General features: G+C 37.9%; 5 protein-coding genes and 2 long non-coding RNA genes across 9 annotated transcripts; 2 read left to right on the top strand and 5 right to left on the bottom strand.

Annotated features, from left to right (window-relative positions):
- Positions 1–26,435: 26,435 nt before the first annotated feature.
- Positions 26,436–27,949, bottom strand: LOC135081955 (uncharacterized). 2 transcript variants are annotated; one of them, XR_010259308.1, is made up of 2 exons: positions 27,475–27,949; positions 26,436–26,598 (listed from the first exon to the last, which is right to left on the bottom strand). It is a non-coding gene; the product is annotated as an uncharacterized LOC135081955 (long non-coding RNA). The 2 variants fall into 2 exon arrangements; XR_010259307.1 differs by lacking the exon at positions 27,475–27,949 and adding an exon at positions 26,685–26,800.
- A 12,691-nt stretch (positions 27,950–40,640) lies between these two features.
- Positions 40,641–41,973, bottom strand: LOC135082085 (uncharacterized). Its single transcript, XR_010259335.1, has 2 exons — positions 41,837–41,973; positions 40,641–41,205 (listed from the first exon to the last, which is right to left on the bottom strand). It is a non-coding gene; the product is annotated as an uncharacterized LOC135082085 (long non-coding RNA).
- A 613-nt stretch (positions 41,974–42,586) lies between these two features.
- Positions 42,587–49,716, top strand: LOC135082073 (hsp70-binding protein 1). The gene is made up of 6 exons (XM_063976832.1): positions 42,587–42,909; positions 43,008–43,088; positions 43,379–43,571; positions 44,471–44,689; positions 48,419–48,574; positions 49,348–49,716. The coding sequence occupies exons 1-6, from the start codon at positions 42,793–42,795 to the stop codon at positions 49,626–49,628; spliced, it is 1,047 nt and encodes a 348-aa protein (XP_063832902.1). The 5' UTR covers positions 42,587–42,792; the 3' UTR covers positions 49,629–49,716.
- Positions 49,717–52,248: 2,532 nt separating this feature from the next.
- On the bottom strand, positions 52,249–71,538 carry LOC135082078 (collagenase-like). The gene is made up of 8 exons (XM_063976838.1): positions 71,434–71,538; positions 70,744–70,807; positions 70,240–70,390; positions 69,294–69,460; positions 67,253–67,360; positions 66,491–66,636; positions 52,986–53,094; positions 52,249–52,736 (listed from the first exon to the last, which is right to left on the bottom strand). The coding sequence occupies exons 1-8, from the start codon at positions 71,482–71,484 to the stop codon at positions 52,630–52,632; spliced, it is 903 nt and encodes a 300-aa protein (XP_063832908.1). The 5' UTR covers positions 71,485–71,538; the 3' UTR covers positions 52,249–52,629.
- A 1,870-nt stretch (positions 71,539–73,408) lies between these two features.
- LOC135082076 (collagenase-like) lies at positions 73,409–83,609 on the bottom strand. Its single transcript, XM_063976834.1, has 8 exons — positions 83,501–83,609; positions 82,943–83,003; positions 82,158–82,308; positions 75,939–76,105; positions 75,315–75,422; positions 74,794–74,942; positions 74,131–74,239; positions 73,409–73,694 (listed from the first exon to the last, which is right to left on the bottom strand). Exons 1-8 carry the CDS (start codon positions 83,549–83,551, stop codon positions 73,480–73,482), a joined length of 1,011 nt encoding a protein of 336 aa, XP_063832904.1. The 5' UTR covers positions 83,552–83,609; the 3' UTR covers positions 73,409–73,479.
- An 891-nt stretch (positions 83,610–84,500) lies between these two features.
- LOC135082084 (prestin) lies at positions 84,501–106,574 on the bottom strand. The gene is made up of 17 exons (XM_063976846.1): positions 106,436–106,574; positions 104,845–104,945; positions 103,117–103,278; positions 101,008–101,153; positions 99,182–99,239; positions 98,940–99,019; positions 98,164–98,328; positions 96,769–96,873; positions 96,215–96,348; positions 95,245–95,407; positions 94,707–94,787; positions 93,625–93,788; positions 92,783–92,863; positions 92,204–92,327; positions 88,666–88,854; positions 88,057–88,183; positions 84,501–87,353 (listed from the first exon to the last, which is right to left on the bottom strand). The coding sequence occupies exons 1-17, from the start codon at positions 106,540–106,542 to the stop codon at positions 87,205–87,207; spliced, it is 2,136 nt and encodes a 711-aa protein (XP_063832916.1). The 5' UTR covers positions 106,543–106,574; the 3' UTR covers positions 84,501–87,204.
- A 16,997-nt stretch (positions 106,575–123,571) lies between these two features.
- LOC135082081 (mitochondrial fission process protein 1) lies at positions 123,572–125,695 on the top strand. Of its 2 annotated transcripts, none has more exons than XM_063976842.1 (4): positions 123,572–123,968; positions 124,333–124,460; positions 124,905–125,002; positions 125,306–125,695. In XM_063976842.1, the coding sequence occupies exons 1-4, from the start codon at positions 123,917–123,919 to the stop codon at positions 125,484–125,486; spliced, it is 459 nt and encodes a 152-aa protein (XP_063832912.1). In that variant the 5' UTR covers positions 123,572–123,916; the 3' UTR covers positions 125,487–125,695. The 2 variants fall into 2 exon arrangements, with proteins under 2 accessions (XP_063832912.1, XP_063832911.1); XM_063976841.1 differs by having other exon boundaries at positions 124,881–125,002.
- The last annotated feature ends 1,516 nt before the right edge of the window (positions 125,696–127,211 follow it).

The following is a 127,211-nucleotide window of genomic DNA, read 5'->3' as shown; positions in this document are numbered from 1 at the left end:
TGGGGAAGCTTGTTTTAATCAATGAAAATGTAATTATTGAAGAAAATATTTCCAAAGAAAATTCTAAACTAATCCCTAATACTCATTAACAAAATCACTTGGCGTGGGTAGATACCGAAAATTTCCAGTTTTATCTTCAAAGGAAGCTTATTTTGTTTACCGTCTACCCACACCTACTTTGTTCGAAACAACAAAATTAAATAATTTAATAGGGTAAAGGAAAATAAACACGTTCAAAGTTTCTACCACCCCCAGAATATTGTACAGACTACGGCACAGATAAACACTGTGGAATCTTGTTCACTTGTAAAAGGTGTTATTTTGCAACGACTAAAATGAATTTTAGTCTTGAAGTGCTGTGGACAGTCAGCGTCAAATAATTCGTGACACCCAAAATGACCAAAAAGTGTATTGAAATGCATACCCACCAGTCCGGAACCCCCGGACTGGTGGGTATGCATTTCAATACATTTTCCTGACGCAAAAAAAAAAAAAAAGGCTGAGTTGCACCACCCAACTTTAACCGTAACTATGACCATAACTGGTGATTTTTGTATGGATTTTGACAGATTTTAACCCAGCCTTAGGGTGTCACGAACCATTTCACGCTGACTGTACAAGCTCTCACAAAAATAGGGTAATATTATGTATAAATGGGAGACATGTAAAGTTTTAATCTACCTTTTCTTTTTTTATTATTTACTATATTTTGACGTTCATAAGTGCCACTTGTGGTCTAAACTGAATAAATATTTTTGATTTTGATTTTTTGATTTTGAAATTGTCGCGTTTGCATGACATAATTGCCACGATCATATAACTTGAAAGAACCCTGTATCGTTTGGATGACAGAACTAACACGGAAGGATTAACGTTACCTTGGCAGGTTAAAAAACCTGTTTAACTCATGAGCTAACATCATGACTTCATAATAGTGAATAAGTTATAATATATGAATCAAATCCTAAGTCGAAATTTTGTGAACTAATAATATTATGAAGAGGATTCCAAATGAGATATCAAAATCTTCCAATAGACCCATGTCAATTAAAGTTAGCCTTCCAAAACTGAATTTTAAATGATTCGGTAGGTGGTGTACCGGGCGATGTGGAAATCATTGGAGGAGGCCTATGTTTAGCAGTGGACGTCCTCTGTGGTTGAAATGATCTGTAGGTAATAGGCACTGAAATTAATGAAAACTTTAAGAAACATTGGTTAACTTGAGCAAATTCTTTTCAACTTAGGATTTGATGAAGCAAAATTTGAAAAATTACGCTACTCTGGAACTTTTTAACATCAACATGCATGCATTATTTACGGAAAATAATGTAGGTACCTAAGGTCTAAAACAGCTTGGAATTTTATTCCATCTTTTACGTAAGATAGGAGTAGCTAAGAATTTTGATGTCCAACTGCCTACTTGTGAAAAATATGTAAAATTACCCCGAACATGTAGTCAGCAGTTGGTGAAGTGAATAACAAAATGACATCATTACCTACTGTGTCTAACTTTGTTTTCGCTTGCATCTCCGAAAACATGCAGGTGCATGCTTATTAAGCATCTACAGTAGATATTATGAATAACAATACTTTTAGCTTATAGTCTAGAACAGTGTTGTTCAACCTGGGGGGTCGCAGAGTACATAAAAACTACCTTAGTAAATAAATAAAAAAGATAGATTTATCCCAAATCTATTAAGCATAAACGTTGTACAGATTTAAATATTCCGTCCCTACAACATCTTTGTAACCTTGTAAAATGCATGAAAATATAAACCGAACGGTCGGGGGGTCGTATCATGAAAAAGGTTGAAAACCACTATCTAAAATATCAAGCAAAACTGTCACCTTTAGAATTTGTTAAGTGTCTCTGTCTGTCTGTCTATCTACACTCATAAATAAAGAAAAAGGGATTTGATTGTTTGTTTGTATTGAATAGGCTCCGAAACTACTGGACCGATTTGAAAAATTCTTTCACCATTTTTCTGATGAACATAGGCATAACGAAGTTCGCCGGGTCAGCTAGTAAAATATTAATTGAGAAACTGATGCCCGTTTTCACCATCAATCCCTAATTTGTAAAACATAATAGGAATTTTGTTTTCCCTTAAAAATTAGGGATCGATGAGTGAAAACGGGCATAAGTCACATTTAAGCTCCAGCCTCGGAAAATGCATTCAAAATGCTTAATTCTCGCTAGAATTGAAATCCCAGAATTCCCAGAGGAAGCGACACGAGATTTAAAGATTTTATCATTGGAGATTGCATCCAGTCTAGTCGCAATTACTTGAAAGGCAATAAGGGGGCGTCCATAAATTACGTGAGGCTTTTAGGGGGGGGGGAGGGGGTCAACAAAAACCTCACCAAATCTCACGTGGGGGAGAGGGGGGGTCTCGGGAAATATCACGTATTTTTTTCCACAAGAAATAGAGTTTGCCAGAAAACTGGGTTAAATCTTAAGTAAGTAAAAAAATTGGCCAAGTGCGTGTCGTGCCACGTGCAGTGTAGGGTTCCTTAGTTGTCCGTCGTTATCACAATATATTTCAGAAGTAAGCAATTACTTCATCTAAAGTCACTTTTAATATTTTCTTCTAAGGAATTTATATTGGGTATGAAATTTTATATTACATGAGTAAAACGACTATTACTCTTGAACTAACTGATCTATCTTAACCGCTATAGTTTTACTTGAAAGTTCATAAAAAGCACTATAATCTTGAATTTTTCCAGATTTATCAAGCCAACAGTTTAGTTTTTAGCGGGGGGGAACGCCCTACTCGGACAAAAATTGGCACTTTAAACTTTAACATTTTGCAAACGGATCCCTAAATCGAAAAATGGTCTTAGAAACCCCTAAGCCATTTTAAAAGACCTATCCAACGATACCCCACACGATGGGGTAGAAGACGAAAAAAAAAACATCCCCACTTTACATGTAGGGGAAACTACCCTAAAAAAATTTTTTTTTTCAAAATTTTATTCTACCGTTTTGTCGGCGTGATTAATATACATACCTCTACAAAATTACAGCTCCCTAGTGCCAATAGTTTCCAAGCAAAATCTCGGACCTATATATTAAGGGTTCCTTGTCAGGACTAAAAAATGATATTTAAATGATGATAATGTCATTTTATTCTATACAGTCTAAACAAATAAAACTAAAAATGCTTCCGTCTGCATGTGTGAATACTAAAATGCAGAATAAATGACGAAATTAAGAAAATTATAAAACAAGTTCTTTTTTATCAAAATCGATTTTGCCAGATTATTAGTGATTTTGTAGAAAGGAACAATTAGACTAGGTACTTCTGTAAAAAAAACAATGTGACCCTAGTACTAACCGCTGTCACTACACGTGTTTTCCTGGATCTATTAGTAATCAGTGGGCTTAGTGCGACTTTACACAATCGTCATCCGCTAGCGACTGCGTAAAAAATGACATACATTAAATGTATGATGATTGTACAGCGTCCCTAGCAGATACTTTCAAGAACTAAAATCTTTAACTTTATAGATCTTTTTGATTCACTCGTTAGCGACAACGTTAAAGCACACAAAAAAAATGTTTCTCAGTTATATTACTCCAAAACTATTAAATTTCGGATTTTTTTTAATATCACGTGAGATTTGGGGGTGGGGGAGGGGGTCAGGCAAAATCTCACCAAATCTCACCAAGGGGGGCGGGGGGGTTGAAAAATAGCCAAAATTGTCTCACGTAATTTATGGACGCCCCCTAAGAGATGCAGATGGATTACCAAGCGCTCCGAGACCTTGGGATGTGAGAGGCAAGCTTGGCCTTCGATCGAGATGACGAGTTCTGTAGACTGTTTTAATACTAATTTAGCGGCCGCCTGCGACTTCGTACGCGTGGATCCCGTTTTACCCCCTTAGGGGTGGAATTTCGTAAAATCCTTTCTTAGCGGATGCCTACGTGTACGTCATAACATCTACCTGCATGACAAATTTCAGCCCGATCCGTCCAGTGGTTTGGGCTGTGCGTTGATAGATCACTATGTCAGTCAGTCAGTCACCTTTGAGTATATTATATTTAGATTTAGGATATGACAGTCTAAATAGCCTAGATAGGTATTGTTGATAGGTAGGTATTAGTCCGATATACGAGTAAGTTTGACAATCATAAGAAAACATAAAATATTTTCTATTATTAAGACTTGAAAGTTTTTATTCTGGGAAAAATTAAGTTTGTCTTCGAACACAGGACAGATAAAGATAACAATAGAACTCAGAATACGGAACAAACCAGAAACCGTCAACGGGCGTAAATGTGTATTCATATAAAGTACTCCAAATCGCACTACTTTGACTTTAAAGCAATCAGTCAATGGCCGGCGCGCGCATTGTTTACATATCCGTCAGATTGACACTTTATAATTAAATTATGCCGTCTTGTGCCGTTCCAACATGTAAGAATGCTACTGGAATTACGAAGAAAGTGCATGGGATCATGTTTTATCCGTAAGTAGCACATTTCCAATTCATTTTAATTAAATAATAATTTTCAAAAAAAATCACGGTTGTATTTTGTAAGTGTTGCCACAGGTCAACGGAATATTTTACCCTACTTTTTTATATTGAATTACATTTGTCTACTTGTAAAAAATTCACGCGTTAATTTTGTTAGCGTTACCACAGAATAATGGAATATTTTCCCCATCCTTTTTGTTTTAATTAGTTTTTAGTGTAATTTCATCCATGACATGACAACCTGATTAATTAAATTATAAGTGCCACTTGTGGTCTAAACTGAATAAATATTTTTGATTTTGATTTGATTTCAATATATTGAATTAATTTATAATATTACTCCCTAATAATGAGGAGATAATAAATTACTATCGTGAATTTCATACTTTCCCATTTATTCAAAAGTAAGGCATTGGTATCAACAGATCAGCAGCAGCAATATTTGTATATTTAATAATAATTTTAAGTAATTAATTATCCTGCTTTCGCCTCCGAGATTTATTTTACCGTGTAGTACCCCTGTACGACAAGCCAATCCGCACACAATATTCAGCGTAGTAGTAGTAAAAAACAAAAGAGCGGGCAACCCCACCCCTACCACGCTGTGGGCTCGTTGTCCGAGCGGTCTCATTCCTTTGTGCGCACGCGCAACGACCGCACGCAGTATAAGAAAAATGCTTAAGTGACGTCACCAGGACGTTTTTACCGACAAAAAACGTAATTATTTTAAGTTGTGCAGTGTAGTGACGAGAATTAGACCCAACACAAGGTTGGTTGTAACAACTATTTTGTGTAAGTACATTTTTATTATAAGCGTTGTGACACGACGCGTAACTTTGACCCATTTTTAGCTCCAAGTTAACGCGCGATGTTAACCAGTAGCCATTTTTTGCTCCGAGGTAATGCGAGATGTTACCCAGTAGCCATTCTTTTGCTCCGAGGTAATGCGAGATGTTACCCAGTAGCCATTTTTTTCTCCGAGGTAATGCGAGATGTTACCCAGTAGCCATTTTCTGCTCTAGCGAGTTAATACGAGATATTAACCAGCAACCACTTTATATTCGGTCATTTTTGCGGGTCATTTTTTAACCAGTAGCGTTAATACAAGATATTAACCAGCAGCCACTTTATGTTCGGTTATTTTTTAACCAGTAGCCGTTTTTTGCTCTAGCGAGTAAAAACGAGATATTAACTACCGAGATAGCCAGGTATTGTAATATTATTCACTTTTACGAGTTAAGTATCTTCTTTTCGGCCATTTTTAAAAGCCGTAAAAACAGAACATAATGAGCTCATACAGAAAAATGTTGCGTTTCTACGAAACTACCCACATTAAGAGCTTGCCTTCTTGGCCTTACACCTTATGAACCATCAACCGTCTTGGAGCATGATGACCCGGCGCCGCGGACGCACTCGCCCCAGTCGAGCCTCCGCCTGCTTTTATAACGACCGATGACCCTGTGGCCATACACATTGTTCAATGCTACAAAGGGTAACTGAATAATTTTGTTGTTTCGTATTTTTATACATTACACCAATCGATATTGGTCTAAATACAAAGGCTAGTAAGAAAGAAATAAGTATCAGATCAAAATTCAAAGTGCATTTATGTAGATTCATTACTTGCTATCATAAGGTCAGAATAAAAGATCCTAAATAAACCTTAGGCCGGTTTGTTGACCGAACCGAGTCGAAGTGGAAATAAATGCCTACTTTATATATGAAGTATGACAATATGTCGTGTTTTCTATACAACGACTCATATTAACTGACATTGTGATTGTGAGTACTTATCAGTCTCACATTTTTTTTGTTGGAAACTTACAAAGATCTTTCTACATTTCCGGTCGGTCGACCAATTACATCGACGGTCGACAACTATAACTCATTATAATCCTCTAAAACGGGAAAAGAGGTATTTATTTGATATGACAACTAATCCAGGCTGCTGCACTGAATATATAATTTAAGCTTTAGCCGTTCGCATAACTGTGTGAATCGAGGCTTTATACAGAGGCCGTACCGACAAGCTACGCCCTGCTGTATGGTATGATGGGCTAAGACCTATCACCCGCCCGCGGCGCAACCACGCCGCCTTCCACAAGCGCAGGCGCCTTTATTTACGCCGCAGCGCCGCGCCGCCGCCGCCGCATGCCCAGCGCTGCCAGCGCAACGCGGGAAGCGCCATTAAAGACCGACCAGAACACCAAGGTAACCCGCGTCCCTAGACGACGCGCCATCTATGTACAGGTATGTGCTGGCCGCTTAAAATATTTTTATTTTAAATGCAATGTACATATTATCCGGTTACAGAATTTATTGTACCGAGATACCTATTCGATTCCCGAATCGAACCCAGATGTTTTTTTTTTCATAATCATCATAACCATGCGAGTAAACATAATTAATTATACAAACAAATAATTATACACGTCGGCGCAGAGACGTTGATATTAAGAATATTCTTAATCGCATCCGTCGATACGAGTACATTCTGAGATTACCCACTTGTTAAAAAAAAAAAAAAAAAAAGTTCCTTGATGGTGGACTTAGATAGCGTTTATATAAGATGCTAAACAAAGTTTATGTGGTTTAAGCACTTCAAAAGGGATGATATTTTAACCGCAATTAAACTTTTAACAAAAGATTCATTTATGGTTTAAAGAAACTTATTAATATAATATGTTTATTACATAAACACGATAACCATTGAAAGGCAAATAGAATTATGGTCTTATTTTAACGGATGTTTGTTTTGTATCTGAACAAACAGGCAACATTTTTGTTTGTCTCTTTGCGGCCTTGCTTTAGCCCTGATATTTTTACAAAGTTTATTTTTTTATTCATGACGTCTCACCAGCTTGTATCTATAAATAATAGATAAAATCTAAGAGCTTCCTTAAACTGTATCGGTATCGGTACATAAGATGATGTCATTTTTTCTTGTATTGGAAAAACATTATTATGTAGGTTTGTACCTACTAATCAATGTATGATTAATGCTAATAATACTATTGATAGTCTTACAAAGTAAGGCTTCATCATCATTATTATTATTTATTTACAAAAAAAAAAAAAAAAAAAGGTCAGTTTTAACTCCATGTACTGTTTTACAATTGGTTCGTATAAATTATTTATGTATAACGTTAGAATTCTCATAAGAAGAGATGCGACATCATGAAATACATTGAATCATTTCTTATCTTGCTAAATCTTTTAGACAAGCAAAGTATCTAATTATGCGTTAAAGCGATAATAACTGTCTTTATAAATAAAACACAATACATTGTAATCAATGTAATAGAAAATTATTGACGCATCAAAAAAGAAATCGGGCCGCTTGTAATAACAACCGGACTAGTGGACTTTGGTCAGTCAAAGAACGAATCAACCACATAAAATAAACTATGTATTATGTAGGTACCTACCAGTACTACCACTACTTGTAACCTTCAATTTAGATTAAGGACATTTTTTAATAATACCAAAAAATAATGCGATATTATTTTACGAATCGATAACGCTGCCACAAACTCATAATAATGAATGAGTCTTTCTTCCCTTTCTATGAAGTATAAATTGAGAATTAGTATTTTGTTATTTTTTCTTAACATGATTATAAAAATTCAATCATCACAGTCATAATACTGAAGCTGACTGAATCAAGGTGTCTGAATAAAGACACGGAGTAGGAGCTTGGTTAAATATTGTCTCAGAAAATGTTAGACGCTTTGGTTTCAGTACATGACATAAAACTATTTTTTGTTTCTTGAACTTTGTTTGATATTTAGTCATAATTCATATTTTATCGTCTGGCGTAGAGATTTCTACACGATTAACATGAATTAATTCCAATTAATTCGCCTTAGAATGGCGACCATTTTTTTAGACGTTAATACGTTTTTTCACTAAAAATAAATAAATAAAAAATAAAAATAAAATAGAATGCCGGGGCAACAGGTACATCAGTAGTACCATATTGCCCATTTAAGCTTACCTTTCCTTGGCAGTGAGTTTTGTATTTGGCAGTCGTTGATCAAACAAAACGTACCAGACTCCGCTATACACTCCGCAAATAATAAATAAATTTTAATATCCTTCTTTCGACATTTTACACTACGCTCCTAGTCCCAAACAGAGCAAAGCTATGGGTCCTAGACAACGGATATAAACATACTTAAATACCGTTTTTATATACATAAGTACATATTATACATAGTAACACCTAGACCCATCACAGAAATTAAAATGTATCAATTCAATTTCTGCCCGGCCGGGGATCGAACCCGGGACCTCTCGGCATAGTAGTCCGTTTCGAAACCACTACACCAAATGACTGACAAATAAATATTTTTACAATGCTCAATTACATCATTGTACCTACCTTACTCTATTTTCTTAGCATATTCTAAAGTCGGGTGCATCCTATAATAACATTAAATAACCACCGCTTAGCAATATCGTTAGTGAAATCATATGATTTATTGAAATATATAATTATTTAAATAAATATTATAATTTATAGGTCAGGTTTCAAGAATCAAAAGATTGCTATTAAATAGTGCTATTAAATAGAAACCAAACTTTTTCCTCGCAACAGTGTTACTTGGAATCCAAATTAATACTGTTTAGGAATACTGGTCAAACTGTATCCAAATAAATTAATAAGTTTTAATTAACCACATTATTTATTTATTTAATTAAAATGCAAAAAGTGAGCTTATGTTTTACAACAATCAGAGTGTTAGCCTTGCAGTCACTGTGATCGATTCGGTGTTAACCACTACCGTCGTCAAGCTCAGTTCTGAGATGAAACTGGATAAATATAGGAAAGGAGTGTCGACACGAGGGCGTTCGGCCCACACAGCACGCGACACGCGGCAGTATGGCCTGCGGTTTGCGCCGCTGTCAACGTTGACACAATTAGCCAGTGTGCTGGATAGACAGAATGCTCTGTCAACTGTCTTGGCAACTTTTTACAATCAGTAGTCGTACTTAACAGTTAATAGAAGTACAAATAAATGTATATAATAATACTCTTTAATGAACAAAATCTTGTTGAGACCGTGATACTTGTTATTGTTATGAATAAGTGATGCAATACGATTATAATACAAAAATATTGCTTTATTATGTATTTAGTACATTGACATTTACTCTCTTAACCATTTAACATGGACATTGATCCATGCTCTAAACATCTACACGGTAAAATAAATCTCGGAGGCGAAAGCAGGATAATTAGATGATCAAACGAACTTACCAAGTGAAGTTCGATCTGAATTATCCTGTTTTCGCCGAAGAGATTTAAGGTCCCTCCCAACCCGAAGATTTCTATATCTTCTTCCCTGGAGGTAAACGTCAATGTCATCTCTTCTCTAAATATAATGAGACCGCTCGGACAACGAGCCCACAGCGTGGTAGGGGTGGGGTTGCCCGCTCTTTTGTTTTTTACTACTACTACGCTGAATATTGTGTGCGGATTGGCTTGTCGTACAGGGGTACTACACGGTAAAATAAATCTCTTCGGCGAAAACAGGATAATTCAGATCGAACTTCACTTGGTAAGTTCGTTTGATCATCTAATTATTGCTTACATACTTACTCTGATTTTTTTTCAGGATACACAGCCAGAGTTGCCTCGCAATCAAATTTAAGTATTGGTGATGTTTTTGATTTGGATTCTGTTTTTCACTCCAAGAAAAGTTAAACTAAAAGCACTACTGCGCCGTAAACAAATGTTTTGTTGTCGATATGTTTACATAATAAAGAACCTTAAGTTTCTTTTTTGTTTTACTTGGCATTCTAAAATTTATATTCGACTTTTGTAATTGACTTTTAAATAACATATTATACCTACATAAAATATAGTACATATATTACACTATTTAATAGAAATAAATAATCATCTTACACTTAGTTACTTCGGAGTAAAAATTTAATTCATAGGTAGGTAGGTACTATCTATGCCTATGGCCAGTCATGTCGTCTCGTTCTATCGCAAAGAATCACCATTTGATAAGAGCGAGAGCAAAAACGGAAATGGATAGTTAACACTGGCCGTGTGTACTTATTTCACTTACTTATTTTTTACTTGTTTAACATCTCTTTAAAAAATTACATAATTTTACCCCAAAAATGGGGGTGTCACACGGCGCTAGTAACACTAAAGGGGGTAGAGGGGCGCGGGAGGGGAAGTATTTTGGACACAAGTTGCCGCGTAGAAATGTTATCGAACACTCCTTCTGGTTTGTTCTGTATTCTGAGCAATAGAATAGAATCAGTCAGCATTTCAGCAATAATAATACAATGTTTGTAAGTAATCAATAAAAATAAAATTAACCACTGGTTCTCAAACTTTGTTCTGCACCTAAGGGTAGGTATGAAAAAATTGTTTACGCCTTACCTGTGGTCTTACTCTCAGAGTCTCAGACCTACTGACATGTACCTAAATGCAAAATTACATAAGATTGTGTTAAAAGCCATTTCGGAGGAGTTTTGTTACAAACACTATGACACGATAATTTTAGATAATATTATTGGATAAGTAGGCGGGCCTCTGAACTCTGAGCATCTAAGTGATGTGTATTTTGCCGAAAAACAAATTATAGCGTATCACGAACCTTGGGATGTGAGCGGCAAAGTTCAGCCTTCAGTCGGCTTAATGAATAATTAATCTGATTATCTGCACCAGTGACAAGGACAAGCACTTATAATGCTTCATGGCTAATGGCCGCATTGTCTGAGGCTATGGACTGCGGGTTTCGGTTAGTCTAGGAGCACATGTTTTAAAAATCCCTACTTCCCTACTAATGCTGAAATGCACCTTAACTTTAACCAGTGTTTTAGATGGAGTTTCACATTTTGTTCAACCTTTGTTACAGTTAAAGTATGATGGTGAAACCCAGCCTTAATATTCTAAATGGTGGGGTAACTCTGTTACGCTTTCACGCCTAAACCACTGAACCGATTTTGATGAAATTTAGCACCTTTAGAGATAGTTTGAGTCCCGGGAAAGGACATTGTACAGTTTTTAATTTTATCTTTTAATCCCGTTTTTTGAATCAGGGACGCGCGTGATAAAGTTTTTCTATGACAGATAAAATTTCACGCGGGCGAAGTCGCAGTCAAAAGCTAGTAAACTATAATAACGCGTAGTCATAATCCACGTGACGTGACCACTATCGGTCCAGCAGCTTAGAAACAGTAAGGCTGGGTTGCATCATCTTACTTTAACTAAACGTTAATTCTGTCAAACTCCACACAAAAATCTCCGGTTATGGTTACAGTTTTGATGCTAATTACAAGCCACCTTACTTTGGTAGTGCCTTAGGGTATATTAATCTATTTCTAAGCCAATCGATTTACAATTCTATTTCGTTTTCGTACGTAACAAAAATAAAGCCCCTGACCCGTTCAAGGGTAAAAGGACGTCCACGTCAGTCTAACTTTTAGACTTCATGCATAAGTAATTTAATTTGGGACCAAAAAGTCTGAACGGAATGAATAAATAGAGAAAAAGTTGAATAATTCGAGAAAAAAGTGTTTTTCTTCTCTCCAGACGCCGTCATGAACCATGTTTCCTGTTTACTGGCTGTACTGCCTTTGACACCTGTCTGGTGTCGGAGACGCGGGCATTTTTCCAAATTCATTACTATACCGAGCCCTCGACATAGACTGCTTAGTAATTTTACACAAATACAGACTATACGAATGCGTATAACTTCACCGTGTTTTTTTTAGAATAACATTACGTAGCATTTGCCAGATTCTTCGCCCACATGAACATCAGTTTGTCACAGAAAGACTATCTTCCTCTAAAAAACCGGGATAAAAAACTGTAATACTTTTTATCGAAATCCGCTGAGTAGTTTTTGCGAAAAGGTCAGATTATATTCTAACAGATATGTATGATAACAGATTTTCACTTTAATTTTACCGGACTTATTTATTCGATTGAAACGTTTACAATTTTATGACTATTCAACCGGTCGACATAATAAGATTTATTTGTGAACGCGTTCTGTCTGTGAGTTTCTGTGGAAATTGTTGGAGAAATTCAATGGAAGCGAGCATTGTGAAAACCGTTGATTTTCGCCGTAACTTATTCATTACAACTTCCTATGGCAATATCAGCATTGGATGTATATCTTGGACAAAAATAAACAGACAATGTAAATGTATTCTTTGAAATTTACAGATCGAGGTTTTCGTACACAAAGAGTGAAAAGGGGACCCTATTACTAATAATTATCTGTCTGTCTCATGAACCGTGATAGCATCGAGGTAGCTAGCCTGCCATTATAAATAGAAAGGCTTTTAATTTCAGGTTTTTGTAACTGAATAAAACTTCTGTGGAATATAAAATTTTGCCTGAAGGATTATAGAAGTTTGAGAATATGTGATTATTATGAGTTTCAATATGAAGTTTTTCTATCCAGGACTTAGCGAAATGGAGTGGCGGTATACCCTGGGTGGGTGTGGCTGGCTGGTGGAAGGGAATGTCGACGATTGGGCTGAATGATTCTGAGGAAGTCTATGCCTAGTAACTGAATTTAGGTGTACAGAAAATGTATGGACAGTCTAGGAACCAAAGGACAGTAAATCACTTCTTGAGGATTCGAACTCCTATGTTCTTCTGATTAATTTCGTTGCGGTTCCAATGACAGTTGACTTTCCCCAGGACAACATGGCCTTCATTAGTTTGGTTTTCATTGGTAGTCAAGCTGTAGTAGATACTACCAGGGTGGTAATACCAGGTAGATAGATGGCTACCATGGAGTTGTCGCGGGTTGAACCAGAGGTGGGAACAGTCCCATTCTTGAAGATACGTTTATTTTCTGGACCCAGATCCACCTAAGGTTAAAGTAAAACAGAAATAGCCCGACTCTAGACGTATTAAAATAATAATTTCCCATCTCATCTTTTGCGTGGACTATAACTGTGACTACCTACTAGCGCCTAAGTCGCCTAAACTAAATTGGACGAATTTAGAGTAAAATGAGAGTTATTTACTGTTTTGCCTTTGTGGCTGAATGTTTTGCATAAAACACACAATTTTATTGGCATCTTTATAATGGGTTTAGCTGAAAGTTCTAGATTCGTCTGAGACCATAATGTTGTAAAAATGCCAATTTTAAAGTAAAAAATGCTAGGACTAGGATGAATGTTAGAACTTTGGAAGTTATTAGTCCTAGAAAGAATCGAAAATCGGTCAGCTATACCTCACACAAACTGATTTATTTTATGGGGTTTTTGATGAAGTAAAGATAATTAGGCTTGTCTTTGGGCTCCCTGGCTACATAATAATCGAGATAAAATTATTTTTTGTATGACACTGGCTGGTATGCCTATGGAAGCCACATGATTTCTTTTTAATTTACGATTTCATGAGGTTAGTTTAAAAAAAGAACTAGGTAGATATTCTAAATTTAAAAAATATTTAGTGTTCTCTACTCTAGTATTCAGTCAGCCTGGCACTTCTAGGACCTAAGTAGTTTTTTGTGTAGGTTTTTTTTCCTCATTATTTTATTTATCACTGACTGTATGTACTGTAATAGACGCTTAGACGCACATTTTCTGTCCCATACACTTTTGGTAAGTTTCGAAAATTACTTTTAGAATTTTCAGTCAGATTGATAGAACACTGATTCTAAACAGATTTTTATTGGATTTTCACAAAGTTTAATTGGATGACTAGCTTTTTGTTTTCACTGTATAAAATCCTTTTTATTTCCAGTCAATTTACAAGCTATTTTAGTTAGTTTTTAATAGATTTTAGTGGAACTTATCTGAACATTTTGCACTATGGTGACTTGGCAAGACACCATGAGAAGCTTTGTGAGATTTGTGCTCAATATTTCCTACATTTATTTTTATTGTGGGTTGCTTTATTTAAATGTATTATGATTGATTTATTATATTTTTATTGAATGATGTGGCCAAAATTTGAGGTTAAAAATTACACAACTGCCCACGATTTGTGGCGAATATTTTAGATATCATACTAATTCGAAAGATAATGAGCTTGGTGTCGATTGCCTCAGCTATTTTAGATTATTGGCCAAAGGGCATTCCAAGCCTAAAATACACACGCGTCTTGATGCAAGGCAAGCTTATCAGTTCTTACATAATACTTTTCATAAACCACGTGGATTACTAACTCGGTTACTTCTGTTCTCATTTTAGGCCTATTTGCGTAGTTAGCTGGCCCACTAACGCGTCTCTAGAAACAGGAAAAGGCGAGACCTAACCGTTCTTTCCCACGTTTGCCCGCACCAAACCAATTCCTACCATCACGAAACACTTCCTAACTGAAGCATGAAAGAAACCACTGTGTTTTACTAACCTTATAGCTGAAAACCGACGTGGAAGCTCCAACGGGACTTCACTATCTCACACACGGCACGCACTGTGATATCACAAATAACGAAAACAATACTTTTTACACCACTTCTTATTGATTTGTATGTAACACAAGACTTTTAGATGAAACTGACGCGTTTTGAGTTTTCGGAAAGTCCATTGAACTGTTTAGGTCGAAATTTACGTCGAGCGAAATTATAGGTACGGAGTGGCAACGCTGTGTAGACGACGTAGACGGTTTTCGGTGCGGCCGCCAGGCGGCGCTGGTGGCGCGGGGGGCGGGGCCGAGGGACGCAGCGGGCGCGCGAGAGAGGGACGCGCGACGACGCCACGTCGCAATATTTTTTCGACGGTGTACTTATGGGATTCTATGCCGAAACTAGGATTGTTTAGATCGCGAAGACATTGAAGTAAAGCTGCGTACTTACAAAGGTAGGCCTTTGCAAAATAGGGATTGTACTGAATTTGAGCCATAAGCAAAGGCCGCTCGAGGAACGTGTCGCTCGTACCTACATAGAATAGACATTGTTCGCCAACATGAAATACCGAAACAGTTCGAGGGTTCCGTCCGTCCGCTGCAAAGTGCAAACTACGCAGCTACGGCATGCACGAACGACGAACCGCGTTTGACTGTATCTTCAATCTTCTGCCTAGGTCACATTTTTACCCGACTGCGCCAGAAGGAGGGTTATGTATTTTTTAATAATGGAGCAACGAACAGATCTTGGGTAGGTAGGTACTAGCTTTTGCCCGCGGCCGCGCCCACGCGGATTTATGAAACGCTTTGTACACTTATCGTCACTTATTTATACCAAATTCTAATTATAACCAATCAATAGTAATGTTATTCTGATTTAGTTTTAGGTACAACAATTTTGTAGGTATTGCATCATTTTCCGTACAGTAGTTATTGCGTGAAAGAGTAGGCTAACAATCAGGGTTGCCAGATAGAAACCTATTAAATCCGGGTCTAGGACAAACGGTGTGGTCGAATGTCGGGCGTGGCCATAGTTAAAAAAATATATTTTTTTAATTTTCAAAATTTACTCATACTAACAGGCTTGACTTCTGTACCTACTCCTTTCTCTGTCACTGTGTGGGGTTATTCACCAACTCGACACGAGCACAAAATAACGAGAGACTTTCACACACGTGTGCCCAGTTGATGAAACTCAAAATTAGTATGACTTATTAATATTATTTCGTCATCTGGACCTGGACACGTCAAGAATTTATTTCCAACGTCTTATAACAATAATGCATTTGTAGCGGCTTCACCGGCTTTCAGCGGCTGTTATTGTAATAGAAGTTATTTTGATTGTTGTAAATAAACAGAGTAGTTACAAAAAAATTCAAATTTAAAAAAGGTATTTCCATACAAGATGCCTTTAAAAATTCGGCTAAGTCCTGCGCAGTGCGCACCCTTTACGAGACTCTAACCCGCATAATACTAGCTGACCCGGCGAATTCGTACCTACCGCCTATGTCCAACGGAAAATCCAATGTAGGATTACTGGATTCTAATAGTGAAAGATGTTTTAAAATAGGACCAGTCAGTAGTTTCGGAGCATATTCAATACAAATAAACAAAACTCAAATTCTCTAAAATTTTTCACCAAAGTTGTTACCATTGGGTGGGGCACACAATACCAATGATGTTAGATGCACTTTTAAGTAAAGTTTTTTTTTAATAGTTTTTATTGCTTTCCTTTTATCTGTCCTTAATTTATAGCTACAAATTACGAGTAATCATCACCACGATAGTTTTGGTAGTATTTCTGGACGACATTTTTGCGTAACTAGAGTTGGCAGCCCTAGCGCTACCTCTGCGCGCAGCCATGCGCAGCGTAGTAGGTATAAAAATGAAGTCGATACCACGGTAATACTATCATACAGTATTCTAACTTCATACAAACGGACGAAACTCGAGCTTTCCTTCGAAATTCAAATCTCGGTATGCGCTCGACATGCAAAAGTCGGGGGTGTCGCGAATGTGCCACAGTAATAAACGGACGATGTGTTTTTTAAGGAGTACTAATGTTTGGCCAAAAAACGTTTCCCAAATTATCACATCGCAAACAACGTATGGCAAATTTTCATTTGGCAAATTCTCACTTGGCAAAACAACTTATTGCAAACTTTTAATTCGCAAATGTCGTTTTTGGCATATTATTGTTTAGCAAATTATTGTTTGGCAAAGTATGTTTTGCCAAATGTTTCATTTGGCAATAATATTTCACGATAAACTATTTACAAAACAATTTGATAGGTGCATTGAATGGAATAAAAATTAGTTTGTGGTTATTATTTTGTTTAGTGGGATTAATTTTCATATTTTATTAATTAACAATAGAGGTGATTCTAGCGCTCGGCGGCCGCTGCCGCGGCACGCTACGCTCGCCTTCGCGCGTTAAGGGTCACTGTTCTAACCTAACCTAACCTACTATTTTCTGCAATACCTACTTTCTGCAATCATACTATTTTCTGCAATCTCTTTGTTTTACACAAAATTCTTGTGAAACCACGATCATGTGCCATATGCTTTGATTTGTGGGTAACGGTGGGTAAGTATGTGAATTTGACCAAACAAATTATTTGGGATATAATATTTGGCGAAATAAAACATTTGCTTTATAAACATTTGCCAAGTAAAATATTGCCAAATGATAATTTGACCAAATGAATTAGTTGCCAAAAGTACAGTTGCTAAAAGTTCATTTGGGAAATGAAACTTTGGCGATAAGTTGTTTGCGAAGTGAAATTTGGCGAAAAGTAATTTGGCCAAACGGAAGGATACCGTTTTTTAAACATAGTGTTTTTTTTTTTATAAAAATAATTACAAGTACCTATTTATACAGGGTGTTAGGTAAATGGATTTATAAGTCAACACTAGCCCATGTTAACATTTATGCATGAAAATAGTATGGTGAAGTCAGTGAATATCATTTTATTTTTATTATCATTCAAAATAAATATCATGATAACAATTTTCAGACTTCACCATTGTAAGCATTTTTACTGTGAAACGGATGTTAATTGGAAATTAAAATGTATATTGTTGTTTTAATAATTAAATGCGGGTAAGAGAAATAATAAGAAAAAAAAAATTACAATCACAAAATACATTTACAAAACTAGATAGAAATTCAAGAAGGCAGATGTAATGAAAACAGGGTGCGCAGGTGGGCAGCCCTATCGCATGTTGTCAAACGGTGACGTACCGCGCGGCTGTTGACATTTATTTTAAAAATATGACCGAGTTGGAATACTGTATAGATAGTATTACCGTGTCGATACCATTCTACAATGTCGATACTTTACTTCTGTACGTTTTGTCATTCTATGCCGAAACTAGGATTGTTTGGATGGAAGACATCAGCGGATGGTGAGCGCTGCGGCGAGTGGTGACCTTTTCGCGGTGTCGCGATAAAGCGAGGTCGTCGGTCGAACGCGCGACGTTGCCAGCGCGCTTGGAGTTCCACGGATTACGAAAGTGTTCAGTGTCTTGTGGCGGTGAAACCCTATCCCTCTGATACTAGGTACCTACCTCCTAATGAACCTAAAGCTGGAGCTAGACTCCACGGAGATCGCAAACCTACATAGCAACCTACTTTTCGTCAACATTGTTGCTGCTTGACTCCGGACGTCTGAGTTGTAGTGCCGTGGGCTTTAATAAATTAATAAATAATGCCTACCTGCTAGGTGAACTGCAATGTTAATTGACGACCTTGCAGGTTGACAACATGCAACTTGCTGCATACAAGCTTAAATAACCTTAATAAAAACCTACCTTAGTTACGGAATATAAGCATGCATCCATCACTAATTGGTACATTTTTTAAAATAAATATTTCTAGATTAGTAAAGCTCATTCTTTACTCAATTAATCTAAGGTGATGAACGGGTTTGGATGAAAACTTATTTTTTTGGAAATATGGTCTAAATTAGCACAGACATGCCCGTGGCTGCAAGCGGGAAATGCCTTTACCTAAACGTTAATGTTGTTAAGTTTTATTTCGCAATACCTATCTACCTACTTCAGTGCTAAAATTCCCTATTCAACTGCACTACTTCTTTCTGTGCCAAACCAAAATAGGTTAAACATTTCACTGTTACGAATCGGTACTTTGCGTGCACCAAGTAGGATGACCATGAGAATATTTTTTAACGGACAGATATTTATTTTTACAAATAATAAGCTGTGATCTCAGAAAGAAATACATTTTAGCCATGATATTATTATTACTTTCCTTTTTTATCTGTTTTTATTTAAAGTGAATTAGTTGATCGAATAAAATTCTTGGCATATTTAATATTCAGTCATGTATTAAAATTATTTCAAGGTTTTACCTACTTACTAATTTTCGTGAACATAACATAAGTACTCGTACCTAAATTATTATGTAACGACGTTTATGTATGGGAGAAGCACAAAGGGCTGCGTGGGTTGACACCTAACAAAAGGCCGAAATAACGTTCGAGCCACCTTAACTTAGTCTGTGGTATGGTATTGTAATATTTTTTAAATTTAGCATTTGGCCATGGAAACAGGTCCATTTCCCATGTTGGGATGGGACTTGTTTATCTATACCTGAGCTTAAACCTCATTGTTATGGTTTTTGTTGTTGCTATGTTACTATGCCCGAATTCGAAATCGAAAGGCCTTTAATGACTCCAAGAAGAATTTTTTTTTGTAAACTTTAAAATAAACCTTACCTTACAATGGTTATCCTATTGTAGAACTGGACCAAACTTTTGTAAAGAAAACAAAAAGTTTCTAATGGAAAAACCTATAAAAGGATGGTGAACATGGAAGCATGATATAGGTACCTATAAACAAAGAAAGGATAAACATGGTTTGTACCGAACTCGGTGACGTTTCGGAAGTAGGTACCAACTTCACCCAATAAGGAAAAAAATATAATTATGACATAATATACGCAGGAAACGTCTACAAATTAATATACTTTGTGTATTCGCAGTAGTCAGGAGAAAGGTACAGTAGGGTCGTTGCTAATAATATTATGGCTAACGGTTTGTGGTATTTTGGGATTATTTTATTTTTATTTATTATATTTTTATTATGCAATGTATGTTGTATTGAAGTTAGGTTATAATAAATTAATGCTGGTACTAATAATTGCTTTAATGCTGGTACGAGTGAGAAATTTAAGTAGTTAAAATAATTATGTAGAGTCACTGCGTTCAGAGATTCCAGAGATAATTTCCACCGGTTTCTTAATTGAATGGTGAAAATGGGCTTACTCTGGTACGAACCTCTATTATGCTCTATCTCTGCGTGTTGTTCGACGCGAACATCAAACAGCGCAGCTCAAACAAAACAAAAACATACGAATAGTAATGATGTACAACCTGCGGGAAAGTAAACAACAGATATAATATTTGGGTTGCCAGCTGCATTCAATGTTACAGACAGTTAGTGTAGACTCTACAGAAGAAGCTGCAATCGTTAGTGTAGAACATCTTCTGGGAACACGTGGTTATATTTGCTTGAACTCGTTACCTGGGATTTATATAATTGGGATTGTTAGCGTCTACCATGTACTGTACATGTACACTATACAGTATTATTATAACGAGCCAGTTGAATTTCTATTTAAATAAAACCTAGCCTTGCTCAGTATTTTGTTCAGTAATTTCGACATCCTACCTTCTTCCTTCTTACCTATTTACTCCCACATAATCCTCGTTAGAAAGCACTGTATTTTAGCATTTTTCCCTCTATTTCCAGTAATAAAAGTTAGAGTACGATCGCGAGATCTTCGATCTTGTAACACCATGATGTAATTATAGCAAGTACAATCCTCGTTGGATTGCGGCCAACGCGTCTCAGATTGTATTGCTTTTATTATTAACCACGACCCGTAGGATAAAATGTAATATGGCCCATTATAATTTGTTATGTACTATTTACGCCAACGTGTCTGAGAGTAATTTGTGCTGTTTGGATGTGTGTATTCAGCTCAGCTGTTTTAGAACAAAGCTTTGACTGGAGCTGTGGAGCAAACATAGAACTGTTCAACAAACGTGTTTATTTATTTACAGTCTTATACTACCTCTACCAGAATTTAGACTAATGTCCTCATGCCAAAATATTCTTTCTCACTCGACTCGATTTTACCTTTAGCAAAAACGTTTCATATTATGTCTATCTTCAAGGTAATTAACAACTATTAGATTGTTGACAGTTTGTACACCTTTAATAAACATTAGAAAAACTATTTTCTATTTCTGCCCAGCCAGGCACATTATTGTAGCAACTACGTAACAGATATCACACCAGTTCACACCACACCTATCTACCTATATCTGCAATGTACGCTAGTGTGGAGGAAAAATCGCGCATTATTCAATGGGCGTTTGCTCAAACAGCTAGTATGATGACATCAGGCAGTACCCATATTTTCACACGTATGAACTATTCTTAGTCGTATGAAGTGGAAGCATAAGTGTCTACGTGAGTGTTAGTTTAATTGAAGACTGCTACATCCACTCCGGATAAAAAATACATTTTGCGTGAGAGAGCTCGCGCAGAATCGAGTTTGTAGACTTTGTTGTAATTACGAGTGAGCGGGAGAACCGCTGCGAAGGTCAGGCCTCCCCAGCCCCATCCTCACTCCCACCCTTCCCCCTTCCCCCAGGCACCCCAGGGTTACATGCCACGCGAGTGCGCACGTGATAGGTAGGGAAATATCTGTCCCTTTTCGCTCGGGCGCTGTTAGCTGTAACTGCGTGCAAATAAAAGAATGGAAAACATTTTATAAAAGTTTTTAAGATTAATCTTTTTGTTTACTCTAACTGATTAAGTTTGTGATGAATGAATTCAATGTTAAATCACTAGTAATTTTAATATAACTAGATACAGAACAAGGAAGTCGAGTTCAATTCAAACACGTGGCCGTCGTTACGTAAATGTTAGTTGCTTAGGTGTATGTGGTAGGTACATACTCATACAATGAACATCTATTTAGGATATAATACTTATATCAAAAGATAATTGCGTGCTATCATGATAACACGATAATAATTAAAGGTACCTTTTATCATGTGTTACGTCATCAAACACACCTTGATAGTGCAAAAGACGCTTGCCAATAATTCTCCACCATTTTCAATACATATTTTAGTATTTTAGATCCATTTTTGCGACCCTCAACCGCCTTGCAACCTCAACCTTGCGAGTAAGAGTTGAAGTTTCCCGAACTCATGTAATATAATTGTATTTCTCGCTCCGCAACGCGAACAGTCATCCCTACCCCCACCCCTCCCGCCCCGCCTGCCCTCCCGGGATCAAGGGAGGCGTGTTTAGGGTTACCATACTGAATAGAACCTGGGGTTGGTATACCCTGGATGGTTGGATATTGGAATTATGCATTCATGGAAAAGGGTTATTTACTCGTATGTTGATTTAGTTTACTCGTACGTTTTAACTTTCAAATTGATATTGAAACATTTATTTACTTACTTATATCGTGTTATATTGTAAGTGGTTTCTTGTTATTATTAAAATTATACGGAGAAAATGCGAATTAATAATGGTAATATGTACTTAATGATCTCACTAAAGTAGGTATTATTTCCATAAACATACAGAAATTTAAAAATATCGATAAAAAAGTGCGACACAATGGGAGTGAGACGTACACTTAAAAAATTATGATATTACTTCTTAAAAAAACCGGGAAATGTCCTACTATAACACCCAAAGTGTGGTTCTCCTAAATAATTTTATTGCTATGCTAGAGAAATGAATAGCCTTCGTTTGGGTCTAGCCCGGGACCGAGACCGAACATTACAGATTATTTTGAAACTCCAGCCTCCGTTTTAAGGACCAAATACTTCGAAAACCATATTTATTTATGTCAAAGTTTCAAAATAAGCCGCAGAGAACTAAAATTACTTACCTAGGTATTCGTGCGCAAAATTACCTACCTATTTCAAAAAAGGTACCGAGGTAGGCTTACTTAATTAAGCAATATTTTAATTTAACTTAGGTATGTATATTACATTAAAAACAGTACAGAAGCATCAATAATAATTGTTTGAAAGAGTACCTGTCCTTCACAGTTTATAGTTATCCTGGAAGCTAGAAGTTATTAATTAAACTTAATAATAAGTAGTAGGTAGGTACCAACCTACTTTTACTTTTCTACCTACTTTACTTGAGGCTGCAAACTTCTACAAAAGCTTCCCTCAAAGAGAATTTATTTCAAAGTTTGAAATAAGCTCTTGGAAAACCTGCCGAAAACACTTTTTGCAAAGGCTAGAAAAGATATTGGAAATGTATTTTTCATTGTAAACTAGTTTTTCAAACTTTTGCGATATAAGAAATGGAAATGGCTTTATAAATTTCGTTAGGATCCTATTGTCGAAGTAATGTCTTCGAGAATTTTCTTTCTACTCTTTTTTCAACAGATTTTTTTAGTTTTAAGGTGCTGCACTTTTGACTGGTTTTGACTGCAAGCAACATACCTACCTACGTCCTTAGATTAATAAAGCCTACGTCTTAATACTTAGGCATTCTTCTGTATTATTAGACCACACCACTGGGTCTTTCTAAAGGCAAAATTATAATAAAAACTGAGTAAAATTTAATGTGACTTTTATTAATAGTGTTGGCTACGATGACGTGCTTTCTCTCAATAAAAAAGAAAGATTTAAAACCGTTTCAGGGTCAGATAGTATGGTGGTACTCGCGTGAAACACAGCTATTTCTTGGAAACGTTTTAAAAGTCACCTTTACTCTACTTATACATCATGCAGATAACCTAGCGTGGTATTTTAGGCATTTTTAGGTCATATTTTATTAATTTAATTAGGATAAGAAGGGGACGGGGGCCTGTATTCAGCAGTGGACGAAACGATGACGATGACCCATAAAACACTTCTGTAATAATTCTGTAATTAAATACTCTTTTATAACTTCATACGGTTTACCTTTATCGTTGGTCAGTGATAGAGCTTGTTCTAAGTCCACTTGACTTGAAGCTTAGCTTAGTCTGTCCATCTGACCATCTTACCTTAGTCTATCGTAAACAGCGGTAACTGCATTGTTGTGTAAGTTGTGTTTCATCAACTGAAGGGAAGATAGCCATTTCCCCTGTCGTTGAAGATTCCGGGTGAAGCCTCTTCCTTCATCACTTTCCAATTTCCATCAGTTGAGACTTGAAATGGAGACTAGATTCCCTGTTTGGGTAAAAACGATTTTTACAATCATAAAAAGAAAAAGAAAATCTGTAGGCGATCGAACGGCATTTTTAAAAGTGGAGCAGTCATAATGACGTCAGTGAGTCAGCAGCAGCGTCCTGCATCAGTGTGACGGACAGACACGTCACGTCGACAGTTGTAGCGGACACGGGAAATGAAATAAATGGATTCTCTCATTGATCGACACGCACACGGCAGTGCACCACGACATAACAACAATGTTCAATAATAAATTACAATAACTTAATTCGCTTGTTAACTAAGTTTTACACGCGACTTCGTATAGAATAAATTTATCTTTGATACTGGGAGAATTTCTCTAGATACCTATGACGAAAGAGTTTCTTAAGGTTACATTAACTTAAAGAGAGGAATCCCTCAACAAATTGTTACAAAGTTAAAAAGGACCAATAAAATCTATACTTCTATACTTAATATTATAAATGCGAAGGTAACTCTGTCTGTCTGTCTCTCTTTCACGCCTAAACCACTGAACCGATTTTGATGAAACTTGGCATAGAGATAGTTTGAGTTCCGGGAAAGGACATAGGATAGTTTTTATCCCGGTTTTTGAAACAGGAACGCGCGTGTTAAAGTTTTTCTGTGACAGACAAAATTCCACGCGGGCGAAGGCTAGTATAATATAAAATATAATTGTTTTTGCAAATACCTAAGTGCTTTATCCCCTGGAAATCTAATTTCATTGCTTAGAAATCTCTCTTAATTAAGGGCAAGTAGCTACAACTTAATTAACTTATTATAAGTAGCCTACCTATTTGATGTATTATCAAAGTCATTCCACAACTCGTGATGCCTGAAAAGCTTTTATCGGAATCTGCAGGCCAATTGCACGAATTTACAACGGTCGAGTTAGTATCGATCGATCTATTGAAGTTGCATGTTTCTGGTTTCCATCCAATTCTATTTGACTCGAACTGAATCGCGGAGGACGCTGTCACGCCAACTATTGGGTAATTTGTGATCGTGTCACTTCAATCTAACTTATTATTATTCTGTGCTACTAGTCTAAAAGGTTAGTGTAAAATAGGACTTACATTCTGTTCTCAAAACCAAGTCGTTGCCAAACTAAAAGAAGATGAAGAAGTATTTCTGTATAGGTACTTACACAGTCTTTTAGAAGACGGACGTTTCCATAGGTAGGTAGGACGGATATTGTCATGTCATATTTAAAGAAGATGTGGCGTGGAAGGGTTCCACGCCACATCTTCTTTAAATATGACAATATCTAACCACAACATTAATAAAAATACATAAACAAATGTTTTCTTTATTTTATTTTTACGATTGCCTACAACCCTATTTTGTGCCTAAACTTACATAAATTTATTTTAATAGGGGCCTTTGTTTATTTTGAAATATGTAATAAATAGGAAGATGAAGTTTTTATTTTTATGCTAGAAAAAGCTTTTTACAGAACCCGGACACCCGGTATAAGACTTGTAAGTTTTAAAACAACCGTTTTAATTCGACTTAATTAGGTTGTTACGTTTATGTTTTTATTGCCCAGTTGTTTAAATAAGAAAATGTACATACTAGTTACTTAGTTACTTCCCAAGTAACACGCAATCTGTATATTCACTGAAGTTAAGATTGATTTACGTTTTAAAGTCAGACTATCACTTTAAATCAGTTTTGACTTAGTTTAAATGCTTTTGAGTAGAATGCGGTAAAATTTACAATGCATGAAGCTATTATATGGTCTAAAAAAATTAAGTTAATTGGCTTATAATCATACTAAAACATTAATTACTTTTAATATACAGCACCTTTAACAGCATTTACACTAACACAAAGGTTAAAACCGTATATTAGTAAATAAGAAAACCTAATGCATTAAATAAACGTTGTCGAAATATTTTATAGTGCATTCAGGTATATTAACACATTTTACAGATTGAACGCACTTTTATGATCTTTTCTTATGCTTATTTACTGCTCAGCATTAGCCAAACATTTACTAAAGTTTTAGCTCTGTTATCTTCTTATTTTATTGTTACTTTAAAGCTTTTAGCACTATTTAGATAAATTAAAAAAATATTTTATTACTTTAGGTCATAATTTGGCCATAAAACCACGAGCCGTATGATTATATTCATTTGTGCGTTAGTAGGTCCTGTATATTCATTAGAAAATTTATGTCGAACGTGTCACGTTATTGACATGAATAAACAGTGGAAAAAGACTTAAGGCCGGGTTGCACCAACTTACTTTAACAAACGTCAAAAATCTGTCAAACCCCATACAAAAAACATCGGTTATCGTCATAGTTACGGTCAAAGTTAGGTGGTGCAACTCAGCCTAAGAGAACAGGTGGAGTAAAGAGAAAGATAAAGACGGAATATTCAAACTTTATATTTGGTTTAAGAAATGCAAAACGTGTTCCAAAAAATGATACACCTCATACACAAAATACAGTACAATCGGTTGTTGTGTGAGTCAAGAAGTTCCGTAGAACATTCCTTCATCCCTTTCGGTCGTTTGCACTATTTTAAAAGGCATCTGAAAAAAAAAACAAATAAGCTTATTTATGACTTAATAGAGAAGTAGTTACCTGAAAACTAAATAATTACCCGTATAACGCATACCCTTAAAAAAACGACTACAGCAACACTACTAACTAGTTACAAAAAGTTCCTTTAAATTATTACTATTACAATGAGCGAAAAATAAGATAGGTAGCTATATCGTGTTTCATTACAAATTACATTATAAAAAAATAATAATAATAATAATAATGATTTTATACTTAACACTTGTCAAACTAGGTACCTACCTAATTGGAGACAGATAAAATTGAAAGACGTGGAGTAGGGGATCATGACGTGATTAAAGGATTCTAAATTATTGTTTCGGTACCCTGATTAACACTAAAGCAATCCATTTTTATGACGTTTAAACCTAATGAACATTATAACATACCTAAAAAGTGTAACAGTAATGCTAAAGATATCACTTAGATATTTTATATGAAGGTTGAATGACTTAACCATTTTCTTTTTACTATAATAAGACTGACAACATTAAAAGACACTAGTTGAAAGTTTAAAACATTAATATTATCTGACGCCATTTGCTTTCTGTTTTCACTAACATAGAAAATAAAATTATAATACACATATGCATGAAATACTACTTATTATCCTTTTCTTACAAGCGGAGTATCGATAGAAGCAATTTTATAAGTTAAAATTAATCAAATCGTTAAAAAAATCACAAAAAGTGTCATATGTCGATTCTAAATTTGTCCCTATTTTATTAAAAAAAGGATTTCTGTGAGGGCGCGTGAATTATAAACCACAAACATATATATATTTTCACATAAGACTAATACTCCCAGCTCATTTTCATTCTTGAAACAAAAAAAAAGATACTTACCTTATGATAAATTATTTTAAATAAAGACATTAAAACATCTCCTCACAACACCATTGCACTGCAATACTCTAAACGAAAAATAATCAAATCGGACAATAAAATGCGATAAGTTTTTTCGAATACTTTCAAACAAACAAAATAAAACGTTCAGCCTTAGAATAAAACGTAACTTTGGCATTGTAATTCTGAAAGCTGTTTCAAAGCTGTACTAACATCTAATAAAATGCTTTTTACATTAGAATATGCTGTCTAACAATTTTACTAATGTCTGTCTTCAATAACATTATAAGCGCTGGTTAGCAGCACTAATAATATTTAATAATGCTCAAAGCCGTATTATTTGGGGCCCAAATTGCGCTTACAAGACACTTATAGACTTTTATACGGCTGATATAGTGCTACATATGCTGCTCATATACTGCTCTGCACGTAGGTTCATGCTGTTGTACGCTTCTTATAATTGTGTTTTGTGTTACTTGGGTTTAGAACAAAAACTCATGTTTTTGTAATGCGAACTTTGTTGTTCGAGTAGGTACTTATACAGAATTCAACGTAAAAATGTTATAAAATGAATTCGCCTCGAAGGCATAGACGCTGCTATTGCGTATAAAAACTTTTTCGTTTAGAGGCCGTATACCATGTAATTCCGTGCTATAAAAATAAAAATTGTACCCTCGCTATGTCGAGCTCATCTTTGGCAGCCATTTTCCTTTGTGAGTTGTTTTGTTGTGTGCTATCTTCTATCTACAAATAAAGTTTGTTGGCAGGCTAAATAGGCCTAGTTGCTTTGTGTGAAGCTTTTTGCCTAGTTGTTAGGTTACGTAACATTTTTAATGAGCTGGAAATGTTATGTTACTTACCATACTTTGTTAAATATTCCTAACTTTGAAAAAAAAATTGCAACTTAGTCAACTAACTTAAAAATAAATCAACATTTTCTTAATAGATACCTTTAGTAAAACCAACCCAATACAGGGTGTATTGAATCAAAATACAGCAGTAGGGTAGGTAGGTACCTACCTACCTAAAATTTATAGCTCATTGAAACCTTTTCAATATTCCGATTGCTACTATCTATTATTGCGTAGGTACGTTACATTATTATTTTGAGTTCGTGAAATATTTTTATCCCAACCTAAGTTATGGCGGTTATTTTTGTTATTTATGCCACATAAATAACACCACTCAGTACATGTAATGGCCCCGAAGGACTTACCTTGGCAATAATAGGGAAAATACTACCTACGCAAAAAATGAAAAGCGAAATTTTATTTTCCTATTTATGTTAACTTACTTTAGGTGTAACTATAATAAATGTAGGTATTTTTATTAAGAATGTGAATGTAGATAAATTTATAAATATGTAAGTACTAAAAACAAGCTTATTTTCTCTGCCTAGCTTGCCTAACAGGCAGTTTCAGTTTTTTTAAACAAACTACTTACGAGTAACCGTTATTAAATAAACCAGATTGTATAATGTTTTAGATTGAGTAAAGAAACTTTACTCTGTGGTACTGTACTAGTACTAGTACAACGCAACGAAAGTAAACTGTAGTCGAATGTATAAAGATAAAGTAATGTACAGTCGACAGCAAATTTAACTCCTTATAGTAATCTAACAATCTAAGAATTCCCAGAAATTTTCGTTTCAAAAAGCAATTGCGAGCGCTTCGTTTCACTGCACTATTTTAGGGCATCGATCGACGCAATACGGACGACGGCACACGAAGCTAAACATTATAGCATCTTGCGTACTTGTAATAAGTGCTATTTTGGAACAAAAATGTATAGTCTGATGTGCTGTTGGCAGTACATACAATGTAGGGCCAACATTACGTGTGCAGTGACCCGCACCGATTGCTCCGTGATGGGGTCCAGCTGACAATGGAAACTATTGTAAAAAGTAAGCACCCCCAGCCCCATATAATGTCTTTTTAAGGGTTTGGCAAAAGGACGTATCTCATTTTTTGCGTCTGCTGTACGCAACTGGCTATGTGACTATAAAAGCATGTAGAAAATGTAAAAAAATGTTTTTATGCTCTCATAGATTGCACTTGACTTGACCGAACAGTAATGCAGGAATGTAGCTTTAAGGAGATAAAAAATCATCTCCATGCAATTAAATTCAAAATTCGAATATTATTCGAACGAACCTCGTTACATTTCTCTTCATGGCGTAGAGGCTCGTTTTCCAGCCAGCTCTCGCAGCAATCATTAAGACTGGCATGCATCATCATTACTAACCGAGCTCACCAAAAGCGCTGTAATTTGCACGATGCTGCCAAATTCGACGGCTCTGACGTTTACACACGTCTGAAGCGAGAAAGCGGACAAGCTGTCACTTAACTGGCCATACAGGGCTGCATACTGAAAAAAAAAAGAAAGGAATAAGTAGGGATACTGCAGCAGAAATACGTTCGATATAAGGGACATAATAGTAGTACCTACCTTTATGATCGTCGCCCTAACAGTTATATTAAAATGAAAATGGTTTATGTAATACCGCCACACCTTATAATAATTTCATTTTAATTAAATAAGTGACACATAGCTTGTAGCAGCCTACGCTCGCAGGTGTGCTACATTTAATGAAGGTTAGGATAAGAGCTTTTAGCTCTCAATAGGGAATAGCTGAAGAGTGTTTAGAAGGATCTGTCTCTATAATTTTAAAAACTTCGTCTCTATTTAAGACGATAGCATGGCTACCTTCATATAAATAATACTAAAAATGACTTCAGTAACAGTAAACTTTCATTCTACATTTAGGATTCCACCTAAATTATGCAAAGATATCACGCGTGGTGCGCTTAAAACTGAAATAAAAAGAGCAATCATCCAATTTGCACATTTCTCGTCGCATACCATTAAGCATTATCATAAATTAATGTCGTGGGGAGACGAAAATAAACAAGCATCGTATCTGAATACGAAAATAAGTGCAGACATCAGAGCGGTGAGCACCGACCGAGCGCGGGCGATCCTCCGCCTCGAATGAGGAGGGTGGAATGGATCGCACAGGCAGAAAGCGATGCCACCGCAAGCCGTGTTGCCGCCTGCCCCGGCGAGCTGGCAACGTTGCACAGACGCGTATAAATAGGTATAGGTTTGTAACTGCCAAGATAATCTTTGAAGTGACAGGCGGCTTTTCATTTGTACATTTATATAGGTACGTACCTAAATCGTGGACTGCGACTCTATTCAATGTCATTGCTCGAGATAACACAGTTTTAGTCGCAGAAACTCGAAATGTGCCGAGATTTACGGAAGAACAAAAGATGAAGCGATGTTAAAAAATGTAGGAATTTTGTGTTACACGGGTTTGGTTTTGGGCTGAACTCGATAATAACCTTAACCTAAGCTTAAATAGGTTACTTCTTACTAAAGGCTACCATCGTACCTACCTGGCTGTCAATATCTTGTTTTAGTAACTATGTTACTACTTTACTCCGCCCACGGCACACGTTACATTCCCACAAGCATGAAAAAAAATTGTCCGTAAATAAGTAGGTAACCTAAACTACTTACTACTGAGTATTACAAGAAATAATCCATATTGTGACACTAGAAAAACTTTTCAAAATTATAGCCAGAATGTTCTAGTACTAGGTCACGTACGTAGGTAACATTATTTTCGTGGGTTACTGTCATTCATTACTCATCTCATAAATAAATTATTGCCTGAAAATTACCACATTAATAAGTACCTATATTTTATTATTATTCGTATTTCTTAGTCTTACATGATTGATTAAGCAAAGTAGAAATTAATGTAATGCCTACCTTACGCCTTACCTATGCGATGAATGACGATAGCTATTATTTTTTATTAATAACTAATATTAATTAATTCACTGGACACCCTGTATTATACGTAATTTCTTAGACTATTCTTCAAATAATATGTAATAAAAAAATTAAGGGCTTATGACTTATCCAGCTGTGGACTGATGATGATGACTCAAAATTTCATGAAGAAAAAATGTTGATCCTTCACAAAGACGCATAGGACCGACCAGCAATCACGACTTTAGCGAGAATGGTAATTTCCAAGTCCTACATAGATCCACACATAGAAAAAGCTTGTAAACATAACCCTCCTTCTGGCGCAGTCGGGTAAAAAGGTATGTTAGGTACCTTCAAGCCTATTCAGGATCATTAAGTTTTGTTCAAAGGCTTCTGTAGCAAAACGAAAGCCGTATTTTTGGATCCTATTCTATTATCTATCTCTCTCGCTTATAGTTATGACAGTATCCCACTTGAATGATAGAGACAGGCGGAATTTACGAAAATCTATTGCGCACCTCTGAACTGAAGTCGTTCTTAATTAACGGTTTTCTAAACCGGATTCGGTGCATCTCCTATAGGTACAATCAGCTCAAATTTTTGTAGCAAAATAGCTTTTATTACAGCTGTATAAGGTAGGCTGATAACGTGCTATTGCTGACTGCTGTACATTCCAGTCTGGCTAGATAACTGGTAGAATGCCCAACCCCTAGTCTACACGTCAGAACATCTGCGGAGCTTGTTATTTTGATGAGGGTTCGCAATAACATGGGTGTTAAACGTGTACACATTTACTACCATAGTATCCAGCCCCAGGTATATGCGTCCATCACGAGACCATCTATGTAGTCGTTAACGCCAGACCACATAGGTAGGTACTGTAGGCACTAGGCAGGCAGGTAGGTAGACATTTTTGGCAGGTAGGTGTAGCAAAATTGGTCCATGATGACTCATCATTGATGATGATGACTACTAAACTGTCAGCCAGTAAGCTTGTTGTTCTGCCATTATCATGCGACAGTTTTTTCATTTCTTTAGTTTTAGTAGGTATTCCGTATTATCTAGGTTTAAAAGCAGCTAGGTCACAAAAACGCAATGATTTCTAAAATTAAAGTTGATATCTGTAAAAAAATAGGTACCTACTACCTATATACCATAAAATGTACGTACGGTAGGTTAAATAACATAGAAAGAAAGTTTGAAATGGGTTATTAGGACTTATTTATAGTCGTAGGAAAGCACCTGTACTGAAGTTTCTTACACGCAAAATGGCATTTAACTCCAAGAAAACTTTGGTCAAAAGGATGGAATGTTTTTGTTATTAAATCAGGCTAAGTAAGGCAAGGAAACTTATGATGCCAACCGGCAACCGTTGCCTGCCTTTCACGCGGGTCGATACGCGACGTTGCCGCTCCGCTCGTGGGCTGCGGCCGGGGCTCGGTCCGGCCAGTCCACTCTTTTATTTTTATTGTTGTTGCCAATCAATTAATATGAGGGAATAATGACACCTGCCTGGCTGGGTGCTCCGTATTCTTTGTTGGACCGTGTTGCAATGTTGCAATTTTACTATACGTGACCGAGGAGTGTTTCTAATGAAAGGAAATAATTTGTATCAGCTGGTGACGTTTAATGAGTTTTATTCTTAGATTAATAAAGGTTTTATTATGGTCTGATAGTTGGCTTGAAGTCTTGTTAACATCAACAGAAGAAAATTTCTACTTACCAAATAGAAATAGGTATGTACGGTCAACAGCACGTCAACGTAAACACTGTGGTATCTTACGTAGTTGCGATAGGGGCGACTTTGCAACGAAAATGTATAGCTTGATGTGCTGTTGACTGTACCTACCTACCTACCTTAGTTATTACGACGTTCTTATCACAGTAGATAAATCAAACAGTACGGAAGCTTCATACTAACGCTCGAAATCAGACTCACGCACACAGACGCACGCTTTACACGAGAACTAAGCGAACCTCGCAGTCCATCCGTCGCGAGTGTCGCGCGCGTTATGTTTTTAATAATAATTTTATTGCATGCACTGTCCGCTGTATTTTTAAAAAACATGCCACGAGTGTATTGCGTATTTGCGTAGTATACGGCTGCTTGAACTCGGCATCTTCAAAACCAGAACTTTCATTTTTTAAACTTCGTAATAATTCTGAATTGTAAAAATGATTAAATATTACTTTTTAAATAAAATGCTTACATCTGATTTTGTAATAGTTCTTTTTAAATTACGTAATTACGCTTTTTAATAATTTATGTGTTCTATTTGATAAAGTAATTTGCTCCGCGCGCTTTTGTACTAAGTGATGAACTGTATTTAAAATGAGTCAATAGCTATGTGAAAGTAAGTATCCGGTATTTTATTTATGAGAATAGAATATCTTCTACCGGCCTCTAATAGTACTTAATCAATTTATTCGATTTATTCGATCATTATAGAACCTAATTAACGTTTTATTTTTTTGTTAACTACTTAGTCAATTAATTTATTCCATTAGGTATTTGATAGTTAAAAAACCTAAATAAACGTTTTAATAAATAAGTAAGTCAGAACCTTATTAATTTTATAAAGATTAAGAGTGCCAACCCTAACACTCAGTTGAAGTGTAGGTATTTAACTCGCCGAAAGGGCTAAGTTTCCGTACTGCTTTAGCTCATATATCTACTGTGTTCTTATGCCAGAAGTTAGGTAGGTAGATAGGTACCTACACGATCTAATACAAGGGAGGGAGGGACCCCATAGATAGTTCACTTACACTGCTTTATGTAGGACCTATCTACTTTCTGCAGATGTATAATGAAACGGTAGGTAGAGATAGATAGATATACACTTACCCACTAGAATCCAAGTTGTTAGGTTGTAAAAAGGTAAAAACAGTATGGAAAGATGGCAGAATCAACAAAAAACTGTTTTTAAGTGACCTAGGGATCTTTTTGATGACTTCGAAAGCTTTGACAACCCCCCAACGAAAAAAGCTTAATTTTATGCACAGATTCTGGCCCTACCCTACAAAATTGTGCTGTGTACTATCCTTAAATAAATAAATAAATAAATAAATAAAATTGCATCATTGCTAGGGTTACCATCTCTAAAATATGGCAACCAGGGCAAGACGCGTGAAAATCCCGGATTTTGGAGCCCAGAACCAGGATATTATGTGAACAGATTTTTAAACTTAGTCGCGTACTCGCGTCGCCTGGCATCGGCCGAAGACTTAAAACTTTTAAGCCCGAACAACAAATAAAACACCTCCCGGACGCTCCCCAGACGTCCTCTAACTAGGACAAATCCGGGGAATCCTGAATGGATGGCAACCCTAAACATTGAGATAATTAGACCCAGAATACATAACACCTATACCTAGTAATAGTACCTACGTCATTATTATCAGATGAAAACAAACTAAGCGAAGCGACAACCCTATACTGGATGGGAGCACATAATCAGAATCCTACGTAAGAATCTATTTACTAAAAGCTTAACTTAAACATAGACAACTAGGTACTTTCTAGAGATAAGGTGTCCTAGTTAAGAAACATTAATTAATAGGTCCTACCTATTAATATTAAGTAAAGTAGGTACCGATTAAAAGACGCCACCCACGACTACGTTTCTTAAATGTGAAGCTTACCTCACTTAAATCTTAATTCATGAACAGTTTTTGCGTTTAGGCAATCAAAATCGATTCATCCGTCCACCGTCAGGTAATGTTCGTAAGCAGTGGCGGGGCAACAACTAAATTTGATGTGGGCAAGACAGATTTCGCGAGGCCCTGTTCTATGGCGACCTGAAGACGGATTTTATAAAATAATAAAAACAAACAAAACAATTAACACTGCCAAGTTTTTATTCATAAAAATACAAATTAGATTAATAAGTATTAAATGAAAAATTACAAATCGTTAATATAAAGGTGGAGATATACATTTCTTACTTACTGACGAATTACGAGAAAATCAAACATTTTCAATGTACATGCATATACAGGGTGGAAACGTTAAGTGATCTCACTCGATTATTTCTAAACTATACAAGATATCGAAAAACTGATTACTGATTCTGAAAGTGCTTTACGAGCTCTTTCAAACGATATCAGTAATAGGTTACAAAATTAACTGGATCTATCCGAAAATTCAATGTTTTCAGCCTTCATACTAAATGTATGCCACTATGCCAGCCACACAATATTAGAAGTGTTAATTTTTTTATTTTAAATAATAAACACTTAAAATTAATTCGTGAATTGCATTCTTATTTAAAATTATTCACGGAAAACATTGGTTTTAGGCTTTACTTGCTATAATGTTATCAAGACATGAGTGCTATGATTGTGGCAGTATTAAATGTATGGAAGCTGAAAACATTGAATTTTCGAATATATCCAGTTTATTTTATAACTTATTATTGGTACCATTCGATAGAGCTCGTGAAGCACTTTCAGGATCAGTTACCAGTTTTTGGATATCTTGTATAGTTTTTAATATTATGAGGTTTTACTAAATGTATGGAGGCTTGAAACATTGAATTTTCAGATAGATCCAATTTATTATGTAACCTATTATTGGTACCGTTGGATAGAGCTCATAAAGCACTTTTAGGATCAGTAAGCAGTTTTTGGATATCTTGTATAGTTTAGAAATAATCGAGTGAGATCACTTATCGTTTCCACCCTGTATATACACTCGCGAGCAAAAGTATGGAATCACTTACATGAAGTTGTTTCCACGCGATCTTGTGTAGTAACGAATTTGTTAGTAACAAAAAAAGTTGCACCATTTTAAAGATTAAACTTTTAACTTTAAATTGATACTAAAATCATTTAAATCACACCAGTATTTAAAAAGATATCCCGGCTGATGTGAAGAAGTAAGAAAAAAGACATGTACCAACTGTTTGATACGTCGCGAGTTGCGGCCTATTTACCCCCTATAAAAAGCACGTGTTTTCGGATTTTTGCGTTCACACGTTGATCCATACACATCTCGGCTTCTTTTGACACTTTACCTGGGATTCTACACCTACAGAAGCAGCACAAATCGTTGCACTGTTGCAAGAAGGGCTCAGCCAGCGGGCTGTCGCACGTCAGCTCCACATAAGCCAGTCCTGGGTTTCGAAAGTTTTAAGACGCTTTTGGGAGACTGGTGGCTTTATCCCGAGACCAAGTTCTCAACAGCGCCGGTGCACATTGCAGAGGGATGACCGTTGTTTCATGTCAACCTCTCTATGAAATCGTCATTTGACTGGTATCGACGTCCAACAAGAGCTCAGAAATGTTCGTAGGATAGCTGTTAGCGAGTGGACAGTTCGTCTAAGATATGAGACATTTGAGACATTCTTCTCAAACATTGCGTCCGAAACAACTAAAGCATTAAATTCATCGCCAATTCTTGCAGAGTCTCTCTTAAAATCTAATGTCACCGAGTGCCAGTCTCTACTCCAGTTCAGGCATATAGATTGTAATACAGTAATTAAAACCTTCAGAGAATTGAATATGAAAAAAACCGAGGACCTTTGGGGAATCTCTGTCAGTATTATTGGGACAATTATTGACACCATAGCTCCTCACCTTGCATTCATTTTTAACACATGCATTGATCAAGGTTGCTTTCCTAGTTTAATGAAATTAAGTAAAATAATCCCATTGTTTAAGGCTGGTGATAAATGTGACCCCTCTAATTTTCGGCCGATTTCTATTTTACCAGTACTTAGCAAAATTTTTGAGAAAATTATATTTCACCAACTTCTTTCTCATTTTATTTTCAACAAATTACTTCACAATAAACAATTTGGTTTTACCAAAGGTAGAAGTACTACTGACGCTGGAGTAGCACTACTGAAACACGTCTTTGATGCTTGGGAGAGTAAAAAAGACGCTGTTGGTATTTTTTGTGACCTTTCAAAAGCGTTTGATTGTGTAGACCTCCAAACCTTACTAAAAAAATTGCGACATTATGGTGTTTCGGATGAGGCACTTGATCTGTTGAACTCGTATCTCACAGGCAGAAAGCAAAAAGTTTGTATTAATGGAACTGAGTCTTCTGGAGCACCTCTTACCCTGGGTGTGCCGCAGGGATCGATATTGGGACCTTTGCTATTTCTTATTTATATTAATGACCTTCCCTACTTTGTAAAAGATCTATGTGATATTGTGTTATTTGCTGATGACACATCTCTCATTTTCAAAGTTGATAGAGGTAAAGTAAACCTTGATGATATAAATGACACACTCTCACAGGTTTTGCATTGGTTTACTGTTAACAACTTATTGTTAAATGCAAACAAAACTAAGTGCATTAAATTTACCTTACCTAATGTGAGGCAGGTTCCCACACAATTGATGGTGAAGAATGAACCATTAAATAGCATAAGTTCCACAACATTCTTGGGAATCACTTTAGACTCTAAACTTCAGTGGGGTCCTCATATTGAAACCTTGTCAGCAAGGCTCAGTTCAGCTGCTTTTGCAGTGAGAAAGATAAGGCAGTTAACTGACATTGAAACGGCAAGGCTAGTTTATTTTAGCTATTTTCATAGTATAATGTCATACGGCATATTGTTGTGGGGCTCAGCTGCGGACATTGAAACTGTGTTCGTTCTGCAGAAGAGAGCAGTGCGGGCCATTTATAACCTTGGACCCCGATTTTCCTTGAGAGAATTCTTTAAGGAGATTAATATACTGACAGTAGCTTCACAGTTCATTTATGAAAACCTTTTATATGTTCGCAAAAATATAGAGCAATTTACTAGAAAGAGTGATTTACACAAGTTCAATACAAGAAACAAAAATAAACTTGCCGTTCCAAATTTCAGACTGCACAAGATTGGTAATTCATTTATGGGGAAATGTATTAAACTTTTCAATAAATTAGATAGATAGATAGATAAATCATTTATTTGCATACACTTAACACACATAAAGAGTAAAGTTGCAGCATAACAATAATAAGAAAAGAATAGAATACAGTAGAATACTAGTTATATAAGCATGCATAAAACAAACAAAAGCAGTAACAAGTGGAAGAATACTTCCTGCATGATGTGTGTCGCAGCGATGCAAAAAGCAAAGAGCTCAATGTAAACACTGCCCTGAAAAGGGCAGAACACTGATTTTCAGCTCTTGCTAGGGAATCCGCGAAGCGCACGAAAACGAAATGAACCCTCCCACCATCCGCTATCAGTAAAAATGTTTAAAAAACGACTAGGGGAAATACCAATCAATATCATACTAATATTATAAAGGCGAAAGTTTTGATGTCAGGGTGTTCTTTACTTCTCCACGCAAAAACCACCGAACGGATTCCACTGAAACTCCACAGTAGTATTGTTTACAAACCAGATCAACACATAGTTTAATTACCACAAACTGTTGTAGAATTGCCCATTCATAAATTTAAAGCACATATCAAAAGCACCTTAATGAAAAAGGGCTACTATAAAGTTGATGATTATATAAAGGATAAAAATGTTTGGAATGTTTAACTGCCTAGCTCGCATTAATACTTATGACTATAATTTGTATATTTTAAAGACTGTAAAACCTTGAAAAGGAGGCTGACAATAGTGACTGAGTTTCTTGCGCTGCTTCTTCTCAGCACTGGCCCATTTATTGTCCCGAAGCAGTGGTAGGATTAATATTGGGACTTTGATTGGGACGTGTAAAAGCGCTTTTTTAAAGCCTATTTGCAAAAATAAATGAATTTTATGAATTTTATGAATTTTATGAATTTTATGAATTTTATGAATTTTATGTAAGAGATACGGCAAAAATAATGAAATTTTGGGGGTTTCCTGAAGGGGTGATGAACTTTAGCAGTACTAACAATGAGTCCTATGATATTTGCAATATTGCAAAAAATCATTTATTTATTCAATAGTTTCGTAAAATGTTTTTGAGTTATACATCTTGAGGTTCATAATATACAGGGTGGAAACGATAAGTGATCTCACTGGATTATTTCTAAACTATACAAGATATCAATAAACTAGTTACTGATCCTGAAAGTACTTCATGAGCTATATCAAACGGTATTAATAATATGTTACAGAATAAACTGGATCTATCCGAAAATTCAATGTTTCCAGCCTCCATACATTTGGTAAAGTCACATTATTTTAAAAACTACACATGATATCATAAAACTGATTACTGATTCTAAAAGTGCTTCACAAGATCTATCCAATGGTATCAATAATAGGTTACAGAATAAACTGGATCTATCCAAAAATTCAATGTTTCTTTCTTCCATACATTTAATACTACCACAGTCATGACACTCATCTCTTGACAATATTATAGCAAGTAAAGCCTAAAACCAATGTTTTCCATGAATAATTTTAAATAAGAATACAATTTACGAGTTTATTTTAAGAGTTTATTATTAAATAAAATAAATTACACTTCTAATATTGTGTGGCTGGCATACATTTAGTATGGAAGCTGGAAACATTGAATTTTCAGATAGATCCAGTTTATTCTGTACCCTATTATTGGTACCGTTTGAAAGAGCTCATGAATCACTTTCAGGATCAGTTACCAGTTTTTCAATATCTTGTATAGTTTAGAAATAATCGAGTGAGATCACTTAACGTTTCCACCCTGTATGTAAGTACGAAGGACTCCCTATAATATTAATCGTATCGATACGCGCATGTCATTTGCACACGCAGATATTATGTCGAAAACGGTAAGTGATACGGCAAAAATAATGGAATTTTGGGGACATTCTAGAGGAGAATAAATTCCGGCAGTACAAACGTTATGTATCAAAGAATTTGCGATATTCTGGAAAATCAACTGTAAACATCGTTTAGTCCCGATTAATCGGGAAGTTTTTGCGATTTGCCATTAGGCAAGATGCCACCAAACCAGAATCACATCCATAACAAATAATATACTTTGCAGAGTCACACCCATCCAGTCGCACCCATTACGGCTTATTTTTGTTTTATTCTCGCTTTAAACATTTTTGAGTCGCGAGGCCCCTTGTACCGCGAGGCCGTAGGCGGTGGCCCACAACGCCCACGCTTAACGCCGCCTCTGTTCGTAAGGAAACTTATATGGAGGGAAGCGCCTGCGAGTATCTTAATAGACAGACTTTTGTGAAAGGGAAATTGCTAATAAAAAACTGAACTTGCAAAAGTACTTACTACTCGTTTAATCTTTGCCATTAAATGTTGTCTTGTACCGCGTGTCGTGTGGGTCGTCGAGACTTGTGAGGTACACAAACCAGTGACAGTGGGTGTTGTCCCCGATTCTGCATTAATTGTCGGGTAAAATTCTAATTTAATATCTATCTGTATCTTTTTTTTCGCCATTGTTTATAAACATTTGGATTTAACTTGTTTGTATATTTTGAGATTAAAATAACTTGGACAAGAACAACAGTTTATTAAAAAAACATGCCTACTTAAATTTAATAACTTTTTACGAATAAATAATCTAACTTTACCATCTAAATAATGTAAAAATAGTAAAAGTATATCATATTTCGTGGCTATTATGTACAAACAAGAATGATATTATCTCGCTTTACTTGGTAAAGGTGCATGATAAACTCATATCATTTAATCTCGATCACCACATCACAATAACACATTAATGTCATAAAAATAAAATAAAATAATCTTAGAAACTACGCCACTCAAAGCCATATACCATTATTAAAAAGGTAATATTTGGCTAAAACACTTTGATCCATGGCTGCTGAATTTTTTTTTAGAATTTGCATTATAACACTAATTTAAAAACTTAATTATTGTACAGTTTGCCGCGTCCCGGCAGTGTTTGGAGTGGGGTTGGCTGGCCTGGCAATATACGTGGCAGGATGATCCTGTGGGGGGCGCTGAAGTCGCCCAGGAGCTGGCGGGGGCGGAGCTCTAACTTCACGGATGATTACTCGCTCTGGCTGCGGGGGTATGTCTTGGCGAGGCGGCATTTCTGAAAATTATCACAATAGGGTACTATATAGAATTTCTTATTTGAATAAAGCATCTTCCTACACTATTTAAATTGTTATTCAAACTTAGAAAAGTACAGTCGCGCTGTCAAGCCCAATGATTCACAATGAACTCGATTGTCAACTGTAGTATATACCTAATAAATAAATAAAATAAAAATGGCCAAACATAAAATATTTACAACTCTACAAAGAAGTGAGGGTCGCGGGAGTTGCTTGGAGGCGGATCACGCAGGTCATTGTGGAAATCCTTGGATGAGGCCTTTGTCCAGCTGTGGACGTCATTTGCCTGAAACGAACGAACAAAGAAGTTACTCCGAGGATCAAAACCTATCTACCGTTGACTGCACCTATAAAAACGTGATACGAAATCGTTGTATGGTGAAATTTGAAAATGCTGCGAACTCTGCCTGGAACATTTGCTGATGTTACAATAATATTTTTAGGGACCTTACTTACATCTTACTTTAGTAAATAAATCGTTGCTAAAACTTTGATTGGCATTTGGAATAAGACTGCAAGTTTCTTCATTAGTAGGTATGTATTATTCTAAGCTTAGTACTCGGCGAAACTGACAACATGGATCTCGTTACAAACAAGAAAATTACTTACTTATTAGGTACTCCTGAAAATAGTTCTTTCTCCCTTTCCTCTTGTGTAAAATTTTGCACTAATTTATTAATAAAGACACCGTTACTTTGTATCGAGACACGTTTATTATTCTAGAGCATCTGTGAGTGTTGTTGAAAACATATGGAGTACGTGCTTATCAGCTTGATAAATGATAAGATATTAGAGTTATCAGTGAGATTATAGAGAGGTGGGTCCACTTCAGATGTTTATGTAGACTCTAATCCGCAAGTGATAAATGCCTTTTATTGGTATGTTTGCTAGTAAAGTCTCTAAGGAAATCATCTTTTTATTGGCACCACAATGTCGTATACCTACATAGAATAAGAAGTGATATGGGTCGGCAATCGGCTTATTGCCATAATAAGTGTCAAGTATACGAATGTTTCAAACACACGCGTGGTCGTTTACTGTTTGCTATTTCTTTTTCCATCACATAAAATTAAATGTATAATTTCTATCGTATTTACAATGGTGTTTATCGCCTCAACTCTCGTTGCGCGACCTATACTAATTTATCATAATCAATAATTTTTAATTGCCTTACGTGTGAAAAGGATTATTTTCTATCTAAATTCTCATTAGGGTCTTTAGTAAAATTACAATAAGAATTGATAGAAGATGTTCCTTTTCCAGAGCTTGTTCTAGGAAACATGGATAAAATAACAGTGTTCCAAAACCAAAATAAAACTTTATAAAAAGTTTAAAATGTCATTTTGACGTTTGTTTCGGTCTGTCAATGTCACTTTGACGGCTGACTTGCAAGGTGTTTTCTTTCTGGATTTTTCTTCGATTTTCTAGACGATCCTGACTGAGTGCATCTGATTCACCAGCATTACAGAAACAGTTTAAGGTTAACTATTTAAAGGCGTATAAAGTAATCTCAGTGTTCGTCGAGCGTGTTCAGTCAGTTGTAAACATAACCTCAGAAGTTCAACATGAGTTCCAATCAACAAAATAATCCTCCAATCGCTGGAGCTATAACTTATCCTTCGAGAAGTGAACAGGATGTTCATGCAGTTCCAATTCAGCCACGACAGCCCAGAAATCTACAGGTAAAATAGAAATTAATTACCAAATCATTTCATGTAAGTGTCAAGCTACTTTTGTGTAGGGCATGTTGTATTTATGTTTTTGGCTATCCTTATTCCAGGGTCTTCTCAGATTCGCCATGGAGGCCACAAAAGCGGAGGACGCTCCAGGAAATTCAGATTTGGGACCAATGGATGAAGAGGTATGTTTGTTTGTTACATTGGCTGTTTACAAAATGTTTTTAATAAAAACGCAACATTGCACTCATAACGCACTAAAGAGGTACTACTAAAATGTAATGTTGCCAAAAGGGTTTGTGAAGTTTAGTTTCTTTGTGATTTGGTATTGCATCATCCAATTTAAGGCTTTTTGATGAGTCAACAGCTAACATGTTTAAAAATGTTATACCTAGTAATTCAGGCTAAGCCTTATAATTAAGAAAACCTGTCTCACCTTAAAATAAGTAAATTAAAATATATTTGTCTATTTCAGAGGCGCAAGTTCCTTGAAGAGGCTCTAAAGAGTCTAACGGTGAACTTAGCTGAGGTCCTACAGAACGCCATCAGGGTGCTCACCAACCAGGAAAGGATAAGAAGCATCAAACAAAGCGACACAGTACCGGAAGACGTGGTCTCTTCGTTTAACAATCTCCTGATGTTTATTGACGATATTGATGTTGCTAATGGTTAGTATTGTAGTTATGTTGCATTGTCATGCTAATTTTTTACAGCTGAAAGGCTGTGGCGAGCCATGCATTGTTTTGATGGATGCTTAAGGCTGCAAAACTCACATTACAACTCTGTTTTTATAAATGAGATGTTATAATCCAGGTCTGCTGTCCTAAGTCCTAACTGTCATAAAATTAAATTAATAAAAGTTACACCCTGGTTGAACTCTGGCATAAGTTGTCATTTAGTATGGAAATGTCATTTAAATCCAAGTTTCATCCTAGGTTTAACTTTTTATTAGTAAGGGGGATTGTGTGCCAATGTGTTTTTTTTTTTTATAATTAATGTAATAAAGACATTTTCACTTACCCAGAGATGTGGTGTCCTCTCTAAATTCTTATCATATCACTTATACTCAATGTTAGATTATCACAAATTAGGTATTAATAACATGCACATTTTTGATAAATTTTTAAGCACAATGTTTAAATCAATCACATTTTAGTAACTAAACAGTGCCTCAAAGCTAAAATATCCACTACACACTAAAATTATTATTGGTATACCCTCATTTTTTGGTGGTGGTACTACCACTTATTATTATTCTGTGGTACTACTAAAGCCTGGTCCGTGAGCACGTAGAATTTTATCCAATGACCCCAAGCTACACTCACTGCGGGCGCCCGTCGCACAGTCGCGACAGCAATATAATTACGCGCGAGCGATAAGGATGGGTAGCTTGGGGTCATTGGACAAAATTCTACGTGCTCACGGACCAGGCTTTACAAGAACTGCCATATATAATCTGTACTATTTTTTTTTTAATTATTGAAGATTTAGGCAATGGAATTAAATATGCATAGTGCTTTATGAGTCAGGTGCAATTTTTTTAAATAACTTTTTATTTTAATTCCAGATTTCTACAAAATGGGCGGGTTCGCGATTTTCCCAGTGTGCCTAGGCTGCGAGAACGACGAAGTTCGCGTGAACGCTTGCTGGGTCCTCGGGGAACTGTGCCAGAATAACCCATACTGCCAGGCGCGAGCGCTTGAGTGCGGGCTACTGGACGTGCTGCTGAGCTTGGCGCAGACCGAGCAGGGCACTGCGTTGGCCAAGTGCCTGTACGCTATCTCATGTAAGTTATTTTATTCTTTAATAGTGGCCCGACCTTGCTTCACACGGTTGAAATGGAGTTTCTCGGCTTTTCTCTTATATAATATGCATGTTTTATACCTATAAACGTTCCTCTTGAATCACTCTATCTATTTAAAAAAACCGCATCAAAATCTGTTGTATGCAACTAAACTGTTGTTCTAAAGAATCTAAGCGTCATCTAATCTTCATTTACACGTCTCAGTTAAACCCAGTTGGGGATCCATTAGTTTCATTTTTGTGTCTTACCACAATAACATGTTATCTCTAGGAGAAAGTGAATTGCTGAATTTTGTGAAGTGAATTTCCTGATCTGCTTCCCACTACTATGTCCCGACTCCCAAAGAAGTGATGGATCCACGTTATATGGGACGTGACGTGGAAAACGGCGTTTTAACCAAAAGATATCTACTGCTGTTATATAGTCTGTCTACCGAACGGGAAGTTTACGCTTACCGTTGTTAAAGCAGACAATAAATTATTTTAATTGATTTGTTGGGAGCAGATTCGCTACCAACCGGTCATTATGGAAATCATTGGGGGACGACCTATTTTTTTTTTTTTTTTTTTTTTTTTTTGCGTCAGGAAAATGTATTGAAATGCATACGCACCGGTCCGGGGGTTCCGGTGGGTTATGTGGGGCTCTCCCTGCCAGAAGGGCAGGGCCTACCCACTAAAAACCTGACGGGTCCCTCGGGTGGCGCTTAGTGGAGTAGCACGTAAGGCGCCGTTAAGTCGTTCACGTGCGTACCCCCACGCTTTGGCCGCAGCCTCACTCAAACTGTCGCCCTTAGAAGGGCAACTCTCTCCGAAGCGCGCGGGGACTCCGCGCGCACTTCGGGCCTCAATGTTAGGAGGCAGACGCCCCCGCGTCTACCTCCATGAGGCTCGCCGTCGTGCCGGCTCGCTGCGCCGGCTTCGGCTTTTGCGCCGGCTGAGGGCAATCTTTTGCCCCCAGCATGTGCTCCACGGCCTTACCAGCCGCTGCACACAACAAGCAGCGGGGAACCTGGGCCGGGCACACCTTGGCCTTATGGCCCTCTTCACCGCAGCGGAAACAGAGTCCACTGCGGTCAATGCCAGCGGCGCACTTAAAGGCCGTGTGGCCAGTGCCCCAACAGGCGACACACCTTGACGGCCTCGGTTTCAACAGCGTTACCTGTACCGAGGCCCATCCGATTAGTAGCCGGCGACACTTCGCCAGCTCTTTTGCTACCTTAGCAGGTACCCGCACGATAACGCTGCGGGACTCCCTGGCTCCACTGATCTTGCCCACTGAGATGTTTTCCAGTGGGCAGTTCGTTCTTGCCGATATAACGGCCGAGACTTCTGGCGCCCCGGTTGAGTCATCAAGACCTGTTAAGCGGAGATCCTCGGACTTGATCGGACGCCCGATACGGACCGTCTCTTCTGTGAACTCGGGCACTGCCCGTAAAGCGGCTGCTAGTCTGTCAGCCTTCACCTCCACGTCCGAACCTGACAGAACGAGGAGTTTGGTGGCCGACTGACTTGGCTTAAACCGAAGACCGTCCATTATTCCCAGCTGGGCGAGATCCACCTGCTGTTTGGCCAAATGTATGAACCACACAAAGTCGCGAGGTGGATCATAACGGGCGGCCTCCGGCGTCATGGTCACGGTTATGGCCGCAGTTCTGGGCACGCGCACCCTCCGCGCGTTTCCTGTGGTGCGGCCAGGGCCTGCCTTTTTCTGACTCACGGGTTGCGGTTTGTTAGGCTGGCTTTTCTCGCCGCCGCTACTTTTGTTTTTCCCGCGTTTCACTACCTCTGTCCAACCGGCATCCATGGACGCTGGTGCTGGAGGCAGAGAACGGGGCTCTGTTTGAGATGGCGCAGGGGCAGGTGGAGATTTGCCCTTCTTTTTTCGAGCGCGGCTCTTTTTTGAGGGAGATGGCGCAGGCGACGTGGTCACCTTGGAGGGTTCGGCAATTGAGGCCTGTACAGGCGCCGTCTTGGGGCCGGTGCGCGCCTTTCTCTGTGAGGCTAGTGCAGCCTTTGCTGGGGGAGCCGATTGTGGGGCCGGAGCAGCTCTCTTAGCTGCTGCCCTTGTGGCGGGGCCATCGGTTGTCGTTGATGGGCTGGAGAGGGATTCCGACGTATCGGCCGCGAGAGGAGGCCGAAGGCGTTTCTCCGGCAGAAGACGCTCCTCGATCCCTTTAAGTTTGGCATCCATCATAGTTCCCACCCGGACCATGATCTCTCTTTCTACGTCGCCCGCCAGGACAGAACTGGTGGGCGCAGGAGCCTGTGTGGCGGCAGGAGTAACCTGGCTTTTCTCGGCCTTCAGCTTTTGGATTTCCTGCCGGAGTTCCTCAACTTCTTTCTTGAGGAGGTTGTTGGCGGCATTAAGTCGACTAATCTCCTCCTCAGGAGTTCTGGCTGCTATTGCCGCGACGGCTGCGTCAATAGTAAGGGCGGCCTCTTTGAAGGTGCCCTGTATGGTCCCTTTTATATTCCCGCACTTACCCGCGCACTTAAACACTGCTTCGGTGCTGGTACGGATAGTCTGCACCAACTCCTCTGTGGTCAGTGCCTGCGAGTTGTGTTCTGCACGGAGTCGCTTTCCCTTCATCTTGTTTGTTAGCCTTACGGCCATCTCCTCTACCTCCTCGTATTGCTCCTTGGCGAGCAGTTTCTCTTCAGCCCACTTTTGTTTCAAGCCAATGTAGTCCCCCACGGTTGAGGGTCTACCGCGGCCGCGGGGCTTCTTGCAGCCGCGTGATGATGTGCGGCTTTGTGGCCTAGATGACGCTGACTCGGTCGACATACAGGAGTCGTCCGTGTCAGCTTCCAAGCAACGCTCAATGAAGCGATCGACCTTGCCTTCGTGGTCGGTCTCATCTGTATAGTAAGGGGACTCTTCTGCTTCCTCAAGCCGCCGTTTGGTGGCAGAGGCAGGTCTTTCGCTAACTCTTCCCTTGGATACGTTGGTCCGGGAGCGACTGCGGGTAATGGGAGTCAGATCCCCGGATAGATCCGAGGCAGTCTCGACCATTACCTTTGCCGATGTCACATCCGAGTGAGTCTCAGTTTGGGAGTCACCTACTGGAGCGGGAGTCGCACCGCGGATAGGTCCCGCGGCTGTCTCGACCGCCTTTTTGGTGACTATGTCCTTTACGGTCTTAGCTGCGAACATGTTTCGCAGCCGGCTGTCAAAATCAGTTCGTACGGCTGTACATTGCTTCGGCTTAGTCGCCGGTGAAGACACAAGGCACTGCGCGGCCCCCCCAGATACGTGGGCCGTGACCGCCGTGGCGGCAGAGGATTCTCCGGCATTGCCGGTACCTCCCTGGGGTAGTTTATTTTCCATCGTGCTCATGTCATAATAACTGCTTTCGAGCGCAGCTGCCCCACCCTCTCTCCACGACGGGGTAGCACCTAGAGTCCCTCTAGGTATTCATCCCATCGGCCCCCGCCGAACCTTGGGATTAGGGGGATTTTTAAGATGTTCCCAGCATCGCGGCCCGGACAGATGTCCCGACGGCCCCCGGCCCACTCCGTTGTGGGTTACGGGTCGCCCGACAGGCCCGCCGAATTGACGCAACCTGCCGCGCAGGTGAGAAGTCAGCCGCCCGCGTGAAGAGATCACACGGACGTTGCCCGGGGTGCACCACGTGGAGGTCCCTCACCATTGCACCCCATTGGGGGACGACCTATGGCTCAAATGATGACAATGAATTGTTTATTCTTCTAGGTTTGTGCCGCGAGTTTGAGCCGGCCTGCCGAGCGTTGGTGGCGGCAGGAGGCTGCGCCACGTTGACCCAACAGCTGTCGGCCAGCGACCTGCAGGCTCGCACCAAGGCCGCCTTCTTCATCAGGCACCTGTGCCAGCACCGGCCCGATGCTAGAGGTATGTCGCATAGCTACACTATAACTAGCAGAGTAAATACAAATGAGTAGGTCATCTTCATAGAAACGCACGGGCGCGGTTTGTATGTGAGCGCGCCAACACGTATACGGCGCGCACGCACACACTGACAAAATTTAGCGGGGATTAGCGGCGAGCCAGTCGTGGTTGCGCCGAATTTTGTCAGTGTGTGCGTGCGCGCCGCATACGTATTGGCGCGCTCACATACAAACCGCGCTCGGTGCGTTTCTATGAAGATGACCTACTCATTTGTATTTACTCTGCTATAGGCCTCATGAGGGCTCAAGGTCATCCATAGGGCGATGGAGAATGCCATGTGTGACCGAGTCAGAAATGAGGAGATTCGCAGAAGTGCCAAACTTAAGTGGCAGGGGGCGGGGCACATAGCTCGTAAGCTGATGGTCGCTGGGGCAGAAAAGTTCTCGAGTGGTGACCACGGACCGGTGGGTATAGTATGAGCAGGTCTCCCACCAAGTGAACCTTGAAGTCCTTGAAGGCAGCATCCCGCTCCCAAACCTCAGGCACTGATTGGGTTAAGTCTAGCACCTAACCTATAGAAAACTTCGTAATTGTTTCACACTTCTAATTTTTTTATTGTTAAGTAACACCCAGCGTACGGTCGACAGCACATTAGACTATACATTTTCGTTGCAAAGTCGCCCCTATCGCAACTATGTAAGATACCACAGTGTTTACGTTGACGTGCTGTTGACTTTACATTAAATAACGCTCTACTGTTGACGTTTTTTTTCCAGAACAATTCATCGCACAGAATCTCGTCCAAACCGTCACAGAGCAAATCAGATCCGGCCGCGATGAGGCCACAGAACATCTCCTTAGCGTCCTCGATGTCCTGACCAGCGACTTGGACCGGCGAGTCCTGGCCCAGTGCTCGGACCCTAGTCTCGGCCTCAGGAAGGTGCTAGAAGACACACTACTTCACGAGGAAGAAAAGAAATCCTGTCAGGAACTGCTGACGAGGGTCTTCGACTGCAAGCCTGTTCCTTTAATGAAGGAGGAAGAGCCGGAGAGATAGACTGTGGTGGATAGTGACAGTGAAATATAAGATTTTAAACTTTCGCGTTCCATGTCAACTAAAATACAGGGTGTTAGGTAAATGAGTATATGAGCCGACACTAGCCCATGTTAACATGGGCATATAAATGGTATGGTGAAGTCAGGATATCATCATTTAATTTTTTTTATTTTCATACAAAATTTTAATAAAATCTGATTTGTATGAAAATTAAAATAATTAAAATGAAGATATCAATTTCCTGACTTCACCATACCATTTATATGCCCATGTTAACATGGGCTAGTGTCGGCTCATATACCTATTTACCTAACACCCTGTAGAAAGACACGGGTCTTAACGCGACGTTTGTTAATGAGTTACATTATGAACTCACGGCTTGACGTTTCAGCTGCTATGCTGCAGCAGACTGTTCCAAACCACACACATTTTAGCGCCATCTCTAACTGTTTGTAAAGCGTCATCTATGGTTCTTCTTACTTTCTTATCGAACTAACTGAAGTACCGAACTAATTCATATAAAGAACAATAGATGGCGCTACACACTACATCCGTGCTGCTTTCACTGCCATTTTTACATTCCCTTTCGAACCACTGACTGTAAAACTACTTCGTGTGAATATACAAACCTTTTACCAAACGTCTCCAATATTTTTCTCCAACACAGACTGGTTCTGACCGCGGCTGCGGCATAGCATAATGTAACTTCATAAACGTCGCGGTAAGACCCGTTGTCGCGTAGTGGGAAATTAATAAATAATGAACACTAGCGTACACAGATAAAATTACAGTTTATTAACTTTTACTAAAAATATGAGGGCGGGGTTCGGATGCCCGACTGTGGGTATGCTTTCGCGGTCCGTGACTTCCCTGGCGAGGGCGGCCGTTACACCGTGGCTTTCTATTATAGTGACAGTGAAATCATAGAGGGGATAGAGCGGCAATACACGGACCGCTTGAAGCAGTCAGGGTCGACAGCTTCAAACTGCGACTGCACAGTGAACTGCAGAGTTCTATGGACGCACATACACGAACCGCTCGAGCAGTTGCAAGTGATTCGGGCGGTCGACAGCTTGAAGCTATCGACCCTGACTGATTCAAGCGGTCCGTGTATTGCCGGCCATAGTGATAATTGATACGTCTTCAAGAGATCTAGAGAGATGCCAACTAAGGCGATGAAAACAATACGTCGCGAAGAGTGTGTTATGCACACATCCATTCAATGCTACTATTCGTTCGCATACCAGGTTGCAAGTAATGTACTATCGGTAACAGTGTTAACTGCCCATTGCCAGTCATGTCATCTCGTTCTATCGCAAAGAATCGCCATTTGATTAGAGCGAGAGCGAAAACGGAAATGGATAGATAACAGTGTGGTCGTGTGTACGTACAACACCACTACATACGCAGTGTAACGCAGTGACGTGCGATTGAATGAACTATGTTAGTGTGAACGTGCTCATTATCCACTGCGGTATCAGTACTCAACGTTCGAATAATCTTTAGTACTACGCAAACAATGTAAATGTACAAAAGTGAGGCAATAGTGTTTATAATTAACTTTAAAAAAAAATAAAACCGACTTCAAATGCGTGAACACAAAAAAAAACTAAAAATTAAAAATATTGCGTATAAAAAAGTTCATCCCCAATTTTCCACCCTTGGGGGTGAAATATTTTCTTCAAATTCGCATGAAACCACCCTTTTGATAATACCTATTCAACAAAAAAATTATCGTTCAAATTGATTTATAATCGGCGGAGATATTGCGTATAAAAAAGTTCATCCCCAATTTTCCACCCTTGGGGGTTGTTTTTTCTATTATTAAATTTAAATGGGACCACCCTTGAGGTATTACCTATACGCCGAAAAAAGATTTGTTCAAATCGGTTCATAATTGGCGGAGTTATCGCGTAACAAACATAGAAAAAAAAAAAAAAAAAAACATACGGGTCGAATTGAGAACCTCCTCCTTTCTTGAAGTCGGTTGAAAATACCAGTTTAATATACCGTTATTATTAGAAGAAAATGAGGCTAAATGCAAGAGTCGGCACTCTACTTTAGGCCTTTAGTTAAAACGTATTGATTTGATTGAACTCATCAACTCTACAACTAATGCTTCGAGCAAGGCATTTATTTAGAGGCTGGCTGTACTTACAAATTTTAAACTGTAGCTATTCACTACTAACCTACCTTTACTTTAAAATAAATGCTGAAAATATTTAAAAATGTACTAAAGAATGCATTATTTTGTGTGTAATTCGCACTTAATTCCAATTTGTCTCACATCTCATATTTATAAAATAAGTTGTATAATTTACGGTCATAATAACAATCATGTACTCATCTAGTCTATTACTTAAAATTAATTGGATGCATGTATTTATTTACACCGCATTTGAGAATGTACCTATGTATACTTAAGATGTGATCTTAATGTGAACATTTTAGTTTATAATGAAATAAACAAGAATTTCTACTAACTAGGTAGTATTTTTTAAATATTTTTTGATTGACCCCTAGTGTCCTTTAGGCACCAAGCAAAACGAACCATCGTTTTATAGCTATCTTCTACTATTTTGTAGGAAACTAAAAATTATTTCATGAAAACTTAAGAGGGTATGTTAAAAAATTAATTTATTGGTGGAAAAGCTTACGTTTACTATATTCTGCAACAGACAAAATACTCTTGAAACACAATTTTTTTACCTACTTCAATAAAAGGAAGAGGTTCTCCGTTGAATTGGTATTGTTTTTATGTATGTATTTTTCTATTTTAGTGCTTAATTTTTGCGAGTCGGTTTTAATCAATTTAAGCGTTGATCGTTGCGTCTTCAGAGAGTGCCTAGAGTCCGGTCGCCGAGCACGTAGAATTTCGTCCATCGCACACTAACACTGCTGCGAGAGCAATATAATTACGCGCGAGCGATAAGGATGGGTAGCTTGGGGTCATTGGACGAAATTCTAGACGCTCGGCGACCGGACTTATGAACGAGTCTTCCTAGGAAGATTCCTCTGTTACGGGAATCAGGTCCTCGGTTTTCCAGTCGAAGTTGATGCCGGTCACCGACACGTACCAGTCGTGGTAGTGGCCGGGGCGCACGTACGCTGGAAAAAATAATTATTTTAATGTTAACAGCTGTTTTCCTTGGGTTTTCTCGAAGAAAATACAAGATAGAAACTGTGGCGTTTCGATTTTGTATTTTCTTTTTAAGTCTGTATGTTTACGTGGCATGCAATAAAGTATTCTATTAGCTTATTTTCTCGCCTCTACTGGCTCTACCAAAAACACGAAACTGCGGTTTCCCCATCATTCATGCAGCAGAATCCAAACCCCATTATGTGTGGCTCGCTTACCTGAAGGCCAAGGGCTGTTGCAACCCGCAGTGGATCCAAAGCTGACGACGCCGATCATGGTAGGCTTGCCATCTACGTCCACCTTCGTCAGGGGACCGCCGCTGTCACCCTGGAGGAAACATATTAATTAAATTAACAAAAAACAAAATTATACACGTCGTCGGTCCACCTTGCGCTTTTCAGGCGGCAAATCTGTAAATCCGCCACTGATCTTGCTCCCTCAAAACTCATAGGCTGGTTTTAGAATCGCGCTGATCGCTCGCTGATCGTCGGCGCTGACAGAGCAATAAGGTAAGTGCCCCCTACTTCGGTATATTAAGGCACTTACGACTTTAACATTTTATTTAAAAATAACCAAGCATGATATCAGTATGAAAGCTTTTGTATGCTAAACTTTGGTCTTTTGACAGTAACTTAATACATAAATTATAGTTATATAGTTTGAAATTTTTTAAATATTAATTGTTCTGTGGACCTCTTGTTTGGATCCTGTTTCGTGATAAAATTTTGCTCTGATTCTAAATTCGTGAACTCATGTCCCCTATTTCGGGATAAGGTTTTATGGATCGAGTTAGGATATTTTAATAATGATTAAGGGTTTAATAAATTTAAAAACGAAAATATTAGAATAAATGAATTGTGTGAAATTGACGATATTACTTACCTGAAATATTTATGAGAAATAATGTGAGTGTAGCTAGGTACGTACCTACGTATAAAATTTTGATTTTAACAATATGTGAAAATATTTATATAACTACTAGCTGACCCGGCGAACTTTGTTCCGCCTTAATGGCAATAAAAAAGCAGACTTTTTTTTTTATTTCGAACGGGATAAACGGGTCTTTTCGGCGGTAGGCGCAAAAGTAGTTAACAGCTCTCTCTCATATTAAAATTGTATAAAAAATAGTTAAAGGCTAAATTGTTACCTTTTTATACTGCAATTTTCCTCAGAGGGCACTATTATTAACCCTCAAACGTTTGCATCACTTTACATGCTGTAATTATCACTGCACTGCACCTGTCACCGGTTCTCTTCACTTCGTTTCAACAAAACCAACATCATGTCTACTTTATCTGACGTTCACCAGCTACAGACATCCCTGGAGGCATCCCTGCATAAGCGCATGAGTGAGTTTGAGGCACAGCTGAAGCAATCATCATCAGAGCCGACTTCCCTCGGACGTCTATATACAGAGTTCAGTGCGTTCAAGGAGAGTGTTGTCGGAATCGTTCAACTGCTACGCACACAAATTGAAGAGCTTTCTCGTGCCACTGATGCCCTTGAGATGCGACATCGCAGGAAGTGCCTCCTTTTTGGTGGCATCCCCGAGGACTCAAAGGAGGATGCCTCTGCGGTCATCTGTGACATACTAAGAGCCCGCTTCAACATGTCAGACATAACCAAATCTGCACTGAAAGCATGCCATCGACTGGGATCCAGCAGAGACGGCAGGCCACGTCCTATCCTGGTGCGGTTTGCTGAACATTCCACAAAATCCTCGGTATGGAAAAAGAAGACGGCCTTAAAGGGTACACCCACTGTCATCTCTGAGTTTCTAACTCGGAGTAGACAAAACATATTCATGGAGGCACGCAAGAGGTATGGAATTACTAATGTCTGGTCTTTGGATGGCAACATCTACGCAAAGCTGGCTGACGGGAGGCGCCGCGTTATTACATCCCTTGGCGATCTGGACATATTGTCAGCCAACTCCAAACAACCTGCCCCAGAGGTGTCTCAGCAAGAAAGTCCTGTTCCTACGCGAGCGGAGAGGTCGAGCAAGCCCCCCGGCATTTCACTGCGCCCCAAAAAAGTTAAGTCTAAGTAGGTAATTTGCGGCCGGTGTATCTACCCCCGCACTGTACTATTGCTCTAATTTCTGATAGTCGAGCTTGACCCACTTTTGCTATAAGTAAATTCGGCTAAAACTATTATATTTTTTCACTTGAATCTACCTTATATCTGTAATATTTGTTTTTCTTTACTAATTACGTCAAGCCAAATCTGTCATTTCTGCCTGTCATTAATGTCACACTGATAGATTCGTTCAGAAACAAAATGTTTTACTTTTAATTGTTAGTGCCTTCGAGCTAATTTCTCTGTTGCGTTTTTGTGGAGACGGCTTTGTTTATGTTTTCTTTTTACTTTATTTTTGTTCTATCTTGAAGGTGCAAATGTTTGTTGTTTCTTAATGTAAACCGGCAGGTCAGTGCAGAAAACGTTAGTGACTTTTAGTTATAATATTATCTTATTATTATTATTATATTAACTAATTTATTTTAATAATTTTATTAATATCTAATTAGGTTATTTTATTTTATTTATAAACATAATGGATGATGAATCATTTTTTTCCGCGAATGAATCTTTTTCTACAAACGACGACTTATCTTTTCATGATATTTCTACCTCTCGTACCTTAAAGGACATTTTAAATGAAAACTTTTTTAAAACAAAGAAATTCTTTAATACATGCCACATAAATGCGCAGAGCATTCCCGCGCACTATACGGATCTACATGAATCTTTCTCAAGTGAACACCTTCATGCCATACTTGTATCGGAAAGCTGGTTGAAACCCTGTCTACCCTCAACATCCTATGCCCTGCCTGGTTTCGTGCTTATCAGGAATGACCGTATTGGCAAGGGAGGTGGTGGTGTTGCAGTCTATCTGCGAAGTGATATACCGTACAGGATTCTGGAGATGTCCCCTTCTCTGTACAGTGGTTCCGCGGAATTTATTTTCCTAGAGGTTAATATTAAGGGAGTCAAGGCGGCCCTAGGGGTGGTCTACTGCCCACCTGGCGTCGACTACCTCTCGAAGCTTGAGTCCGCCCTTGAGCCCATCAGCACTGAATACCCTCACCATATAATCATGGGGGATTTCAATACCAACCTTTTGGTGAGTTCCCCAGCGTCCGCTAAACTACTCGGGATGGTGTCATCTCTGAATTTTACTATCCTCCCACTTAAACCCACCCACCACAATGTAGACTCTCCAGATACGTGGCTTGATCTTATTTTTACGTCATCTCCAGACAGCATAGTTTCCCATGGTCAGCTTGCAGCGCCCGGTTTTTCACGCCATGACCTGATTTTTGCAACATATAGGCTCCACACCACGAAGCAGAAACCAGTTACTGTTCTTATGCGAAACCTAGCAAGGGTGGATGCGGAGGCTATTAAGAGGGATGCCGCTTCGCTTGACTGGCAACCCGTTCTGGTGGCAGCATCGATCGACGCCAAAGTATCACTATTTAACTCGCTCGTTTTGTCCCTCTACGATGTACACGCGCCACTCCGTCCGGTTAAACTTAAACGGCCACCTGCGCCTTGGATCACCGAAGGGGTACGTATGGCTATGACTCGCCGTGACCGTGCCTTTCGAAGATTTAAACAGGTCCGCAGTGACAGCAACTGGAATAGCTTCAAGGCTGCCAGAAACCGGTGCAATCAGATGGTAAGATCAGCCAAACGGAGGTACATACATAACAATATCCATAATTCTTCTTCGGCCGATGTATGGAAGTTCCTCAAAGGACTTGGCATTGGCAAAGCTGACATTAAACTCTCAAACTCTCAATTTTCACCAGATGAATTAAATATTCATTTCTCTTCTGCTTCAACTTTGGACCCTGATGTAAAAAATAAAACTATTGCCGAGGTAACTACCACGATCCCTCTCGTCTCGACAACCTTCTCTTTTTCTGCAGTGTCAGTCGATGTAGTCAAGAAAGTCATACTGTCGATCAAATCACAAGCGGTTGGCTTCGATGGCATAGGCCGGTACATGATATCGATTCTGCTCGACTGCACTCTCCCTTTAATAACCCACATTATTAACTTCTCTTTAAGCTCTGGCACTTTCCCTACTTTATGGGGTAAAGCTTTCGTCATCCCTCTTCCTAAAATATCGAATCCCACCTTGCTCAACAACTTCAGACCTATCTCTATCTTACCCTTCCTTTCCAAAACTTTGGAAGCTGTTGTACACTCCCAATTCTCTAAGTTCATCTTCGACAACAATGTCCTTAGTCAGTTTCAATCCGGCTTCCGCCCTGGCCACAGTACCAGCACTGCACTACTTAAAGTGACTGAGGATATCAGAATAGGCATGGAACACGGTGAAGTGACACTGCTAGTATTGATTGACTTTTCCAACGCCTTTAATACTGTGGACCATGACGTTCTTCTGGCTGTTTTAACCCAACTCAATCTTACACCTACTGCAATTAACTGGTTTGCTTCCTACCTTCGTGGCCGCCAGCAAGCGGTCCGTATCGATAACTCTATTTCCCACTGGCGTGACTTGCTTACTGGCGTTCCGCAGGGTGGCATACTCTCTCCTTTACTGTTTTCTCTCTTTATAAACTCTATCACCTCCGGTATTGGCTCCTCTTGCCATCTATATGCAGACGATCTGCAACTTTACCGTCAATGCCACTTCAAGGACATCAACAGGGCTGTGGAGTATATTAATGCTGATTGTTTGAGTAACTTAGTAGTTTCATACAATTGTACTAGATGGCGCTGTTCGTCTTTAGCACGCGATATTAAAGTTTTTTTTCCGATCAATATAGGTCTTGAGAAATATTTGTACTTAAGTTTTGCAAGGTTGAATAAACACCTCATTTCGTATTCGTTCGTTTTATTTTTGGGAGGACCTCAAGTAGGCGGTTCAAGGTCCTCCCGAGCCGGTTCGCGAAATAGATAGGTAGTCGTAGTAGAAGTCGTGTGTGTACGTACAGTAGTGCAACAGTGGTGCGTAAGAAAAACCTGAGTGATTTAAAAAGTGTTTTAGTGGTGTCAAACTCAAGTGACATTTAAAGTGACGTTAGCTGTCAAACTCAAGTGACATTTAAAGTGACGTTAGCTGTCAAAGTGAAGTGAATTAAAAACTCTGTGAACTTAAAACTATCAGTGTTGCCAGTGCAAATAAAATACCGAATTTAGTTATTTTGGACAAATATTCAGTTCCTTACAAAAATTAAATTAACTTGAACTTAGAATCTAACAGACAGTTTTAAATACGCAAAATGGAAAAAAGTGCTGAACATAGTGTCTATGAACAATTAAAAAAAATACAACTAGGCTTACAAATACAAATAGAAAAAACACATACTAACTTTAAAAAAGTACCTAAAGACCGTTTATCATGGAATTACATCGAAATGAAAATAAACTTACTTGATCAATTGTGGGAAAAGTTTCAAAACAATCAGATTAAATTGATCGAAAACACGGATAGTGACGAATCACAAGATGACACCATTTTCAACACATATAGCGAAGTCGAAGATGAGTATGTGAGCACAAAGGAAACGATGTTGAAAAAACAGTGTGAATATCCACGTCCAACTAAATCTAACGATGGAGCTGAAAGAAAAGATTCAGAAATTTCAACACAACAAATTAAGCTTCCTCCAATACAGATTCCAAGCTTTGATGGAAGTTACTATAACTGGATTCCATTTTCTGATCAGTTTGTTTCACTTGTACATAACAACAAATCTCTTAGTAAAGTCAACAAACTACATTTACTGAAACAAAACTTAAAAGGAGAAGCCGCAACTTTACTTAAACACATACCTGTCACTGAAGGCAATTATGACTCAGCTTGGTTAAAACTGAAGGATAGATACAGCAACAAAAGAGTTATAATAAATTCATATTTGCAAAGATTGATGTCACTTAAAATTATAACAACTGAAAATGCGATCCCTATCAAGAATTTATTAGACACAACAACAGAATGTTTGAGCGGATTAAAAGGCATCGGAGTAGACACAAGTTCTTGGGATCCAATGATAGTTTACCTACTGACAAGCAAGTTAGATAATGAATCCTTAAAAGGTTGGGAACAAGAAATAAGCAAATACGATAACGAGACACTACCAACATTCGAAGACCTTTCAAAATACTTAGAATCAAGATTTAGATCACTGGAAAGAATTCAATCAACAAAAGGAAACTTACGTACATATACAAAACCTACGACTATAAATACAGAAAAAAGAGTATTTTACAATACGCCTAAAGAGGGTTGTGTACTTTGTGGCGAAGACCACTATGTTTACAAATGTCAAGGCTTTATACAAATGTCCATTCAAGACAAGAAAGCATTTATTGAGAAGAATAACCTTTGTTTCAATTGCATGATACCTAACCATGCAGTGAAACAATGTAAACAAAAGTCAAGATGTCGCATTTGTGGAAAACGCCATCACACGCTCATTCATACTGAGTATCACAACAACAAACCTCCTGAAAATAACGAACGACAAGACAATTCAACCCAAGGATACAAAGAGACACAAAACACACAGACAAAAGAGAGAGAAAACATAGCAACACATTACGCAATGGAAGCTGGAGTCCAACATACAACTAACATCTTGTTAGCCACGGCACTTGTCAAGGTGACCGCCGAGAACGGACGTACACTACAACTACGAGCACTTATCGATCAAGGGTCTGAAGGATCATTCATCACCGAGAAAGCTGCACAAGACCTGGGTCTTAAAAAACGTACAATAAACGGCACAATCAGCGGCTTAGGAAATAATGTCATGATGCACACTAAACACATAGTAACATTGAATCTACAATCAGAATATGACAGAACATTCAAACTCCCAGTAAAGGCATATGTGCTAAGGTCATTGACCCGTCTTCTACCGTCAAGACAAGTTGACATGCAATGGAACCACATACAAGGTTTACAACTAGCTGATCCACATTACGGCACACCAGCTTCAATAGATCTTCTTCTTGGAGCTGAAGTCTACAGTAACATTATATTGGAGGGTGTGAAACCTGGGTCTCATAATACACCATTAGCACAGAATACTAGACTCGGGTGGATTTTATCTGGAGAGATCAACTTAACTTATGCCAATGACTCAAAACATAACGTAATCAACATGCACATATCAACACATCAGGAAGATAACGACATTCTACAAAAATTCTGGGAACTTGAATCTGGAGACACATACAAAAACAAAAAACAATTAACTGAAGAAGAACAAAAATGCGAGACAATCTTTGAAAAAACATACACCAGAGACAGTAAAGGAAGATACATAGTTGAGATTCCATTTAAACAGAAGAATTTAGACTATGGCAACACGAAACAAATAGCAGAGAAAAGGTTAGAATACCTAGAGAAGAAACTTGACAAAGACAAGGAACTGAAGACAGAATACACAAGAGTTTTGATGGAGTATATGCAACTGAACCACATGGAAGAAATAACCAATAACGAGAACGAGAACACATGTAATTCATTTTACATGCCTCATCACGCTGTGCTAAAACCAGAGAAAACAACATCTAAACTAAGAATAGTATTTGATGCATCATGCAAGGGTCCTAATGGAAAATCTCTCAATGACAACATGTTAATTGGCCCTAAACTACAGCAAGATTTGAGACAAATTGTTATGAGATGGCGTAAACCTGAAATCGCCTTTACATCAGACTGTGTTAAAATGTATCGTCAAATTAAAGTAACCAATGAGAGTGCTAACTATCAGAAAATTTTATGGCGAGTAAACGGTGAATTAAAGGAATTTCGACTTACCAGAGTTACATTTGGCACAGCTTGCGCACCTTATCTTGCAACAAAAACTCTCCAACAACTAGCAGCAGATGAAGAACAGAATTTCCCCATAGCTTCTAAAATTGCAAAAACAGACTTTTACATGGACGATCTACTTTCTGGAGCTGACAACTTAGAAGACGCCTTTGAAATTTATTCCCAAATGACAAATTTAATGAATGCTGGAGGATTTCAATTGCAAAAGTGGGCAAGTAACAAATCAGAGTTTGAGGAACAAATAGAAAATGGTGATTCCAAAACAGATGAAGCGTACATACTGAAATCGGAAACTATTATAAAAACTTTGGGAATCAGATGGAATAAAAATACAGACAAATTTCAGTATGACATAAACTTACGACCTCCAACGAATCATGTCACAAAAAGATTTATTCTTGGTGAAATATCACGACTATTTGACCCGATGGGATGGCTGGCTCCGGTTGTTGTGGTAGCTAAAATAATCATACAAAAATTATGGTTGGCTAGAGTTACATGGGACGAAGATGTTCCAAAAGATATAGAGACAGAATGGTTCAACTTCTGCAATGACCTGGAACAAGCAAAAAATATATACGTAAATAGATGGTTAAACACAAACAACAATGATCTAAGGATAGAATTGCATGGTTATAGTGACGCATCACAGAGTGCGTACGCAGCAGCCGTTTATCTACGAGTCGTCAAGGCTGATGGAACCATACACGTTCGCCTTATTACAGCAAAAACTCGAGTCGCCCCAATCAAGACCGTCTCCATACCAAGACTCGAATTATGTGGTGCTGTACTTTTGACAAAATTACTACACGAAACAGCTGAATGCCTTGATGTAGCTCCTGCTGACATTCATGCTTATACAGACTCGACTATAGTATTAGCGTGGCTACAATGCCACCCTTCAAGATGGAAGACATTCATTGCTAACCGAACCTCTGAAATATTAACTGTCCTACCTGCGACATGTTGGAGCTATGTAGAGTCGACGCAAAATCCTGCTGACGTGGCTTCTCGCGGAGCTCCCCCAAGTCAACTCTTGCAATCTGACTTGTGGTGGTCAGGACCTGAAGAACTTCTGAAAAAAGAACTCACATACAAGCAATTAAAGGAGAACACAACAGACCTGGAAAAGAAAAAAGAAAGGATTAATGTTTTCAAAAATACAATAACAGAAAATGAAGACTTTGATTTACTTCGGAGATATTCAAGTTTAACAAAACTATTACGAGTAACAGCATACATACTACGATTCTTTACCAAGGAAAAACCAAGAGAAATACATCTAACAGGAATAGAAATAAATAAAGCCAGAGAAGTATGTATAAGATTATGTCAAAAAGAAGTGTTTCAAGATGAAATTGAAAGAATATCTACAAATAAAAATGTTAGAAAGGACAGTAAACTTCGTAACTTAAACGTCTTCCTAGACAACAAGGGAATTCTAAGAGTGGGGGGGAGATTACAACAAAGCAACTTACCTGATTGTACTAAACACCAAATAATCCTACCTGGAAATCATGCATTTACGAAATTAATACTTACCGATTACCACATACGTACCTTACATGGCGGTCCAACGATGGTTTTGAGTAACCTCCGCAGACGATACTGGATAGTTCATGCTAAAAACCTCGTTCGACAAGTAGTTCATCAGTGCATGAAATGTGCTAGGTTCCGAGTCAACTCTAGAACCCAGATGATGGGGTCCTTGCCTGATGCTCGTGTTACACCCTGTAAACCTTTTTTGCACAGTGGGGTCGATTTTGCAGGACCAATTGACTTGAGACTTTCAAAGGGTAGAGGTTGCAAAACACAGAAAGGTTATATAGCCATTTTTATTTGTATGGTGACCAAGGCCATACATATTGAAATTGTCACATCTTTAAATACTCAAGATTTTATCGCAGCTTTCAAGCGCTTCGTTGCTAGGCGAGGAAAATGCTCAGACATGTGGAGCGATAATGGGACAAATTTAACAGCTGGAAATAAAGAACTTAGAAAATTATTTGACAAGAGTACCGAAAATTTGCAATCAGAAGTGAAGAACATCCTGGCTAATGATGGTACTACATGGCATCACATACCACCTTCAGCTCCGCACTTCGGTGGCCTGTGGGAGGCTGGGGTGAAGTCAATTAAATTCCACCTAAAACGTGTTCTTGGAAATACTACGCTGACATACGAGGAGATGTCTACAGTCACTTCACAGATCGAGGCATGCTTAAACTCTCGACCAATATCTCCAATGAGTGATGATCCTACAGATTTGTTGCCATTGACCCCTGGTCACTTTCTTCTGGGTGAATCTCCAACTATCGTTCCAGAGGAGAGCTATTTGGATTCAAATATTAATCGACTAACGAGATGGCAGCTAACACAAAGAATGTTCCAGGATTTCTGGAAAAGATGGTCGAGTGAATATTTATCACGGCTGCAACAACGACCTAAATGGATGACCAAACAACCGAATTTTAAGACCGGAGATCTAGTTTTATTGAGAGACGATAGTTTACCACCCTCCAAATGGTCACTAGGAAGAGTAGTAGAAATCTACCCCGGTGAAGATAATTTAGTGAGAGTGATATCAGTGAAGTGTAAAAATTCAATTGTTAAGAGACCAATTACCAAAGTGTGTTATCTTCCAAATTAGTGAATTTTGTTTACTTATGGACGCTTAAATAGAGACTTTAAAACCTTTTATTATTTCATATCGTAATGTATTTAGTACTTACAAATTGTTACATTTATGAAGGACATCACGATGTCCTTGGCCGGCGATATGTTTGAGTAACTTAGTAGTTTCATACAATTGTACTAGATGGCGCTGTTCGTCTTTAGCACGCGATATTAAAGTTTTTTTTCCGATCAATATAGGTCTTGAGAAATATTTGTACTTAAGTTTTGCAAGGTTGAATAAACACCTCATTTCGTATTCGTTCGTTTTATTTTTGGGAGGACCTCAAGTAGGCGGTTCTAAATTGATTACATTGCTGAGTGGTCTGGTCGATTTGGTGTAGCCGTCAACCCTAACAAGTGCCAAGCCATAATTATTGGAAGTCAGCGTCAAATATGTCACCTCAACGGTGTGCCACCGGTTAACTTTAATGGAGTTGACATTCCTTACTGTGCAAGCGTCAAAAACCTTGGCTTGCACTTGGACACCACGCTCAGCTGGAATGTACAGGTTGCAGAGGTCAGTCGGAAGGTTACAGCCACAATGCGCTCCCTCTGGAGGCTCAAAAACTTCCTCCCAACAAAAACGAAAATTTCCCTCATTCAAGCTCTTGTCCTCCCGATAATCGACTATGCCGACGTCTGTTACCCCGACCTGAATCAAGATCTACTTACAAAGTTGGATCGCCTTGTCAGCAATGCCATTCGCTTTATTTTCTGTCTCCGTAAATATGACCATATCTCCGCTTACCGTTCCCAGCTTCAATGGTTGCCTCTCCCACTTCGACGCAAAGTCAGAATTCTCTGTACCCTTTTTTCAATTCTAAATGATCCCAACTCTCCTTCATATCTTAAGTCTCAGTTTAATCTTCTCAGCTCTACGCACTCACGTCAGCTCCGTTCCTCCAACAAATCCGTTCTTTCCACCCCTCTTCACCGAACTGGTTTTCTCTCCGACTCCTTCCGTCTCCAGGCCATAAGGCTCTGGAACTCTCTGCCTGAAGAGACCAGGCAAGCGTCTAGTAAGTTTTCTTTTAAAAAATCTGTCCATAATCACTTCCTCAAAATGATCTCATCTTCATGAATTGTAATTTCAGTTTAACTCAATCATCTATTTTATGTATGTATTTATTTATTATATATTTTATATATTATTTATGTATGTAGCATATTTGTTTTTGTTTTTCTTTCCTGCACTAGAAGTACCGCCAAACAAATTTCTTTTCTGCTCAACCCAAAGGTAAACTGGTCGAGAATGCTTTAGTGCATTAAGTTCGCCTTATGTTCAAATTTATTTTGGCATAAAAGTTTAAATAAATAAATAAATAGATAAAAAGTATCCTATGTCCTTCTCCTGGCTCTAAACTACCTCGTCTACCTCCCTGACAATTTTCAGCTAAATCGGTTCAGCCGTTCTTGAGTTATAAGTGATGTAACTAACACGACTTTCTTTTATATATATGTATAGATTAGAAATGTGGGGGGGGGCTGTCCCCCCCCCCATTCGTACCCATGAAATATTGATTTGTTATTTCTGATGATAACTATGTGAAAATATTTATACAAGCCATTAGAAATGTGGAGGGGGGGGGGGGCGGCTGGCGCCCCCCCTTCCCCCTAATCCCATCTCTGGAGCTGCTTCAAGTGAGGGTAGCCTCCCCTGAAAATAACCCCAGATACGCCAATGATTCATAATAAAAAGTAAGTAATTAATACATTTTTTAGGTAGGTCAGTATTAAAAAAACTAAAAAATATGTCGATTTCTTTGATGGTATGTATCATAAAAGTACCTAACACTATACATTTATATATCACGAACTTGGAAAAAAGTAACATTAATACGGTTTCTTGTTTCGTGACATTGATTATTCCAAATTCCCCAAGTAAAATTCATAATTGTTTGTCAAATTGTGTCAATTAACTATTATCTATCCCATATATTACACAAATAAACAAAGATAAATAAAACAAATCGAATTAAAACCAAAATTGCACTGGTAGTACTTATGCTAATTTATCTTAAAATTGGTCATTTATGTGAACTTCAAACTCGTGTCATATAAATTCTAGTGAACGAAACATATACCGAATTTAGGTCATGAGAAACTTAAATAAATGCATTATTTGTTTCATAACTTACATTTAAATTATCGTAAATAATTATTTAAAAACCAAGCATCAAAATGTTATCCATAATATCCTTGATTCGGTAGTGTCACGAAATAGGGGACACCCGAAAAATAATATGTACGCTATTTCGTGAGTCAATTAATCGCAATTTTAAAGGAATTCTACGTTTTCTTATAACTTTTTTCTAAGCCAAATCAATTGTCAAGGAACACATGAAACCACTATTACAAGTTTTATTCAAATGGGCGTTCCTTCGCCTTTCTATAAGCTTAAGAAGTTCGAGCGCTAACCTTATTGTGAGAGCAACCTTTGCACGCCGCACGGCTGTTTTTGGCTCTCTGAGAGTTTGAAGCTTCGTATTGCTCTCATTTTTGGCGCCACAATGTTGGTACTTGGTTTTTTAGATAGCTTAAATAATAGAGTTTTTGTAGTAATGAAGAATTTTTATAAATAATATTCCATTTGCTTATTATTTGAGCTAGAAAAAAAACTTACGAACTTACGTACTATCACGAACTAGTAGCCGTTTACCTTATGTATGCAATTGAAGGGAACGTTTCTGAGTGACGCTGATCGCTCGGCGCCGACGCTTCATACATTTCGGCTCACGGTCAGAGTGCGTCAGCGTGATTCTAAAACCAGCCATAAAGGTAGCAGGAAGGCGCTGGACGCAGGTAGTTACCAACCGGCCTTTGTAGAAATCAGCAGTGGACGTCTTATCAGTAGTGGAAGTCAGAATTGCTATTATTTATTTGCATCACCAATAAAATATGATTTGTAATTTCATCTACTAGGTGGGCTCTTACGCACGTATTCACAAACGATGCTTGCTTAAGTTAAGCAGCAAATCGAACGCACAGCGTTGAATAGAGCTTTGTGTTCGTGTGTCACCTTGTGCGTCCACGTGCACTGTGAGTCCTCATGATGTTTGTGAATACGGGCTTTAGACACTGATTGAACTCTCGACTACAAATGGGGGCGTTAAAAAGAATTTATTCTCTTCTCTAAGTGGGCAGTAGACAAAATAAGTTTGGGAATCCCTGACCTATTAGTGTGTAGTTTCTCGGCAGTTAAAGATTAAATAAACGGATCCATACCTGACAAGAAGACTGTGCAGTGTTATTGTAGAACTCTGCACAGATGGTCGTATCCTGGACGATGCCGCTGATGTACCAGCTGCGGCACTCGGCGTTTGAGATGCCTCGCAGGAACGTCCATAAGAGAATCTCGGATGTTGTACCACCTGTTAAAAAAGAGTTGTATCAGGTTTTTTTTAGGGTTAGCCACATAAGTGGTCTAGTGGTAAGACCACCTGCTTCAGAAGCAGAGGTAACGGGTTCGATTCCCAAAAGGAGTAACACAGTAAGACTTCCATGCAGGGGAAGGTTGAAGGTACAAGAGCGCGGCGCGCGGTAATTAGTTTATGCATAAATTAAGCACAGGGCAGCAAGGTTCAGGCGTGGAGGCTGCGTATCGGAAAACACGGCGTGGGACGTCCACCCACAAGGTGGACCGACGACATCATAAAGGTGGCGGGAGGGCGCTGGACGCAGGCCGCTACCAACCGGGCAACATGGAAAGCATTGAGGCCTATGTTCAGCAGTGGACGTCCTATGGCTGAGATGATGATGATGAAGCCCGTTAGCCCTTCGTACGTAAATGCTTGTGTCACGAGTGGGCTCACCACAATAGTCGAGCGGCGGGGTTCGAACCCGTGTTCCTCGGATGACGAGTCGGCCAGTCCGACCCCTTCACCGTTCGGATTTAACGTGGCTTCAATCAAAACCGCACTCAATGGTACTTATACTCCACGAGGCTGCAGAAGAGTGTAGCGACGAAGAAGAAGAATGACTAATTACCGTTCCAAGAGTCGTCAGTCATTCCGTAGCCGCTGACTGTCAACCTGTGTCCGGTGTAGTCCTGGTTCTTATCCTCCGAGTTCTGCAGGCGGCAGGGCTGGATGAATGCTGGAATAAGACAGTTGCTAAAGATAAAAGATAAAGATATTTTTATTTATCAGAACATGTGTGATAATATTGCAATACAGAAATATATTTTTGGTGTTAGGTAGTAGGTTTTGTTAATAAAGAGAGTAGATCATATTTACAATCAACATAATGTTGTATTTATTAAATCGGTTTCAATCACATTCAAATAATCTACTTGGCTCTACATAAGTCTTCGCCAGAACAACAACAGCATCGTTGTGTTCGGCAGTTGAAAGTAAGACAGCCAGGTCCTTTGTGATTGAAGATTTCATATGAACTATGAAACTCGCTTCCACCCTATCATCAGTTTCCATCAGGTGAAATGCAGGCCAAGAGATTCTCCAAAGTCGGTAAGTAATTACTTAAAATTGAAAGTACTATAGTTTAGAGTTAGACTCTAAACCTTAGAGCAAGGGTCTCCAAACTTTCAGGTCTCAGGGCCATAATGTTTTTTTCAGTATCTTGCAAGGGCCATAACAATTTTTCTGCCCACCTATGCAAACATAGGCTTAGTTTTAAGCTGTCGTGGGCCAGATTGATGGCAGATATGTAAGTATGTATGTAGTTTGGAGAGTTGGAGACCCCTGCCTTAGAGCATAAGGGGCAAGACGAATTAACGTTAAACGAACATAAAATAAAAACTACAGAAAGAGAGCCAGGAGCGGCATAGCAAAGTCAAAGTCAAAGTCAAAATTTCTTTATTTGTTTAGACTAATAAATAGTTCTTACAAATCGTCATTTTGCTCTTAAGGAGCCTCTACATGTCTCATAATCTTTTTACCCTACCAGCGCTTCGAGACCAACATTTGGCAAGTGCTGAGAAGAAGCGCCGCAACAAACTCAGTCACCACTGTCTGCTGTTAATATAAATAAATAGAAATAGCAGTAGTAGGTACATTCGATTCAGGAGCAGTTCACTGAATTTACCATGCATTCTTGTATAGTGTATCTTATAAGAATGGGTATACAAAATTGCGTGGCATATTAAACAAGGTAGTGACGTGCTAATATCTAGACTTACAGATTACATACTCAAATACTAGTAGAAATGACTCGCATACATAAGTTGGAATAACTTGGATTGACCAGTCCCCGAAAGCAGCGCCTGTTCACAGACATGACGAGTGAACCAGCCATCGCTTCATTCGACCATATTAGAGGGAATGTAACGACCCGCCTCACTACGCCACCACCCCAGAGACATTTTAGTGAGAATGACAATACCAAGTTATCTCTTAGAGAAAAAAAAACTAATAATAAAGCTAAGTAACAGTCCAGATTGAGAAGCATGACACTATAACATTTTAGAAAATTAGATTAGTTTATACATTACTTTTCATAGCACGATTTTAATTCTTTTTAGTGCGAGCATGAGAGGACCATAATCCTACTCCCAGGATGACTTATCATTAAGAAAATCTCGAGTTGTATAATAGGCTTTTTTAAGCATGTGATCTTTAACTATACCTTTAAATTTATTGTACGGTAGCTCTTTATATTTATCAGGGACTTTGTTATAAAAATGGATACCTTGTGCCATAAAGGTGGCAAACACTTTATTAAGTCTAAAAGCGGGTATAGCCAATTTTTTTTATTTCTAGTATTGATTTGGTGAATATCACTTTTCTTTTTGAAATCATTAATATTTTGTTGAATAAATAGAATACAGTTTAAGATGTATTGTGACTCTATAGCTCTATTAAATTCAAATTCAAATAGTTTATTCACTACGTAGGCCCTTTCTAGGGCACTTACACGTCCCAAATATACATAGTTTGCCCTACCACCACTTCGGGACAACATATGGGCTGGCTGAGAAGAAGTGGCGGAAGAAACTCAGTCACCTTTGTGTTAGTCCAGCTATACCTTTCTGTGTTATGTCTGAGTATGCTATGGAGTCAGAGGCACTTACGTCCATAAGGAATGTGCTGGTCAATCCCGACCAGAGCGATGTCATCGGGCTGGACTCCCGCCAGGATCTCGATGTAGCCAGGGTGGATGTACTTGCGCGTGGACTCCAGGATGATCTGCGGCTGGGTGATGTTGGTGAGGCCGAAGCGGATGACGAAGGTGATGCGGCTGTGGACATCCAGGAAAAGTCATTGCCAGTAGAGCCGTATTTTGAATAGGTACAGACAAACAAAAGCCCGCCGGGCTAGGATACGCGCCGTGACAAAATCTTATCGTCGATTTTAAACGACAAATGTATGGGCTTATCGCTTAAAATCGATAATATCGCGCAGCCTAGGTCTACTGGTATAAAAAAACTGGCATTACTGGCAGTAATTATTATCTTTGACATTGAGCTAAGTTTCTGTGCAAGAACTGCTTTAGATATCCATTTGGGTTATTACGTTACCTTAATTACAAAAATCCTATCTTATTAAGATAATACTAATATTTAGGTAATTTTCAATCCCAGATAACAGTGATCGTTTGTTTAAGTTAGGTAAATACAAAGTTTTGTAAAGAACTAGGTATCTACGAAACAGTTGGTGTGTGCAACTTTATCAAAACGAATCCAATATTACACTACTCACTACGATGAAATACCGAAATTAGCCGAATAATAGTGTAGTTAGACACTTCGTGTTCAAACTTTGTAATTTAAAGTTCAATTCCTTTGACTTGGGCGCTATAACGTTCAGCTAAACCAACGCGATCACACGCGATCAGCCGGCAAGCATTGATCGCTATCGCTGCACGGCGGCTGATCGCGTTGGTTTTGTTGAATCTTGACTGACAACAACGTCTAAGTACTTCGATCAACTTCATCTTAGTGTAGCGGAGGCATAATACCTCAGCTACACTATTCGCGAAGTTGGCCGAACGTGATAGGTCAAAGTTGGATTACTAACTTGGCCACGCAGTGAGCAGCAGTGATGACCCAGTTGTGGTGGATGACGGAGCCGCCGCAGGATGAGACGGCGCCGGCCGCGCTTACCATCCGGATGCTGACCTGATGGGGGATCTGCCCGTCGACTGCAGGCCAGCCGGCGACGATCCTGCCTGTTCACAATTATTTTTGTACTAATGCTATAATGAGGAATTGAGTTTCTTCACTGTTTGATCAGTACATAGCGGGACTACGAGTGTATGCAGGATCCTCCCAATATTTTACGATATTTTCGTTTCTGTTTTCGATTTAAAAAATCGTTTTTCAGCATGACAGCCGACAGCCTCGCCGTGTAATTGCGGTGGATAATTAGTTAGGCTATCAAGCTAAAATGTGGCATCTTATGCTTGTAATAGGGGTGGTTTTGAACAAAAATGTACCTATAGTCTGATGTGCTATCGACTGTATTAGCACAAGCATTTTTATGTTTCTCTACTGATTAACGAAAAAAAAATGTTTTACTTACTGCTGACCCCGCGCAGGTCTTCCATGAAAGCTGGTTGCTCATTCCTCAGGATTGGGTGGAAAGCCTGGGTTATAAAATAAAGATTAAACACAGAAGCGGGTTACTTTTCCACAGGTTCACACAGGTTCCACACAAACTACGTGATCTTGAAGGAAATGGTCATAGAAGATTTGTGGGTAGATTTAAATCTGTCAAGTTGAGATTACGACTACTTACAGATTAATAATGACCTGTTACTACATATTTATTTTGACAATAATTAACTCATATTATGTTCAAGCACCTGATTTTTTTGATACTTCTCTTGTATTCTTACTTCAATACTTGCATTATTTGTTAAATAGGTAGGTACCTAACTAGTCCGAAATAAAAATTATGATGCCGTGTAAGTTTTTACAAAATAAAAACAACGCATAATTGAATTTCATTTCAGTAAAGTGCCCAAGAGCACTATAATTACACTGATTCGGCAAAAAAGCAGCAGCGCAAGAAGCTCAGTCATTAAACAAAGTATGAATCATGGCTAATGAACTTACAATAGAACTTACAATCCACAAATTAATTAATAATAACTAATTTACGCGAGCGGCGCAGGACCGGTCTTTGTGGAAATCCTTGGGGGACGCCTTTGTCCAGCAGTGGACATCTTTCGGCTGAAACGAACGAACGAACTAATTTAGATCTACATACCCCAGCCAGTCCAAAGACAAGCAGAAAACCAAACACGTATGCGGCTGCCATCTTCGTAGGCCCAGTCCCTACTGCTTTGCAGGAGCCTTTGCCAAAAAAATTTAAGCCTTATCAATAAGGGAAATTAGACGAGATAGGAGATACGTTAATGAACAATTTATCAATTAAGTCTATTGTTTATCAATTAATCACATACATTTATGGGTTTTCCTGATTTTCGTGCGTTGGCATTACAGATAGGATTTTCCTAATATGTATTTATTATGTTTGCTGATTGGTTCAACAAGTGTGAATAATTTCAGTTGTAGAAGCTAGAGCCACCAGACTGCTTGTGACCGACGTTGTGAGCAACGCTGCTGAAACGTCAAGCTGTAAGTACTCCTCATGTAACTTCATAAGAAAATGACTTGCTTAGATAGCCTGATTCCTTTGTTTGAATATTTTTTGATAGCTTTAAGGGCCCACGCCCACGACGACCTTTCGTTTCTTTAGTTTCGTAAACGCGCGACAGCATCGCTACTAACGCGCGTTAGTGCATTTGCAACGCACTACAGAAGTGATGCCAACGCGCTACTAACGCGCTACAGAAGCGCGACTGCTTCGCTACAAAAAGTCGCCATGGGCACGGTAATAATATCATACAGTATTGTAACTTCATATAAAGCGACGAAACGCGAGCTTCCCTTCGAATTTCAAATCTCGGGACGTGGTTGAGATGAAAAAATTAGGGGTGTCGCGAATGTGCCGAACGGACGTCGATGACCTAATGTTGAAAATGACTAAGGTGATTGAATTTGACTGATCGTCATTGACGGTCAAATTTGTCAAAAACTAGTCATTAACTGTCAGAAATGGTCATTTTCAGTCAGTTTGATTTGAAATGAAAAATATTGTATAAAACCAGTTTTTACCAACGATTTCACCCGCCTGAAATTAAAGTAACAGGTCATTGAGTATATTTTTAAAATTAAATCTACTAATCACAAAACAACACACATTTTTATCCTATTCCATTCACGAAGTATTTTGTTTGTCTTAATAAAAAAAATTACATTCACAAAACTAGATAGAAATTCTAAGTAGACAGATGTAATTACAATGGGTACTGTAGGTGGGCGGGCAGCCCTATCGCATGTTGTCATACCGTGACGTGTACCGCGGGGCTGTTGACATTTATTTCAAAAATATGGCCGAGTTGGAATACTGTATAGATAGTATTACCGTGCCATGGGCGAGGGCCCTTAGTGGTTTAAAATCACAGAACTAGATAAATCGAATTTAGAACTCTGTTAATACAAAGAAAACATAGTTATTTCTATTCTGTCTTTCATGTCTCACATAGTATAAATATGCATATAATAATAGGCTAGTTTCCTAAAAAATAACTTTTAGTCCGTCAATTATACATATCAAAAAATATTGGATTCGTTTTTTTTTGTCAATCCAACAAGTAATTACGAAGTTATGATGCGTTGAAGTTCCTCGTGACATCACAAAGTGCTACACTTTTAAGCACTCTTTGACGTCACGGGCCTTTTCTTTTGAACTTTGACGCGCTTTATCTCTTTAAATTTTCATTATTTTGAAAAAGTTAAAAATACCTTTGGAGTATTATTTGATAAGTTAACCGACTGACTAATTCAAACTCTTAAATTGCTTTATTACCCAGGAAACACCTATTTACTAAATAGAGTCGCAATACTCACAATGTATTTTTCATGTACTACCTAGCTAATCTAAGAAAATTGGCAACATTTTTGCAATACAATCTTAACCAATGAAGGGTAAGAAGATTTACTGTAATTCACAAACATTACTATGAGGTCTCACAGTGCGCGTGGACGCACAGGATGACACACGAACCAATCACAGAATTCTATTCAACGCTGTGCGTTTGATTTGCTGCTTCACATAAGTAAGCGTTGTGAATGAGGGCGTTTATTTTTTGTGAGAAGGTCTAATGATAATAACAACATTGTGTCCAAAATGTATTGGATTTATTGCCGATTCTTAATCTCTCACTGGTTGACAATTACAAGTTTAAAACTAAGCATTGACGAAGATGGGCTCCATCTTTGCTTCCTCGGAGGAACTTGACGAGGAGGAGTCTGAGGACGAGTCATCAGATGAGTCATCGGATGAGTTAGAGGAGCTGTCTTCTTCAGAAGAGGCGGGAGGGAGCAGGTCCTCGTTCCTCCAGTCGAAGTTGATGCCGGTCACCGACACATACCAGTCGTGGTAGTGGCCGGGGCGCACGTACGCTAGAAAAAAAATAAAGTTTTAATGAACCAGAGCAGTCATTCTGGAGGTTTCCTGGCCTTTTGGTCTAAAAAAAGGAAATTGCGTAGTAATAGAATTTTTCAGCGGTTAACTGTATTGATAGGTGACTGTTGAATTTTTTCTTGATAACAGACGGGGCTTTTCTTGACGCAGGTTCTTGGGCACTTGCCTAAAATGCCCTAAGAAAGAGAGTCTGAAACGCAACCTAATGGAAACTTAGCGAAACGAGCGTCATGATGCTTTAGTCTTATACTAGCGACCGGCCCCGGCTTCGTACGGGTGCTAAATCTTCTTGAAGCACTCTATCTATTAAAAAAGCCGCATCAAAATCCGTTGCGTAGTAAAGATCTAAGCATACATAGGGACAGATAGCGAAAAGCGACTTTGTTTTATACTATGTAGTGAAGTAAATATTACCTGAAGGCCAAGGGCTGTTGCATCCTTGGCTGGAGCCGAAGCTGACGATGCCGACCATGGTGGGCTGGCCGTCCACGTCCACCTTCGTCAGGGGACCGCCGCTGTCACCCTGGAGGAAACATGTTTAGTTTAATTTTTAGACTTTTGACCTTGTTATGGGATCAGCGAGGACTATTCATATTTTAAACCTATAATACCGAAGACTTTGACCTTTGACTTGATATTGGGATTGCATCGTGGGGACCATTTTGCCTAGCTACAGCTAAGCTAAGTTCTATGTGAATTTATTCAAGCTTACTTACAGATGATAGGACGTCAAGTCAAAAACTGTGAGCTCTTAAGTGCTTGTAATAGGGGTGATTTTGCAACAAAAATTCGAATTCTGGTATGCTGTTGCCGCCTCATAAAACTGGATCGATTTTTGCAGTTCGTGAAGCGGCGACACGTCATAATAACTCTGTTTGATATACAAAATCTATGAGAGGAATTGGCTATCTTACGTCCTACTACCAAAACACAATAATGCTGTTGGCGATAGACTTAGATATAAGATGGCTGTGACTAACCAGGCGAACTAACTCTACCAACACCAACAAAACCGAGCAGAGAATTTTATCCTTACTGAGAATCGAACTTAGGTCCTCTAGACCTGAAAGCGGTTACCTGGCAGGAAGACTGAGCGGTATTATTGTAGTACTCAGCGCAGATGGTCTGGTCTTGAACGATGGAGCTGCCTCCATACCAGCGGCGGCACTCCTCGTTGGTGATGCCGCGAAGGTGCACCCACAATAGGATCTCGGAAGCGGCTCCACCTGTGATCAAGAAATGGTAGGGTAAACGAGACTATTCCCACCTCTCGTTCCCATCGTTGCAAGCAACTCCTGTGTAGCCAGGATCTACAGCTTGACCGACAGTAAAAATATACAGACAACTAACCAGTCACCAGTCAACCCTGTGTTGGTATGGTGACAGTTTTAACTCAAGTCTTCGCTCCCTTTTTTCGTAAGTAACTGCTTTGTTCTGAGAAACGATTGCGAAATTGAATCCGTCACAAATGTTACTTCGTATTGGGGGCTTCTAGGGGCGGCATAATATTGCTGTCAATCGGCTGACTATTGGTAGCACTGGTATTTCAGTGAGTGTATCGCTAAAATGTATTTTATGTAAGTTAGAATATTTGTTACCGTTCCACAGGTCGTCAGTGCGTCCGTAGCCGCTGACTGTGAATCTAACTCCAGTGTAGACCAGGTTCTTCTGCTGCGAATTCTGCAGGCGGCAGGGCTGGATGTAAGCTGGAAGAAGAAATATCATTCACCATTTAACTATTTATCTCGATCTCGAGGAAAACTTTAAAGTTATGAGGACAAGAGACTAAAGTTCTAAAATTGTGGTAAAGGCTGTATCAACCCTGATATCAGTCAGCGTCTGAAATGATTCATTCGAACCGACAAAAGCCTGAAACTTAGGCGTTCTCGAAATTGGCTTTTTTAAGGACCATTGGGTTGATGCAAGCATAAAAGTATGCTCTCTATGACTTTGGTATTAGGCCCTTTCCCACTCAGAAAGCCATAGGAGAGGAGAGAGTGTGGATTTTGTAGGTTCCTCTTCCACTCATCCACTCACCAAAAAGCATTATTTTTGCGAGAATGTAAGACCTAAAGTAACCCCTACTGCCTCCAAAAGCTACTCTTCAGAGATATTCACGAAAAACTTTACACTGTCTGAACTTTATTTTTAATCGCCTTAAAAAAGGAAGTGGTTCTCAATTCGGTTAGTATTTTTTATCAGCAAGGAGTTTCAAAACTTACGTCCGTAAGGAATGTGCTGGTCCACCCCCAGTAGAGCGATGTCATCGGTCTGGACTCCAGCCTGGATCTCTATGTAGCGCGGGTGGATGTACTTGCGGGTCGTCTCCAGGATGATCTGGGGCTCCGTCAGGTTGGTCAGCCCGAAGCGGATCACGAATGTGATGCGGCTGGGGAGAAAGATTCATTTTAGAAGCGAACATAGCCCAATGGGACAACGGCAGTGGGCATTGCACATAGTACGCAGAACTGACGGCTGATGGGGCAGCAAGGTTCTGGAATGGAGGCCACGTAACGGAAAACCCAGCGTGGGACGTCCACCCACAAGGTGGACCGACAACCTGATAAAGGTAGCAGGAAGGCGCTGGATGCAGGCCGCTACCAACAGTGCGATGTGGAAGTCATTGGGGGAGGCCTATGTTCAGCAGTGGACGTCCTATGGCTGAAATGATGATGATAGCCCAATGGTGTCGATGTCTGACTTGCTAAATCGATTCGATCGATATCTTATTTGTATAGGTCTAGTGTACTCAGTCAATGTCTGAGGTATGGGCATATAGCGGCACGGGTGGGTTGACATTGATATACACTGGTCATCATAAAAATCGACCCACCCGCGACAAGCACTTTCAAACGTATGCATCCCCACTTCCCACCAATATTACTATACTATATTACCATTCAAAAGCCTAGTTCTATACTTCATTTCATTAAAGGAAAGGTTTTTACCCCAAAAATGTGTCCCAAGAATCCAGAGTCACTTCTTCAAAAAATAGGTAGTTACGCTTGAGCCAACTTTTATGGCTATAAAACTGTTGAGTTGGGATTAATCGCTATCCATTTGTTAAAGAGGACACGTGAGATCATTATTTGGTTTTATAACCATAAAAATTGGTCTAATTGATCCCAGAGGTGAGCCCAAAGTGAGGTCTTTTTTCAAGTCACATTTACTGTATATGTTAATCGTTTATTAGGAAATTAAATGTGTTTTTCTTAAAGGATTTCTTATTGGGCTTTCAAATAACACCAATATTGTTGGGGCACCATGATTGTGTCAGTAGAAACGAGTTTTCCTGTAAAACTTAGGTGGGCCGATTTTTGTGATGACCAGTGTATTATGACGTGACAGAGCTTACAAAATGTGAAGGATATCTGAAGTCTCGCTGACGTTTGACGTTACAAAACCCTCCCTTGCTACTCCCATACCTCAGGCAATCACTGAGTTAAGTGCTACTTAGATCTATACCTTATAATATTAAGTACAGTAGGCAGTAGCGATATTAAGGCCGGGTAGCAGAGAAAATGGCGAAAATGAGGTTTTCATTTTTCATTTTTGAGGTACTAAACAGTAAAATTAAAGGCTAAGATTTTTATTGGGCATAGTTGAGGATATTTTCGAGGGCTATTAACGGATGGAAACACGATTTGATGAAGTTGACTCGATAGAATAAATTCCCAAAGTTACCTCTATTCGTTTTCTATTTATGGGTACTTCTCATTTTCACTCAAATTTGATGGTCACACAATAATAGTTCATAAACGGTATAAGTTAGAACAATAACTTTGAAATCAGATGATAAAATATCTATTTAGCTACATACAAAATAAATTTTATCGTAATAGAAGCGAAAATAATATGAAAAAATCACATGAAACGATAAAAAACGGGGTGATTTTTCGCGTTCTCATCGTGTCACACCTTCGGTTGCAATGAAACATTTGGTTACTGCATTCACAATTTTCATTCAATTTGTGTGTAGCATATACTAAAATCATCGTTATTAAATATACTTTCCACACAATAGTCAAAAAAATATCTTCTTATAATTATTTTGAATTGAGAAAGCGAAATACGTTGGTCACACGATTTTAGGTACCTAAAATTTTGAGTAATAATTCAAGATTGTCGTTAAACCGAACATCAGCAACCAATCACAGCGTTCTATTCGGTTAACGTCAGTCGCGCTTCGACCATTGGGGAGGTGAGATAGGTCGATCGTCGCTTCGCGAAAAAAATACATAACTTTTTGTGATTATCCATAGACATACCGTCGCTTGCTTGAACAATATTTTCTACCTCTAAAATTTAAACAATTTAATTGAAACTTTGCCATTGAAAACTTAACATGTTAGACTTATTTGTGTAGTATTCGACTTGAACCGTTAAATTCAAATTTAAGGATAATTCATAAAAAACTAAAATTTTCGTCACCTTCGTGGCATCACCTTCGTGGTGTTTTATACACGAAGGTGATTTTAGGCCACGGAAGTGATTTCTTGCTTTGGTTTATTTTAAAATATAGTGACAAATTTAGATTGTTATTGTTTAATAAAATTATTTATATCAAAAAAAAAAAAAAAAGGCACTAATTAAAAATTATACATAAGAAACTGATTCCTAAATTACAAAATATAGTGACTGGTGTTTATGTTTTTACAATATTTTAATAACTAATAAATTATACGTGGTAAGTAGAGATCAGTACATCAATAAATAAATAAGGGTATTTTTGTTATCTGTCTGTATGACTGTATGTATGTCTGTATATGTGACTGTGTATCTGTTTGTAAGATAAATTTAATCTGAAGTTTGAGTTAAAAGTTGTACAACAAAAATACGAGGGCCTCTGGCCTAAATACTTTTTTTTTGTTGAGGGACTGATAATCAGTTAGAGTTCTTTTTATTGAGGTACTGATAATCCGTTTTTTGCTTCTTTAGCATTTCAGAATGCCACCAGTGTCACCCTTAAAACCAATTGCGTAGAATCTTGTAACTTAGTAGGTGACGTAATCGATAATATTTTATCTTGTATTTAAGTAGGTACCTATTTATTAGGGTGGTCCTTATTTTTCGACTTTTGAATTATCCCCGGGGCACTTTCTCATTCGAATATACCTCTAAATATGAAATTAGCTTTTTTTGTTTCATTTTGGTTAAGATTTAGAGGTCGCTACCAGCTGTCAAAATATTTACAAAAAGCTTTGAAGATCTTAAATCATGGTTTCATAAATGTTTTATTTAAGTGTTTATATCACATTTTACGTGCAAATGAAGATCGCATAGATAGAATAGACAATCGCTTCTTGTCCCCTTCTCCCCTCAACCCCTCTTCTGTACCGACCATGGTACCGACGCGTCGAGATACTAACAAGTCAACTCTTATATCTTAAAAATAATTGATTCAAATATGTACATTGTACATAATATCTTAGTTCATAGCAACAACAATAATTTTGTAATATTTTTATTTTTCGGCTATAAAAATAAATGAATCTAACAAATACAGATTTTGTGTTTTTACTTAAAATTCAAAACTTGGTAGCGACCCCTAAATGTCTTTTAAAAAATTTAAAAAAAAATTGAAAGACTTTCATACGGCATATATTCAAATTACGCGGTGCCCCGCAAAATATAAGAAAAAAAATTTTTTTTCGTAGGAATAAGGACCACCCTACTATTTATATTATGTTATTGCTATTTATCGATGAAAATAAAACATAATATTATGTTTTATAAACACTTAAGAGTCATTTACAGTAATAAAGTTTGAAAAAATTATTGCTGTGAAGTACAGAATCACTTTCGTGGCATCAAAAAATTCAAAACGTTAAAGCTTCCAAACGAGACTCACTATTTGACTGATTTACTGAGAATACAATCTTCACATCAAGCGCTACAATTTTTGTTTACAAAAAGTTGAAATAAGTTAGAAATAAAATTCGCCACGAAGGTGACGATGAGAACCGTGGCGATGAGAAATACCCTTATGGTTTTATTTTTAAAATAAGCGATTTGAGATTCTAAATCTTTTACTAAACTAAAGTTCAGAAATAACTTGAGGGCTTTTAACGGATGAAATTTTTATATTGCGTCTTATTTAGTTACTATGTTAAAAAATGTGGAAAAAATCGTCCATGACGGCTTGGACAATCTCAATCAGTCGCGCGGTGGCGCTTACGGAGGACGGACGCGTGTCAGTTTTTTGGCCGTGACAGTTCGCGATTTGTCAATATTTTTGACAATGATGACTTTGATGAGTCACAGTATAATAATATCAGTGTTACTGGAGAAAGCTTAAATTTTTGGTAATTAAAAATTATCAATTTTGTCTACCTATTGAAATTTAAATCGTTCGCATCCTTTTAAACGAAGACTCTACTCATGATACATAGTACATTCCTCAAATATGAGACAAAACCAATGAGTTAAAATTACATTTTAATAGTACCTACATACAATCGTCTTACACTCTTTAGAAGAGCACACTGACACAAATAAATAATAAAAAATACTGTCTAAGGTCTGTAGCTAAAGGTCTAAGCTGTAAGATAGAAGAATCTTCTAGCCAAAAAGATGGCAGATGCAGCAGATGTCAACGGATTAAAAACTGGAGTTCATATGACTCCTTGTAGACTTGAGTCTCTAGAGCGTCCCTTCCTCCACCATGCGTAAGAATTTTCACAAAAATACTGTCTAAGGTCTGTAGCTAAAGGTCTAAGCTGCAAGATAGAAGAATCTTCTACCCAAAAAGATGGCAGATGCAGCAGATGTCAACGGATTTAAAACTGGAGTTCATGTGACTCCTTGTAGACTTGAGTGTCTAGAGCGTCCCTTCCTCCACCATGCGTAAGAATTTTCACAAAAATACTGTCTAAGGTCTGTAGCTAAAGGTCTAAGCCGTAAGACAGAAGAATCTTATAGCCAAAAACATGGCAGATGCAGCATATATCAACGGATTTAAGACTGGACTGGCACCACCTTGCAATGTCATCCTCTCATTGTTATCTGTAATGTAAATTATTATTAAAATGTATTTTAAAAATAAAATGTTCGTTTTATTATTTCAATAATCTGACCTCTCAACTCAACTACACTACACAAACACCTTTGTTCGCAACTGTACTGACGAAACCTCGATATTATACCGTTCATTTAAGATGGCAAGCTTTTTGCTGTGGTAATGCACTCCGGGTAACCGTGTGTGATGCTTATTGCTCATAGTGATTTTCGATACAGAGCCCCGTACATACGTTATACATAAATTATGGAAAGAAAACACCTAGACCAATACAAACAAATATGTATGCAATTTTAGTATGATATTTTTCTTTATTAATAAACAAAAAGACTGAACAAAATTGATGCGTGTACTGATTAATGTAATTAACCACATGCAAAGCTTTGTGAATTGCAACAACTATAATTTATTATCCAAGCTCTAAATAATCGCTACTACGAGTAACTGATCATAAAATGTTTTTCCAATCGCTCAAGCTCCCGAGGATCTACCGATAGGTCGGGTGACGTAATCTTGAAATTCTTCTAGCCGGCGCGGAACTTCCGGAAGGTAGGGTGACGCCACGCCTCTTTGAACCGTGTTTACTTTGGCAGTTATATTCTATATTTATTCGATTCCAAAATATATTCCCAAAAATTTTGAAAGTTGTTTTAATTTGTATCACTTGGATATGATTTGTATTAGAAAGTGCTGTGAGTGTGACGCTTGAACGGAAGGAAGTCAACCTAACCAACTGCATATTTCTAAACTGCGTATTTCTATACTGTGTAGCCGCGAGAGCTCTTTGGCGCGCTGTCTTCGGCGAAGTATTGCGCGCGCAGATTTTGACAGCGCGAAATACCTACTTTAGCAGAAATACCAAGCCTTAACAATCTTTTAATGAGAAACCACAGCTGACCGATTTTGTAAGTCTATCTTTAGCAGCGAATATTAAAAGTTGGCCGATTATTGTCTTAATTCTTATTGATAAGTCGATAACGCACACTGATAGAAAGTGTTATATTTAGGTATATCTAGACAGACAGGGTAGTCTCCAGAACTTTTAGTTTCAGAAAATGGCCTTTATCCTCCATTTTCATCTATCTTGCTACTTGTAACTTTGAACATCAAGTTTCAGATTACCGTTTAATATACCGAAATGCGAATTCATCATCATCATCATCTCAGCCATAGGACGTCCACTGTTGAATGCTTTCCGTGTTACCCGGTTGGTAGCGGCCTGCGTCCAGCGCCTTCCTGCTACCTTTATGATGTCGTCAGTCCACCTTGTGGGTGGACGTCCCACGCTGCGTTTTCCGGTACGCGGCCTCCACTCCAGGACAGAAAGCGAATTCGGATCATAATGGTTTTAGAAAATTTTTTGGAACATTTTGCTTCTTGGGCTCTGCACTTTCTTACTATCAATATCACTTTCGATACTAACTTGGCCACGCAGTGAGCAGCGGTGATGACCCAGTTGTGGTGGATGACGGAGCCGCCGCAAGATGAGACGGCGCCGGCCGCGCTCACCATGCGGAGGCTGATCTGGTGGGGGATCTGCCCGTCTGCAGCAGGCCAGCCGGCGACGATCCTGCCTGGAGATTACCAAGATTACCAAAATGTAACTTTATTTCTGTAGCAGACGAGGCGAAGAAAACGGTAAGACTTGGAGCGAGATCAAACGCGAAGCTTGAGACCGAACGCGATGGAGGACTGTTGGGGACGCCCTCTGCCCCATAAAGGGGACACAGTTCCTTCTGTTGTTGTTGTTCCTTCAGTTACTGAAGGGTAGACCATCAGTTCGATCAGTGGCGTAGTGTCCTTTAAATGGGTCACGTAGCAAAGGTTGTTAGGGGTTCAAATAACTTTAAGTCGTTAAGGATCAGAGGCCCTTTTTTATCTAAAAATGGCCCTGAGGGCCCCGGGCTACAGTAGCCCGTATCATTGATGTGGTAGCTACGCCCCTGAGTTCGACATTCTTGTAGTGAAATTGCAAAAGATTGCAGGAATGAAGGCTCGTTCCCACGGCAATGCGAAATCCAGTAAATGCAGGATGTGTTTACACAAGATAGTCCAGTTTCGCGGGGTCCTGTATTACTGTATCCCGCAAAACTGGATGGCCGTGGGTAAGAGTCCTTAGAATGAATACCTACATCGTAAAAAAGTGCAAGATGCTTTATCTATTGGAAAAGCTTTTAAAGTAAGAACGATATAATAAATGTAACTTACTGCTGCCGCGCATGTCCTCCACAAACGCTGGCGTAGCATCTCTCAAGACTGGGTGGAGGGCCTTAAACATACACCGTCTTTACTACAAAACACTATTAATTCAAAATTAAGCCTCATAATGAACTAATAACAAAGTGTTAAAAATTGTAAAATTGTCAGTTCAGTCTACGGTGCGGATTTATACCAGCGCCGTGACATCGAACGTAAAAATATTTAGAAATGAGGGTAGACCGATTTATCGTTCGATAAAGGCCCACCCGCATTAACCACAGGACTGGTCGTACAAATCCTGAGGCAGCCTTTGTCAAACTGTATTGTTTAGGTAGCTAATGCCCGTTTTCACCATCAATCCCTAATTTTAAGTGACCCCTATGGTAACACAACAGGAATTTTGTTTTCAAAGGGGTCACTTTTAAAATTTGGGATTGATGGTGAAAACGGGCTTAATTCTTTTGGTTGAAACACATGTATAACATACCTATCCCAAGTACTATTACAGCTCTACCTGTTTCAATCATTATTAAAATATTGATATAAGTAATTCAAGTTTCTTCTTACCCCAACCAGTCCGAAGACGAGGATAAAACCAAAAACATATGCAGCCGCCATCTTAAGCCACCAAGTTCTTACTGCGATGCAATATTTGACGGATTCGGTCTTGGCACTTAATTATCAATATTATAATACGCTAATGATCAATTACAATTATCTTTTATCAAATAAGCACGGGGGATTATCCAGAGATTATTACGGTGACGCTCCAAAATATGTTACATGCACAGATAATGTTGTTGTTTCGACATTATTTTTATGAAGCATGTAGGTACTTAGATACAATTATAACCAGACGTCACGCCATCTTGACGTGGTTGGATGTAGGCATCTACCCGCATTCTTGCAACGTCACATGCTTTATAACTATGGTGGCTTGCACCAAAAATGCAGTGTCTTGTCTCTCACGGGTATTGAAATCCCGACCGAGCAAAGTGAGGGATTGACGAGGGATTCTGTAATCTTCTAGGCTCCGAAACTATTAGATCTGAATTAATTTATAGTTCGTCGGGTCAGCTATAGCTACAGTATTACCTACCTGTAAAGACCTTCAAGTGTTACATCGGCGTTACAAAGAGAGAAAGTTTTATAGAGTGCAATATTGCTTTCGGTAACGTAACAAATCAATCCGATTAATGTGGGTAGGTGAACATTCCTCTCTGATAAAGTAAAACCGGATAGTCTTATCATTGTAAAGATATTTATCTCTCTATTCTGAAATACATTTTAAAAAAGGAGGATGACAAGTCTTACAATTTTTAGGGTTCTGTACACCAGTCAGAAAAAACGGCATTGTGCGAGTCGAACTCGCGCTCGGGGTCCGTATCCATAATCCCTACATCTCTTTCCTACTGCTCACTTTATTATTAGTACATAATATAATTCTTGGTTTTAAATGTGTCTACTTCATTAAATATCATTGTTGAACTACATTGCCTAAAATAAAACTATAAGACAACTCCAACTCTCACACCAACTCGAATAGGGATCTAATTTAAACAAAACATTAAAATATCAACATTTATTTACCTATATACCTAAGTACATACAACATTATAGTTTTAGGTACAAAATATCACAACAGACTTACTGGCTATATGTATTTTACCATATTTTACAATAAAATATGCTCTAGGGTTGTCAAATATAAGTTTTTGAAATATTTTCGCGAAGCGCAGGATAATGGCAATATTTTAAATAATGCTTCATTATCAGTTACAAAAATAGTTATGAAAGTACTTATCTTTCAGATACAAAATGGCTTAGTACTTAGTCCGGTACGCGAGCCAAAGGCAAGACAGTTTTGTTTATACGACATAATGCGTCGTCAAATATTTCTTATTTTTATAATATTTGATTAACTTATTTTTCGACAACCCTGTCTTTTTATATGATCACAAAATGTTATACTTTTAATAAATTAGATAGGTATACCCACATGCTTTAAATAAATAGCATTATTTGTTTTATCTAAGTTATTTCAATAAAGATTTATTGTAATAAAACATGTGTGTACCTTTACCTAGAGTCTTTATTAAGTACTTTTGTACATAATTATGTTTTAGCTATAAATACATAAATAATTGAAATAATAACGTATTGATATGAAAATAAAATCTATAAGGCTGGATATTTATCACAAATATACAGTACAGGCAGTTTTCATTTGAAACTCGTTTCGCTAAGGCCCAGAACAGACGGTGAAACGCAACTGCAACGAAACTGCAACTGCTAGTTACTTTTGAGTTGCATCTAAGTTTCTGCCATAAACTTTCAAACTGGTCGCGTCATGTGTGGTCTCTCAACGGACGCTATGGCAGAAACTTAGATGCAACTCAAAAGTAACTAGCAGTTGCAGTTTCGTTGCAGTTGCGTTTCACCGTCTGTTCTGGGCTTAAGTCTTTTTTCAGCGAAACGATCTCGAAATTGAATCTGTCACATTTGTTATTTTGTCTAGGGATTGGCCTATAGACAATTTGACATTTACGATAGATTCGAGTATGTGTGATCGCTTCTTTATTCGTTAAAACACGAATTAAGTACAAAAAGTTGATATAATTATCTAAAATCGATTCAAAATTGGTAAAATCATTGTCTACGGGCACTGATAACTAAATGATTTTTTTCTAATATACAATAAGTACATTATAAGATTCTCGAAAATTCGATAAGTCTCAAGATTATTCGATTCATGACTGATTAAAAGAAAATAATGAAAACTCATTAATATGGCATCATTTCGATATCTCTATAAATTGTACAAAATCTGTTGTAACAGCCAAAATAACACTTTTAAGGTCATAGCGGACTTATCAACTCGGAAAGGGTCAATACCCTATGGCCTTGCGGGAGCTGTCATCGCCTTTCGCGTGCTGTCAACCGCGAGGCGAGGCGTTTACGTTACGGTGCGGATAAGTGTGCGTTGCAGTATGGAGTTTCATACAAAGAATACTGACCGACTCGAGTTGATACGGTTACGATCCCTTTCCGGGTTGACAAGTGTGCTACGTCCTTTATTCTAAAAAATCTAAACTACGAATAAATTTCGCATAAATTTTGCATTAAATACATTCTGACTAAATAATACAATTATTTAATTTACTACTTAAAAATAAAACGTTTAAATAAACAACCCGGTCGGGTTAACTGCGTACCTGTTAGCCGTGACGTCACTGACGCTCTGGTACGGACGGGTCGATCGCGGGGAAGTGTGCGGGCAGAGTAAATACAAATGAGTAGGTTATCTTCATAGAAACGCACCGAGCGCGGTTTGTATGTGAGCGCGCCAATACGTATGCGGTGCGCACGCACACACTGACAAAATATAGCGGGGATTAGCGGGGAGCCAGTCGTGGTTGCGCCGAATTTTGGTAGTGTGTGCGTGCGCGCCGCATACGTATTGGCGCGCTCACATACAAACCGCGCTCGGTGCGTTTCTATGAAGATAATCTACTCATTTGTATTTACTCTGTTGCGGGTGAGTGCGAGGGAGAGTCGCATTCCCGCTAGTTGCGCAGTTAGCTTGATCGGGTTGCAGTTATTGCATTTAAACTCGTTAATATACGTTAAGTACGGAACATAAACCGTATTTAGGGGCAAATGCTAGCTGCCTATTAAAATAGCATTAATTTATCAACCTACAACAAAATTACTAATTTCATTCATGACTCTGAAACTTAAAATAGAGTAAAGCTTCAACCACACCAACGCGTGCAGATCGCCATCGCCGGCGCGATCATAGGGAAATGACAGGTCGCGCGACCCATGAATGGCGATCTGCACGCGTTGGTGTGGTTGAAGCTTTAGTGTAAAGACCACGATATAATCGTGGAATTATATCGATTTTAGATGAACATAACAGACACATTTATCGTTAAAAATAAGATAGAGTGCCATTCATAAGATTATGACATAAATCGTAGCGAGCAAGCACTGAAACAATGTACCATGCCACAAAATATCGTGGCATTACGTGGCAGTTTCTGGCGTAGCATTTTTTTGAAAAATCAATTTTACGACATAACCCAATTTCAAAATCCATTCGGGTCGTTATTTTGCTGTAGGTTAAAATTTACTGTACTATTCTACTTCAAGCACTTTCATTTTATTTGAACATACTTCAAAAGACAAAAGTTATTGGCACCAACTACCGCACTTACACGTAAAACGTCGCGTGCGCAATCTGCCAACTTCTGTCATAATGACAGGTATCACGCTGTCACCGTGACAGCTATTTCGTGCTTCTTCGCTTCAACTAGTTTGTAGTAAACCACTGCATCGTGGACGGTTGGGAACGTGTCCAGTTGTAGTCTGTCAGCTTCCAGCGAGTTGAATTTTGATATCATCTCTAATACTGGACCTGTAAAGTTTCGTGAAGTTAGTATAATAGGCTGTGGGAACGATACCACAGCTGCAACTCCTATGTAGCCAGGATCTACAGCTCGACCGCCAATAAAAACCTAACCAGTGAAGGTCAAGTTTGTCCTGGGAGAAAGTTGACTGTCTTTGGACCCGCAACGAAATGAATCAGAAGAACATAGGAGTTCGAAATTAAATTATTGGGTAAAGGGACTATTCTCTATTTCTCTTTTCCAACAGCTGCAATTCGTAGCCATGATCTACAGCTTGACCACCAATAAAAACCCAACCAGTAAAGGCCATACTGAATTAAAGAATTAGAAAACACTTGTGATTTTAATGTAATTTTAACGTGTGCATATCACAAGGTACTATTTTAGGACCATTGCTATTTATTCTTGTTCTTTTATTGATCATGACTATCCTAGTACTACTTTATTTTAACGGGATTAATCCCACCACTGCAATTCCTGTACATATCCAAGAACTACAGCTTAGCCTTTAATGCATTCACTAATCAGTGAAAGTTGATAGTCCTTGGGGATATCAAATAGCTTACTGTAATGAGTGACATTAGTGTGAGATTATGCAATAAATTCTGAAATCTGTGCGTGTTATAAAGTAAGCAAACCCTAGTTTGTCAAAGGCCCAGGTTCTGTTATTTCCTCCAATCTACATCATAAGGGTATGTGAAGCCTTCTTACCATTAGCCCCAGCCAGAAGAACAGTGATGTTGCTGGAGACCAGTTCTCGCTGCACAGCCACCAGCGTCTTCACTCCCGGCGCGTCCACGTACGACAGCGCCGTTGCGTCGATTATCACGCATTGGACCTGGAAGGAGGTATAGATAGATGATACACTACATACACATCACTAGTCGTTGGAAAATTTGGCCTTAAAGAAATGGCCTCACCCAACCCTGGTCGGCGTAGGGTTGGGTGTAAGCTAAATTCTTTATTACACTGGTCTGATACCCTCTGGTAAAAAAGAGAATGTCGTGCTCCTACAGTGGAGCTGGAGACTAAATGTCCCGATGATGACTTCAATACTAAACAAAATTTCATTAAAGAAGAAAGAGAGACAGAGAGAGAACAAAATTATTCAAACAATGGAATTCTCAAACGTGCATAGATTTGCTTAAAAAGTGGCAAAAGTAAGTTTGCTTGCAGTGACATTAATAAACTTTCACGATGAGAAACACTAGTGGTTTATAAGAATTAAAATTACTATGTATTTCAATTGTAATGGAAGGCGAAAGCCTAAAATCTTATACTTTTTATAAGAATTCAAAATTGTAAGTCTCAAATTCTTACCCGATGCCCAATAGTGGGGTCCCACTCGTACGAGTCACTTTTCGTGAGGTTGTTGTCATCATCGGGAACCACCTCGGTCGGCTTCAGGTAGCCGATCTTACGGAAGAGGGTTTCCCTGAACAAGTTCTTGCTGGCAAAGTTCAAGCCGCCACAGTAGTGGAAGATCTTTACACCTGGTAACTCCTCAGCCTGAGGAAGGAGAAAAGAAATTCATCAGAAATGCCGTCAACTTCCATTATTGGGGAACGAAACGCAGGTTGGAGTATCATCCCCTACGTTCGACATCCCACCTGCACTCAAAAATTGTTTTACTGACCTATCTATAACGTAAACCGCTGGGGACTGGCACTCGCTGCCTGCTGATATCTTTCTAAAACTCTGTGACCTGGGCCACATTTTTTTTTAAAGATTATTAGTAATTTGTTATTTCACAACTTACTCATACTAATAGTCTCATTAGCCCCTCGTACTAAGCTAAATATGCTTGTGTCACGAACTCACGAGTGAGCTCACCACAATAGTCGATCGGCGGCGGGGACCGAACCCGCGTTCCCCGGATCAAGAGTCAGCCAGTCCGACCCCTTCACCGTTCAGCTATCGTGGTTTTAAAGTAAGAGTGAGTTAGCCTTTACTAGTTAAAGTGTATGTAAGACCCTAGATAATCTACACTTAACATCAGATCGTTATGTTTTTGGGATGGAAACATGGAGATTGGTGAAAATTAGGTACTACAGAAACAAATAAATTGTGATTGACTATGTATTTCATTGAACTTTTGTTACGGTATTACGAGTACATCGTCAGATCTTATGTCGAAGGTAGGGCTTCTAAACTTAATCTTCCATAGAAGAAGGTGCACTGCTATTCTGTAATAGTGGTTAGTAAAATATCCTGTAATGTATTTCTTATGTTTCTTCTGCTCCAATCGAATCACGTCCATCTGTTATGCCAGAATGAGTCTTCATACACTTAAAGTAAGCAGTCCATATTGGGTTGCATCATTGAACTCCAAATCGTTTCTATTTCGAGGCGTAGTAGACAATTTTTGAGCATCATATTTCTTCTGCTCCAGTCGTATTCTGTCAATCTGCTATACCAGAATGTGCCTTCTTACAGTTAGAATAAGCAATGCAAGCTTGCATCAAATCTCTTGCAGTTTTCATTCCTTTGGCTATTTCTTCCATCATTTCGATATGAGCATTCCATGGCTGGCCATATCCAGTTCCCTGTCGTTATGGAGCAACATAATCATGAACTGAACTGAACACATGAGCATAATATTGAAAGCTACGAAGAGTAGCCACCTGATCAGCCCCACCAAACTAAGCTGGTGGGTCAAACAGTACGCGCACCGGTTTTGAGGGAAAATTTGCATTTTGGTAGGTAATTGAAGGTTGATTTACATTTTGAAGATGTTGGGATTCACATTGCTGAGAGTTTTGGATTTGTTGTTTTTAAAATGCCATCTGTGACTTTGATATAATTTGTCAAGAGATTTGACATGCTAATAGAAATAAAAGTTAGGAATCACAGAAAAGGTTTTATACCACTTGAAGAGTATTAGCGCAGAGGTTTATTTTGGATTAGTTACGTTTTTTTATTTAGGCGTAGATTTCGTTTTTTGTCTTCATTGGAATAGTCATAGTCATAAATAGAATATGTCAAGAAATTATAAATCTATAAAAAATAGTGCCCGAGGTATGGTAGCAGCACGGGAGGGGTGTTTTTGACATAATACGTGACAGAGTTTACAAACCTGAAGTCTCGCTGACATTTGACGTAACAAAAAAAATCACCCTCCAGAAGAAGTGACTAACGGCCGAATACTGAAACGCCATTTAAATATTTGACGGCTTCTCAAATAGTTAAGCAGCTCCTAAACTTACATTTCGCATACTCAAAACAATATCTGAGCAGTTCTCAATTTTTAAGCACCTCTCAAATTAAGTTGCACTCAAACGCCACTTAAATGAATTTTCGCATACTGAAACGCCATTCAACGCTAAGCATTACTCAAACAACTGTCAAATCGTCTTAAGCAGCTGTTAAATTTGAGAGTGCTTGCGCGGTATCTTAAATCCTATTCTTATACCTAAATCGACCTAAATAGTGGTAAATAATGTGTGTCATCGTTATCATTTCTTTCGAGCCTCGAGGAAATACCTAGGTCTAATCGCAGGAACGCAATAAGGCTGAACGCTATTGAAAAATATTATTATAATGACATGCAATTCCGAGCGAGGTTCCGCGTCTCTAAAGAAACGGTGTTGTTTCTGGATTCATAATTTGGAAGCTCTTTGAAACCCCTCACCAAATGCCATACAACCAGTGGACCAAGTACTTATTATAACCCTACTGTTCTACGCCACGGGAAGTTATGAACGTGTACTAGGTGATATCTTCCACATCTAACAGCCAACTGTGCATCGTATATTGCACGAAGTAACAACCAAAATAGCTGCTATGAAATCGCTTTACATAAACATGCCTATTTCTGAGGATTAAGGGGACATCGCATAGCAGCATTTCCAAGAGTTGTTGATTTGTCAATTTGATGCTCTGTCAACAATGATAAATGTCAATTGTGGTTACGTTTCGGTCCACGATCGCCACTTAATAGGTAGATTTCAACAATAAAAAGTATCACATTTAAAATTATTTTTTTAATTAAATAAAAATGCAAGCATTAATTTTTTTATATGATAAAACGAGATTTATATATAATAGAAACTAAAAATAAACTGTTCTATGTTAAGTTGATTGAGTATATTTCCATACAAGACAATACATAACCAAACGATGCTGCGTGTAATGGATAAAAGACGTAAAGTTATCATTTGTGTAAATGAAAACATACTTTTTTTGGTAAATGTTGCCATTATGTAAACATTTGAGAGCTGCTTAGCTGATCACGGCTTCAAATCCATTGAGTAGCGTTTGAGAATACCATTTAAAATTGAAGGATACTTAAATTTAGGAGCCCGTCAGCTGAGTGACAGATTTGAGTAGTGTTTCAGTATTCGGCCGTAAGTTATGCGACATATGGCTGGACCTATTATAATCATTTATGTTGAGAAGTAAAGGTATTGACACAGAATAATAATAAGTACTACGTACAGAAGTTTTACTTCACGAAGGTTTTTAAAAAAATGTATGCTCAATGTCATTAACAATATGGTGTAATTTAGCCTGTCTCAAGAGTCAAGCACCATTTTGTTGACAAACGTCAGTGATCGGCACTGCGCCGAAGCTATAGGGCTGACTTCGGTAAAATGATGTGACGTGAGGTGCCAAACTGCGGAAAATGGCGGAGGAAATACATGATTTAGCATGAATTATCATGAAAAATATTAACTACTTATTTACCTCTCAGTGTCTTGAGGCAACTTGAAAAAGTACATTCTGTGTTTTTATTATTATTTAGGCAGTTTAGAGGCCTTGTCGAATAGTATCCTGCAGGTGGGCCATCGTGCGTGTTTTGTTTTCGATGTAAACTCGCGGAGATGAACAGGCCTGGTATTGATGAAATGTTACTTACGGCTCTGTACCGTTTGGTGTCGAGGTACAAGTCAGTGTCAAGCACACGGCCTAGCAAACACGTGTAGGGCTTCTGCGACCGACAGAATAGGGCTCCCACGCTGGCTAGCAGACCAGCTCCTAATCTGTAAACAAAATTGAACCTTATGACGCTGGGACAAAGCTAAAAAATACACATGAAAATTTTGATGGGTATATCAATGTGTCCGTCAGTGGTAGAAGCAGTCGTCCGGTAAATGAAAGGTCGTTTTCCATCAGAAACAGTAGATTTTTCAAATTTTAAACTAGGTGAAAGATTAGCATCAGAAATTCCAAAATCCTAATAGTCTGTTAAGGGTTTTCCAGGTTACCATCTTTAACAGAGGAGAGTCTTGGGAGAATATAGTCCTGGGCATTACTTGGAATTAAGATTTAAGATTGCTTCGTTCGTTTCAGCCGAAAGACGCCCACTGCTGGGCAAAGACCTCCCCCAAGGATTTCCACGAAGACCGATCCTGTATCGCTCGCATCCAGGCATCTCCCGCGATCTTCACCAGATCGTCAGTCCACCTAGTGGGAGATTGATTGGAAGATTTCTTACCCAATATCAATGTTGACTAGCACCGTGATGAGGAAAGTGACCAGCCACACCACAGCATCTAACTTGCTGAGCTTCCAGAATCTGTAAAGACAGTTTGTGGGTTAGTAAACTTCAACTGAATTTAAGAATTTACACCAAATTCGTAAAAGCTTTTACTTTTTTATAGGAAAATTTGAAGAGAGGATTATTCAAGGTTTGTTATTATGCCTAGATGTACTTGTACAGGTCTTGAGCGCGAGTTTTCACATACTCGTAAACTAGCGTGAGTTTTGGTTCATGTGTTATGAAGGTATCTAACCTCTCTGTGATATATTCAGCGTCAAATAGTTCGTAACACCCAAAGTGGCCATTAAGTTGACAATACAACCTTATTCCAATGAGGGCTATCGTTTTGGCGCTCACCAGTTTGCGCCACTGTAGAGTAAGGTCCTGTCACTTGCTAGTAGCGAAGACAGTGGCACCAACTGGTGAGTGCTAAAGTGGTAGGAGGACTATCGCATTTGCACTCATCAAGATGGCGCCACTGTAGAGTAAGGTCTTGTCACTTGCTAGTAGCGAAGACAGTGGCACCAACTGGTGAGTGCTAAAGTGGTAGGAGGACTATCGCATTTGTACTCATCAAGATGGCGCCACTGTAGAGTAAGGTCCTGTCAATCGCCAGGGGTGCCAACTGTTAAGTATAAAAACGATAGCGCTCATTGCAACAAAGATGTGTTTCGAAATTTTTGACGCTGACTTTGTACCAAAAACTATGTTTTCTATAGATAATTTAAATTCTAAAGAGAATTCTTTTAAAGAGAATCTAAGATTTTGTAAAGGAGTAGAAAGGTTCGTTTACTCACTTAGCCAGCTCCTTGACTTGCATGAACATGCCTTTAAGCGATACCACGATGATTGAGGCGAGCACACATCGCGGCAGCAGTTCGAAGAACGGCCCCACCCATAGCAGCACGCATAGGATCAGAAGCGAGCTCACCACTGAGGTTATGCCTGTCTTGCTGCCCGCCTGGAGACATCATACATAGTTTCATAAGCCACACAGTTGGTTAAGAATAAGAATAAGAATACATTTATTTGCTTAAAACACGGTATATACAGATGTTACACAGAAAAATGTTCAGTCATGTTTTGCTTACACGAAGCATGCGAATATTAATTTTGGGCCAAAAAACCCCGGTTAGTTTAGATCATTATCATTATCAGGTTATTTAGTCTCATCTGCAGAAAAAAGATTCTTACCAATGAGGGCTATCATTTTTATACTTAACAGTTGGCACCCCTGGCGATCGACAGGACCTTACTCTACAGTGGCGCCATCTTGATGAGTGCAAATGCGATAGTCCTCCTACCACTTTAGCGCTCACCAGTTGGTGCCACTGTCTTCGCTACTAGCAAGTGACAGGACCTTACTCTACAGTGGCGCTAACTGGTGAGCGCTAAAACGATAGCCCTCATTCACCAAAGGGTAATGAAAGATTTGACTGCTACGCTCCAGGCTGTCTAGATTAGACTTGGGGTAGCCTGACCTCACATATTTGTCCGTTAGTCGCTTTTTACGATATCTACGGGACGAGTACGACTGGTTCTATTCTACTCTGCCACACGGCTAGTTGTTCCCATAAATTCACTGATTTTAGAGCTATTATATGAAATCTTACTAATAGTTATCAATGTAACAGGGCTTTAAACTAAGCTTGACGTTGTGTTCCTTTTTAATAAAGCCCTGAAATATATTGCATATGGTGTCAAACATGTTCCCAGTTACATAATTTTCCTCGCTTTAACTCAAAACTTGCGAAAACGTAACGTAGCGCTAAAAATATACATTGATGATTCATAATACATTCAGAAAACAACGATCTCAAGAGTTCAAAATTATCCCAATGAAGACTTTTATTGCATTTGATTTAATTATTTAACTCACCTGATACTGGATGTAAGAGCGAGACAAACTAGCGCACATCGGTGCACATGAGAAGAAGGATCCAAACACGTTACTGGCACCCTGATGGACAAAAGGAAAATACGTTTAATACACTTTATTTGAAAGTGCATTTACAGGAAAACTAATTGGTTGGTAGGATATGCTATTCGGTTAGTATTTATTCTAGGTCATAAATGACTAATAAAAAGTTTGTATTAATTTGCATATAATATCTTTGTTAAGTAGGTATGTTAAATTGATGTGACGATTTTGAATTTAGACTTCGATAGTTGCTGGAACCTCAAAGATCTTTCGTAACAATGGAAGAAGTATACAAGTGCATAATGAATGATGTTGATTTTTTCTTGCATAGTAAAGTATTTTAAATTTTGTGTGCTTCAACCATGACATAGTGCAAAGAAGGAAATATACAATTTTTATCTAGCACTAGGTATTGTATATTATGAATTAATGATTACAAATTAGTCAATCATAACTGCTACAATGCTCATTTCATCACAACAACTGCTCAACTCACCAGCGCCAATAGTTCTTGGTTAGCGTCCACCTCATACTTCTCCTTGGCGGCGAATATGAGCGACATCGACATCGATATGGTGTAGGTGACCATGGTGATCGTGAAGGCATCTATGGCTATCGTTGGGAACAGCTCTACGGGAGGCACTTGGGGTACTGGCAGGCTGGAACAAAGGCGAGGTTCTTATCTTACTAATATTATAAAGCTAAAGAGTTTGTTTGTTTGTTTGTTTACTTGAACGTGCTAATCTAAGGAACTACCGGTTCGATTTGAAAATTTCTTTCAGTGTTAGATAGCCCATTTATCGAGGAAGGCTATAGGCTATATTATTATACCATCACGCTACGAGTAACAGGTGCAGAGCAAAAATGATTTTCACGCGTACGAAGTCGCGGGCACTGCTAGTAAATCCATAACGAGGAATCTCCCTTGGGAATCGAACCCGAGACCGCTGGGTCTGAAGCGGGTGATCTTATCACGAGACCTCAAAGGAGGTTAAATTTTAATCTCATCATTAGATCTTTTAGCTCCACTGCTGGAGCGCGAACTTCTCAATTTACCACCTGTCTCATTCTTAAATTGCCTACACTCGTGGGAACACAGGTTGTGGATAAGGGAGGCCTGATGTTCGCATATTTATCCCATAGTTGCCTTTTACGACATCCACAGGAAGACGAGTAAAGTCACTTTAATTTCTACTCTGCCGGAACCACATGGCCAAGGCATTATATTCTGAAAGTCCACACATTATTAGCTTAAACCAAATTAGTTTTCAAGAATTTCAAGTGACCAGTAAATTACGATTCTCAGAAAATAAATAAATCATCATCATCTCAGCCATCGGACGTCCACTACTGAACAAATAAATAAAATAAATAAATAATGGAGAAGTTCGATCTTGGAATTTTTGGTTACTGGTGCCCACTATTAACTAAAAATAAATACAAAACTGCTAGAACAATATGCTTACCCAGTAGGTATGGATCCAATGAGGCCGATCCCGAAGACCTGCTTCAGGTCTGCGAACCTCGACACCAGCGTGCCCACCACGATGGCTATCAGCTCGATCGGCATCGGCACCCGGCAGCGCTTGCTCAGCCATGGCTAGAAACACAAATAACTCCCACTTTAGGTCTAAGGTTGTATTCTGAAAAGGCACTATGACCAATGATGACCCATGAAAAGGTCAAGTAAATTTTTTTTGAAGATTTGAACTTCTTTCTTTTTGGGAAAGCTATAGGATTTGATCAGTAGAATTAATCCTTTTTGTTTAATCACTTCTAAAGATTCACCGTGTTTATTGAAATTTTTCAACCAATGATTATCGTATTTGCGTTCGTTAGTTGGCGCCACTAACGAATTCTACTAACGCCCGTATTCACAAACGATGCTTGCTTGAGTGAAGCAGCAAATCGAAAGCACAGCATTGAATAGAGCTTTGTGATTGGTTCTTGTGTGACCCTGTGCGTCCTCGCGCACTGTGAGACCTCATAGTAATGTTTGTGAATACGGACGTAACTCTACCTTCAGAAGCTCATTGTTGAGCGCGATGACGAGGCAGGTGATGAAGGAGATGACGAAGGCCGCTATGTTCAGGTTGGTGATGTTCTTGCATATCTCTATCACAGTCTGGAAACAAGCACACATTGTTTCATTCATTTATCTTGTTACCTAATACATATAAAAAACCGAAAAATACATAATAATCAGGAAAACTGTCTGTAAAACTCAGTAAAACTCATTTATTTCTGTAAGTAGGCTTTAAAAAAGCACTTTTACACGTCCCAGTATTAACCCTACCACTGCTTCAGGACAATAAATGGGCCAGTGCTGAGAAGAAGCAGCGCAAGAAACTCAGACACTATTGTCAGCCTCTTTTTCAAAGGTTTACAGGTTTTCAAAATAGATAGTTATAAATATTTATGCGAGCTAGGCAGTTACGCATCCCAAACATTTTTATCTTTTAAATAATCATCGACTTTATAGTAGCCCTTTTTCATTAAGGTACTTTTAATATGTGCTTTGAATTTATGAATGGGTAGTTCTACAACAGTTTGTGGTAATTTATTAAATAATTTAATACATTTCCCCATAAATGAATTCCCAATCTTATGCAGTCTGAAATTTGGAACGGCAAGTTTATTTTTGTTTCTTGTATTAAAGTTATGCAAATCGCTCTTTTTCGTGAATTGCTCTATATTTTTGCGAACATATAAAAGGTTTTCATAAATGAACTGTGAAGCTACTGTCAGTATGTTAATTTCCTTAAAAAATTCTTTCAAGGAAAATCGGGGTCCAAGGTTATAAATGGCCCGCACTGCTCTCTTCTGCAGAACACACACAGTTTCAATGTCCGCGGCTGAGCCCCACAACAATATGCCGTATGACATTATACTGTGAAAATAGCTAAAATATACTAGTCTTGCCGTTTCAATGTCAGTTAATTGCCTTATCTTTCTCACTGCCAAAGCAGCCGAACTGAGCCTTTTTGACAAAGTTTCAATATGAGGACCCCGCTGAAGTTTAGCATCTAAAGTGATTCCCAAGAATGTTGTGGAATTTATGCTATTTAATGGTTCATTCTTCACCATTAATTGCGTGGAAACCTGCCTCACATTAGGTAAGCTAAATTTAATGCACTTAGTTTTATTTGCATTTAACAATAAGTTGTTAACAGTGAACCAATGTAGAACCTGTGAGAGTGTATCATTAATATCGTCAAAATTTACTTTACCTCTATCAACTTAGAAAATGAGAGATGTGTCATCAGCAAATAACACAATATCACACAGATCTTTTACAAAGTAAGGAAGGTCATTAATATAAATAAGAAATAGCAAAGGTCCTAATATTGATCCCTGCGGCACACCCATAGTAAGAGGTGCTCTAATGCCAATAACGCTAAAATTATCTACTCACATAAACAACTTTGTAATTGCTCGGCAGTTTGGGCAGCTTCAGTCCGAACAGGTCCTTCAGTTGGGAGGCCAGCACGTGGAAGGAGGCGGCCGTGGTGAACCCTGATACCAGCGTCTCTGAGAGAAGCGTGGAGACGGCTCCGAGGCGCATGATCCACATCAGCACCTGCGATGACAAGAATAGGAGAGTAATCTTGATTATCACCTCTAGAAAGTTTACTATTGGTAAGGAAAACCTCTTCTAATGCTGTCCGAGTCATCCTCCTTTGGCAACTGTCCCTAGACACCATTCTAAGCCCCAATAGTTCATTAGATAATGTTTTAGGTTGAAAGCTGCAGCTTATCCACACAATATCCAAGATATGAAAGTTGATGAGGGACCACAAGATAAGCCTATGGTATAGCTTAATTTATTAAAACTATGCCTGTTTTTGATCTAAATAGGCCTTATTAAGATTCTCTAGAGCATTGGTTTCCAAACTTATTTGAGACGCGCCCCCGTTCGACCATACAAAAAATTCCGCGCCCCCCCTCCTCCAGTCAAGATTATTTATTGGTCGTATCGAGCAGTCTGCAATGCATTCTCAGCAGTCGCAGGTTTTTCATACTTAGTACACAGATGGTCCACGCCCCTCTTTAAAGGTCTTTGCGCCTCCCCTGGGGAGTGCGCCCTCCACTTTGGGAACCAATGAATTAGAAGATCGCTACTGATCGATTGTGTGTATTTTATTCACATTTTTAAGTATGAAGAGGTCTAGAAACAAATCTCCAACAAACCTGGAAGATTCCAACCGCAAGACACACGATGCTGAGTACTTCTTGCGGACTGTATATAGGGACACCCATTTCTGCTGTCGCTGAGGACAAAAGCTTCATATTTTTACAAGTTTTAAACATGTTATTTGAAGCAATTTTGGGATAGAGGTCGACAGCGGACACTTAATTTTGCACTAAACTGAACTAGAATGGACTGTAGCAGTTTATAGAGAAAATCTTGTTTTGCTTACATGTTGGTAAACCAGCCGTAGCGTTCATAGCGCTGCCAGGGTCAATGTGTGTTGAGTATTGCGTTACCACCTGAAAAAATAATGGGAGAGAAAATTATTGGAAGCCTTTTTTCTTTTTCTTTGCTTGTATCTTCGCATTAGGTTTTTCCCTGTAAAGATAACAGAAATGTGTCGAAATAAATAAATCTTCTAAAGAATATAATCTTTGAGACTATCCCCTAATGACCTTTAAGTATTTTTGGGTCTATCTGTCTCTATCTCTCTTTCTATCATCTCGTCTTTCAGATAATTTATCGTGGGGGTTATTCTGATTGCCACAAAGTCTATTCGTCACATTTTTGTACGTCATGCGAAAGTAACTGCTCGTCGCTGTCCGTTACCTTTTCACATTGAACTGATGATGAAATCATGAAATGTACCTAATTAGTTTGGGATCAAGGGCAATTTGTGCGCAGGACCGGTGGTTGTCTTGGGGGAGGCCATTGTCCAGCAGTGGACGTAGTTTGGCTGAAACGATAAGGGCAATTTATAGGATAGTTTTAATCCCATATAATAAATTATCTTTAGATTATTTATTTATTTATTTGGTGAAAAAAGGACACGCGCGTTGATGTCTTTCTGTGTCAAACCGAAAAACAGACGGGTGAAGCCGCGGGGAAAAGCTAGTCACACTAATATTATGAAGGCGAATGTTTGTGTGTATGTTTGTAACTTCTTCACGTCTAAAGGGCTGGAGCGATTTTAATAAAATTTGGTATGGAGTTAGCTGACACTATGGATTAATTAATACACAGGCTACGTTTTATCGCGGGTAACACCGCGGGGCACAGCTATTTTGTCATAAACCTGATTAAATACGAGTCAATTTATCACGAGAAATACAGAAAGTGTGACGAATTTTTACATGCATTTCTCTGTGACGAGTCGACTGTAGCGAATGGACAAGTCTGTACTAAGGTCGATATGAAATTATGAAGGTCAAGTTTGTTTAGCTAGTTGACTACGGGACTATTCCCACCTCTCGTTCCCACCGCTGCAACTCCTGTGTAGCCAGGATCTACAGCTTGACCGCCAATAAAAACCCAACCAGTGAAGGTCAAGTTTGTTTAGCTAGTTGACTAGCCGTCGTCTAGTTTAAACGTCACTTTATCACTTATTTAGTAACAGTTGCAGTGATCACTCAACTGTGAAATTAGAGACGTTATTTCTAAGCCCCGGTCCGTGGGTATTTAGTTAAAAATGTGCAACGTAAGTACTCAGCTGTTGGAAAATTAATTGTAGCCAGCTTTTGTTCTATCGCTCTCTTAAATTGCGATCTGGGTTTCATATTTCATGGGGCTTATCTTTTTTTGCGCGAACTTCTATTTTCTAAACTAAATTAGCTTTAGTTCTATCAGTAAAAGTTTTGTTCAAATCCGACCAGCCGTTAGCATAGGCAATATCTAGTCTTCAAATAGGTGAAATGTTTCCGAATCGAAAATAATGACGAGTGTATTGGTAGACTCTAGTTTAATCTATACTAATATTATAAATGCGAAAGTAACTCTGTCTGTCTGTCTGTCTTGCTTTCACGCCTAAACCACTGAACCGACTGATATGAAATTTGGCATACAGATAGTTTGAGTCCCGGGAAAGGACATAGGAAAGTTTTTATCCCGGTTTTTGAAACAGGGACGTGCGCGTGATAAAGTTTTTCTGTGACAGACAAAATTCCACGCGGGCGAAGCCGCGGGCGGAAAGCTAGTTTTTAATACAGGTCCACTAAAGATCCCAGATAAATTTAAAGTCTTATATTTCAACCTATCCCTTGTAATATGTGTCCCTCGAACATAACTCACTTTTCCCGCCATAAGACAGGCCACGGCGAACGTTCCCATGGATACATGGGGCGATGTCCCGAACACCACGTACACCAGAACTGGGAAGAACGCCATGTACAGCCCCACGATCGGTGGGACTTCGGCCAGGAGCGCGTACGCCATACCTAAGGAGCAAGAAAGAAAAAAACAAGATACACTCAACATCAAATAAATCGCACCTCCCGCATCAAGCACTTTGCATCGTACGCATCCCCACTTCCCACCAATATTGGCACCGTTTAAAAGCCTAGTTCTAAACTTCATTTCATTAAAGGAAAGGTTTTTACCCCAAAAATGTGCCTTTAGAAGGATCCAGAGTCACTTCTTCAAAAAATAGGCTATTACGCTTGAGCCAACTTTTATGGCTATAAAACTGTTAAGTTGGGATTAATCGGTATCCATCTGTTAAAGAGGACGCGTGTGATCATTATTTTTGGTTTTATAACCATAAAATTTGGTCTAATTGATCCCAGAGGTGAGCCCAAAGTGAGGTCTCTTTTCAAGTCACATTTATGGTATATGATAATCATTTATATAGAAATTAAAAGTGTTTTTCTTTAAGGATATTTATTGGGCTTTCAAATAACACCAATATTGTTGGGGCACCATGATTGTGTCAGAAGAAAATCTTTAAAGTTCGCGTCGCGGAAGGTGCGGTTTATTTGATGTTGAGTGTATAATGCTTCTTCTTAGTCAGGCACTATTGTCAGAGTGGTCGTGGTTGCGCTGACGAGGTACACTGTGGGGTGATGTCATCTCCGAGGGTAGCTCTCCTGGCGATGTGCTTCCATTTCTGACGGCTAGAGGCGTCGCGAGTACACTGGACCATGGTGGACTCAGTAGCCTTAGTTCTTGCGCATAACTCAGTATACAGGGTGTTAGGTAAATGGGTATATGAGCCGACACTAACCCATGTTAACATGGTCATATAAATGGTATGGTGAAATCAGAAATTTGATATCATCATTTTATTTTTTTTAATTTTCATACAAAATTAATTTTATAAAATCCGATTTGTATGAAAAATGAAACAATTAAAATGAAGATATCAATTTTCTGACTTCACCATACCATTTATATGACCATGTTAACATGGGCTAGTGTCGGCTCATATACCCATTTACCTAACACCCTGTATAAGTGCCTGAGGTATGGGGGCGGCACGGGAGGGTGTTTTTTGTTACGTTAAATGTCAGCGAGACTTCAGATTGCTCTGACATGTCATAATATGTCAAAATCACCCCTCCAATGCCGCTCCTATGCCTCAGGCACCTTGCACAGACTGTGAATCTGTAGATATCCCATAGATTTTATATGGTAAGGGGAACCTATGATGTTTCGAAGCTACTTTAAAGCATCACAAAAGCTTAGGTTTTAAAGGCTAGATTGAACTGTTTTTTATAATTTTTCAACCTAAATGACACTATAGTTTTATTTACTTGTTTTTGTTGACTGTGTAAAGCAAAACACGCGCTGGAGACGGCTTTAGTCATCGCTAAGGATGTATTTGAATTCACGTGTAGTAAAACAATTGCATTATTAATATTCCAATTAGGATAATTGTCAATTTCACATATTAATGCTGAAAATTGATTGTTCTCAGATCTGAAGGTCACTGAAATTAACACCTCAAATCTAAAAAGAACGCTTTGTTTCAAGAAATACCATTATGGCCTTTGTTTGAAAAAGTGAAACAAATAAGCGACTTTAACAATATTATTGTCTGTTAATAAATGATTTCTTTTAATAGAAAATTTGGTTTTTTTGGTCTGATCGGACTTTCTGCCCCTTTTTGGAGATCCCCTAGAGTTTTATTTGAACATATCATCTCAAAGTGATATCTTATAGAAGTTAATAGCTATTTTTAAGATTTATTTAGGTGCTTGCCACTAATATGACTGCATCTCACTTGGTAATTTAAATTCATGCAATCTAGGGTACCAATTATGTGATAGTAAATACCGGTCGCCGAGCACGTAGAATTTCGTCCAATGACCTCAAGCTACCCAATACCCATCCTTATCGCTCGCGCGTAATATATTGCTAGTTTTAAATTGCTAAATATAGTTTCTATTCTCCATCGCCTACCTTGTGGTATGTGCATGACGGCAGTAGTGGCTCCAGCTATCAGGTCCCCCATCAGGTTCGCCTTGAAGTCGTACTTGGGCAGCCATCGCAGGATGGGGATGGAGTTGGCCAGGCATTCTCCGAAGCCGCAGCCAATCACGGCCTTCTTGCACCGGTAGCCCACTGGAAACAAGATTCATGGTGAAGAAATATTTGAAGATACAGCAGCTGAAGTGGCAATGGGCAGGGCACATAGTACGCAGAACTCACGGCCAATAGATAGCAAGGTTCTGGAGTGGAGTATGTATGTCGTCCATATATAAAGGTACGGGACTATTCCCACCTCTCGTTTCCACAGATGCAACTCCTGTGTAGCCAGGATCTACAGCTTGACCACCATAAAAACCCAACCAATGAAGGTCAAGTTTGTCCCGGGGGAAAGTTAAACTGTCATTGGACCCGCAACGAAATTAATCAGAAGAACATAGGAGGAGTTCGAAGTTAAGGTTATACAATAAAGGTAGCAGGAAGGTGCTGGAAACAGGTCGCTAGCTACCAACCGGGCGATGTAGAAAACATTGGGGGAGGCCTATGTTCAGCAGTGGACGTCCTGTGGCTGAAATGATGATGATGCAAAGTAAGGCAGGTAGGTATTTGATCTTATAAAGGTTGCAGGAAATCATTGGATGAGGATTTTTATTTGGACAGAGAGTTTACGCTGGATCTAATGTTATAAAGTACTATGTTTTATAGTCATGAGTATTGTAAATATAGAGTACATTTCCATGAAAAAGACTCAAAATATGAGTATATAAGTAAAGTCCATTTGCCTCTGATAAATTATGACTATCAGTTTGTACAAATCCCGGTAAGAATCAGGGCAAGAGGATAGTCAGCTATCAACAACTAACATAAACAACATGTACAATAATGTACATTGTAACATACTTAAACAACCCATTTAGTTTCTCTGTTATCTAAATGCATAAGTCCTTTATCATCTCGTTAGCTGCATGTTATTAGAATACAAACAGTAAATAAGTATGGCAATACTTTCTATACTACTTTCCATAAATGACCGATTAACAAATTATTTTTTCCAAAGAAAAAAACAGATCAGATCTTTTTACTCATGGGGGATATTAGACTCTATTTGTCTCTGGTAAATTAAAGATGATCATACTCCTACAGTGAAGACTAAATAACCTGATGATGCGCATGTATCTGACTGCGCTAGTCTGCTAACATGGAGAAATGTCGGAAAATTGTGTGGAGATTGTTTCAGATTGGCCTTTACTATCAATCACTTATAAAAAACCCTAATTATGCATCCTTGAGCCTCTTTAAAAAAAAACTTTTCATTTTATGGAGAGTCATTATTCAGGCGATATGTTGTTCCGACGTGGTGGTAGAGCAAACTATATTAATTAGGATGGTAATAGTGCCCTGAAAAGGGCCTACATAAAGTACTAATAAAGAAATTGACGACGACGGTGGGACTGTCACTGGTGGACAGATGACCATATAAAGGTTGTAGGAAGGTGCTGGAAGCATTCCTCTACCAACCAGCCTACCCAGAAATCATAAAGGTGGTCTATGTTTAGCAGTGGACGTCCTCTGACTGATATAATGGCATCCAATATCGGTATTCGGAGTTCCCGCACCATTTTTCAGTCCCGCGGGAAGTTAGGTTACCTGTACCGAAATATGATGATGAGAGAATTAGAATCTGGTCAAGGTTTAACTTACAGGGTTTCTCAGGGTACTGGTAGTCGGCGTCCTTGTTCAGGGCATCCTGCTGGTACACCCGTCGGATGACGTTGAACTGCTGGCTGGGGCGTGGCTGGTTCCTGGGGGCAAAGAAGGATACGTATTAACAACACATCTTTCTGGAAAAGTCACTAAAGTTTCCCGTTTGAAACATCCTGGTTCTATTCCAAAAAAATGTTTCTTATTACTCGTTACGCTCTTGGCAGAGCGGTCGTGGCCACGTTGAGGCGTTGTTGACATCGGTTGTAGAGGCGGATACAACTCTCCGCACGATCTCCCTCCATCCAAAAAAAACATGTTTAGGATACAAAATGCGTACCGGAAACGCAGCGTGGGACGTCCACCCATAAGATAGACCGACGACATCATAAAGGTAGCAGGAAGGCGCTGGACGTAGGCCGCTACCAATAGATCAACATGGAAATCATTGGGGGAGGCCTATGTTCAGCAGTGGACGTCCTATGGCTGAAATGATGATATGATGATATTTGAAGCATTGCGAACTTGTTTTCTTCTGTGGTCTTTGGTTGAACTTTTACTACAGATGAACTGCTGAGGGGCAAGTTAGAATTTGTCCCACCAGAACCCTGGCAGGTGGCTGGTGACAAAAGGCGATCGCTGCCATCTTATGAAGTCGAATCGATGTTGTATCACACTTTAAATATTAAAAAGACGAAAGTTTGTGTGTATCTTCGTTACTTCTTCACGTCTAAACGGCTGGAGCGATGTTAATAAAATTTGGTATGGAGTTAGCTGACACCCTGGATTAACATATAGGCTACGTTTTACCGCGAGTAACACTGCGGGGCATAGCTAAAGTCTTAGTATTATGTAATACTTAGGGATCCTTGATACACCGCATCACATGTATTTGTGAGCAATCTTTTTTTTTTATCTCAAACCCATGTTTCCTATTATGACCAAAAAATATATTTTATATTTAGATTCTGACCACAGTGAACCACTTTTGATTAGGTATTATTTTTCCTGCTATATATTTTGTTGATAGTGTTATCAATCATTTTAGTTTACATGCGGTTAATTTTATGTAATGTGTAACATTTAGCAGATACTCTGTGATTCGTTAAACTCTCAACATATTATTTGGATTTAATGATCATAAATGTACAGCGATACTTTATCAAAAACTGTCTGCTAAGTTTGAAAATTATAAATAACTTGAAAAAATCGAACTGCCTAAGGCGGGAATTGAACCCACGACCTTCCGCTTGCCAAATTAGTTTGAGATGCGACTCTTAACGCTAAAAATTAAATAACTGTCTGCTAAGATCTTTGATTCATAATTAAGATTTAACAGATTTACTCGTATTTCTTGAAAATGTTATATTTTATTTAAAATATTTTTTTGTTTCTAATTCAGTTTGCTGTGCCTCTTTTTCTAAGTTTGTCTTAGATTAAAAAGATGTTAGTCATTTAATTGTAATTCTAAGGGTTCTAGTCATTACAGGTTCGAATCCCAGGTGGGACCAGGTGGGACCCTAAATTGAAAATGCTACACTAGTTTGGTTATTAAACTTTGTATGTATTTTTGTAATTTCTCAAGGCTTACCAGTTTTCATCATCATCATCGTCACTATCTGGGTCACGCAATAGTGGTTCATTTTCTGTGTCCGCGAAATCTTTTTCAAAAAACAGGAACGTTTTTTTCATACGCATTTTTTATTTGTCACTAACTCAAATGGTTATAATCATTGATTTTGTATTTTATAGTGTAGGCAATAAAGCTCAATTTTGTTTGCACTATCACAATCACACAGATTATGTGTAGCCATTAAACTTTTATTCAAAAAAGTTTTGCACTAAAGAGAATCTAACACAATAAATGATTTTACATTAAATCAAATACACATTATTTAATTAAAATTATTCACTTTATGTAACTTATTACACACAAAATTAATTATATTTCACGAAGTTTCATCCAATTTTACTCATTAAAAAGCTGTCATTTTTAATTTCCCCGTGTAAAATTTTGAACTACTTTTTTTTAAATTAGCACTTGATAATTTAGATTATTATTAGTTAACAAATTAACTAAAACGTCATATTGACATGGTTTGCGTCTGTTGGCCCCGGCGGCACTGAATCCGTGATAACGAAATGCCTAGCCAGTGGTCAACTGTTGGCACATTTCAATAAAAAGTTCAATAATGAAATAGTTACTGGAAGCGACAAAAAGTGTTTTAGAGTTAGAGGTTAATTGATTTATTTGCGAAAGTCTGTAAATCTGTTTATTTATCATGAAAACTATATTCTACAGTCTTAATAAGTATAATATTATGAATGCGAAAGTTCGTGTTAATATACGGATGTATGTTTGTTACTCTTTCACGAAAAAACTACTGTACGGATTTTGATGAAACTTTTCAGTTTTATTGTTTATGCATCAGATTTACATAAAGGCTATAATTTATAATGATTAGTGACAAACTGAATTTCACGCGGGTAAAGCCGCAGGCAGAAGCTAGTTCTTAATGAACTATATCGAGAATATGAGATAAGGTACTCCCGATTCATCAAGAACATATAGACTTTAATGGCTGTCACATGACTGATTATAATAATTTAATTATGCTTATACAAGTACGATAAATAACAACATTAATGTCCAGCTTTTACTACACGTGTTGTTATCGATAATGTAAATAAATATGTAACATTTCGATTAAGCTTTGAGCGCGAGCGTAGCGATAACGAAATTGAACCTCATCATCATCATCATCACTTCAGCCACAGGACGTCCACTGCTGAACATAGGCCTCCCCCAATGACTTCCACATCGCACGGTTGGTAGCGGCCTGCATCCAGCGCCTTCCCGCTACCTTTATCAGGTCGTCGGTCCACCTTGTGAAATGAGGAGATCCGTAAACGAACTAAAGTCGCTGACATAGCCCGACGGATCAGCAAGCTGAAGTGGCAGTGGGCAGGGCACATGGTACGCAGAACTGACGGCCGATGGGGCAGCAAGGTTCTGGAATGGAGGCCACGTACCGGAAATTGAACCTAATAGCGATTAATCTAGAATTTTAGAGCCTGACCAGTCGGGCTAGTGTGCGCACCGTGATAAAATTTTACCGATGTTTTTAGACGACAAACGTATGGGCTTATCGCGTGATATCGAAAAAATTGCGCGATAAAGCTCGGCCTACAGATTCAATTTCAGATAGGTAGTTCTCTAACTTCAATCAAAGTCACCGTTAAGGCATGGTTTCTACTAAAGCGGAGAGGACATCTTCTCCTCTCGATAGAGACGAAGGGAGACGTGTTTTAAACCTATCAGATTTCCGAATACTTATAAATGTCTAGTATTATAATTTTCTGTAGGTAGTGGGGAGAAATCTGATTGGTATTCAAAACGTATCTCCTCCCGTCTCCTCTACTCTCCGCTTTGGTGTAAACTGGACCTAACTGCCTTCTTGTACTGAAGGCAATGAACAAATATCATCCTACTGAAACCACGAAAGTTTGTGAGTATGTAACAAACATGTTACTCTTTCACGCAAAAAATATTAAACGGATTTTGATGAAATTTTGTAACGATTTGTGAAAAACTGAATTTCACACGGGCGAAGACACGAGCTAAAGCTAGCAATTTTTTTAAATTTAAGTTAAATCTGTCCCAAAATACTTTTTGTTATTTTTAAATATGGCTCTTCTAGGTTCCACAACTCTATGAGATTTTTTTAAAGGATTTGATAAGATAGTGCTTCGACCCGAGTTCAACTTTGCTAAGCAAGCGGATCTATGTTTACTCAGTGTAGGGAAATGTTAAATGTACCTAGATATGAAATTATTATTAACCAACCGATTAAAACATTATAACACAAGGTGGACCGACGACCTCGTAAAGGTAACAGGAAGGCGCTGGATGCAGGCCGCTACCAACTGACTAAGTATTGTGGAAATCATTGGCATAGGCCTGTTCAGCAGTGGACATCCTATGGCTGAAGTGATGATGATGATGATGATGAACTGATTATAATGTTTAACGATAGGCCTTTGCCCTGCGGACTCCATGTACAAAAACTACTGATATTTCATAATAAAGTTTTGAGCTACGTCCATCACTTCTTCTCAACATGAGGGCTATCGTTTTTATACTTAACAGTTGGCACCCCTGGCGATTGACAGGACCTTACTCTACAGTGGCGCCATCTTGATGAGTGCAAATGCGATAGTCCTCCTACCACTTTAGCGCTTACAAGTTGGCGCCACTGTCTTCGCATACCAGCAAGTGACAGGACCTTACTCTACAGTGGCGCTAACTGGTGAGCGCTAAAACGATAGCCTTCATTCTATTTCGAAGTGGTGGAAGGTAGGAAAGTTAACTATACTCGTATTTGGGACGTGTATAAGTGGCCTACAAACCATTAAAGAAAATATCCTTGGACAATTTTACACGGCGTTTGTATTGGCCCGGAGTCCGGACTTATACATTCCAAATAAACTTTTGCCGAGTTAGTTAATTATCATACTATTCCAAAGTTTAAGTTGTTACATAATATCTCAGTAATAACTGTGTAAAGTAGCAACAGTGATTAATAACTTGCTACTTATGTTCAAGTGTAGGTAAGCCGACATTTTGGGACGCCTCACAGGTATGTTTGAGCAAAATCACATTTTGTTGAAAGAGCCAGTTTAATACGCGCAGGCGTTATGTGTAATTACGTTTCAATTAACAATAATAATAAATGAATATATAATAATATAGTGAATCTTTTTTAACATTTACTTAAAGAGATTTGATTTCTAGTATGATTGTAATCTTTCTGGCCGGATAAGATTCAGATTTCATATTAAACATGAGACTGCGGAATGATTTGTGTTGTGATTAATCATCTTGAGATATGTATCAAATTATCAATCACATTGCATTATCAACGACCTAGAAATTATCGTTCAGATTGTATCTTGTTATTGTAAGTATTCTATCCATTGTGTTATTTTCGATCCTTATTTTCGAAATTCCTTCTATTCTTCAGATCTGTAGGTATCTACTTAATGTGAACTTATGTATCTTAGTAGTGATTCAGGAACGAAATTGGCAAATCCTGTCCCATAAAAAAATCCTGCCTTTGACCTGACATTGAATTCAATTGCTTTTTAATTAGGCAGTTCTTTAAATAAAAATGTCATGACTTTAGTTACTGTAAAATAAATAAACAAGTAAAAAGCAATAGGTAAAGACAATTTTGATTAGGCTTACGCAACTATTGGTGGAAATTCTGGGGGAAGCCCAGTAGTGGGACAGTGGGATAGCCCAGACTGAACATAAAAAAATCGTATTCTTAGTAAAACAACTTACCATGCATTCGGGTCCAATTTTTCCTTCTCCCATTCACTCTCTGACTTTTCGTTACTTGAGTTTTTCATTTTAACACTACTTAATTAAGTAATTAATGCCACATAACGTTTGCAACTAAAACTAAGATTAGTACTTGATAATGTTATTATTTTGTTGCAATTTTTAATTCAAATGTTGTGTCATTCAAAACTTTTGTTACCTATGATGCCCTATCTAATCAATAAAATGTAAAAGTTTTAAATAACTCTTTTGTTTCTTTTCATTTTTACTTTTGTAACTAAGAATTGATAAACTTTTAAAAGAAAACTCCGTTTTCAGATTTTCATTTATGTGTAAGTAAGTACCTAGTAAGATAACGTTTTTAAAAAGCTCCCTAGATTAATAAGTAAGGATGATACTTCAATCTAAGTAAGTAATTATTTGTTTCAGTTTTAATATTTTTAAATTATTTAATTTATCTTTAATAACTTCCGATTATTTTTGAATTATTGTGAAGACATTTGTTATTCGATGTAATTTTAACGTTGAACAAAGAATTAGTAGTCTACTTACATTATTGCGAGTAATTTCCAAATTATCGAAAATAATTTAATTCAAATATTATTTCGCAGTTAATATAATATTTAATTAAAATTTTAATGACTACACTTTAGAACCAAATGCTAAATTACCCTACAATGAAAGATTTTGTTAAGCTACAGGGGTTTTTAACCGCGTAACTGCCGAGGCTAAGTAACACTGGTAAACTAGCAAAAAACCCTGGACCGAACGGATTTTATTTGGTTTAAAATGGTTAAGCTTTACAATCGGCTAACTGGCTAATACACACATAATCTTGGTACAATAGTCAACAGAGATAAGTAAGGCATTTCGATGGAGCGCAGGTTATGGGATGATCTCAGCTCTCATGGTGGGCAAAAAACCCATAAGTTACATATTTATCTGCTACTTTGATTGGGGTTTTTGGAAGTATGTTTAAGAATAATTAATTTGTGTCTAATTTTAGCCATCTATACTTAACTAAAATTATGATAATACACAGACTTTGCAGCAATGGACCACTCTACCCTTAGGCAGTATTTGGGTTAATATTAAATGCTCTCTAAAATTCGAGTTACATTAAAATATGAAAATATTATGTTTATTTAAAATATGAACGTCTGTCACGTAAAGTTTTTATTTTTACAATAATATATTAAACTTTGTCGCAACAAGCAACCATGATGGGGTGGAATAACTTGGATCCCATAGATATGCAAGTTTATATTAGGATTTTTTCAATTAGATGGGGATAATGAAATGCATTTGTATACAATGCTTTTGGAAATAAATAAGCAACGTTACAATTTTGAGCTTTTGAAGAGTTTCTGTTTTGCAGAGCTAGGATGCACGTGTCACGATTGCGATATTATCTTATCGAGATATAAGTAATATCGATTTTAGTCGAAAAATACAAATGTAACGCATCTTAGCTCTGCTGAGAGCGGAATCTATACTAATATAATACACTGGTCATCATAAAAATCGATCCTCCCGCGACAAGCACTTTCAAACGTAGGTATGCATCCCCACTTCCCACCAATATTACTATACTATAATATTACCATTTAAAAGCCTAGTTCTAAACTTCATTTCATTAAAGGAAAGGTTTTTACCCCAAAAATGTGTCTTTAGAAGAATCCAGAGTCACTTCTTAAAAAATAGGTAGTTACGCTTGAGCCAACTTTTATGGCTATAAAACTGTTAAGTTGGGATTAATCGCTATCCATCTGTTAAAGAGGACACGTGAGATCATTATTTGGTTTTATAACCATGAAAATTGGTCTAATTGATCCCAGAGGTGAGCCCAAAGTGAGGTCTTTTTTCAAGTTTTTCAAGTCATATTTATTGTATATGTTAATCGTTTATTAGGAAATTAAATGTGTTTTTCTTTAAGGATATTTATTGGGCTTTCAAATAACACCAATATTGTTGGGGCACCATGATTGTGTCAGTAGAAACGAGTTTTCCTGTAAAACGTAGGTGGGCCGATTTTAGTGATGACCAGTGTATTATAAATGCGAAAGTAACTCTGTCTGTCTTGCTTTCACGCCTAAACCACAGAACCGAATTTGATGAAATTTGGCATAGAGATAATTTGAGTCCCTGGAAAGGACATAGGATAGTTTTTATCCCGGTTTTTGAAACAAGGACGCGCTCGATAAAGTTTTTCTGTGACAGACAAAATTACACGCGGGCGAAGCCGCGGGCGGAAAGCTAGTTAATGATATTTATTGACTTTATAGGCGTGAAGTTGCGGGATGAAGCTACTCTATATTAGGATTTGCCCTCCTGCGGATTCGAACCCACCACCACAACGTGCGTCAACCACCAATCTAGATGACCTTCGATTGTATCATTGAGATGATAACTGCAATCATCTCTGATTATATCGATTGCCTGCCATGTGTTCCCATCCTATCTGTGCGTTGACGTAAGTCGAAGATTGTTAAATCAAAACGTAAAATAAATGTACTTACCTAGGTAGTTACTTAAATATCTTATTTACGCACAAGTCAAGTACACGTAGTGCCTTTTAAAAAGTTATTTTATGTTACACAATATTGAAAAAAGAAGAATATTCAATCGTTTTTCCCGTTTTTACAATATTTGTCAATGCTGCGGGACCTTTTGGTCATAGTTTGGTTGGTCATGTTATACTCGTATCATAAAATATAACCTTTTCGATAAATGGGCTATCCAACATAAAGAGTTTTGAAAAAGAAAATGAACCAGTAGTTCCAGAGATTAGCGCGTTCAATCAAAGAAACAAACTCTTTAGCTCTTCGTTTCAGCCAAATGACGTCCACTGCTGGACAAAGGCCTCCCCCAAGGTTTTCCACAATGAACGGTCCTGAGCTGCCCGCATCCAGGCTCTTCCCGCGACCTATGCTCGGAGTCTCCCTGCGTGATCGAATCAGAAATGAGGAGATCCGCAGGAGAACCAAAGTAACCGACATAGCTCGCAGAATTGCTAAAAATTGCTTTAGCTCTACATTATAATAATAATAAATAATCTTTATTTTCTCATCACAAACATTACAATGACACAAGTTATTAAAAAAATATTACGACTACATTAGTAAGTAGGTATAGATTTCTTTTTTTGCTGGACAGCTGTAACTATAGTAACTGTAGAGGTTATCTATCACCTCAAGAAGCATGCATACCACCATTCCGTTCGCTTCCACGCCATGCACTGTGCATGCGCTTCTGACCTCATTTCAAGCGACCCCGTGTACTTGATATTGATAAATTGTTTTAATTTGTGACAACATATTTATTTAACTTAATTAATTACTATTTAAACATAAGATAAAAGTATTATCGTATGTACAGACTATTATGAAAGCAGAAGTTGAGGCAATTTTGTTGAACCATTACATTTGTTTTAGTAGTTTATTTATATTATGAGCTATATTTATTTATAAATTCGAAATTTTTTGCTCATTACAAATTCACGCCTAAACTGATAAACCACTTTTGACCAATTTTAGACCTGTAAGGAGAACAACAAAGTAAAAATTTCTTTATTTACTTACAAACATAGGCTACATTACATTATGACGCAAATAAAACATAGTTTTTCAGCATACTTACCTATTTATTTTTCGACAGTAATTTTGATCATTGGACTCTCCACATTAAAAACTTTCGTGAACTGAAAACCATCAACGCAGTCAACTAGTAAATAAAGAAATAATCCGTAACATACATACATACATGATATAGCGAGTGCTACGAGTACATTAGGTATCTGTATCTAGCTACGAAAGATATGTTTTACTGAAGGCAATGAGACGGGAGCTAAAAAATTACATTAGGTAGGTACATAATTTTTCAAAATCTACTTATCCAGGTTTTGAACCAGGACCCATTGCGTTATAGCAGTGTTTTTCAACCTTTTTCATGACGCGACCCCCCTAGCATGAAAAAAATTTTTGCGACCCCCCGACCGTTCGCTTTTTTTCATGTCTTTTACGAAGATGTTGTAGGGATCGAATTCTTCAATCTATACAACATTTATGCATTTGCATAATTAGATTTCGGATAAATCTAGCTTTAAAACTTTACTGTTTTTTTACTAAGGTAGTTTTTACGACCTCTCGCGACCCCCCTATAGAGGCTTGAAACAGGTTGAAAAACACTGCGTTATAGCAAAGTAAATACAAATTGTTCTATGGTTATATTATATAGTATTAAATAAGCAAATTAAGCCTATACATCATGGGCATTATCACTGGTAACGTTGCTATCACTTGTAGTAGCGACTCATCACGTTAGCTTATTTCCGCCATAGGTATTTTTGTTGTTGCATGGGAATCCCTGACAAAAAGGCCATAGTTCCTTTCATCTTGCCTTTTCATTGCGCACTTTAGGCATGGATAAGAAAATCCATTGTGCATTCAAATAGCCGTGAAGGTATACTTAGGTATACGTTACTTAGGTAAGTAGTTATACTTTGTTTTCCTTCTAATATTAGCTCGCGCATTATCACCTAGGTACACAGTTTTCTTGTTTGCCGAGCGCATAGCCGCGGAAATTTAGTAATTCAAACAGTTTTGTTATGTGGTTACTGGTTTTGCAACAGTTTGTCAAATTATTTACGGTAAAATAGAGCACTTCCGGTTACGTTTAAAAAAAGAGGAGGTTTTAAAACCGGTTGTACCCACGTTTTTTACGTCAGAACTTCGTCATTTTAAACATATTGAACGTCATTGAAAAGCTATATTTTTTAAATCATAAGTATTTTAATTTTCATAAGTTTATTATGAGGTGTTTTTAATTTATTGGTTAATGAAATGATGTCGACTATGTATTATTATGACCGGTTGTGAAGAGAGAAATAAAGCACTTCTAATTAGTAGGTACCTCAAGGTAGTGTTAAAATAAATAAAGTTGCATATGCTTAAATTTAGGACCCCCTGGACCCCATAGATCAAGAAAGACTATCGCTCCATCCACTAGACCCCAGACCAAAGAATCTTACATTGTTAATTTTACACAAAGTACCTTTCTAATGCAAGTATAATTATTATGTTGCACAACGTTCAATGTTGATAACTTAACCGACAATGCAGTGCAACGACCTCTCTCTTATCAGTAAGTTTAAATGCAGTCAATTATTTCGCTGAAGTTCGCATTTTAATATCGTAAATGCAGTGAAAAATAGCACATTCAAACTTTTCTAGAGTGTAAATTTTAACTCTTTCAAAATATTTTTCACTAATTCATTATTACTTTCAGAAATAAAAATGCTGTTTCTTTGTGCAAATTCATCATTTTAGAACAGATTATGTATGTTTATTCTTCCACGATTAGAAGAGAGTTAAAGTATGCCACATGTGTCGTGATAATAATTTTACAATTTTTACAGGAAATGAAGGATATTCTGAAACTTCTGGCTAACTTTAGGGTAATCTTCTGATCCAGTTTAGCATAACTATGCATTTTCTCATCAGTCATTATTTTGGAGTGGGCTCGTGAACTTCTTTATTTCCATGACCTCAAATCACAGTAACGGAATCTGTTCTGTGCCTCAAATTATGTCAAGTGCATTAAGTTATAATGTTCTACGTACAGTAATATTAAATTATTTCAATGGTCAAGAAGACAAGTGTCGATCTGTAACAATTTACCTACAGAAGTCAGATTGTAGCAAGGATACGTCAAAAGATAAGTGTACTTGAGTGCCGAGTAGAGGTCAGCCATAGTGGACTTACGTATAGTCTGAAAGTTGTTTTCCTAAAAAACAATCTGAATTCTTCATTTTTGAGGCACTTTTACAAACTTGTAAACATCAACTTGGAAATCGAACCTTATCTTCGAACTCCTAGTTATATTCTTCTGATTAATTTAGTTTAAATTTCCCCCGGACAAACTTGATCTTCACTGGTTGGATTTTTATTGGCGGTCAAGCTGTAGATCTTGGCTACACAGGATTTGCAGTGGTGGGAGAGAGAGGTGGGTAGTAAGAACTTGTGTGTTGTGGAAATCCTTAGAGCCTCCCGCTCTTGTCCAGCAGTGGACGTCATTTGGCTTTACGAAAAAAACAGACGTGACAGAACGCAGCCTGCTTGTACGAGTAATAAAACTAAGGGATTTTCATTTAGGCGAGCCTACTGCTAACAGCGATCTCTACCAGACAACCCTGTAGGCCTAAGATGCGCGCCGTGATAACTTTTATCGACGTCAAAATGTATGGGGAAATCGATAAAATGGCGTGATAACCGCTTATCGCGGCGCGCATCTTAGGCCTACAGTAGAGAGGACAGTGTTTGAATTGAGAGCATTGCGTGCTTAAATTCCGTATAATGATCACAATCCTAATTGAAGGGCATTTTAACACACCACAGTTACTATAATACAACTTTTAGTAACTTTCAAGACATTTTCAGCACTGATTTCCTCATTGAAAGTACCCGTATTTTTTATCTTTAAATACTGTGACGACATTGATTCAGTTAGGTATTTGGCAGTGTTTTAATAATAGGTACTACCTACTTAAATAACTTATCGCTTGAAAGCGAGTCTTTTTGTATGAAATGACGTCATGTTACAGAAACTTGAATGGTACCTACTTAGGCTTAGGTTCATTAATTTTATTCTGTGTGTAATTTTACTAATTTTTTATACTGCGCCAGATCAAAATGGCGGAGTAATGAGCCGCCATAATGTATTAAAAATTTTTTTTTTCTCAAAACGTATCGTGTCACCAACAAAAGAATAATAATTAGTCATTGATGCCTCCGACTGCATTTGTGAACAGTTGAACACTAAGGCTGAGTTGTCTTGTTTTTATCTTTTTAGCTCATTTTTACGCAATTGGGTTTTTTTGTTTATTCAATAATATTTTTAGGGTTCCGTAGCTGTTGGGACTTAGCACTATCTATACTAATATTATAAATGGGAAAGTAACTCTGCCCGTCTCGCTTTCACACCTAAACCACTGAACCGATTTTGATGAAATTTGGCATAGAGATAGTTTGAGTCCCGGGAAAGGACATAGGATAGTTTTTATCCCGGTTTTAAAACAGGGACGCGCGCGATAAAGTTTTTCTGTGCCGCGGGCGGAAAGCTAGTAGAAAAATAAGTATGTAAAACCTAATTAATAGATAGTAACACGGAAAATCTACACACACCACATAATAAAATGCGGGTGTATTATCATCGCACGTGATGCTGCCCCTATACGATGCAAAACAAAACCTTCACAAAATTTAATATTAAGTAATCATGCTTGAGACATTATTTTATGTCAGAGAGTAGAAAATTTATTTTCCTTTTATTTTTGAGTTAACTAATTACGAATTAACTAGACTTAAAAAGGCATTACGTATCACGTATCACGTATAGATCTACTAGACTATGTTCGAAGCTGTATCTAGAGCTTAAGTTTAGCTTTCAGTTTAATCTAGAGGTATGTTATATTGGTATTTAGGTATTTCTAACTTAGATCAATTTATTATTAAACAAAGACCTCCTACCTATAATATAGGTTCATAATAGGTACAGGTAAAGGTCCATCAAGAGAGCACAGATTTTTTTAATGCAAAATCGCACGTATTCATTAAAAATCACTTAAGAAGCCACGTGTTTAGCTTGATATTATTATGCTGCCGTCATACTTAAGAATAAAATTGATATTAAATAAGTTAGTACTTAAATAATTTTATTCTGAATAAAATCATTTGAGTCTACCTTGTCTACCTACTCGTACATAGCTATTTTTGAACCATGATCTCAAATAAGGAAAATTATATTTTCCCGAGAAGACAAGCATTACAATTTTTAATATTGTTGCATTAATTTAGTTTAGATTTTTAATTTCCTAAAATGCCTAAAATAGGGAAAGCCAAACCAAGAAACATAAAAAAATTAAACAATTAATTAGTGATGTTGCGCGACGTCTGTGGTATCGATAGTAATAAATCCCAACTTCCCAACTAATATTATAAATGCGAAAGTAACTCTGTCTGTCTGTCTGTCTGTCTGTCTGTCTGTTACGCTTTCCCGCTTAAACCTCGCAACCGATTTTGATGAAATTTGGCATAGAGATAGTTTGAGTCCCGGGAAAGAACATAGGATAGTTTTTATCCCGGTTTTTGAAACAGGGACGCGCGCGATAAAGTTTTTCTGTGACAGACAAAATTCCACGCGGGCGAAGCCGCGGGCGGAAAGCTAGTAAGTACTAAATAAAATATTAAAAATGTTTGTGTTCCTTAAATAAATAAATTAAAATTAAAACGTTAACATTAATAAATAAGTATTACTTTATGTAAGGATAAACTTATTATTATAATAATATAGCGAGTTAAATAAATTGTTGAGAGCTAAATGTTTGCCCTTATGGTTTATTAAAGCAGCATTGATATTTGTTTAGTTAAGATTTTCTTTGAAATAAAAATATTTATATGTTAAATCGGATTTTTCCTGCCCTGTCCAGTTGTCCACTACAGATTATGTACAAACAAAATTACAACTGACCTGACTGAAATTGTTTCGAGATACTTGACCTTTAATTTAAGTGGCACTGTTCAATGTCAATGTTATCTGTTAGATAAACTAATTGACAGCTTTACAAAGTTTCACACTCCATGTTCGATAAAATTTTATGCTCCTGTACCCAAATATGAGGACCTTTAAGTTGGGATAGGAAGCAAATGCTACAGTTTGTTTTATCAGGCATAATCAGCTAAATAGATTATGATATTTGATTTGGACGCTGAACCGTTTGTTGTGAAAGCCTTGTGGGAAATCTTTGTGCAGCAGTGGACGTCATTTGGCTGAAACGAATGATGTAAAAGAAATATTCTTTCATAATAAAATCATAATGGCAAACTCGGAAGGGCTAGTGAATAAATACAACCAGAAAAACATTACACCACGATCACCATCAGAGATAATGAGTGGTTCATTCACTGCTTAGAAGAATCATAACATAATCATCTTAAAAATAATTTACAATTCGTTATCCTTCCAGTTTTTGCGCACTTACAACCAGTCGTTGAGCTGAGATAGCAAGCCTTTTTTTGTTAATCAATTCTTACAATCTCATACGATATTATTTTCAAATCTCGAGTTCATAATACTCGGTTGAAGTGTTTTAAATATGTAAGAACTTATCTTCATAATAATGAAGTCTACTTATCATATAAATGAAACAGGATAATAAAATACAATTATTTAGATAAGCATCGCGATTTCGCGATGAGGATAATTTTTTAAAACAGAATTGTTCGATGTCCAGTACACAGAGATTCTAATGCAATATTAGAGTTATTTACACACGATTATGTATTTATACAAACACGTGACAGATGAAGTCTGCTCATACCATGCGTTATTACGAGATTAGTGTGTGTATTTAATAAAATTGACCTAGCAGTCTGATAAATAACTTGTATTATGATTGATTAGTAAATATTGTGACAAGTATTACTTCTAATAATCATAATGATAATATTGAGTACTATTAATACCAAATGAACATTGCAACTTTAAATCTTAATAATTTTGTACGAAAGTCATTTCATTGTCCAGGAATGGAAGAAGGAAAACACCTTATTGTAATTATTTTGCAAGTGACTTTTCCTTATTTGCAATAACATCATTTCTCAGCATAAGTTTCTTGTTTGAAGGCTTTTGCTAAATCATCCAATATTTATTTAGTCTAGTTTTTCTCAGAAAGATTGTTACTTATCCATCAGCAAAAGCATCGAAGGATTTTTGCAAATCTTTTCAGAAAAGAAATTGTGTCACACAGAACAGACAGAACAGCGTAAGAATGCGCCCGTTACCTAAATAACTTCAAATTACGTAAGCAAAAATTTTCACGTAAATAATTGACAACTTCTTCATTTATAATAAACTCTACTGAATGTTTGTTATTCGTCTGACACCTTCGCTGGCCTAGTAAGCAAATACATTTTCTACGTTAATCTAATTGGAAAAGTCACACTGTCAAATGGACGAATATGAGCTTAGGCCTCAGCACATAACATAATACCTACCTAGAAGTTTGACTATTTGACTAACACCGAATTTACCAAAATTAGTGCAAATTTTAAAAGTCAACAAGGTAATATCCATATTAGCAAATATGAGACGCCTTTGTGAAACGCTTGTGTCGCGTATTGTAATTGACATCATCGAAATTCTATTTATAAGCTTCTGTGTGTCTTTCCCAGTTTTTTTTAATGAACTAAATTTTAAAAATGTTACTGCGAATTTGAAACGTGAATATTGTGATTCCCCGATCACACGGTGCGCATGTATTTTAATTATGTTATCTTGATTTCTATAGTTCACTATGACCTGTTAACTATTAAATGTTAAAACTCAATTTACCGATTCTACAAACATCGGAATTATAGAGACTTGATTCTTACTGAACTGTCTCCAATATTAAAAACAATGATTAGAACATTACACCTACCAATGAAATGAGACAATGAAGATGAGCCTTACAACTGAAATTCGAGAATAACGAAGTTGAAGTGAATAGTATAGAGGTAACAAAGAGAGTGTATTTCTAATTAGTATGTAAAGAGGTTACTCAGAGCAAGTGTACAACGCTTAGTAATGAAAAAATCTTAAATTAAACCATATTGCTCAATCCATTTATGTAGAGTAATGTATGGTTTGCTTATTTTTATTTCAATGTTCTTATTTGTGTTAGCATTTGAATTAAAAAATACTCAAAATTAAGTCAGTACTATGAACTCTTTCATTTGGATTACAATGGTTTATGATGTGGATCAGTAATAAAGATTTAAATAGTAGAAACTTACGATTTTATCATTAAGGCAAACAGATAATCTGAAGAAAGATTTACCGTGTAAGCATAAGTGAGCGATAAAATAAGAAGCCAGACAAGAAACGTATGATATTATGATACCTATCTCTTTTTTGAATTAAATACTAACTAACACAAGGAAAAAACCTTCATATTAAGGCGTCGAAATGCGGTACGGTTTTTTGCCACTTCATTCGTTACATGGAAGTTTAATGCTTTAATGGTACATGTCTTTGTTGATTTTATTTACAGTTTTGTATCTATATTTCATTTTATTCGTATCATTCCGTGAGGGAGTAAAGTTTACTTGAATTGGTAATTTAATAAAGAATTTGGTCAAACTTCAAAAGAAGACTTTTCATCTTTTGAAGTTCGACCTCTCTAAAATACGATATCGGAGTAGGTAGGTAACTTTCGTTTTTTAATCTTAGGTCAATAAGTATGCAGAATTCTTATAAAACAACATAGTACCTACACCTTCCTATAAAAAATTCGCAACAGTCCCATCGAAGCTAGAAATGACATCAAAATTCGTATAGCAATTAGACTTCTCAATTAATTTAATGAACATTATTAAATGAAATTAATTTTCATCAATACCCTGAAAGAATCATCGATAGATTTTATCCATTACCAAAACACAACACTATTTTCAAAAAGTATATTCCCTTTTCTAAAAGTCGTCTTTTTTGCTTACTACATAACGTCGAAAATTGCTTGTTAGTGAATGACACAACATTGAAGTCAATTGATTGTTTTTAAAATTCGTGAAAAATGGTTTTTACATACCTTATTTATTTAAAACCATTCAGTTTATCCGTGTTACAATAATGTATGAATAACTTTGGTATATCATACAGGCTTTGGATTATGAACAGAGTAAATTTTCGCAACAAAATAATAACAACAATGTACGCACTGTTATCTTCATTGGTTTCGGCACTTTCACTGTGAACTTGATTCTAAACGATCACAATATTCACTGACTGTTTGTCCTCGACATTGCAATCGAATTGCAATTTAATAATATTGAAATAACCTAACACACGACCACCTTGACGGAGTATGAATGAACAGCTGATCATTCTATGTTACCAAGACGATGGGGCAGAGTTGACAAGTGACAGAGCTGCGGCAAATTCAACTTTATCTTGAAAGCGATATGAGCGGTATTGATGGAAAATGCCAATACGTCAGTTTCTAGTAAAGCCGGCTACTCACTAGTCGCTCACGGTTGTTGCGAAATGTTATATTTTGTTTTAGAGTGCCAATTTTTCACAATGAAGTAGAAGATGTGAGTTATGTAGGTATGTAAAAAGTGAATTGAATAAAGCTAAACATGATACAACAGTATGGTATTTTTTGGTATTACAAAAATTAATATAATTTTACACATTTTAATATACAATATAATATTCTATCTAAATTAACCAATAAATTATTTGCGAGTTATTTTAATTTTCTGCTTGGCTCAAAGGTTGACTGGTAGAGAATGTTATAATAACATTAAGTTCGCCTTTTGCACTCCCTTAATTGTTTGTAAGGCTTTTAAATGAATAAAAGGGAGAATTGACTTTTTGTATTGCTTAATTAAAATTTCAGCTTTATTTATTAAGCTTCCAATGTTATACTTACTAACTTCTTAATTATGTGTGAATTACCTAGTTAACAAATAATTGAGCAGATTGTTGAAAAGACGGACAATTTTGTCTAAAGCTCTAATTAATTTTGATTTATCCTTAAAGTTAGCGGTCCTTTATCTGCTTAGATGTTTTTATTGCTATAGATAGAATATAGATTGCTAACAGCGGCAACGCACTTTTGTTACGATGATTGATAATTTCTAAGATAAGTAAATCATGCGGCGGTTGTCGCGTGAATATCAATATCGGAATCCCACAAGGACGCGCGTGCTCTTCACGTTTTAGCGCCTGGTTACGAAACTAAATAACCAATAATGGAGATAGCAAATTATAGTACTAACCAAGTAAATTATAGTTATGTATTAGAAAGATGATGACTATCATTATTATTTACAGGATCATACAACACATTCGTTTTGTACTGTTCAGTTAGTTATTTAGATTGTTGTAAGATTTTACTTAGCATTTTAATTTATTTCAAGTTTTTTTACTTTTCCTAAAGTTTGAAAAATTACGAATGTGTATTTCCTTTTAGACGGTTCTTTTGTTTGAACCAGCCATACGTTACAGCATAAGCGCCTAGTTTATAGCGGCACGCAATATTTCATTCCTGTAACTAACTACTTGTTTTATACGTTGGCGTTGATTACTTATTTATTATCTGCTGGTAGGTTTATTCCATGAATTTAATCTTTACCTTCATGGTTCATTAACTCCAAATAAAGAATTAAAAATTAAAACAGTCTCATAAATTGTACTAAAAAATCTGAATAGAGATCTAGCAAATGCAAGAGATTTCATTATATCGATAAAGACATGACATGACCGTACTCCAATTAGCACATCACTAAAATCAAATGTCAACTGTCAAAAATGTTATTGTTTTGCGTGTGTCACTGTCAAAATCTGTCATTGAGATTTTCGCAAAGTTCAATTTGAAAAATAAAATACGAAATTCCCATTTTATCATGTTGCTAAGCATTATTAGAGTTATTATAAAATTATTTGAAAAAGCGTTTTTGTGATACGCCCAAAAATTCATTTGTAGGCCGAGTGGCATGGTTAGTTATCTAATCATGAAACGGATTTTATTTTTACGTTTTATTTTCTAGTTTTGGACTTGTTTTGGAGTCCAAAACATTATTTATTTGTTCCAAAAGATGCTAGAAAATTCTCTTATCCATTCCTGAAGATTCAATTAGAAAATTTCTGTGTTAACGTTATAGTTCAGGTTAGGTTGTAATCATGTCTGACGATTCAAAAGATGTTATGAGAGACACCTGGGCTCGGTATTTGGGTGAGTGTTAACTTAATTTAAGTTTCAAATAACATTCTCATCAACATTTTGTATTATCTAATAATAATCCATATCTGTGAATAAAAGTGATACCAATAGGTTATGTTCCATATAATAAGTATAAATAAAAATACCTGTTTCATTTAAGTTTAATATACATAATAATATAGATTATTGTAGTAAGTAAGACATTTATTAAAACAAAAAACGCTGTGGTGGTCAGTGGGCCCAAACAATGTAGTCTAGTTTTTCTTGGCAGTTAAAGACATGTCTTATTTTCCATAGTTTTTTAGCTGTCTATTCACATTAACTCACTCCTCATCTCTAGTGATGTAATGATCACTGAACAGATTCATCCCTCCAGGGTACTCCAACGAGGTGGGCGAGTCGTTCCGAGCGATAGCTCCGGTCAAGCTTGTTCGCGCGAGCTACGGCCTGGCATTTGCGTACGTCCTGGCCGATACTGCGGACAAAGGAGTTCGGATGTTAATGGTCAGTATTAATATTTTAATATTATTAACTTTTATTTTAACAGTAAAATTAATTCATGAATAAAGCTTTCTGATTCATCATCATCATTTCAGATGTAATACGTCCACTGCTGAACATAAGCCTCCCCAATGATTTCCATATTAACCGGTTGGTAGGGGCCAACATCTAGTGCCTTTTTGCTAACTTCATGATGTCATCGGTTCACCTTTTGGCCCAACTTTCTGATTATTTGTTTGAAAGTTTTAATGTTAATAAAATCTTAAAAGCTTTCCTTTTTCCTGGACTAATTTAATTAATGCAAACAAATACTCTTAAAGCCTTATCATGTTTATATCCTAGTACGATTTGTCCTTTTTTATCCCTATCCTTCATTCCTTTCCTTCCTCTCCTCAATCCTGACGCTTACTGGTGTTATTTTAGAGCGGATTCGGTGGATTATTACAGAAAGATGGCCGCCCCAGAAATGTCATGATAGCCACCGGTGACGCTCTCATTTGGCAGACGCTAGCGTCCATTGTGATACCAGGGATTACGATTAACAGGTATGTATTATTTATTTACTTGAAAAGAGGTTCTTTGGTCAGTCTGCCAGTATATTTTATTTTTAAATTTATTATTTACCTATGTTGCATAAAAATGATACAAAAAATGGACCTAATGCTTAAAGCATTCTCTACCAGTCGACTTATGGGTCAGGCATACGCCTGTGTGTGTAGTGTATATGTTCAGGTCCTGTCTTCATGTTTAATCACGTTTCTCCTTCCTTTTAATGCATATTATTTCTATCAAGATTTCTTCATGGTCAGTTTATCATAAATTAACCGTAATTTTTTCGGAATTTCCAGAATATGCGCATACTCAGGCCGAGCCCTATCAAAGTACCCGAAAATTCCTGGAGCAGTCCGTACCTGGATGACAGTTGGCATCGGCCTCGCGTCCATTCCCTTCATAGTGGTGCCCATAGATATTGGAGTCACTTTCTTAATGAACCTGACTTATAGGCGCTGGGTCCCTACTGACGATTGAGGGGGCATTTGACGTGAGACCTATGTCATTGGAGTGAGTAAATTTTGAACGCCTACAATTTTTTTTATAGCAAAATGTTTCAGGAATTAGTGAAATTATTGAACGCCTACTGAATTGTCACTAGCAAATTCACCGTTTTGTAATTTTGCTGCAAAATTTTTGTAAGGTATATGCAAAATTTCCTCAAGTACCTATTTCAAGGTTCTAAAATGTCTGTGTCCTGGCGTGGAATTTTGTCTGTCACAGAAAAACTTTATCGCGCGCGTCCCTGTTTCAAAAACCGGGATAAAAACTATCCTATGTTCTTTCCCGGGACTCAAACTATCTCTATGCCAAATTTCATCAAAATCGGTTGCGAGGTTTAAGCGGGAAAGCGTAACAGACAGACAGACAGACAGACAGACAGAGTTACTTTCGCATTTATAATATTAGTTGGGATTTATAAAATTACTATAATTTTGAATTGTTTAAACAAACCTTAAACATATTTATTTACTTTTTGCAAGATCGAACACTGACTACCTTCTTAAAATTGCTGAATCTGATTATTACTTCTACAAATTATGATGAAATCTCAAAAAATCGAATCTTGTTGCTTATTTCGAGTTGGATTTTTTTGCCATTGTAAAACCTATTTTGTCTAAATTTTTAAGTAGTAGTATGTTATTATTTAATAGTGATACTTTACAATAAACAACAGAATCTATAAGAATCTCTGTCCAAAATCTTTGTAACTGGTTGTCATGTTTTGTTAAATACTCATAGAAACTTAGTCATTCCTAGTTATTTTTATTTACGTTATGTAGTAAAAGTTAGTTCAATTAAATTAATAAGTTATAACGCACATGCAGGTAATGTAAAAATGCAATTGGAGGAGGATTAGGAGCTTTTATTATAAGGAAAATTAGTTAAAATTTTGAAAATATGCAATTTGAAATTTTATAATACTTTAGGCGGGAATTGAAGGAAATCTACACAAAATTGTATCAAAGCTTAAATTAAAATTAATTATAATATGCAATATTATAAGCAGCGGGAAAACTGCATCGCAGTTTCTGTATTCTCTGATATATCTATCCCTCTCACTCCTAGTGTGATTCTGCAAGGAGTGACAGAAACAGATAGATTCGATAATACAGCTACGGCGTTAGACCCGATTATAAAGCTTAATAGGCTTTTGCAGTTATAAAAGAGTGGATTTGGTATTAAATAATGGTGTGACTATTTTTTATATTCTACGCCTTCTTCTTCTTGTCGTGTCGACAACAAACCTACACAGCGTCGGCCCAAAACACCGCCACAAGAATGGCGTCTACGCCTAAAAAAGTGTTTTATATGTCGCGGTAAATAAAAGGGTTTTAAAAAGCGTTTTTAAACGTCCCAGTGTTACCCATGCCGTGTCCACGCCAGAATGGTCTAGCTCATTGGTTCCCAAACTTATTTGAGACACGCCCCCTTTCGACCATACAAAAAATTCCGCGCCCCCCCTCCTCCAGTCAAGATTATTTATTGGTCGTATCGATCAGTCTGGAATGCATTCTCTCAGCGGTCGCAGGTTTTTAATACTTAAGTACACAGATGGCCCGCGCCCCCCTTTAAAGGTCTTTGCGCCTCCCATGGGGGGCGCGCCCCCCACTTTGGGAACCAATGGTCTAGCTAGTGCCCAGTCCAGAAAATGTTAGAAATAGAAAATCGATATACTCTATGGTACACTTACTAATCGCT

Source organism: Ostrinia nubilalis, chromosome 21, assembly GCF_963855985.1.
Source record: "Ostrinia nubilalis chromosome 21, ilOstNubi1.1, whole genome shotgun sequence".
Taxonomy (NCBI): Eukaryota; Metazoa; Arthropoda; class Insecta; order Lepidoptera; family Crambidae; genus Ostrinia; species Ostrinia nubilalis.
The sequence above is the reverse complement of the archived record's forward strand: the minus strand, read 5'-3'. Positions and strand labels throughout refer to the sequence as shown.

What these genes read in the sequence shown, in the direction of transcription:
- LOC135082073 (XM_063976832.1), top strand. Translation starts at nt 42,793, where the DNA reads ATGAGTTCCAATCAACAAAATAATCCTCCAATCGCTGGAGCTATAACT. An exon ending in CGATATTGATGTTGCTAATG is followed by an intron (nt 43,572 to 44,470) that starts GTTAGTATTGTA and finishes TTTTAATTCCAG; the next exon opens with ATTTCTACAAAATGGGCGGG. An exon ending in GTGCCTGTACGCTATCTCAT is followed by an intron (nt 44,690 to 48,418) that starts GTAAGTTATTTT and finishes TTATTCTTCTAG; the next exon opens with GTTTGTGCCGCGAGTTTGAG.
- LOC135082078 (XM_063976838.1), bottom strand. Translation starts at nt 71,484, where the DNA reads ATGGCAGCCGCATACGTGTTTGGTTTTCTGCTTGTCTTTGGACTGGCT. An exon ending in AGACCTGCGCGGGGTCAGCA is followed by an intron (nt 70,391 to 70,743) that starts GTAAGTAAAACA and finishes AATTGTGAACAG; the next exon opens with GCAGGATCGTCGCCGGCTGG. An exon ending in GCTGCTCACTGCGTGGCCAA is followed by an intron (nt 69,461 to 70,239) that starts GTTAGTAATCCA and finishes GGATGTCCACAG; the next exon opens with CCGCATCACCTTCGTCATCC.
- LOC135082076 (XM_063976834.1), bottom strand. Translation starts at nt 83,551, where the DNA reads ATGGCGGCTGCATATGTTTTTGGTTTTATCCTCGTCTTCGGACTGGTT. An exon ending in GGAGGACATGCGCGGCAGCA is followed by an intron (nt 82,309 to 82,942) that starts GTAAGTTACATT and finishes GGTAATCTCCAG; the next exon opens with GCAGGATCGTCGCCGGCTGG. An exon ending in CCAGCACATTCCTTACGGAC is followed by an intron (nt 75,423 to 75,938) that starts GTAAGTTTTGAA and finishes TTCTTCTTCCAG; the next exon opens with CTTACATCCAGCCCTGCCGC.
- LOC135082084 (XM_063976846.1), bottom strand. Translation starts at nt 106,542, where the DNA reads ATGCGTATGAAAAAAACGTTCCTGTTTTTTGAAAAAGATTTCGCGGAC. An exon ending in CGTCATGCACATACCACAAG is followed by an intron (nt 101,154 to 103,116) that starts GTAGGCGATGGA and finishes CTTGCTCCTTAG; the next exon opens with GTATGGCGTACGCGCTCCTG. An exon ending in CTAGTCAACATTGATATTGG is followed by an intron (nt 92,328 to 92,782) that starts GTAAGAAATCTT and finishes TTTTGTTTACAG; the next exon opens with ATTAGGAGCTGGTCTGCTAG.
- LOC135082081 (XM_063976841.1), top strand. Translation starts at nt 123,917, where the DNA reads ATGTCTGACGATTCAAAAGATGTTATGAGAGACACCTGGGCTCGGTAT. An exon ending in CACCTGGGCTCGGTATTTGG is followed by an intron (nt 123,969 to 124,332) that starts GTGAGTGTTAAC and finishes TCATCCCTCCAG; the next exon opens with GGTACTCCAACGAGGTGGGC. An exon ending in AAGGAGTTCGGATGTTAATG is followed by an intron (nt 124,461 to 124,880) that starts GTCAGTATTAAT and finishes GTGTTATTTTAG; the next exon opens with AGCGGATTCGGTGGATTATT.